This window comes from Trichosurus vulpecula, chromosome 1 (assembly GCF_011100635.1).
Source record: "Trichosurus vulpecula isolate mTriVul1 chromosome 1, mTriVul1.pri, whole genome shotgun sequence".
NCBI lineage: Eukaryota > Metazoa > Chordata > Mammalia > Diprotodontia > Phalangeridae > Trichosurus > Trichosurus vulpecula.
The window spans coordinates 523,232,714-523,354,491 of record NC_050573.1 but is presented as its reverse complement, the minus strand read 5'-3'; the positions used below and the strand labels follow the sequence as shown (position 1 = coordinate 523,354,491).

At 42.7% G+C, this 121,778-nt stretch overlaps 5 protein-coding genes and 1 pseudogene across 7 annotated transcripts; 3 read left to right on the top strand and 3 right to left on the bottom strand.

Moving 5' to 3' along the window:
- Positions 1–2,668: 2,668 nt before the first annotated feature.
- Positions 2,669–13,187, bottom strand: PDAP1 (PDGFA associated protein 1). Its single transcript, XM_036741190.1, has 6 exons — positions 12,969–13,187; positions 8,580–8,671; positions 6,780–6,890; positions 5,610–5,731; positions 4,152–4,303; positions 2,669–3,447 (listed from the first exon to the last, which is right to left on the bottom strand). Exons 1-6 carry the CDS (start codon positions 12,979–12,981, stop codon positions 3,389–3,391), a joined length of 549 nt encoding a protein of 182 aa, XP_036597085.1. The 5' UTR covers positions 12,982–13,187; the 3' UTR covers positions 2,669–3,388.
- Positions 13,068–18,817, top strand: BUD31 (BUD31 homolog). The gene is made up of 5 exons (XM_036741191.1): positions 13,068–13,590; positions 15,280–15,376; positions 17,443–17,565; positions 17,868–18,034; positions 18,554–18,817. The coding sequence occupies exons 2-5, from the start codon at positions 15,283–15,285 to the stop codon at positions 18,602–18,604; spliced, it is 435 nt and encodes a 144-aa protein (XP_036597086.1). The 5' UTR covers positions 13,068–13,590; positions 15,280–15,282; the 3' UTR covers positions 18,605–18,817.
- PTCD1 (pentatricopeptide repeat domain 1) lies at positions 18,632–37,194 on the bottom strand. Its single transcript, XM_036741185.1, has 9 exons — positions 37,081–37,194; positions 35,575–36,136; positions 32,553–32,693; positions 30,201–30,419; positions 26,852–26,953; positions 25,452–26,204; positions 24,571–24,687; positions 21,345–21,527; positions 18,632–20,186 (listed from the first exon to the last, which is right to left on the bottom strand). Exons 2-9 carry the CDS (start codon positions 36,082–36,084, stop codon positions 19,989–19,991), a joined length of 2,223 nt encoding a protein of 740 aa, XP_036597080.1. The 5' UTR covers positions 36,085–36,136; positions 37,081–37,194; the 3' UTR covers positions 18,632–19,988.
- Positions 37,195–37,405: 211 nt separating this feature from the next.
- Positions 37,406–52,700, top strand: CPSF4 (cleavage and polyadenylation specific factor 4). 3 transcript variants are annotated; one of them, XM_036741188.1, is made up of 8 exons: positions 37,406–37,699; positions 42,098–42,148; positions 42,956–43,108; positions 44,625–44,720; positions 46,224–46,317; positions 48,156–48,228; positions 49,969–50,064; positions 51,711–52,700. In XM_036741188.1, the coding sequence occupies exons 1-8, from the start codon at positions 37,597–37,599 to the stop codon at positions 51,777–51,779; spliced, it is 735 nt and encodes a 244-aa protein (XP_036597083.1). In that variant the 5' UTR covers positions 37,406–37,596; the 3' UTR covers positions 51,780–52,700. The 3 variants fall into 3 exon arrangements, with proteins under 3 accessions (XP_036597083.1, XP_036597081.1, XP_036597084.1); XM_036741186.1 differs by having other exon boundaries at positions 37,417–37,699; positions 49,894–50,064; XM_036741189.1 differs by having other exon boundaries at positions 37,458–37,699; positions 49,972–50,064; positions 51,711–51,868.
- A 1,539-nt stretch (positions 52,701–54,239) lies between these two features.
- ATP5MF (ATP synthase membrane subunit f) lies at positions 54,240–64,711 on the bottom strand. The gene is made up of 4 exons (XM_036741192.1): positions 64,624–64,711; positions 55,915–56,034; positions 54,713–54,829; positions 54,240–54,392 (listed from the first exon to the last, which is right to left on the bottom strand). The coding sequence occupies exons 1-4, from the start codon at positions 64,634–64,636 to the stop codon at positions 54,364–54,366; spliced, it is 279 nt and encodes a 92-aa protein (XP_036597087.1). The 5' UTR covers positions 64,637–64,711; the 3' UTR covers positions 54,240–54,363.
- A 15,553-nt stretch (positions 64,712–80,264) lies between these two features.
- Positions 80,265–83,288, top strand: LOC118841203 (annotated as a pseudogene).
- Positions 83,289–121,778: the final 38,490 nt, after the last annotated feature.

Genomic DNA, 121,778 nt, shown 5'->3' with positions numbered 1-121,778 from the left:
CCAGAGAGATCATGGCTTACTTAAGGTTAACAAAGGTAGTAGGCTCTGGGTTGGCATTTGAACCTAGTCCTGACTCCTCAGCCAGCCTTCTTTCCACCGTATACTGCTATCCTCCCAGCACTTTTCTTTTCTCCATCTCCCCTGGAGGGGCTGAACAATCAATTAAGAAGCATTTTAACAACAGCTATTTCTATTTAAAGTACGCATCAATTCTCTGCAGCTGACAGTGAACACCAAGCAAACAGAGCTTCTCCAGCAGCCAGCACTGTACCATTCCTATGTGAAATAATCAGTTACGGCAAATGGAGAGAGGTCGAATGCTGTGAATAAGCTCACTTACCATGGCAGTGTACTTTCTGGGATGTTCACATGCACGATGAGATGAGGTTGATGCCTTGCCAGAGCTAGCTCAGTGTTTGGGAGGCTCCAAAGGAAAGTGTGGGAGCGATATTAGGCTGCCTACCAAACTGAAGCAATATTTCATTGTTGTATGCCTGTGAAACCCAGACAGCACACCAGTGCCATGCCAGGAAACCGAACTGCTTCCATCTGAATTGTCTTAGGAAGGTTCTGATCACCTGGCAGTATAAGACCAGACACTGAGGTCCTTCCTCGGGCTGAACAGCCAAGCATTCAAACCCTACTGCAGACAGAGAAACTGATGGGCCGGCCACTTTGTTTGAATGCCAGATGACTGTTTGCTTAAGACTATTTTAAGAATTCACACAAGGGAAGTGCTCACACGGAGGCCAGAAGAGGAGATAGAAGGAAACCCTCAAGGTCTCTGAAGACCTTTGGAATTGATTGTGAAACATGGGAGGCACTGACGCAGGATTACCCAGCATGGCATGCCTGCATCAAAGAAGGTGCTGTCCTCTATAAGCAAAGCAGAACTGCAGTAGCTCAAAGGGAATGTGAGACGTACAAATTTAGAGATATCTCCAATTCTAAAGGTTCATGTGGACTATTTGTGAGAGACCTGTGGTTGAGCCTTCAGACCTACAACTGGTTTGCTCAGCCAGAGTCGGACACATTGCACCTTGACCCCAACATAGCAGTATCACTTGGGTCCTCTTTGAGCCTGAGGGTCAACTAGACTAGAGCATTTATATAAAAGGCTTTAAATATCTCACAATGCTTATCTCACTTAATTTTCATTATATAACTCTGCAAAACAGGTAATATTATTATGCCCAATTTACAAAAGAGGAAACTAAAGCTCAGAGATATTGTGACATTGCATACAAGTAGTGTTTGAGACGGGACTCAAAAAGAGGTTTTCCTGACTCTATGTACATAATTCTATCCACTAGGTCGAGCAATGTCGAAGTAAAAAGGCTGCTTATTTCGGCCGAGTTACTCCAAAAGGTCCCAAAGAACAGGTTGCCACAATAAACCACATTATTTGTAATGGGACAGCTAGAATGCATAGTAGATAAAGTACCAGGTCTGAAGTCTGGAAGACTCATTTTCCTGAATTCAAATCCAGACTCAGACACTTACTAGCTGTATGACCCTGGGTAAGTCACTTAACTCTGCCTCAGCTGTAAAATTAGCTGGAGAAGGAAATGAAAAACCACTCCAGTATCTTTGTCAAGAAAACACCGAATAGGGTCATGAGGTCAGACATGACTGAAAAAAAAAAAAAAACCAAACCACTTGTAATGGAGTACGTGGGCCTATTAGATCATTTTCCACAAGGAGCTTCTTGTATCATGGAGAAAGTGTCTACATGAAGCTTTTCCCACCTCTCCACTACTGCTGTGGGTTCTTGCTCCTAAGAGTTTCTAAACTGACTAGAGATTAGTCACAGAATCTCAGAGTTGAAAGGGAGGCACATAATCAAGGCTCTCCTTCCAAAGGGGAACTCGTTAGCTCCAGGGCTCTGTGGCTCCATTTCTGAATAGCTCTCAGCGTTTTTCTCTGACACCAAATTTACATATGACTCAGCCACCACCACTGAGAGTTCCTGCCACTGCCCTCTGAGACCAAGGAGAACAAGTCCAATGATTCTTTCCCATGCTATCAGGCTTCAAAAGAACCCTAAGGTCTTCTCTCCTCTAGATTTAACGTTCCCATTTTCATGTGGCAGGATCCTGAAGCCCAATACTGCGGGGTGGCCCATTTATGGATGTTTTCCAGTTTGCTTATCCATGTCTTTCCTAACATGTGTCTAGAACGGCCCCAAGTAATCAAAATGGGGTCTAACTGGGGTGGAGTGTAGAAGAACTCTCCTTATTCTTGGACAACTCATTTTTCACACGAGGGAACCAAGGCCTAAAGGATAAAGGCACCTGCCCACTGTCACACAGGCAGTGTGAGAGACCGATGGTTAGATTCAAACAGTGGTTCCTTTTAGCTCCACAATCCCTCCGACGAGTCAACTGCTTCTGAAAGCAATGAAAAGGAAATGAAGGTTCCTGCAATCCAAAGACAGGAAAAAATATTCATTAAAATCTAGATTGGTAGTGACTTGATGCCCAAGACACAGACCTTTTTGAAATGGAAAGTGGCCAGTGCTAAGGTCATGAAACTTAAGCCTAGCCTGGTTGGTATGGCAAAGGACCCTACTAGGCATCGATTTTGGAGCTGTCATGCCACTTCCAGGTCTGCACATGGATATAAAGGAGAAATAATCAAGGAAAGACAAAATATATGATAATTTATATTTTAATCAGCCAAATATACAAGTTTAATTTCTTGAATATGTTTTGCCTGGGCCTTTACCAATAAATGAAGGTTTTTCTTTAAATGGAAGATAGGGTTAAAAATGGACACTAGACCTAGTCAGAGGGGAGGGAAAAACTAAGAAGAGAGCAGAAGAGAGGGATGGAATGAATGAGGGCCACCCCTCCAAGAACACACATGAGAATGGGCTCCCAGACATTTATTACTACACTCAGACTGCAGAGATTTCATGAGAAAACATGCAGATGAGTGCCCTGTCAATACAGACCGGGGATTTTCATTAGGATCTTTCTATGGGTCACCCCCACCCCACCCAAACCGACATACCCCATGTAATCTACAAGTTGAAGCTTTTCCTACCCTCCCCCATCCCAACATCCCCTCCCCCCTGCTATGTGTTCTGAATCCTAAAAACAGCGAAAACATCCAGATTTTTCAAACTGTTACACACAGAAATGCTTTTCTGCATTATTTCTGCCCCAAAGATAGCAGCTGCCCCCCTCCCCTGCCCATCCCCCCTGCCCCAAAATGGAATTCTGTGCCAAGATGAAGAGGATCCACGCCGTCTGTGGCTCCACCAGGTGGAGGGGGATGCCACAGTACACTCCAGGTGGCACCAGTGTGGGATGCAATACGGCAGAGGTCCTGGCAGGCCCTGGGCACAGTTCCCTGGCATTTCCTCCTCCCACATGCACTGTGTTTATTTATTCAGGGAGAGCGACTGCATTCGTTTTCCTGACACAGTTGCATCATCTTTTGCTGAAAGAAAGGAAACATAACATGTAAATGCCAGAAAAGACCTGGGGTCTAAGATATACACAAGCAAGTCACCTGGATTCTGCCCCGCTGACTTGTTTTCAGACTGTCCTGATTGGCAGATAGCTTCCTGCCAATCACGTGAGGGGGTGTGAAGGGTTCTAAATATTTCTTTCATATTTTTCTTATTTGTAATTGAATAAGACCATCGTTTTTTGACAAAGGAACTGCTGAGCCAGGGGTGCCTGTATATCTTGTACCTCTTATAGAAATCTGCCTGAGTGGAAGGTAGTGGGCCAATACCCACCCTGGTTCCAGCTGAGCCACAAGAGAATAAGTCCAGGTTAAGGAAGCCCCAGACTCACTTGGGATCTGTCTACTGCAGAATCCTTATGCCTTTTGGTCTGGATCTGTATAGTTCCTCAAGGGCAAGGGGAAACTAGGTAGGTACGTTTCCAGAGGCATTCACCAGATTTCAAAGGCTGGATGCCCTTTTTGGAGGGCACAGACGTAAGACATCTAAAACCAAAGCAACATCCAACTCAGGAGCCTCATTCACTGGTGATGTGTGCGCTATTCTAGGAACAGACGCCAGAAAGGCAAATGATTTCTCCTAGTCATTTCCTACAAAAAGCACCATGTGTTGGATACGGAAGAAAGCAGCCGCAGAGCCCTCTGATTTCAGAGCTCACTGAACAGCCTCCTACCTTTCCTTTCTTCTTCCTTCTTTCTGGCTGCTTCTTCCCTCTGTTTCCGAATGATGGCTAGTCGGGCCAGATCTGCTTTGGCTTGTTCTGTTTTACCAGCTAAATGCATTTTCATGTATCGTTCTTTTGCTTTCTGTTTTTCTATTTCTTCTCTATTGGAGTAAAAAAAAATTATTTAAAACCTAAGTGTTTGACATGAGAATGAGAAAGTTAAATTTGAAGGAAGGGGGCCTTAAAACAAAAAAGGGAAAGAGATGTGACCTTTGTCAGTCTGTTTTGCGGCATCCTTGGCATCATGGAAAACCAACAGATGAACAATAAATGCAGGTTTAACAAACTGATATAGAAATGTAAGGGGATACAATTTAAAGACTAAGTGGAGTAACAAGGCCCTCTCCAGGCGTGTTCTGAATGTGGCACTACATCAACTGGCAGAGAAACGGCGGGAGATCCCTAGAGTTGGGCAATGGTGCAGAGGAACAAAAAAGAGAATGTTTGTCATGTACACTGTTGGTGAATAACGGGAAAGATGGGAAGGAAAGAGGAAGGCAGCTAATAAGAAAAAAATCAATCTGGGGAGAAACCTAATAAAAGAGATTCTAAATAGGACTGGAGACTGTAGTAAGGCAATCCTATTTCTAATGTAGACAACATTAATAAACTAGCTAGAGTTAATTTTTTGAGCTGAACACTGAGACTAACAAAACCCTATACAAGTAAGGGGAATCCATTTAAAACTGTGGAATGGCAACTAGGAAGTCTCCAAAAACTTGCCATTTAGTCAATAAAGTCCTGACCAAAGCCCGCACCAGAAAAGTATCTAAGCCTAAGCAATGCACACAATTGGGGTGTGGGGAGTGAACCTCGATCATTAAAGGAGAGGAAGAAGAATGAGGAAGTGTAGAATAGGAAGAAAATACGCCATTTGCCTGCGTACTTCTATACAACAGCCTGTTGTTCCGTACAAGTTGGTCTTTAGTGTGTAGATTATCAGGAGAGAACACAAACCTGATGAGGTCTAGGTCATAGATTCAATCTCCGCAGTCTAATCACTATCACATAAACGGAAAAACCCTTCTGTTCTAGGGTGAGAGTTTGCCCCTAACCACAGGGACTCCCCTTGCAGGTTGTCTGAGGGTGGCCAGTATGTGATGGTTTGGTGAAACCTATCAAGTATCTCAAACAATATCCCCATGGGCGATTATTCTTTGTTTCCAGTTGAAGGAGAGCAAGATCTGCCTTTGAGCGCTCTGTGATGAGTAGTTAACACAGCAGTACTACTTTGCATAGAGAGATCATCCTCTTTTTCTACAAGTACCAGGAGGGTTTTTGCCTAAGTTCCTTCTCTGTGAGAGGGGGACAGACAGCAAAGGGGAAGCCTCACCAAAGCCCCTACTGCTACCTCAACGGCTGCCATCCAAACATGCACAAAGAAGGTCTTCAAAGCAGAAGAGTTACCGTTCTCTTCTAGACAGCTCCTTTGGCCCATCCAGATCCAGCTGAGTGACTTTTTTGGTTGTCTGGCCTATTCGGTTGGGATTCTCTATGTCTATTAATCCTTCCACTCCTTTGCGCTTTTGCTAGGATTCAGAAGAAAGGTAGTTCCAGGTTAGTGAATCTTTCCATTTGTCATCCTGGAGAGCCAAAATTAAACCCACCCAGATACACTATCCTGGCAGCTCTGCTGGGTTCATTTTAAGGGGGGGAAGGAAGAGGAGAGAATGATTTCTACAAGACACAGCAGTTGCTCATGACTCCCACCTACAGCTAATAGGGGAAGTTACATGCGGGAGGTGGTCAAATCACTTGTAAAATCTGTGTTCTAAGCAGAGCACCAACTCCTGAGAGGCAAAGCTGAGGGCAAGTTTAACCTTTAAAAAACATATCTGGAAAGGTGCCTGTTTCTTTTTTGCGACTATCACACACAGGTTCCCATGTAGGGCCAACGGACTCACGTCCTGCTGAATAAACACAATTCATACTGTGCTTGGTTACAGGAGAAAAATGAAGCTTTGTGCTTTTTACAGCACAGGATTAGCTTCAAGATCAGATTTCTGAGCTTGCTCAAAAGGGCAGATGGGCCCTAAAACGAGAGCTTTTTTTATGGATGCAGAGTGAGGAACACATGTGTCACGTGGTGGATGTGCTAAGACTGACAGCCACTGGGAGAAGGCCCTTTATAAAACACCTCCAGGTTCACCGTTTACTTACTGCCCTAGATGGTACAAATATCAGCACCCCCACTGTGCAGGTGAGAAACAGAGGGCTTAAAAATAACTTAAATGCTCATTCCTATGGGGAATGTCAAAGTGGGATTAGAACCTGGGTCCCTCCTCTACAAATGGGACTTTAAACACTTTACAACACTCCCCCCAGAGGTAGAAAAAAGAATTTTAGACTTAGGAACCCAAAGACCTGAGTTTGTGGTTTTAGTTCTGATATGAACACCCCGTGTGAATGAAGGCATCATTTCACTTCTGTACCTTAGTCCACCCAACAGTAAAATGAAGGAGGCATGGCTAGATGATCTCCAGTTTTTGTCTGTCAGCCTTTCCTCTGTTTGTTGGTGATCAGAAGAAGAAAATGCAAATCCTGATCTGTGATTTATGTTCTGATAAGATACAATACCTGGTAGTCATCATCATCTTCATCACTTTCATCTGAATCTAAGGATTTCTTTTCCTTTTTGGGGTCACCAGCTGCTCCATCGCCAAGGTCTTCACTTTGTTCTTCTTCTTCCTTTTTCAGGAATTTACAAATTAAAGGGTTGAAAGCAGTAACAAAAACCCACACCCACTTTAATTACCTCTGAGTGAGATTCCAAGCCATTTAAGGGCCTTTCCTATATTTATGTGTTCTCCATGGCACTTTGCACGGGGATGGGTACATCACATCCCATGATGCCATGGAAAGAGGACTGGGGCACAAGTCAGAATGCCTACGTTTGGCGCTCAGCTCTGCCACTTACCAGTGTGACCTTGGGCCAACCATTAAGGCTCCCTGAGCTTCAGTTACCTCATCTGTACAAAGGGGATAATACCAGCCTCACAGGACTGTTGAGGAGATCAAATGAGATAACATATGTGAAGGACCTTTTGAAAATGATTGTGTCCTATAATATGTAAGGCATTATCATTTATGTCTGTACGAAGTGGGGGGGGGCAGACTGACCTCTTGATGGAAGTTAGACACACAAAACCTAAAAAAGGCTAATTTATGAATAAAGGATCTCTGTCAGCATGGCAGATAACCCTGCCCTATTTAAGCTTCTTGTGGCCCCATCAAGCTAGCACCCCATGAAGCTGCCCTGATACTGTCCCAGTGGGCAGTTACAGAACATATTTTAAAAGTCAAATTGAACACAAACTGTAATACTAACATTTGATGATAAAATGCCACTGAAGACTCCTCTTTCTCCCTCTTGCATCTAATAAGTTGCCAAATCCTGCTGATTTTTCCTTTACATGTTTCTTGCATCCCCCCTCCTCCTTTTAATTCTCACCAGGCCACTTTAGGCTTTTGTTACCTTGTTCTCAGCTAGAGCGGAGCCTTCTCCTCCAATCTCTCTTGTGCATGACCAAATTAATCTTTCCAAGATATTGCTTAGATCTTTTTATTCCACTGGTCAAAAACCTTCCATGACTCCCCACTGCTTACAGAATCAAGCCTAAATTCCTTAGCCTTTCATAATATGGTTCTACACTACCAGTCCAACTTTACCTGCCACTTCCTTAAATGTTTAAACCCAAATGACCTATACTTACAACCCCTCAAACACGCCTTGTACTTTTCTGCCTTTGATTACAATGTTGCTTCTGCTTACAATGCCCCGCCCTGTGGAGTGAAAAGAGTATCTCTTTTCCAAGGCCAAGCTCACTTGGCACCTATCACATAGGGCTTTTAACAAGTTACTTTTTGTATCTTTTCAACTAGACTACAATCTCCTGGAGGGTATGAACCATCCCACCTGTCTCTGTAATCCAACCTTTCCCCAAGCAGCTAGCAAAAAGCCTTGCATGTGATGAGTGCTGAACTAATTCTTGAATAAAAGAAATCAATCAGCAAGATTTAATTTCCCCTTGGTAAGCCCAAGCTTTCAGAAGGCAGATGTAGAACAGAGGGTCTTCTCTAGAGAAGAGTAGTGACACTCATGGATTTTATTGTGGGGCATGTGTAGTTGACTTCCTTCTGAAGAAAAGGAACGGCTTTGTCTATGGGCTTTAAAGTATAAAGAGGCTTTACAACAAAAATTTAAGGACAAAGTACCCACCCTTTTCATCTAACATCTACTATTTTGCATGTACTACAAAAGGAGTCCATAAATAGAAGAGTAGAGAATGCCACCCTGAGATGCCATAGGTAGAGGGTTGCCTGTTTTTCAAACCAATTAATGACAGAAGAAAACATTTTAGAAATAGAAACACTCACCCTTGCCTTCTGTTTTTCAGCTTGAAGCTGGGCATCGATCTCTTCAGGGCTCGTGTACTGCCTGGCTCGGCCTTTGTGGCCTCCTTTTCTCCCTGCACAAGGGAATGTGCATTTTAGGAAGACCATCTTTAATTGCTCAGAACACCCGCCCTGTCCTTCTTCAGGCTTGGTACTACACAGAGCTTAAATTTCTTTCTTTTTTAAACTGATATTTGTTTTATTGATTTCAGTATTATGTTTTCACATCACCTATATGTCTCACTGTGTCCTGTCACCTCCCCTCAAAGAACTATTATTATAATAAAGACTTTTAAAAAGGAGGCAAAAAATTCAGCTAAAGAAATCAGTATATCAAAAGTCTTGATATATGTGGTGTTCCCACTCATGGTTCCCCACCCCTGCAAAAGTAGGAGGAGAGCAGGGCGAAGAGGAAGAGTTATCTCATTTCTCTTGAAAGTTCTGGAAAACTGAGTTGGATGACAAAGAAAAATCTATAAAGCTAATGACTCCCTCCAAATATCTGAGAAACAAACCTAGCTGTTTATTCAAAAGGAGGTGATAGTGGAGTAAGACTCTTGAAATTACCACCGACATGATTAGCAGCCATATGAATGAGGCAGGGATGCTGTTCATCTTAGGAGGTACAGAGAGTCAAAACCCTCTTTAGGTTCATAGGTTCAAAGATTTAGAGCTGGAAGGAGACCCCAGAGGTCATTTAGTCCAAGCCCCTCATTTAATAGATGAGAACAATGACACACAGAGAGGTTAAGTGAGTTGCCCAGGGTGACACGGCTCTTTAGGATCTAAGATGGGATTTGATCTTAGGTATCCATCTAGGTCCAAAGTCCTATCCACCGTACCACACTCCCTCTTTCAGTTACTCAGGGAAATAGTCATCTGAGTGCAACCACTGGAATTTCTATTTATTCTTTTCTAAAAATGACTAGGAAATGGATATGTAATCTAAGCATTAAAGGTTATATATATCACAAATAAGAAGAGAGCCAGATCAGGTACTTTTCACAGCTATGTGTAACTAGAGGGAGAAGAACCAAATAAGGAATAGGGGTGATAACAACAGATAAAACAGATCATTCTGATTACAGCACAAGTTTGTGAATGAACAAAGTAGATGCAACCAGGGTAAGCAGAGAAACTGCTGATGAGGAAAAAAAAATCTGTGCATCAAATATATCTTAAATGGGTTCAACATATGGGAAATTAATGCGAATATATATGACCAAGAGTCATCCCCCAGTGGATGAAAAGATAAAACAGTCCTCTAAAGAATTGCAAACTATTAATAACCATATCACAGATTGCCTTGATCATTAAGAAAAATGTGAACCAAAACAACTCTTAGGTTTACATCTAGCAAACTGACAAAACGGGAATAGTTTATGTTGGATGGGCTATGGAAAGGTATCTATGCTATATACTACTTGTATTGTGAAGAAGTTTAATCGTTTTGAAATCACGCCAAGAAAGTGACTAAAAAGTTCATACTCTTTCACCCAGAGACTCCACTGTTAGAAACATAGTCCAAGGAGGTCAAAATTAGAAAGGCTTCTCATACACCAAAATAGTCATAGCAGCAAACTTTCTGTAGCAGCAAAAAATGGAAACCAAGTAGATGCCCACTGATTAGGTATGTGAATATAAAAGAATTATCATATGTATACAAAAATTGGAAAATAACATCTGTGATTTCATGAGTGCAAGGAGGTTCCCTTTGAGAACCTTCCTCTCTACTCAGGCAGACCAGTACCTCCTCAGCAACTTCAAGTCTTACAGAGGTGCCCAGAGCACACAGAGGAGAAGGGGTATGTCCAAGGTGACAGTCTGTGTGTGCCAGAAGTAGGGCTTGAACCCAGGTCTTCCTTCTCATTTTGAGGCCAGCTCTCAATCCACTATACCAGAACGTGTGAAACGATGCAAAGTGAAATAAGCAGAATCAAGAAAAAAGAACACACAATAACTAACAATGTAAATTGGAAGGAACCATCAAAGGAAACTGAACCAAACAACACACAGAAACTAGAATGCTATATGTAGTGGCAAGCGAATGGATACGTTCATTAATTTTGATGACACTATCTCTCAATGCCTAGAGAAGCTCTGATTTCATATAAAAGAAAAATGTTAAATTGCTTCTTTAATGTCAAAAAAAGAAATAACCCCCCAAATAATAACACAGCAGCGAAAAAAATAAACAGAGCCACCGAATTTCCTATACTCATTAAACAATACTAAAAAAAAATACTTCCAGATTAAAAGGGAATAAAGTATAAAGAAGAAAACAGAAAAAGCCTTTTAGAAGTCTTTCCAAATGAGGTGGTTTTGGCGAACGAGAGGTTTAAACTTAAACTTGATAAAAGTCTAAGAATTAAATATTGGTTGACAATTCAAGCATGTATAAATATCATCAGTTTTATTGTCTAACATCGCTCAAGCTAACATACTGGTTTGTCAATTCTATTAAAGGCAAACAGGTGACACATCATATTTTACTACAACTAGGATGGAAGTGTTTGCTTTGATTCTTAGATGAGTTCTCACCCACTTAACCTGGGGCCCTCCTAGCTTTCAGTGAGTGCTTTACCACAAAACATAGCCTCTTTAATTAAGCACAGTATTGTTTCCAAGATCCACTTACTGAGCCAGGTGGGGACTCAATCGAAAGTCCCAAAGCTGCTTCCTTTTCCCTAGATTTCCTAGACAGCAGGTGCTGTGCTATAATTGTGCCTCTATGGAACTACCACTCATTTTTAATGACTACTTGAATTTCAAGTGCAGTATGGAAAGGATTCTCATTCTTCCTTTAAATGAAGCACCTTGTCTTACCCTCTGAAGTTTTTCAGGCAACAGCAACAATTCACAAAACTGATTTTGAGAGTCTTATCTTACAGGATTTGATACATAATAATTAACCTTTGATTTACTTTCTTAAAAAAAATCTACCTAGCATCTTACTCTGATGCACAATTCTCATGTGCTTTAGTGTTCTTTACCTCTCGCATCAATACATGTCAACAATGCATGCGTGAGTTTACAAATCTGCTAGTGACCATTTTAAGCTTCTTACAGAGAAAGTTTCAAGTCATCTGGTGGTTTGGTTTTAATCTTTCCTAATTTTCACTTCCAAACTCAACCAAAACTTACCATAAAGCAGAGCTGAAGAAACGATTAAAAAAAAAAAAGACCTAGCTTTTGCACCTCTAGAAGCAGAGAACCAGGAGGTCATTGGGGTTCATGAAGCGTGAGAAAACCAGGTAGAATTAATTCTAGCTACAACAGCATTTAGATATTTCATAGAAGCAGTTAGCCTAAACAAATCAAAAAGTAAGACATGGATGTGATCAGGAAACCTGGGCTGGAGTTCTGCTACTAACCATGTGCCCTTGGGCAAATCACTTAAATTTCTCTGGGTCTCAGGTTGATAATCTATAAAATGAGGAGACTAAAATGATCTTGAAGGAAATTTCTACCAATTCAGGAAGATGCAGTCTTTCCCCAGGCCTAGAAACATCCAGCATGGCTGGAAAGGGGGCTAATTATGGCTTCCAATCACAGCTCAAAGGATGCTTATGACTCATGTCTGTTCCTAAAGGGTCATAAGAGTATTTCAAGTCACTCACTCGATTCCAGTAATTTACTCCAAAAGGTAGGGATGCGGTTTTTTTTTATAGAAAAAAAAATGAGATTTAAAATAGGAAAACAGTTTACTTCTTCCTTTTTATCAGTCTCCTAAGATCTCCTGGCTCCTTCTAGGCTCAGAAACTGGGAAACCAGTTTCCCTAAGCTTTATCACACTCAAAAGATCTTCAGCTTCAGTTGTGCTCCGCGATCTACGCGGACTTGATGCTGGGAAACCTTCGGCGAGCAGAGAGCAAAGTCTCTACCTCCAGAGCAAACGTGTGTGCCTCCCTCCAGGTGGACTACAGACCTTCCCTGCGCGGTGGGGAGTGAACGGAGGGGAACTAAGGGGCGAGACCTCCAAGCTGGGCCCCCAGACTCACGCTCTCTCTCCTCATCCTCCATCACTCTCCCTTCCCACCCTCCGTCTCAGGCGGACGGGACCACACCTCCCCGCAGCCCCGGGGCCGAGGTTTGGGGGAGGGGGATCTCCCCGTCCGGCCCCTCGAGTCCCCAGCTCAGCCGGGAAGCCCAGTTCGCTCCGAGGGGGCAGCGGGGCCTGGGCTGGGTCTCCCGAGCCTCACCACAGGCGCCGGGCTGGTTCCTTCGAGGCCACGGCCCCCCGGGCCAGGCGCCGACCGGCAGGATGGAGCACGGCCGAGGAAGAGGCCCGGGTCGAGGCGGCGGCCGGGCCCCGGGCCCGTCGCTCCCTCCCTCCCTGCCTCCCTCCCGGGCCCCGCGCGCGCCTCTCACCTCCTTTGGGCATCGCGGCTCCGGCAGCTGCTGCAGGAACTCGAACTGACGCCGGAACCGGAACTCGCCTCTCTCTTTCCTTCCTCCCCCCTCCCCCCCACCCTCCCTACCTTTCCCCCCTCTCCCTCTGATTGTCTCCAGCCCACCCCGGAGGAGAAAGAAAGAACCCTCCGCGGGCTCAACCCGTGCTCGCGTGCCGCTGCCGCCGCCGCCGCCACAGCCACGAGGACCCGGAACCCCTTCTCCCAGGTGCAAGAGCTCGAGGGGCGGCTGTCCCAGGTGCCTGCCGGAGCTCCGGCGCCGCCTGCACCCCTCTCACGGGCACTCTCCAACACCGGAGCTTGGATACGACTCCAGCTCCACACCCCAGAGAAGGTCAGGCTCCCCGATGAAGGAGCTCCACCCGGCCCTCGGGACTAGGGAATGAGAATTCTCCACAGGCAATACTGTGGACGACCAAACTGACGCAATATCTTCGCTAGGCCTTCGCCTGTGGCGGGAGGGTGACGTCATATTACAGGGGCCGGGAGGCCCTCGTCCTTGACGTAGTAAGCAGGCGACAAGTCGGGGTGGAGCGGTAGGACGGAAACGGAAGCCGGAGTGGTGGTCGTCGGAGCCGTAGGTGGGTTTTGGCCCAGGGGTTTCCTTGGCAATGGCCCCTTGCTTCTCTTACCTCTCCTTGGGGCCCAGAGGGTCTTTGTGGTCTCCCGTCCCGTCAGACTGAGAGGAGTCCGTGAGGGGAGAAGAGGCTTCCGCCTCTCCCCTTGGAGCCTAGTGAAGAGCCCCCCCTTCCCCACTCCCGGCCCGAAGGCTGACTCGGGAGTGGGGCGGAGAGTGATCTCTCTTCCAGTGCCCGAGGATCCAGGCCGCCGTTCCCCCGGTGGTCGAGGGAGGGGGAGCTGTCCGCGGCAAGGGACTCCCCCCCCCTCCCCCCCCCCCGCCCTTTTAACCGCTGGTGGCAGAAAGTCTCTGACGCGCAGTGGAGGAGACCTGGATTCTTGACAGTCACCATTGTGCGTGCGGCCCCTCGGCGAGGCTCTTCTCGTCTCTTCAGTGTGACTTGCTTTGCTGTACTTAGGGGATTGTTTCTAGAATCAGATTCAGTTCCATAAGCACTTGTTTCGGACCCTGTGCAGAACACGGGGCTAGGCGCTGGGAGGTGTGAGGGGAGGCGTGTGGGTGGTGGTGGTAGCCCGGTTCTGGTCCCGGTGGAATCTGCGGAATAGTTGGAGGAGGAGATGCAAATACGAGAGAAGTGTATTACACAGGTTTCTATGGACGAGTACTTGAGGGAGACGTAAAAGAAATGGCTCTGTGGGGTTCCAGAGGGAGAGCGCTGGCTGGTTCAAGATTAGGTGAATTTTACCAGCACAGGTGGCCCTTCACTTGGGAGGACTGGCGGCTGTGAGAGTGCTGTATGCATGTAGGTGATCATCTCCTTTCCTAGGCGAGGGCATGAAGTCCAAACTCTTCATTCTACGGCTGAGGCCCAGGGAAGTTTAGTTAACTTGCTTAAGGTGACTCAGTAAGAGAAGAACTTTCTTCTTAGCATCATGCCACCTATATTTTTGCATTAGTTGTAGAAATGCTCAGTACTTTCTAAGTGTATTGGCAATTAAGGAGCTTTTAGGGAAAGCCTAGTTTACATGGGTTTGAGTGACATGTTTGTGACAGAGGCTTTTAGACCACGTGGGTTTAAGTTGCATTTTTGTGACACTGTCCCATGTGTGACTCACCTTTGACCCTGAACAAGATATATAAACCCAGCGTTCTCCCTGGGGGGGCTCTCACTCTTGGAGTTGTGTTGATGTGGAGACTCTGGGCCCTCCAGCTTGTAAACCCAGATGTTGGGACTTTGTTAAACTCTGGTAACTATGCATGGAGATTTGAATCAGACAGGGTCTGTCTGTTGATGTATGCATTTGCTCTGAAGTTCAGGGGGTTGGTTTTTCCTCCTGAACTAAAGTGAACGATATTTGTATGTTCGATTAAACTGGGAGTGTTAACCCCTTAACGTTACTTTCCTTAGTAAAGCAGATCAAAGAACCTGTGCTAGCAGTGTTCTTGATATTGGGCTTGTGTTGGTCTTTCACCCCCACAGCAGCTGCTAGCCAAATTGTTGAAACACTGAGTGATGGTCAGAATTTATGTTTGGCTTGTGTGAAGCCCACTTTGTGTTGTCTACATGTTTGGAAACTGGGTGATGCTTTTGCTTACGTAGCCAAGCCTATCCTTTGTGGAATTGAGGAACTGAGTATCAGGAACCAATTTGTGTAACTTATTTTTGATATTCTTTTGTGGTCTTTTGTAGAAGATGCCTAAAGTAAAAAGAAGCAGGAAAGCTCCTCCAGATGGCTGGGAGCTCATTGAACCTACCTTGGATGAATTGGATCAGAAGATGAGAGAAGGTGAGGAGAGCCAGTTTTCAGTTTATGTATTGAACTGTGATATAACTGAATATGTTTTTGTTTTGGATATAGCTTTTGAACATTCCATCTGAATTATGGCACTTCATTACAATGATGGCACAAACCCACGCACATTCTTTGCTTTGATGTTTTTGGACACCCACCATGTGATGTATGGAAGGATTACTGAATTTGGAGCCAGAGGACTTGAATTTTAATCCTACCTCTACTACTTAATATCTGTGGTAACAAGTCAACAAACATTTATTAAGCCCTTACTATGTGCTGTTCTAAGCATTGGGGGTGCAGTTGGAAGTCTTTGTCCTGAAGGAATTTACATTCTGATGGAGGAATACTCTACATAAAGGGGTGGGGGTTTAAAAGGTAGGTACCTGGTACAGTGGTGGCAAGGGAGGAATGGTGGCTAAGATGGGGTCCCCTCTCCAAAATGGAGATCTTGGAATGGAAGCAATGGAAGGAAGCCATTTAAGGAAGTTGTTTAATCTTTTATTCTCTGGAAAATGAGAGGGTTATACTAGACCAGGGGTAGGGAACCCGTAGCCTCAAGGCCACATGTGGCCCTCTAGGCCCCCAATCCAAACTTCACAGAACAAATCCCCTTGCAGGGGAAGTTTCTCACTGTGAAGTTTGGATTCAGTCAGAGGGCCGAACTTGAGGACCTAGAGGGCCACACATGGCTTTGGGGCCACAGGTTCCCCACCCCTGTACCAGACAACCTCTAAAATCCTTTCTGAGTCTAAAAATCTTACTCTTTAGTCTTTTCTGTAATTATATAAGGACTAATTGTGAGGAGGTTGGACTTGAAGAACCAAGAGACAACATGTTCTTGATTTAGGAAATGAAATTACTTAATGAAGAATCTTATATAGAATCTTACTTGAGAAGACTGACAAGGTGCATTAGAATTGCTGCCTTATTTAGATCTTTATTCAAACACAGGAAAGACACAACCTGGGCCATCCCTCTTCATAAAGAGGCCTATTCACTGAAGGGGCATTACCTCACTCAGAGTGAGAACCTGAAAAGACCCCAAAGTCCCCAAAGCACCAGGTTCTCCCAGTGCATCCTGGGCCATTGCCAGTCATCAGGCCACTGGACCCAGATGGCTCTGGAGGACAAAGTGAGGCTGGTGACCTTCCTCTGCCCTCCCTCATTCAAATCCAAGTCAGCTGTAAGTCATGTCATCATTCCCTGTTGTCATGGTCCTCTTTGAAAATGAAGGACAAAACAACAAACACAAAAACACCACTGTATGTTACGGTTTACATTTCGATCTGCTCCTTTTATCCTCGGTCAACATCTGCCTGTTTTCATTTGTCTTTGCTAATCATCCTTCCCATATTATCTTTGTTAACCTATAAATATTCTTACTGTAGTGATTCCTACCTGGATAGAAACTTGTAGAATGTATGTTAGGGGACTTTTTTGTGTATGTATAAAGTGATGAGTACATTACAGTCTTGCACGTAACAGGTCCTTTATACATATTTTGCTACATGAATGTTACCACAGACTGTTTCGTGGGACATGAAAATATCCTTGGTGTGACTTTTAGGATACTTAATCATTGTAGAGGTTCATGTTAAGGTTGCTGGGCATATCCAAAAATTTTTGTTAAAAACTCAAGGTTAGTCAGCTTTCTTACTCTGTTGTAATAGCACAACCCTGGTTTTTCAGTGTTAAGTTCTGCACCACGTTTCTTTTCTCCACTTGCTGGCTTGGCTGACATTTTCATGTTCATTTCTCGTGATTTATTTATTCAAAAAGCAATGACTTGAATACCCCCGTGTGTAGAATGTTCAGACTTTCCATTCTTGATACATGGTGTCGTAAAACAAAAAATTGTTGAAGAAAAGGCAATTTTAAGAGTAGGATGCAGATTCATATTCAGTGAACTGTTAAAAAATTGTTATGCTCACGTCATTTGACTTGTTCTTTTTCCCCATAGGTCACTGTTGATAGAAATATAACTTAAGAGATTTTTTTTTCCTTAGAAAATTGTGTCAGAACCTCTGTATCTAACTTCTGTGCCTTTCTCTCCCTAGCTGAAACTGAGCCTCATGAAGGAAAGAGGAAAGTAGAATCTCTCTGGCCCATCTTCAGGATCCATCACCAGAAAACAAGATACATATTTGACCTCTTTTATAAGAGGAAAGCCATAAGTAGAGGTAATCAGTTGAATGAGATCATAGGCTTTTTGGTGTCTTACTCTTTTCTTAGTATACGAAATCGTAACTTCAAGTTTAAACTCCAAGAGTAAATAAATAATTAAATAATTAATAAATAAATTAAATCACTCTTGAAACCTTAGCAAGTTTCAATTTTTTTTTTCTGATCATGAAGCAACAAAAATATATTGGTAAATGTACTGTACTTCTTCCCTTCCTCTCCCCAACACCTTATTGAATGATGGTGAAGAGGAGTTTATATTAGACACTGATACCTAATGGTTTTTTCCTCTCTCTGACAGAATTGTACGAATACTGTATTAAAGAAGGTTACGCAGATAAGAACCTGATTGCCAAGTGGAAAAAACAAGGCTACGAAAATCTGTGCTGCCTCCGTTGCATCCAGACTCGGGATACCAATTTTGGTACCAACTGTATATGTAGGGTTCCAAAAAGCAAGTTAGAAGTGGTAAGCTTTCTCCTGCTGGCACTACTGTGTAGCCGAGAGCTAAATTTCTAGGACCATTTTGAATTTCATTTTCTATAGTTAAATTATTAGAATACTAAGCAACAATCACTTGGGGTTCATTATCGTTTTTATGTAGATTTTGATTGTAATGGTATTTGTTGTGTGTTTTAGTTCTCACTTATGGTCTTCTGGCTCCGTCCTTTAACGTGGCCATTTCCCTATTTTTCTATTTAACACATGAGATGGGCAAATGACCCTAGGATAATAGTGAAAAGATGTCTGAGTGCTTTAAATCCTTAAGGTTGAATCCAATCCCCATGAAAATGAGATCTGCAGAATCGATTTAGGTGACCCTTGAATCAGCTTTGTTTAGGATTAAATTTTGTCTTCCTTTTTACATAAGATGGAAAAGTGATGTGTCTGACTTCTAATGCCACAGATCCATTAGGTCAGGTTAACAAAAGAGGTTAATGGGTGATGCATTAATCAGAGTAAATTACCTCCTGCCTTGTTTTACAGGGGCGGATCATTGAGTGTACCCATTGTGGCTGCCGAGGATGCTCTGGTTGACAGGTTTAAAAGTGATGGACCCACAGATTCCATTCTGGCTTATTTTTATTGTTCCTCTCCATGGGTAGCTGTTAAAAGTGGAACACTTTTCCCTGGATAACTCTTGCTCTCCAAAGCTACAACCTGTGACTGGAGCATGGTGGCAAATGAAAGACTGTGTTAATCAGCTGTAATTATCTGTGATTTAAAAATAAAACCTTTAACCATTGGTAACTCATGCTGTAGTTTGTATACAACACAATAATATTAAAATATAGATGAGATTTTCCTCATCATAAATATGGATTAACCCTTTTTATACACATAAAGAGAGTCATATAAAACTTTGTGTATTCCTCATGGCCCTGTAGGGTTAGCTAGTGCAAATATTTCCATTTTATAGATGAGTAAACAGGTTCACAGAACTAGAGTTGGAAGGGACTTCAGAGGCTCTTCTAATCTAGTACCTGATGTGCACAGCTGGCACCTGAGGTTGGGTATGCCTAGCTCCACGGACAGTTTCCTACTATGCTATATGGCTTCTAATATAAATAGGAAGAATTCGGGAAGGCCTTGCCACAGAACTAATAATTGAAAGGCAACATTCCAACTCATCTCTTTTGATTCTTAAGATAAGAGTGCATAACATTATTCTAGACACCTCAGTATAGAGATATCCTATAATTTGAAGATAATGAAGCTATCATCCCAGGATTTGCAGACTTGGAAGGGACCTCAGAGCAGCCATTCTCTCTAACATGCCAGCTTGTGTATGAAGACCCCCAATGAAGGAGAACCCACTACTTCCTGATGGCCTCCAATCCACTTCTAAATATTGTGCATTATTTGATGTTTCTCCTCAAATTTAAAATTGTCTTTTCAACTTTAACCCATTATCTTTAGATCTGTCCCTTAGGGCCCAAGAACAACAAATCTAATCCCTCTTCCACATGCCATCCCTTCAAATACTTGGGAAATTGCCATCATGTGGTTTCCTCTGCCCAGGTGTTCTCTGGGTTAAACAGTCTAACTCCCTCTATCTGAACATGAGGCCCATCACCATCCTGACTACCCTCTAGACATTTTCTTGGTGCACTGTTACAAAAACTGGCAAAGACCTTGTGAGGCTAGTAATTCAGGAAACAAAAGCTGGTACAACCAGCTGGTATATAACAAAGTCTATTGAAAGCATTCTAAAATGCACTAAGACCCCAGTTATATTCTGGCCAGTAATGAATACTGGGCATGGTTAAAGTGCCATGACTATCAGACACCTGAACCAATGTTGCTTCCACTTCTTTACGTCTCCTTTGTGGACAACTAACCATCTAACAATTTGGGATTTCTGTGTTATTGCAACATGTCCCAAAGTTGGTCTATGTTGTCAGTTCTCTGAAGAAGATCATCATAGTGTCTGTTCTTGCTGGCCTCCGACGTCTTTGGTTGCTTTAGTGTCTTCCTCGCTAACTTCGTCACTCTTAGGTTTTGTCCTATATTTTTGCCAGGGATGGGGAGTTTCTTCTGCAGACATCACTTTCAGCCACTGCTTGTAGTAAGCTCGAAAGCCATCGATCCTTTTCAAGTAGGTATTCTTTCCTTTGTACTGTAATTGAAAAATCTAGTTACATGAAATTCAAGACTAGGAATAAACTAGCTTCCATGAATGAAATACTGAGGGAGAAATTCTTAGGCGACTTGAGAAAGGGTCTCTCATTAAAGCTTGTTACATATAGTTTCAGTTAATAGAAACAAGGCAGAGAGTTTCTGATGGGCAATGGAGGGCATTAACTTTAACATGACTCAAATGTTCTACTACACAAGTGGCTGGATACTATGTAAATATATTCTTAGACGATAATGATAGCTTGTATTTCTATAGTGCTTAGAGCTTACAAATTGCTCAACTGGCTTTTACAACCCTGCTATGTAGGTTGGACAGCTACTGATTTTACTGATGAAGAAACCAGTTCGGGGGGGGGGGGGGAAGAGGCCCGCCCCCCCCAAGTGTGCCATGGAGGAGGAATTTCTTTAACCCTTCTATCAGCAGCACTGACAAAAGGCCTCCTCTACTGTTTGCCTCCCAAACTGTACCCGTCAAAAACTCTGAGGAGCATAGGTAAAGTATTCCTGTTCTGTAGCTGGCTGCAAGCATTGGGAGACCTGGGTTCTATATAAGCTCTACCACTGTGACCCTGGGTGGTTCATATGTAACTCTAGAATTGAGCCCCCCCACTTTGTAAAATCCCAGTAGCTGAACAAGTCAATCTCTAAATCTGTATCAGACAGTGCTATGATTTCTAGAAAATATGGCCACCACTACTCAAAGTTCTGGGAGAACACTAACGATCAGAAACTGCTCTAGCATCAAAGATACAGATAGCTTTCTCTATATGTTTTTATACAGAGAGAGAAAGCTATGCAAAACTTAACTGCATACTAACTTCTATTTGCAAAGGATTCTTCCTTGGCTACCCATCAATCCTCTGATTGGAGGATTTGTGTCACAGCCAAGAGGAGATATTTAAAAATTATGAACAAAGAGTAATTTGGCTGATACTAACTTAGAAATTAAAAAGGGGATATCATCAGACTATATATTACTGTAGGCATCCTCATATGGGATAAATATAGCAGGAGAAGGTTGAATCGAATGTGGATTTTACCATCTTCTACCCTTTTTTTAATATGCACCTGGCTCTAAAAGCATTTGCCACTTCATGCCCAGGACATACGTGTTTTCTTTAAGACCTAGGACACATACCCTGTCAAATGTAGGAGGGTATGTAGCCACAAACTCCAGCTGTCGGATTATGACTTCATTCACAGGGACGGCGTTCTTCTTCATGTTCTGAAGAATGTCTATGAGATAAGTGTAGTCCAGTTTCTTCACAGCTATATTGATGAGGGTGCTATAGATGTAGGTGTTGGGGATCATCTTGCATCTCTGAAACAGCCACAGATATTAAACAAGCAATCTCCACCAGGGATGAGTGAGGCTAGTAGAGCCTTTTGATAGGTTAGATGGTCAAGGGTTAGATTTGAAGGAAGTAGGGATTAAGTTAACCTGCTGAGATCTCAGGTCAGAGAAAACCAGTATGTCAGAGGCTTATACAAAGACATCAAGTTGTGCTATTGTTCCCTGAAATAAATATGGGGCCACCCAGGGAGTTAAGGCAAGCTATGTCTTTTCCAATAGCATGTGGGGACACAGGACAGCCATAGGGAAAGAGAGGGGATGGTATGTTGTTATAAGTGAAGAACACTTGAAGGAAATTCTTCATGGTGGAGTAGTGACTACTAGAGTAGGCCCATGACTATTTTCTGAAGGTACAAAACAGACCAGCCCTTCAGAGAAAAAGGTAATTTTTGACTTTGTACACCAGTGCAGCCATGGTGAAATAGCTCAGAGTGTGTGAGTGCATGCATGTTTGAATGAAATGGGTACTAAAGGGATTTGTATCTTTTCTCTTGGGAAATGTGAATTCCATGAAAATTCTTGGTTATAGCTTCTGATAGAACCAAGATGGTAGAGTAAGGAAGAAACTCCCTAGAACTTTTCCAAATGCACCTCCAAACAACTATAAAATAGTGTCTCAAAATAAATTCTGGAGTGGAAGAACCAACAAAAGAACAGGGTAAAACAATTTTTAAGCCCAAGACAACTTAGGTTGGCAGGAAAAAGTCTGTCAGCCTATACTGTAAAAAGGAAGCAGAGCCCAGCACAGGCACTGTCCAGGCAAGCCAGCAGCCAAGCTTTGAGCCCGGTTAGACCCTGTGACCTCTGGCTCCTGATGCAGCCTAACAGTGAGGCCCTGAGGCCCCTGGCACAGCCAAGCAGCGAGAAAGACTACAAAACTGTGCACACCCCTAGATCCAGCAATACCACTACTTGACATACCCCAAAGAGATCCAAAAAAGGAGGAAAGGGCTGATTTGTGTAAAAATATTTGAAGCAGCTCTTTTTGTGGTGGCAAAGAATTGGAAATTGAGATGTCCATCAATTGAGGAGGGACTGAACAAGTTGTGGTATGTGATGGTAATAGAATATTATTGTGTTATGAGAAATGATAAGCAGGCAGACTTCAGAAAAACCTGGGAAGACTTTAAATGAACTGATGCAAAGTGAAGTGAGCAGAACCAGGAGAACACTGTAAATAATAATAGCAATGTTGTATCGTGATCAACTGTGAATGACTTAGCTATCCTCAGCAATAAAATGATCCAAGATAATTTCAAATCATGAAAAACGCTATCTACCTCCAGAGAAATAACTGACAGAATCTGAATGCAGATTAAAGCATACTATTTTTCACTTTTTTTGGGGGGGAATCTTTTTTTTTTTAACAACATGACTAATATGTAAATGTTTTGCATGACTGCACATGTACAACCTATCAAATTGATTATCTCAAGGAGGGAAGGGAGAGAATTTAGAACATTTTAAAAAAATGTTAGCTTGTTTGTACATGTAATTGGGAAAAAAATAATAAAATATTATGAAAAAATATTCCTGGTTATGCCTGTCTGGAGTAGTGAGAGATCAGGGCAATACAGCGACCAGGAAATAGGCTGGTGATAGGAGGAGTGAGAGGAGTTGACTCCGGACTTGGCTGTATTCTGTAAGCCTGATGCATCCACTTAAAGGCCTCTTCTTTTCTCTAAGAGCGTCGCCTCCCTAGTGAGAACCTTATTTCCAAATGCTCACCCTCAAGCAACTGACCAAGCCTTTGTTTAAGAAACTAATGAAATCCCAGCTCTTCCATGAAATAATAATGTTGCGTGACAAATGAGAGACTACTCTTTCTAAACTGGAAACTTTCACGCTCACCACTCCATAAAGCAATGGAGAGACAACTTGGTACAGTTGAAGTGTGCTGGATTTAGAATCAGAGGACCTGGGATATAAAGGTGAGCTAGGCCACTTCACCAGCTGTATGATTTTGGACAAGGTCTTCAGGTTTCCTTGTCTGTAAAATGAGGGGGTTGGATCAGATAGTCTCCAAAGTCTCTTCGAGCTTTAAATTTATGCTCTTATGATCTATTTATAATCTCACCCTGAAATAATATAAGTTACAATTTTATAATTTCATACAATAGGAACTAGACTTGTGAATTCACTGATTTAAGGAACTTTTTTTTTTTTTGCAAGGGGGAAGGCAGGTCAATTGGGGTTAGGTGACTTGCCCAAGGTCACACAGCTAGTAAGTGTGTCAAGTATCTGAGGCCAAATTTGAACTCAGGTCCTCCTGACTCCAGGGCTGGTGCTCTACTCACTGCACCACCTAGCTGCCCCGATTTAAGGAACGTTTATATGACAAAATCCCAATTCAGGGTAGCACCTTCCTTACATCTTGTCAGAGCAGAGGTTTTTAACCTGGAGTCTACAGACTTGCAAGAGGTCTGTGGATAGATTTCAGGGGGAAAAAATTACACATTTTTATTTCAACATAAGTGGTTTACTTTGTAATCCTATAAATTTTATTTTATACATTTAAAAGCATTATTCTCAGAAGCGGTTCACAGACTTCAGCAAATTGCCAAAGGGGGTTATGATATGAAAAAAGGTGAAGAACACCTGTCTTAGAGGGTTACCTAGAGCAGAGAGAGGTGAAGTGACTTGCCTGAGATCACATGATCAGTACATATCGGAGGCGAGACTTGCAACCACGCCTTCCTGGCACCAAGGACAGTCCTCTATTTATTATGCCATATCCTTCCAATTTCATTGCTACACTAACATTACTACCATTTCACAAATAGGGCACTTTAAGGGTTTGCAAAGGTATTTTCCTAGAATGAGCTTCTCTGCGTTTATCAAAACTATCAGAGAATGTAAATGTCCAGAAGGAAGAACTGAGCAGCCTTCTTTCCAGTGCTGACCACTACGTTTTCACTACATGAAAACTGAAAGGAAAGCTGTTAACCACTCTTTCTAAATCAGACACCTTAGTAACATTGTTAAAAAGTCATCATGGAAGCCTGCTTACCTTCATGTCTGAGAGCAGCTGTATTGCATATTTTTTCTCGAGGCAGCCTATAGCCAAGTTACAAAATGTCTGCATGTTAGGGATGATTCCTCTCATCGCCAAGACGGGAAGCAGCTTCTGAAAGTACAGACATTGATGCCACTGACACACACTTCCTGAGCACCACTGTATACCGGGCACTTTGCTAGGTGCTGGGGAGAGAAAGTATAAGGCATGCTCCCTTAGGCATTGTGGACTTTACAATCTAAGTCACTCTATGGACTTGTTTCACTCACACAATTGCCAAAGCTTCACAGGAACCAATGCCCACTAATTTACTGAAATAAGGTGAACTTAAGGGGGATGAAGTTTGTTGTTTCTGATGCTCAAGGATCCTCCTAAAGTAAGAAAGGCCTAAAGCAGAGGTGGGGAACCTTCGGCCTTCTAGGTCCTTGAGTGTGGCCTTTTGACTGAGTCCAAGTTTTACCAAATCCTTTTATTAAGGGGATTTGTTCTGTGAAGTTTGGATTCCAGCAAAGGGCTGCACTTGAGGACCTAGAGGGCCAAATGTGGCCTTGAGGCCCAAGGTTCCCCACTCCTGGCCTAAAGAATAGACAAAAGTTTCAAGAAGGCTATGACAGCTCACTGGTTCCTAACCAACTTTTGTAACAACAGGACACCTAGGAAGAGAGATGAGAAGCAGCTAAAAGTGGTGGGGAGACAGGAAGAGTCTTGTTACTCAGCTATGAAAAGGACCCTTTTTGAAAGGACTCAGATCCATTGGGCAGTGGGGGAGACACAATGAAAAGGAAGGGGATTTTAAGAGGGACCCTGGAACTGTATTTCTCCCCTCTTAAAGCATTTTAGTGTCTGCTAAAATGAAAAGAGGTATCAGTGCTTACCTTTGCCCCTTGTAGGTCCCCTGATTTGCTCTTCTTCCTCACCAATGCGTTGAAAAATGTAATATCAGCTTGCACTTTGTGCTTATCAAGAACAGCCAGCAATGAGGACTCTGATGGACTGTTTGGCCTGACAATCTCAGCCAACAGGGTCAGAGTTTTGATATTAGGCTCTATGTGGTCCTCCTTCATCTTACTCAGGAAGCCATCCATGTCACCCATTAAAGCCAACCTGTCAGCCGGACTAGCAACAGTCCCTAAAGAAACCACATTCATGTGAGATACCCTGAGATCCAGCAAGTTTGGCACAGGGCAAACAGGTTCTGAAAATTGGGCAACATCAGCTTTCACAGGCTCCAGCCTACTCAAACTTTGGTTTAATACTACCAGAGTATCAGCAGGTTTGGAATCAAATCCTCCTTTGTTATCTTGTAGCTCAGGCTGAACTTCATTGGCCTCTCTGGCTTTCTGGATGCTTGGAGGATCCTGGGCCTCCCTGGAAATTTCCTGGAATAGCTGCCTCTCCAGGGAGTCCACATCCAGCTTGGCTGAGGTGGCTTTCTGTTCCCGTATTTTCTTCCTTTTGTGCTGCTTGCCTGCCTTCAACTGGAGCAGGGCTGGCTTCTCTTCACTCCTCAGAAGCAAATCTGAAGCCACTGCGGGGTCCCCTAGGTCACAGTCCCGTGCCGCACACAGCATCAGATTGTAACTGTGAACATTAGGCTCAAGCCCCATTTTCAACATCTGTCTCCAAACCTGCTCCAGAAGAAAAAGTGACATATATTTTGGTTTCCTCTGAATAACCTACAATACTATCAGAAGGAACCTTAGCTCCAACGGCTGGGTCAGCTGGGGAGAGAAACTCAGACAAGAATGTTTTCTGGGGGGGTTGGGATGAGACGAATGGGTGACACTGGCTTTAGGTCTCTAGCTATACCAATCTTAGGAAGGTGCCCAGGGAACTGAGGCAGGAGAGGGGGACATGCCAGCATAGATGCCTGACATCTCCCTGATCCTCTACGGCAATGTTTAGTGACATATCAGTGTCACTGGCTCACATCTGAACAATGTTCATGAGAAGGTGGATCTGGGGAAAAATGTGCCTTTATTTTCAAACTGCCCAGGAGCCTTTTCAGACAGGCATATTTATGGGCAAGAAAAACAAAAGGCCCTCTACACACAGGTGGCACCCCCCTCCCCCCCCATTTCCCTTGGGGAAGGATAAAATGACCTGGATTCCAGTCTCTCTCTGCTGCCCTGCCTACCTCATCTGTCACCCAGAACCACCACATCCTTTACCACTTAGCGTACAGTTCAAATATCTCTTTCTCTCAACACCTTGAAAGGGTTGCCTATCTCCCAAAGACCCTGTACCCACAGCACTCAGGGGGAGAGGTACAGACCTGCAAGGCGTATCTGAAGCCTGTCTTCTTGTCTTGTATGCAGCCCATGAGCAGAAAATTGAAAGTCTCTTTGGTGACAGCATGGCCTTTGAGTACAATTTCCTACAGCATGGGAGAAATCTGTGACTATTTTGAATCTGAGGTGGTGACAAGGTATTATGTGAATGCTAAGAAGATCATAAACTCTTAGGAGGCTGCATGTATGTCTAATTTTATTTACAGGATGCTCAGTATGAGGCTATGGTGACTTCTAGGAAAATTCAGCACTCAGCGATCAAAGGAAAAGAAAACCAACTCTTTAATCCTTAAATATATTTATCCCTTAGAAGGTCAATCTCATATATCCATTTGTGAAGTGGTTAAAGTTCCACCCCCGCCTCCGCCAATGCAGGGACACACATCCACGTCACTACTGTCTGTCTTAAACTTGCCTGCCTGCTTGCTTATGCACTCCTCAAGGGCAGAGCCCACACTTAGATGATACTTTAGGGAGAGGGCTCCCATGTATTATCCTGACCATAAAGAAGCCATATACAAGTGACTACAAACAAGCTGTCTAACCACTCTGGACCCGTTTCCTCATTTGTAAAATGCTGTGATAGAACAAGGAGGCTGCTAAGGTTAATTCCATTCTAAATCTATGCTCTTGAGAAGTTCCACATGAAGGACACAAACAGGCCAGCTGTCCAGAGCATTACTTCCATTCATTTTATTCCTGCTGACCCCCCTCTTCCAGAATTCTTGAGATGCCCAACAGCCCTAGTGGTCCAGGAACCATTGAGTAAGTCTGTCTAGCACATAAGGAGACACAAGCTGGGGTTATCCTGCTCACGGTCTCCCTTCAACATACCCTCACTGTGGTTCATCTTGCCAAAGTGAAGAAACCTGATCTCTTGAATATACAACAGCACCTTAACCTCCACAGTGTTTCTTCAAGTAACTGCTAAGAGGCTTCTTAAGTACATGGGTGTCTGGGCCCAAAGCCCCACTGACACAGCTGAGTGAGGAGGGGTAATGGCAGACCCCATCTATGAGCCCACCGATAACTCAGGACAGAACTGCAGTCACAATTGACTCAGATCTCTGAGAAAGTGGCTGCTCTCAGAGGTGTCTTTGTGTACCCTTTGGAAAGGAAAGTGCTGTCCTAGGTGGCAGGGGGAGTCTGTGGCCTTAGCTTGATTTTCCCTGTATCCTTTTGCTGGACAGGCAGAGGACTTTCTAGAGTTCTTGGCCTATTCTAAGTTGTTTATGGACACCTCCTCCCCACCCCTACCCTTAATGGCCAAGGGTGAAGATGGCTTTTGTGGTATCTTGAGGTCACCCACAGCTGATGGGCAGAGAGTATTTAAACTGAAACCTTAAAAGTTTCTGTATCATTACATCATTATGATGGTTAGGCTGCCCTGCTGCCCACTGAGGAATTCCCTTATCACAAGACAGTCCATGCCCTTCTATGTGAACAACGGCTTCTACCCTTTTATTCCCTACATCCCCCCAGCTCACCACTCCACCAGGCCTCCCTAGTCAATGACTCTGATGGAGCTGGAGGCCATGCTAGCAGACTTGTAGCATGACTAGAAGCAGTCAAAGTGGTCTACAGAAAGGGTCGAGCCAACAGGGGGGGAAGCCCCTGGCCTACCAGCCAGGGTCAATGCCATTCAGTTCAATAAAGATGGAGATACTTGCTATGTGAAGGACATGGTTATGCTCTAGTAAGTTTTGCCAACTTGACCCTGAACTGTATCCTATTAGGTTAGCAGAGGAGCAGAAAGATACCGTTTAGCATCTCCTAAAGTCAAGGAAGAGATAGAGCCTACTCTATGTAGGGCCTGGTAGGCTGGCAGAGAGGCACGGGTGCCAGAAGACAGTGAGAGTCAGAGAACAAGGGCTTGCTCTGGAATTGGTAGAAAAGAAGTCTCTTGCCAATGTCATGCCAATCCAAGGGCCGGGGGGAGTGTTCTGAACAGAGATACGTTCTGGAGTCCCAAACCTTGCTGGCTGAGTGGAGTCAGAACAGACACGTGGACCTGGCCAGCGCTGAAGCTTAGGGAAGTGTGGGGCAAAAGTGGGAAATGTATTCAGTCCTTCTAAAAGGGCTGAAGATTTCGCAGGAGGAGTGGGGGAGGCTAGACAGGGTTGGTAACAGAAACGGTCCACCCCACAGCCTCAACCCTGCACTTTGCCACCTGATTTCCCCACCTAAATCTTGTGCTTATGACCACTTTCTGGCTTCTGTCTCACCCTTTTAAATTCGGGCCTTCTGAAGAAACCACCCTGGCTTGGTCTTCTGGTTCACATTTTCTTGGAACCTGGTTTTGGTCTTGCCCCTCTGTCCAGGAAGAGGGTTGCCACCTCCTTAGTTGCCTTAAATCACAAACTTGACAACCTGGGCAGGTAGGGTATACGAATAGTATCAATGCCAGGTCTCTCTCTTTTTAAAAAATCTAAAATGTTATTACTAGTCCAAAACCCTTTTCGATCTCACTAAAAATGATTATAAATAGTAGTATTTCCTGTAAGAGGGATGTGATTGAGTATTTTTCATCATTTTTCAAAATCTGAGGCTCAACACCTGAGTTACTCCCACTATCTACCTTTGTTTAAAAAAAATGTAGTCAGAGGCCAATTCTGTCTTTAGTTGTCTCCCCCTGCCCCGTGCATGGTAAAGCAAAACAAATTCCTATGTCCTTTTTCATGTGGCTGCACAGCTCTGGGACGCCTCTGACCCAGGCTTTTGAACTTCCCTTTTGTGTTGACTTTCCCCGTACAATGGTAAGCTCATGGAGGGTGGGGGTTGTCTTTCTTTTTTCCTATTTGTATCCCTAGAAAGCACTTAGTATAGTGCTTGGTCCACAGTAGGTGTTTAATAAATGTTTACTGACTACTGACTACTACTGACCAGTATCAGTTCTGAAGGCTGGCCTTCTGTACTACTATCCTATCACCATCAACAGGGAAGGGGATTTTGCGACTCTGGTATAAACTCTAGCTGGTGGCTGCAGAAGCACTGGGGACTTCTGAACACTTCTGAAATCCTTCAGAATCATTCTTGACCCCAAAAGTAAAAATATAAGCCTGTGTCCTTACAAATATTCAATCTTAACCCTAATGACATGAGTTTGGCTCCAGAGAAAATGCAGAATCAGCCCTGGCTCTGAAATGCCATGACATCTGCCTACCTAAGCTGAGATTTTTGTTTTCTGCCTAGGTGGGGAGGAAAAATGTCGGGGTGGGGGGAGACAGGGAGGCCAATAACATTTACTGAACACCCACTTGTACAGGCAGCACCATTTTAGGCAACCATAGGGCAGGAGGAGTTAAATAATAATTTTTAAAAAATGATCCCTACCTTGAAGACCTCAAAACACATCCTGGTGTCGGCACAGAGGGCAGCAGCTTTCAGTAGTGCATGATAGGATTTCAAGTTCAGTTCGATGTTTTTGGCCCGGAGCTGTTGCTGAAGCTTTAGGGCACTCTGTAGGCCAGAGTCCTTCCACGGTGATTCGGCACAGGCATTAAAAAGGGCTGTGTAAGTGGCATCAGTGGGCTCCAGATCCCGTTTCTTCATCTATCACGAACAAAATAAAGCCAGAGTTGAGAACCTCCCCTGAACAGGACCAGAAAGCTTCCCACAGGAAACCATTTATTTGTTTGACTTTGACCTCACTGCAAGAGGGGCGAAACAAGACAATGATGAGAAGCCTCATTAGGATCAGTAACTGGAAGTGAGAACTGGGGGTCAAGGCATGATCTGCCCAAGGAACAGGGCAGGTCCTGGGCATGGCCAGGGAGAGAGCTTGAGAATCTGATCCCCAGCCTGTCCCTGATCCAGCTCAGCTGGCACTGGAAGTCTCTACAGCCGTGGCTCTCCAAGGGAGCCTTGGATTTTGTTGAATGTGCTGCAAACTGTATGGAGTTTACACTTCCAAATGTACAAGCAACTCTTTCAGTTTTCCTGAAGTGGGCATGGCAAGGAATACTATGCCATGAGGAAAAAGACTTTGTGCACCATGGTTTTACAATATCTCCGGCAGCAACCAGCCAAAGCTATTTTTAAAAGTTAGGGATAAATTTTAAAAAAGAATTTTTATTGATATCTTTTATCTTTATGTTGCCTAAATTCCCCCCTTGATTCATCTCTTCCCTGGAACAAGGAATTTTTTAAGTCTTGGGGAAGCCTTCCCCAACTCCTCTTAATTCAGTGCTTTTTCTCTGTTAATTATTTCCTATTCATCCTGTTTATAGCTTGCTTTGTATCTCTTTGTTTGTATGTCAGCTTCTCCCATTAAACTGTAAGCTCCTTGAGGGCAGGGACTGTCTTTTGCCTCTTTTTGTATCCGTAGCACTTAGCACAGTGCCTGGCACATAACAGGCACTTAATATTTATTGATGGATTGATTTTAATAGCAAGAGGAAAGAAATAGAGAGAGAGGAAAAAAAATCAGCGATCAATCAATACTTTGAAAAAAAATCTGAACCTCCCATCTCTGCAGAGTTAAGGGTGCAGGCGGGGGAGAGAAGATATCTTCTCCTTCCTCTTTTCTGGAGTCACCAAGGCCATTTTTTACCCTGTATGTGGCAGACCTAACACTAGCTAGACCCCTGAGTAACCAAGGACAGTCATTTTTAATGTGTGTGTGTGTGTGTGCATATTTGTGTATATATATATATATACACACACACATATATCTATGTACGTCTATTTATTGAGTTACATAGGAGTTTCCTCATTTGTACAGTGGGGGTAACAATACTAGCGATGCCTCCTTCACAGGGCTTTGCCAACCTGGAATGGTAAATAGGGTGGGACTGTTTTACTGTTTTCTCTTATGGAAGGCTAAGGTAATCAAGCACCTTTGAGTCTTGCCTTTCAAATGTAAAGGCAAGCAGAGTGGGACTTTGGCCTGTTTTCTGTTTGAGTGCTTCTCGGCACTGAGGTAACCAAGTGCCTTTGATGAATCTTGCCTTTATTTCTTTGAATCAAGAGTCTCTGATGCCCTGCTTAACAAGACAGCCTAGTTTACATGGGTTTGAGTCCCATGGCTGTGATGCCCTTTGACCCTGAGAAGGGTATATAAGATCCGAGGTTGGTATTTTGTTTTGGGGCTATCACTCACTGGAAGGGTTGTTGTGTGATTTGACTAGACAAGACTCTGGGTAGCTGTCACAGAGCCACTCCCCTCCCCCGCCGCCGTGCGGAAACCCAGATGTTGGAGCTTCTCTCTCAGGTAACTGTATGTATTGCTTAGACAGACAGCAAGAAGCCTGCCTGCTGATTTGTGTTATTTTGCTCTAGTTATATAATTTGTTTGTATTTGCTCTGAAGTTCAGGGTGCTGACTTTTTCCCCTGAACTAAGTGAATGATACATGTATGCTTAATTAAAGTGGGACAGTAAACCCCTTAGAGTGGCTTTCCTTAGAAAAGCAGATCAAAGAACCTGTGCTAGCAGCCCTCCTGCATGCTGGTGTTATTGACCTTACACCCCCACAGCAGCTGCAAGCAACGTTGTCGTTACACAACCCTAAAACACAACATAAACCATGAGATTAGTGTTCTCAGCCCAGTATTTCTTGCTGTCTCTCAAATACTGAGAGGAATAAAAGACCACTTAAACCAAAGCTGAGTAGGCATGCCTGTATATGTCTATGTCAGCCTTATTTGTTCAACAGACCCTTTCTCTGCCCCCTCCGGCCACTCACATCATTGTAGAGCTTAAAGGCTTTCTTCAGGTAGCCTACCCGACCACAGCCTCCCATCAGCACGGTATAGTTACATTCGATGGGTTGGAGACATTCTTCCTTCAGCATCTGCCTCTCGAACAGATCTAGGGCCTCAGCCAACTGCCAGCACCACCAGGAAAGGAGAAACATGGGAAAGGATGTTTAGGCCTGGTATAAAACACACACACACACACACACACACACACACACACACACACACACACACGCGCACACACGTACACAACAGTTATATGCATGTTATATAATCATATAACTTGCTGTAAATAATTAAGTATTAAGTAATGTTTAATATTATATGTACGTATGTGTATGTGTGTATGTATATACACACATACACATACATATAAGGAGAAGTTGGTTTAGAGCAGGGGTAACCTTTTTGTATGGGAAGTCTAGTAAAATATATGGACCCCTTCTCAGAAGAATGTTTTTAAAAAATTTTTTTTGGGAGTCTAGAATGTTCCTCTTTGCCATTTTTTTTATCTTTCTAAGAAATAGTTATTATTTTATTTTCCCAATTACATGTAAGAACAATTTTTAACATTCATTTTAAAAATTTTGAGTTCCAAATTCTCTCCCTCCCTCCCCTCCTCATTGAGAAGGCAAGCAATTTGATATAGGTTATACATGTATAGTCATGCAAAACATATTTCCATATTAATTATGTTGTAAAAGAAAACACAGATAAAAAAAAATCCAAGAAAATATAAAGTTTAAAAGTATGCTTCAATCTGTATCCAGAGTCTATCGGTTCTTCCTCTGAGGATGGATAGCATTTTTCATTACAAGTCCTTCAGTGGTGCCTTGGACTGCTTATTGCTAAAACTAGCTAAGTCATTCACAGCTGATCATCTTACAATATGGCTGTTACTGTGTACAATGTTCTTCTGGTTCTACTCATTTCATTTTGCATCAGTTCATGTAAGTCTTTCCAGGTTTTTCAGAAGAATGTGTTTAAATGCACAAAATAAAATACATTGGATTGCAAAGGAAGTTATATTGAAATATACTTATCAAAATATCTAAAAAAAAAAAAACAAAACAAAAACCCAAGTTCATTAACCTCAGATTGAGAAGCTCTGGTCTAGAATACAGAAGTATTTTCTCTGGTGTGGGGATTTCTCTGGTGTGGGGAGGGAGGTGGTAAGGGGAGAGAATATCCCTAAGAAGTCTCCATTGTTATGCCAATAAGCATGCAGGGATTCCCATCACCTGCTTGGCCCTCCACTGTCAGCAAATAAGAAAAAAGTAAAGATATCACAGGCCACCCTCCCTCTAATTTGATGCCCTGCATGCACATTCCATGATGTCTGCTTACTCGGTCACCTCCATTAATACCAGTGTGATTTCCCCTAGCAGAGATGTTGCCCACATCTCATTTCTTCCTTTTTTCAGAGCCCTCTACCCTTCTGGGTCTCAGCTGTCCTCCCCTGAGTGGAAGGGATGGAAGGACAGTTTATTGATGAGGGTCTTATCCTGAAAAAACAGCTCCTGTTTTTTCTACCTTGGGCTGCTCTGTTTGTTGGGGCTGTACCACGTCCCCATTTTTGGGGGACATGCCTTTTGCCTTATTTTCTTCTTCATCCCTTCTCTCCCCACTCACCTTGTATAACACAGACACTTTCTCTCTTTTCATTGGTTCCCTCGCCTAGAATCTTTAAATGTCGAGTTTTTTTCTTCATACCTTACCACCCCTTCAACTCTCCACTTCTTCTTTTTCCCTGTCTAATCAGATCCTCGTCTTCTCCCATGGCTGGACTCAGCCTATGGAAGCCCAGCAGCTGCTCCTTCAGTCTACATTACTGTTCTAGCCCCAGGTTAGACAGACCAGAACTTGTGAGGCAACAGAAACCTCTGGGCTTCTGGTGGCTAGTAGGTTCCAGAGCCCTCTTTCAAACAAATTTTGGTCAATGAACATTTATTGAGTGCCAACTACATGCATGGTATTATGTCCTAGCATATAAGGCTGAGTCTCTGCCTCTAGAGAGCTCTGTCTAGCTGCGGGAGAGAACACGTAAACAAACATAGAAAAAAAAGAGCTAACAATTTGTGAGGTGACAAATGAGGACTACAATAAGTGCTAGGACAGTTCAAAAGGAAGAAATCAGTGTGGATCGAAGGAGTCAGAGAAGGCTTCTCAGGACCCCACTTGTGATGCCAGCTTCTGGGAACTTGGGGCTCTTAGCCTTCTTTGGGTCAGGGGGCTGTTGGCTCCCTGGGAAAACCATGGATTCCTTCTCAGAAGATTGTTTTCAAATGTATAAAATACACAAGATTATGAAGGAAACCAATTATATTGAAATACACATCAAAATATATAAAAGAAACCAACCACCAAGTTTATGGACCTTGTTAAGGATAGAAATGATGTTTCCTTCCTTTTAACTGCCAGAGTACTATAGGGAGGCAGCCAGGTAGCAAAATGGAAAGAACTCAGCCTGGAGTCAGGAAGACCTAAGCAAATTCGGCCTCAGATACTTATAGTCTACAAAACGTTTAGTACAGTGCCTGGCACACTGTAAGCTCTCTACAGATGTTTACTCCCTAACCCTCCCATACTGCCTGGCACAGCAGAGACTTAAATGCTTGTAATATTACATTGGATTTGTGTACAAATCCCATCCCCCATAAAAATAGTAAGCTTCACGGGGGCTGCAACTGGGTCTTGTTTCTCCTTGCAACCCTCTCAATGTCTGGCACAGGGCCTTGCCCAAAATACCTTTTCAGTTAAGTATGTTGAATGAAGGAAGAGGTAAGACCTGAAGGATGAATAAGGAGTCTACAGGCTCTAAGAAGGCAGGGGCTGCTTTATTTGGGTCTCCCCAGGGCTGCCATGTGAGGATGCAGTCTGGCTGGTGTGTTTCGGGTTCAGTGGGTAAACCAGTCTGACCGGAGGGGAACATTCTTATAGAGTAGTTGGGACCAGAGTTCTGAAGGTGACGCTCTGAGACACAGTTTCCATAGGTGCTAGCCCACTTACCTTGTCCTCCTTTATCAGCCTCTTGCACTGAAAGAAATACCAGTGAGGGGTGTTCCGGGGACCCTTCCAACGCTTCTTCAGCATCTTATCTTCCTCATCCTCAAATTCTTGAAGCCTTAAGTTGTGAGAGTCTGCCGAGGTTTTACGAAACATCGTTCTGGAGGAGTATTTGTCAGACAGGGTCCCAAAGGTCTCTTCTTCTTCATTTCCACTCGTGTCCGGCTGGGACGGAGACCATGATTCACCAAGCTCCGGGGAGCTGCTGTTTACTCTCTTCTGGGTCCAGTCATTTGATTTGAGTTTGGGGAGGGAGGAACCGAATAGTCTCAGCATCCCACACTGCTGTTTCCATCCCAGGCAGCCCAGCAGCTGCCACGAGCCCCTCTGGAACGCTAGGCTCTTTCCTCGACCTACCCAGCTAGTTCTGCTGGGGCCCGTCCACGGATTAAGGTGTCTTAGGGCAACTGATCCTGCCAGGGATGGGCCAGAGAACAGCTGGATGATTTTCATGCCTCCTCTTGTGGTTGTCCACCACCGATTTTTCACTGATCCAGTCTGGGTCCTGGAGTCAAATCAAATTTAAGTAAAAATTAAAAAAGTAAGGCAATGCCAAACACACTCAAAGAAGGTTTTTATATGAATTATCTTGGATAGCCTGTAGGGGAAGGAAGGTTGATCTTGGACAGCGTGGCACTGGATAAATCAGGTCGCTTCTCTGAGCCTCAGTTTTCTCCCCTATAAAATGGGGATAAATCTTAGATTCCTCTAGAGGATGGCGGTGAGGAAAGGGAGGGGAACAAAGCTCTAAGGTCACCCTCAGCAGGGTCCCCCGCTCCCAGCTGTGAGAATGGATGTAAATACACAAGTGACAGTTTGCTCAGGAGTGGAAGCCCGTGTGTATGAGGCGGAGGAAGAGGCGAGCAAAGCTCAAATCGGGTTTGGGACTAGAAGCATCTTGAGGGGTCCAGACCCTCTCATTCTACAGATGAGAAAACTGAGACCCAGGGAAATGACTCGTCCAAGGTTAGTGGTAATCGGCTAAGCCAAGGATTTGAACTCGGGGCCCCCGACTCCAAAGCTAACGTTAAGTCCATTCAAATCTGGGGTGTCGTGGGGGCCGCGGCCGGAAAGACCTCATTTTCAGGACTTTTAAGTCTTCCGGAGTCTGGACGATCTAAGGTGGGTTTCCTCACCAGTGACCCGGAAGCTGGAATGGGTGTTACCTGGGAGGCGCAGCCGGCTTTAGAGTTAGGTAGGTATGAGGCCCAGGAGGCTGCCACTTGCTACCTGCTGATGTTTGGCAAGTCGGGTCTTTCCAGGCCTCAGTTTCCCTAACTGTAAAATCCCAGCTCGGGCGATACTTGTTTTGCTGAGGCAGGGGCTGGGGCTCAGGGGTGGAGGGATACTGCCACATCACTAAGAGAATGACGGCGGCGGGATTTGAACTCAGGCCCCCCGACGCCCATTACACTCAGTCCCCCAAGCTGCCGGCCCGGCGGCACTCACCCTCCAGCGCCCCCGGTCCTTCTTTCCTTCGCGCGCGGGGCGCAGGCGCAGATGAGCCTCGGGCGCCCTCCAGGGAAGCCTCACCGGCGCGCGATCTCCTCCGCTGCCGGCTCTAGAAAGGAAGCCCGGGAGGACCAGAGCGAGCGAAGCAGCGTGACAGCGTACGTCAGAGCCCGCGAGGCTGCCCGCCCCCGCCATCGGCGCCTGATAGGTCCGCATCCGGCTCCCGAAGCCACGCCTTCCCGTCCTCCGGCGCGCGATTGGTCGCTGGTGGGCCGGGGTCGAAGGTCGCGCTCCCGGCATCCCGCGGGGGGCGGGGAGGGGCGGGCCGAGGCAAGAAGAGCGGCGGGGAGGGGGGCGGGGTGGCGCGCCGGCCTCGGGCCGAAGAAGAATCCGAGGAGAGAGGGAGCGCGGGCCGGGCCGGGCGTGGGTCCCTGGCTGTAGTAGAGGAGAGAGAGAAGGAGGAAGAAGAACAAGACGATCCGGGTCCGCGGAGGGCCCGCGCCAGCCGCCACGATGCAGGAGCTCATCGCGAGCGTGGACCACATCAAGTTCGACCTGGAGATCGCAGTGGAGCAGCAGCTCGGAGCTCAGCCGCTGCCCTTTCCCGGCATGGACAGTGAGTGAGGCCGCTGGGGCCGACCCTCCCCTCTCTCCTCCCCCCCGACGCTCACCGCTGCGACGGGCTCTCCTGGCCGGGAGTGGTGCCCCCATTTGACGGATGGGGCAATCGAGGCCCAAATGAAAACAGGTGGGATTCACCCAGGGTCGTGCAGCCAGAGAGTGAACCCAAACTGGGACTTGAACCCGGGTCTTCTGACCCCAAACCTAGTGTCCTCGTCTTCTAGTGCGTATAGGAATGACAGATCTCCGCGTAGATGGAGCCCAGCTGGCTGCACTAGGCAGGCACCTGAAGTTGGCCCTTGGCTCACCCTAACACCCCCACTTCCTGTCTCTCTTCCTTTCCCCTCCCCCCAACCCCCCGCTAGTTTTCCCTTCTTCCTCCTACTCCGCGGTCCCGAGCCCAGCGAGGCCGGGGAATCCACCGCCCCCCAAACTCGTGGGAATTGGGGATATTTGCACCGGAGAAGAAAAGACCCGAGGGGAGGAGGTGTTGCTTGGAGTTGCATTCTAGTGTTTGAAAGGTTGGCGCTGCGGAAGGAGGGATTACAGTCGTTTTGATTGGCCCTCAAGGGCAGAACGAGCAGCATAGGGTGGAATGATAACAAGCCCAATGTTAACCGTAGTGGCTCGCGTTCCTACTGTGTATTTATATTTGCAGCAGCCTCGCAAGGAGTTAGCATAATTATTACAAGCTTCATTTTATGGGCAGGAAATCGATCATCAGATAAGGTTGGATGTGACTGGCCGAGTCACAGCTAATAAATGGCAGTGGCCGGACACGAAATTCCAAACGCCCCTGCCTTTTGTAGAGATTTCTCTTCAATGTTAAGAAGTTTTTCTCTTATTAAATTAAAGCTGTCCAGAAACTAGTATTACTATCAGGAAGCCTTTCCCAACCAGTCTCAATTCTAGGTGTCTGCCCTCTGTTAATTATGTCCCATTTATCTTGTATGTAGCTTGCTTTGTGTTTCTTTATTTGCATGTTGTCTTCCATCCTTTTGTCTCTTAGTATCCTCAGTGCATAGTGCCCTGCATGGTACATAGTAAGCTGCTTAATAAATGTTTAGTGATTGAATGATTAAGTTAAAAAAAAAATCATCCCTATGGCCAAATCATATGGAAGGTATTTTGTTCAGTTATGGGTGTCACACTTTAGGAAGGAGATAAACAAGTTGAAATTTGACTAGAAGAGGATGACCAGTGAAGATGGTGAAGAAACTCCCAGAACTGGGGTAGTTAGTCTGGGTAGAAAAGACTTTGAACACAGATGGCTGACTCCCAAGTATTTGAGTGTTTTTCATTTGGAAGAAAGATCCAGGACTAGGAAGAATGAGTTTGCAGGAGCTGTAGTGACAGATTCAGCCTTTATAAAGCAAAACTTTGCAATAATTAGAGGTGGCAAAAAGTGGCATGGGTTGGGCCAGGCCAGGAAGTAGTGAGTTTCTATTCAACTGGGTGTTTTAAAGCAGAGACTTGATGATCAGTTTTGGGGGATGTAGTGGAGGGAGATTCCTGGTCAAGTACAGCGTAGACTAGATGACCTTTGAGACCCCTTCCAGCTCTGAACTACCTTAAGTCTATGGTACTTTAAATTTGCACAGTAGCTTTCGAGTGGACACCTCAGTGATGGGGTTCTGGGCTGGGCGGCTTTTCCTGTTGCTGTGGATGGCAAAGCAGAGACTTGAGGAGCAGCAGAAAGTACTAAATACCTCTCCACTTCAAGGAGGAAGACCTGTACTTTCTAACCGTCCTTCATCCCCAAACAAAGTAGATGAACAGAAGAAGCTTCTTTACTCTCTCTCCCCACAAGCCTTAAGTTTAAACAGCTCGTTAGAGCCATTCTTAACCTGGAGGGACTGATTCCTGCTCAGAAATCTTAACAAGACTTCTTATTTATGCTACTTACCAATTGCCTGATGTTGTTACTATATTTATATCTGTCTGGAACAAATCTCTTCTATCTAGACTATGAACTTCTTTAGGACAGGGACCAGGTTTTATACTCCTCCCCCGCACTGTGCATAGCAAAGGACCTTCTTGACCATAGTAGGCTTCCTAAGTATGTATTGATTGTTCAGGACCGTCAGTAACACTTGGCTAAGATTTATCACACTGTGCCTAAATGATTTCTTAATTCCCCAGTTCAGACCACTTTCTCTTTTGTGTGAACCCTGTGAATTCTTCAGACTCCAAAGGTTGCCCCTAGGTCTGGGGTAGTGGGTGAGAAACTTTGGGAGGTTTAGAATGCTAGTGTTCATTTCAGATATAACCTTCAGTCTTTATGGAAGGTGGCAGCTTTAATCTTTAACTTTTGAATGTTAAATTTCTGGGTCACTTTTTCGTTGATACTTAAAGAAGACCTCAAAGCAAAATGTCTGAACATCTAAGTCCTTACTTTAAAAAGCTTCAGAGTGTCTTTGGAATTGAAGTCCATTTCAAAAAGCCCTTGAAGTTTGGAAAGAAAAGCAGTCTAGGTTGTTAGGAGGACAGTGAACTTAGGTTACAGAAAGATAGATTCGAACTCAATATAAAGAAAAACTTCTTGATATTCAGAGCACTTCACTAACATTGGAAAGGGACTGCTTTCAACTTCAAGAGGCGGCACCTGGGCCCTCTTGGAAGGAAATGAGGGATTCAGCTAGGCAGAGAAGTGAGAAGGCTATGTGCATTCCACATGTGGGTGACCTTCTGTATAAAGTTATAGAAATAGGAAGTGGAATGTCCCTTACAGAGCCAGCTGTAGCAGGCCAAGCTGACTAGAATAGAGGGAGTGTGAAAAGGAGTAAAATGAAATGTTAACCCACATTTATTAAGTACCTATATGTCCTATGATCTGGGGATACAGAGACAGAAATGAAGCTTGCCATCCCCCCCACCTCCCAGCATGTACATTTATACAAAGTACATACAAAGTAAATCAAAAGTAATTTTTTTGGAAAGCACTAGCTTCTGAGGGGATCAAGAAAGGCATTGTGTAGAAGGCAGCATAAGCGGAGTTTTGAAGGGAACGAGGGATTCTGAGAGGCAGAGGTGAGAGCAGAGTGTTCTTGGCTCGGGAGGCAGTCTGCAAAGGCAGACTGTAGTTGGTGAAGAGATAGCAAGAAAGCCAGTTTGGCTGGGTTATAGAATAAGTGAAGAGGAGTAACATATAAGAAGTCTGGAAAGGTGGGTTGGAGCCATGTTGTGAAAGGATGCTGGATGGAAGAGTTTGTGTTTAATTCTAGAGGTTATAGGGAGTCCTGGAATTTATGAGAGTGTTGATGGTTGGACTTGAGTTGTAGGAATGTCACTTGGGCAGCTTTGTGGAAATTGGGCTGGACTTGAGGCAGAGATACCAGTTGGGGGGCTATTGAATTTAGTCCTAGCAGACATGCTGGGGGTCTGAACATGGCTCTGAGTCAAGAGAAGGGGGCAGATGTGAGAAATGTTGTGGAGATAGAATTGACAGTACTTGGCTGAGAGGTGTATGGTAGTGAGGGGTCAGAGTCATTCAGAGCTTGAGAACTTGGGTGACTAGAAGGACGGTCAGTAGTGTTCTCAGCAGGAATAGGGAAGTTTGGAAAGGGATGAGTTTGGGAGGGAAAGATCATGAGTTCTGTTTGGATGTGGTGAGTTTGAGATGTCTTCTGGACGTCTGTTTTGAAATGTTTGGGAAAGAGATAATAGTTAAACCCATGGGAGTTGATGAGGTCACATCAGTCAGAGGGTGGGATATAGATGATGATCCAGCAAAATAGACTGAGATTGTGGTCAGAGAGGAGAAAAATGAAGAGAAAACAATGTCATTAAAACTGAAAGAGGAGCCATTTTCTAGGAGAGAGTGGTCAACAGTGACAGACACTGCAAAGAGAGATCAGGAGACCTCAAGATTGAGAAAAAACCATTAGACTTTGTAACGAAGGGATCATTGGAAGCTTTGGAGAGAGCATGTTCATTTGAGTGAAGACATCAGGAGCCAGTTCGCAAAGTCTAGAGGAACGAGAGGAAGGAAATGGAGGCGACAATACTAGACAGCTTTGTCTAGGAGCTTGGCTGTGTAAGGGAGGGGGAGTATAGGGTGATAACTTGAGGGGGTGATAAGATCACGTTAGAGTTTGTTAATAAAGGGGAGACTTGACTAGTGGACAGTAAGGATGGATAGGGAGAGAGGGGGAATGATTGTGGGGGCACAGGAAAGGATGGGGACCAAAGATGAACGTAGGAGGTTTGAAGTGGCAAGGAGAAGGATTACCTGTTCATTAGATAACTGGAATCTGTATTTCAGGAGGAATGAGGAAAGAACGAGAAGTGATTTCAAAGGGTTTTGGATGTAGAGAAGGAAAAAGAGGGAGGTTTTGGCAAATGGCCTTTGACGTATTGTCAGATAAACATTATTTGGTATTTCTCTTCACAGAATCGGGGGCTGCTGTTTGTGAATTTTTTTTGAAAGCTGCCTGTGGAAAAGGTAAGAGGTCCTGGGCCATTTATTTCCCTGTCCCCAGGTTTAGACTTGCTAGTCTGCCCTCTGAGGGAGGCATAGCAAGGGACAGAAACAAGCAGGTGATGCAATCTCTTGTACATACTCTTTTTTTGCCACCCTCATTCTGGTTCCCTGAGTGATTGGGTACATTAGGGACTAGATCCAGTTCTGATCTGTTAAGCTTATTGCTCTTTGGATTAACCTTGTGCTGTTCTCTAAGAGGCAGGCCACTAACCCTAAACACGAGATGTAACTAAGGACATGCTGACTGAACTGGACAGGTTCTCTGGCCTGAAGTAGATGGAGTTTTGGCTCCATCTTTAGGTACTGAATCCTGATGGATAGCCTTTCTTGTCATATGGAAAGAGTTGTGTGTTATCTAATACAACCTGGCAAAATCCTGTTATTAACCCACTTCCATAGTAGCATCTTGTGCTCTTCCAAGTGCTTTTTCTTGTAATCTCATTTGATCCTCACGACAGCCCTTTGAGGTAGGTAGGGTGAGCATCATTCCCCTTTTACTAATGACAGAAGTAAGATCCAGAAGTTAAGGGACGTACCCAGGTGACTTAGCAGCAGAGCCAGACCCTCTGATTCCTCCCACTCCACTGCCCTCTCTTTCCTGTACACCAAAATCCTTTGAGGAAAAGTGAAAAGGAGATGGGTGTGATCTCAACAAAGCTTGGAGCTCCTTTAGGATCATTTGGCATTGCCCTTGAGTCAGCATGTTGGCTGGATCTGGAGGAGGGTGTAGCACACCCCACCCACTAATGTCTTGGTCTCGTTTGGCAGGGGGGATGTGCCCGTTCCGTCACATTAGTGGCGAGAAGACTGTTGTGTGCAAACATTGGCTTCGAGGACTGTGCAAGAAGGGAGACCAGTGCGAATTCCTGCATGAGTATGATATGACCAAGATGCCTGAGTGTTACTTCTACTCCAAATTCGGTAAAGGGTGTGGCCAGGCCAGACACAGGAGCCCAAGGCCACTCAGCCTCCCATTCTGTGTCTCTTTGAACCCTCACCCCTCAAATCAGTATGGGCTTCAGTAGCCTTTTGGAGTCACTGTTGGTGGGAGAACTGAGTCAGAAAGCTTAATGCCTTGCCCAGAGTCACAGCAAATTGGTCAGAGTGCCAAAGCTGGGACCGCACTTAGTCCTAAACTGCTTTGTAGTAGAAACTTGGCTAGTGCCTTACTGACTTGGGTTACCACTTTGTGGGTTATCTGTCCCACTAATACTAGTGTCTGCCACTCCCATGAAATCTCATTTTTCTGAAGCAGCAATTAATTGGACCCAGTTAGCGTTTTGATTGTTTTCTTCCACCTGATGCTCAGTCCCTGGTGTCTCAGCACCTGGAAGGACTTTGGAGGACTCTAAAGGTTACCTGCCCTGTGAACTCAGTTTACTTGACCGGTGGCCAGGAACATGAGGGCTTGTGGCCATTGAATGGCAAAGCCCTCCTGGTACTTGTTTTTGAGAGAATGCTGAAATGACAAGTGGCACTATGTGGTCTCTATTCCAGAGATACATCATAGCGCACTATAATTGCCATAGGCCATAAAGATAGCTCGCTAGTGCTAGTGGGAATGCACAGCATTCTGGGCTGCCATTGGGTCTTTGGTAGAGGAATATTTTGCAAATGTGTGAATGTCTTGTTCCATTGGACTGTCTTTCCAGAGATGGGTTTCCCAAGTACAGTTTCTGTTGTTGGTAGGGTCTGAGCTGAAAGGCCAGGGCAGATGGAATCCCTTTAGAATGGAGAGAGATTCATAAAGGTTTATCTCCCTTCCTTTTCCTTTCCCATTGATGGCCCAGTGCTGGGTTTGGAGAGCTGTGGGGTAGATCTAAATGCCAGCTCAGCCTTAGGAAGTTTTAATTTATCATCAGAGGAGGCAGTATGCTTTAAATGTGAATAATTATGTATCACAATGCCTGAAGAGACATAAAGTCCAAAAAAATTGTAGAAGTTATCTATGATGATCATTTTTTCAGAGCCAGTGCAATCCTCATTTTACATAGGGATAGACTCAGGTGTCTTCTTTCACAGTGGTGAAAAAATACATAGTGGTAGCAGATGGAAATTGGATCTAGGAGTTCCAAGTTCTTGCCTTCTATTTGAGCATTGACCACATGGACCAAGTTCCCTTCCAGCAGGGGTTGCAGCTTAACAGAGGCAGTGGAGCAGCAGCAGATGGCTAGGAGCCTTTTCCTACCTCACACAGTGAGTGTAGGCCCCCAGGGGAACTTAGGCCTGAGGCAAAGCATGAGGTGGGTGTTCATGTTTGTGGAAATAAGAGTGGGCCTAGTGGCTGAGAGACAGAAAGTAGCTCATGCTCTTTTGCAAGCCAACCTTGATTATTCTCGGGGACTCTTCAGTTCTTTGCCATTTATAGCTCTTTTCCCATTTTCTCACTCTGTGATTTTGAGCTGTCTGACATACCTGTGTTTGGACTTCTGCTTAGGGGAGTGCAGTAACAAAGAATGTCCCTTTCTCCACATCGACCCGGAATCCAAGATCAAAGATTGCCCTTGGTATGACCGAGGCTTCTGCAAACATGGTAAGTCCATGGAGACATGAATTTGCTCTGGTAAAAGATAAAGGTAGCAACCTTTGCCCTACCATACCCTCTGCTGGTTGGTGGCATTAACCTGGTCTAAGGGCAGGGAAGGAGTTTTCAGGGTTAATAGCAGCCCTTGCACAGGTGGGGCAGAAGTGATAGGCTAAAAACTTGGGCCTACAGTTCAGACTTCAGAGCAAGACTCATTCATTTACACCCTATATGAATGCAACTGATTCAGCAGGTGGTATTGATTGTTTTGGGCATCCTTCCCTAGTCCCCTCTCTAATCAGTTTGGGGATATGTAGCTTGTGGTTTCTGTTCTGCCTCACCCATTTGGGGTTCATCCTTGGCAGACGTATCTGCCAGCTGCCCAGGTTTAAACCCTCAGAATCATCCTGGACTCTGGATTCTCTCTCACCCCCTATTTCCAGGCAGTCTTGTTAATTCTGACTTCTTTCTTTCCACTGTCCTGGCCAGCACCCTGGTTCAGACCCTCCTAATTATTGTAATGCCCTCTATTGGTCTCCTTGCTTTCAGCTCTGTCCCTCTCCCACATAGCTGTCCAAATTATCTTTCTAAATACAAGTCCGACTGTGTCACTTGCTTCTTTAAGGACCTTTGTTGACTCTCTGATGCCTCTAGGATAAAATACAAGCTCCTTTGTTAGGCATTTAAGGTCCTTTACAGGTTAGCTCCAGCCTATTTTTCCGGATTTATTTTCCAGCCAGCTAAACTGGCCCTACTTGCTGTTTCCTAACCTTGGCATTCTCCTTTTGCTTTCCATGCTTTAGCGCCTTGCACAGGATGCTTCCCCCCAGGGTCCAGCCCTCCTTACTGCCACCTCTCATTCATTAGTTTCCTTAAAAGCTTCCTCTGGTGCCACTTCTGCAGGGAGCCTTTCCTGAACTTTCTGGTTGTCTGTGTTCTCTCCTTCCTCAAATTGTATTTGTTTGTTTGTTTAAATTTATCCACCTGGTGCAGTGCTTAGTTTTTTGTGTGTCATGGACCCCTTTTAGAAAAAAATTTTTAGATGCATAAAATAAAATACGTAAGATTTCAGAGAAAACCCTTGGAAAACAGAGAAGTAGAACGGAAGCTCCTCGAGGGTAAAGACTGATTTACGTTTAGTCTTTGTATTATCCATGGCCTAGAATAGAAACTTAATAAATGCTAATTGAATCGAAATGAAAAAGGCAAATGGCCAGGCATTGATTGGGGTGCTGGAAAAGATATGAAAGGCTCATATTGCTCATGTCCATAAAATGAACACAAGTAACAAAACAACCCGTACTGGTTGCTTAGTAGTAACTCCATCCTCCTCTTGCATGTATGGCATACACTAAGATTACTGTTGCCCTTGGATGTTTCATTGCCTTCTGGGGGGAAGGAGAGATGGTCAGTGAGACTTACTCAGGGTCTTTCTAGGACTGGTCTTGGTCTTGGGAGCACCCCAGTTTGCACTTGGCGGAATGCTGGACTCTGTCCTACTTGATTTTTCAGGTCCCCTCTGCAGGCACAGGCATACCAGGAGAGTCATTTGTGTGAATTACCTTGTCGGATTCTGTCCAGAAGGGCCTTCCTGTAAATTCATGCAGTGAGTATTTTCTCATCTTCATTCCCTCCCTCCCCTACGTGTCTTGACCCAATAGTCAAACCCCAGTTTAGACTGAAATTTGCTTACTTGTCTGAATTAAAACTGATCATGAAGAGAGAATTCCAAAATCTTGGCCAAATCACTGGAGCTAAGAGTTGATCCCATTCAACCTTACTGAGAGTTCCCCTACAAAATTTCCTACAAGTGGTCATTGAACATCTGCCCAAAGGCTTAGTGCCTGGGAGCTCACTGATGGAGTCGAAGAAGCTGTGGAGCTTAGATCTCCCAGGAGAGTTTGTGCCATGTACCGTGCTAGATGTTAGAGAGAAAGGTAGATAAGATCAGACACCTTTGGTTCAGGTACTTTAGACGTTAGCAGTGGTCTATCTTGGGGGGACTTGAAGGGTTTCCGTGCCCATTTTGATCAGTCCTTTCGTGGCAGTATAGCACTAGAATTTCTTTTAAAAATATTTACAGGTGGAATGTTTGGGACAGGATCCACCTTACACACACGTGGCTAGCTAGCTCTCTACGTGGTATGATATCAGGAGCACAGAGCCTCCCGGTTCTAGGTACTAGCCCCACCATCCTTGGCTGTGTGCTGGAAATTTGACCTTTTTAGCCTATTGCCTTTGGAGTATGGCTTTGGTATCCTGTTAAATTGTAAATGTCCTGGATACCTTTTGTTTTTACATTGCCTTCATTTCTGAATATATACCTCCTCTCTCCACTCCCAAGGGGAAGAAGCAGCTTAGCAGTACCAACCAGTGCATCAGCATCTATCACCCATAATTTCCTACCTCTGCAGAGGGGAGGGAGGTACTTATTAAACCTGTTTTTGAGCACTCGCTAGGAGCAGCTTATGGAACATGGACTGCTACCCGGGGCTGGGACTCCAAGAGAGGAGGCTTATGATGCTGAAAAAAAGATTTCACCTATTTCACATTTTGAATAGAGTTATTTGGGGGATCGATGAACTGAGAGCTAGTGAAATCCTACAGGACCCTGTTCTTAGTGGGCACAGTGGTGAAAGACAAAGGACTGAGCCTTCAGAGTCCCAGAGGCATCTCCCAGGTGTTCTTTTAGCATGCCAGTGTCTAGAGGCATCTCCCTTATTCCCTACCCTTCCCCTCCATCCCTCCCTTTTCCAGTTTATCTCCACCTGATGAAGATAATCGCCCTGTAGTTGTCAAGGTGGACTATGGGCTCTTGGCTCTTTGGGTGTCACCAGAAGGATTTCTAGGGTACTGGCCACAATAGTAGCTGATGTTTATCGAGTGCTTTGTACTCACACTTTTCACACACCTCACTTGATCCTCATGATAACTCTTTCATTTTACACTCTCACCTTTACAAGCCCATACTCACTTGTCTTATGGGATTTCAGGCCAGGTTTCTGCTGATTTGAGTGCTCATTACACTAGACCATGCTACTAAGAATTATTTCTAAGGTTAGGCTTTGGAGAAGATACAAAAAAGAAGAGTTCAAGGAGCTTATCACAGTGTAGGCAGAGAATGAAGATGCACATATATGAAAAAACCAGTAAATACCTAATGAGTGATTCAGATAGTAAGTGGGAGGTCTGAGGACGAGGATATCTGTGGCCAAAGTCATCCAAGGAGGTAGAGCTTGAAGAGGATCTTGAAGGAATGGTAGGAGGGGCAGAGAAGGGGATCCTTCATATGGCCTCTCTTAATGCACTCGAGCATCTTGGCCACTGAGCCCAGACTGGGAGGAAGAGTTGATTACCCTACTGATGGGACTGTCCAAAGATCCAAGCTTTAGCATTGAATTGTTTACTTTTCTCTGTGTTTCTGTATTTGTGTCGGTTAACCAGCCCTCGATTTGAGTTGCCCATGGGGACCACGGAACAGCCACCCCTGCCTCAGCAGACACAGCCTCAGACAAAGGTACTGTACCCCTCAGGCCTTACTCTAGGGTAGCAGCATTGTCTCCTCAAAGTCACCTCGTAATGAGATTTAGAAACTGCTTCATGGGAACATGAAGGAAATGTGCTGTTCCTCAATCTTACTATGCATAGGGTTGGGGCACTTTAGGTTGAGAGGATGATGTGTGAGTTAGAGGAAAAAAGTCTTCAGTTTTCCCCCAACCAGTTTGTAGAGCCTGAAATGGTGTGGTATTGGGGTTGTTTTTATGTCAGCAATCTCAGTAAGGGCTAACTGTTAGTCTCATGGCTTGCCTTTGTGTTCAGGCCTGGAAACTTGTGTTCCTGCCTGAAAACAGAAATAACTGAGGTACCAGGGTTTGTGAGCAGAGAAGAACTTGGTGGCATCAGCGGGAGTACAGAGAGATAGGCTAAAGTCAAGAAATACAAATAACTGATTTTCTCCTTGAATTTTCCCCTCATCTAGTCTGAGCACGTGAGAGAAGCTAGAAAGAAGAATAAAACTTACAAGATTTGTTTGGCCGTCTAATAGGAGTGTGTGTGTGTGTGTGTGTACGCATGTGTCTGGAGAGGGTAGTGGGACACTGTATTTGATAATGGAACAAAGGAAAGTTGTGAAATATCGTTCTGTAAGGATCTTTTCAGGCTCACGTGGCTGTCTGGCCAGGATGGCTTAGGGGGTAGATCTCTGTAGGTTGATGAACACATTTGATCTTGAAATCTTAATTTGGTTGTTCTCCAGTTTGGCTCTTGTGCCAATGTGCCCTCTCTTTACAGCTTCTAGGGGATCTGAAAATAGAGTTGGTTGGCTGCTTCCACCTTTATCTGTGATCTGTGCTCTTAATACTCCCTAACCTTCTTGTAGCAATCATTAGATTTGGAAATCAGTTTTTCCTTATTGGGAAAAAATTGGAGATCCTTGGCTTAGGGGTGGTTATTCTAGTGGGTGAATAGCTTGGATGACCTTGAGGGGCCTTTCTAATGCTGGAATTCCCTCTGTAAAATGCACAGAACCAACCCAAGAACTTCTTGTCAGAGATCCATGCATTTTCGGGCTTCTCTCCCTCGGGCCTCATTTTACCCTTCAAGTGACTTCTCGAAGATATGGAATTTTCATATAAAGCCCTGGTCAAAAACACTGTCAGTCTGTCAGTATAGAACTGTAAAATGTCAGAGCTTGAGGGACCTTATATCATCTGGTCCAACCCCTTTCATTTTATAGATTAGGGGTTCCCAGGGGTGGTTATGTATAACCTGTCTGAGGTTGCACAGTAATTTAGTGGTAACCTCTCCACCCTGTCCCCCCCATCTAGTTTTTTTCCCCCTTACAGCGCATGGCCTAATAACCATCTGCTATGTTAATCTCAATTTAAAACCAGAACTCCAGAAATGACTTACAATCCTAGTTGGTCCTGGAGACATCCTTTGTCTTGGCTTTTTTTGCATGTCGTGATTTTGTGTGTATGGTTGAGGAACTCATTTCACCAGTTTTTTTTTTCCTTTTTTTCTTTTGCCTGCTCCACTGAGCCTGCCAGCAGAGGAAGTCCTTCTCCCTGCTGGCTTCAGCCTTGGAGAAGTCCCATCCTTTTTATCCCTTCCCTCCCCCCTTTTGAAAAGTACATGTGCACGAGTTTTCCTCAGTAAAACCGTGTTGTGTAACTCTTTCCAGCAAAATAACAATCCACCATTACAAAGGTCGTCCTCCTTGATCCAGTTAACGAGTCAGAACTCTTCTCCCAATCAGCAGAGAACCCCGCAGGTCATTGGGGTCATGCAGTCTCAAAACAACAACGTGGGCAACAGGGGACCCCGGCCGTTGGAGCAGGTCACGTGTTACAAGGTAAGGAAGGTTGGGGGCATCTTGAGCATGCTTGGGAAATGTAGTTGCTTTTGCAGTAGTTTATCAGGAGGCGTGGGGACAGAATTAACATGACTGCCGTCAGCTTTGCAGCATCATATTCAAATGTGAGGATTATTGATGACCTCCAAACTACTAGGCCAAAATTGATTTGTTTTGATTCAGTCATGTTAGAATTATAGAGGCCCTTAGAGCTCATCTTCAGCCTCTTCCTTGTACAGATTGGGAAACTGAGGCTCATACGGGGAAGGAAGTAAATGGCTTAAGGTTGTATCAGCTAGGTAATGACAAAATTGGGACCCAAATTTGGGTCCCCTCGATCTGCTCTGCTATCACCTTCAAAGAAACGTTTGTCTTTGCTGAGTTTTAATATCATTTATTAGGTGCCTGCTTGGTACGGTGTCGTGCCGGGGCTCTGAGGGAATATACTGTTTAGTTAAGACATCCCTGCCCTCATGGAGCTCAGTTTAGCTGGAGGTGTGTAACACATGTGAATAACTAATGCAGGGTAATATCTAAGTAGTACAAGCTAAGCGCTGTATGAAGTCTGAAGTCGGGAAGGGTCATGACCAATGTGGTGGGATGGGGGTATGCAGGATCAGGAAGAGTTGGCCCGGGTTGTGCTTTAAAAGATTGACAAGAATTTAGTAAATGAAGAAGAGGTATGGTGAATAAACACAAGACATAGAGCCAGGAAAGTGCCGGGTCTCTGGGAGCAGGGAGCCTGGCTTGGCTGGAATATACCATTCTTGAGGGGAAGTAGTACAGTGAGCAGGTGCAGTGCCAGCCTTTGGGGCTTGAACCTTACTTGGTAGGCAGAAGGGAGCCTCATAAGAAGTTGAGAAGAGCGATGACATGACCAGATCTGATGCATGAAAAAGTAAGTCTGGCAGTAGTGTGAAGGGAGATGAGAGTGAAAATGAGGCCCTCAGTAAGGCACAAATTAGTGAGCCTGTGAATACTGACTCTACTAGGCTCACTGATCCAAGCATCTCCTAACTCCTTCCATCTGTTTTTCATCCCTTTCACAGTGAAAAGTCACTTATTAGAGGGGACCCAGGTTGGGGATTTTAAGCAGTATAATGTGGTAGTTATTTGGTGTTCAGGCAAGGTCCAACAAGAACCAACTTTCTTCTAGAAGGTAAACTAGTTTGGAGGAAGGGGGAGAGCACATCCCCCTCTGCCTCACAGTTGTGGTTTTTCTTCAGCTAGCCAGAAGAGTTAAGAGGAAAGCTAGCTTTCCCAATGTATGAAGAGAGGGCTTGTTCTTGGGTCACCGTCGGCTCAACATGTGTCAAGTCTTTTTTTTTCAGTCCCTGGTGGCTCCTCACATTTTGTAGTCTCTTCCCCATCTTATCCAGCCAAGAACTTTTTGATTTGATCTCCTGGGCCTCAGGTAAGTCATTGGCCCATCCTGAAGAAGGTAATAGAGGTAGGAACAGATCCCACAGGCTCTTGGTTTTATCTCCTCAAATATTTTCCACGATGTTTGGGACTTTCCCTCCACCATTCTGTCCCTTCTAAATTCCTTTCCTACTGAAAAAAGTCTAAAAATATTTAAATGGCCCTGTTTGATATTTATGGATGTATCAGAATTTGAAAATATTCTTTCTTCCTGCTGTTTCTAGTGTGGTGAAAAAGGACATTATGCCAACAGATGCACCAAAGGACACTTGGCTTTTCTCAGTGGACAGTGATGTGTGCTCACCAAAGACAGTTCGCCTGAGGAGCCATTTTTCTCCCCCGTGGCTATTGTGCTGGGGAGAGCTCATCCCACCACCGTCCCTTGGATCTGTGACTTGTTTAATGCCAATGTTGACAAAACTAGGGTTAGAGGCTGGCTGAAGGGTTTTTCTTTTCTAAAAAATTTTTTGAGGGTTAGGGGTTGCTAGTTTCCCTATTATTTTGTTTTCTTTTTTAAAAGAAATATGCTATTTGGTGCCTCTGAGGGTGATGCCCTCAGCTGGTGTCACATGCCTGTCATTGAACTCAACAAGCCCATTTGTTAAAGGCTTGGTTGTTAATGATGTTTTTGAAAGACAAGTGGCCTTCTGTGGTCTCTGACCTGAGTAAGTGACCTAAGTGACCTGAGTAAGTAGGAAAGGTCTCTTAGGTCACTTAAAACCTGGCTTTCTGCTGAATTCAGAAGGAATGCCTATGATACAGTAGTCAGTCCTTATAGGAAACTTGATTTTTGCCTCACGCTGGTCCAAGCAGTAAGAAGTAAACAGCAGTTCAAAGGAAGGATACAAAGAGTCCGAGTCAGGTGCTCATTTAGATTAGGGTCTATTTCTGCTTGGGGTGTCAAGTTTAATTTAACAACACTGAGTACAACTTCACAGGACACTTAAGTCAGAGCCACAGGTTATCTGTTTTAATTGATAACCCAGTTGGCAAGAAAATGTTATATCTCACCTGTATGTATGTTATACTTCATGTTGTATTATGCCTCCTTATTGCTTAGGTGCTGTTGGAATGTGAAGGAAACCACCATGTAATTGAATATGCTGTTGAAACTCTGTGAAACTATCAAATGCAATTTTCAGGGAAAATGGGCCTATGGAAAGTTTAATTGCAACAATTTTTATGATTTTGATTAAAGCCTTTTTAAAAAATTACTGCTTTGTAAGATGTGGTCTTTTACAGGAGCTATTGTAGGTGGGGCAGATAAATCTATTTATAGATTTTCCTTACTGGGAAACAGCATCACAGTATGCTGAACTGTTATGGGTCAAAGGTACAGCAAGTACAATATATACGTGTTAACATGTAAGATATGTAAGGTATTTTGATGTATTTAGATAGCTATCTTCTCAAAACTGCAGATAAAACTTTTACACATTCACATTTAGCTTCACAGTTGACTGCTCAGAGGTCAAGCCTATCTCTTCTATATTTGTCCTTTCTACATTTTCCTTCTTTGCTGATGCTTTGCTCAGAACTTACTCTTTCAGATTTGTACTTAGCCGATTTATAATAGTTTTATTATTTCCTTTGTACATAGTAGCACTTTTAAGCTGCTATCAAACTGGTAACACCTCAGGTCTGTACCAACCACTGAATCCACTGACTTGGTTTTGCCACTAAAAAGTATCAATGGACCAGTTTCATGTATCCTAGAAAAAATTAGAGTCCTAGGAATTTGTAGATATATACATTTCAATTAATCGCAAACATTAGGCCCCTGCTAGTAGCTGGGAATAAGTTATTTATTAGGGTGGGACTTTTTTTTTACTGTATTCTCTTAAATGCTAAAGTAATCAAATGCCTTTGATTAAGCCTTACTAGGTGCAAAGGCCCAGGCCCGCCCCTTTTTGCGCGCGCCTGCGTGCGTGTGTTGAAGATTGTTAACCCCTTAAAGTTACTTTCCTTAGTAAAGCAGATCAAAAGAAACTGCTGGCAGCTCTTGCTAGCCGGATTGTTGCTACAGAATATAAAGACCAAAATGAAACAGTCCCCATCGGGGGAGAAGTGTACATAAATAAGCATATGTGAAAATTAAATACAAGGTAAATTTTGGGGGTGAAGGAAGGATTTGAAAAAATCTATAAGGTTTCCCTTAAGGCAGGGTTTTAAAAGAAAAAGAGATTCTAAGAGGTGGAAGGTGAGGTAATGGGTGACAACTAGTGAAAAGGTGGAGACAGGTGATGGAGTGCATGTGTGATAAGAAACAAGGCCACTTTGGCTGGGCTACGGAGTATTTGGTACAGAAAGGGAGAAATATATAGAGGTTGAAAAGGTAGGCTGGAGCCAAGGGCTTTTTAAGTCTGTTTCTATTTAGCTCCTAGAAACTAAAGGGAACTATCGGGGTTTACGGAATAGGGCAAACATGATCAAAGCCACTTTAGGCAGATCATTTTGGCAGCTGTCACAATCCAAACGTTTCTTCCCCTATATTGTGTCAAGTTACCTACCACAAATGGTAGGTTAAATCATGATTTTCATGAACATGGTGAAATGGTACCATTTTTGGTTCCTGTTTTTTTTTTTTTGTTTCAACTTTATAACTGATACAGTACTTTTTTATTTTTAGATGCTTCAAAACATTATTTTACCCCAAACAGATGGAACAGGTAGCAACTCTACTTTCCTCAAGCCCAGGGTAGTGAAAGCACCAATGAACATAGATGGCCACATATTTAAAGTCAAACACTATGCAGGTTTAAATACATCTTTTAATATTGGGTATCTGGTCCTATCAAGTGATGTCCACCAAGAGGAGTTATAACTGCACAGTTCTCTAAGCTAAAGGATAAAATTCATCTGAAGTTGCTTGAATTTTCAGTGGTATTTTCGTCTCCGTTCATGTTCTGGAATTAGAATAAAAAAAAATTACCTTTCCTATTTATGTTAATTTGAAACAACACTTTTTGGGGGAAGCCTTTTCTGTGGTTGGAATATTCAAGGATTTTAGATGCCAAATATTTTCAACCAAGTTACACATATAAGATGGAAAAATAAATTGATTCTAATCCGGTCCAGTTTGTAGCACCGTTAAAGAACACAGGGTCAAAGTAGAGTTGGAGGCAAAATGGCAAGCTGTCCAGATGGTAAATTCAGTTTAAGACAAATGTGGCACCTAGCAAAGATCACCTGTCAATCTTAAAAGACCCACAGAAAGTATACTCACTAAGCTCCTTGTAAGCCGCACAATAATTGAGCAGGATATAAGCTGCAAGCACCATAGAAACACCACCAATCCCGCCTTTCTTCACATCAATGTACTTATTAAAATATGCATCATAACCTGAGGACAAAAGACAGGCAAAGGGGAGTATTTATCACAAGATATAGCTCCTTCCTACAATTAAAATTTCATTCACTCCATACTAAACACTAATAGCAGCTTTGGGTCAGTCACTCTTGGAAGGTAATCTAGATTAGTACAGATGAGAAAATGGATATGTTGTAAAATGGTAAACAAATAATAGCTAACATTTTGATGGAGCTTTATGTCACAGAATTACCTTGTGCTCATAGAAGATAATTTTTTACACCTCAGCAAGGAATGTAAGCCATTTCCTATTAAGACTGAAGTTTTGAAAGATACTTCAAAACAGTCCAACAAGACCACTGGGGTACTGCTGACACAGTGCCAGGCTTGAGGTCAAAAGGCTTGGTTGGATTTGAATCCTTCTCCCACCTCTTAGAATCACTGGATTGAAAGTTAGAAGGGACTTAATCCGATTCTAACTTTATGGATGAGAAAACAGGTCCAGAGCTGGGCAGTCACTTGGCCAAGGCCACAGAGCAGTGATAGTGGAGAAAGCACTGGATTTGGAGCTGGAGAGCCTGAATTTGAATCTTGGCTCTACTACTTGCCACCTGCGTGTGACCCTGGGCAAGTCAGTGACTGTCCTTGGGCCTCAGTTTCCTTACTGGTAAAATGAGAACGTTGGCTTGCCAGAACATTCTCTGAGTTTAAATGTTTTAAACAGGAGACCTCAGAAACCACAATGGATTTCAGTAATGTGTACTGGGGCATGGTAATATATTTTAAATGTATATTTTCTATATTCTTAATTACAAGTTTTATCTAATTAGAAAGTTTGTAACTATACATTTGATTTTTTTAAAGCTTGAAGCTTAAATTTGTTAAAAGAGGAAAAATTCTTTAAGAATTTCATAGGAAATTAATTATAATTAAAGTCAAAAAAGGAAACAAACTATCCAAATAATTAACTTGCCCATTCACGCAAATAAATTCTTAATTACTTAGATCTACATATATAAACAATTTATAGTGTCTCTCTCCAAGCCCCCTCTCCCACTCCCCCAAAATGTCTACTATATTGAGGTATATGTATTTAAAGATGTTCTTAAAGTACAAACCTCTACGAAAAGCTTTGACAATCCCACTAGGGGAAAAATCCCGCTTCATTATCCAGGCTGGTAGCTGATGCAGCTTGACATCTAAGAGTCTCTGTTCTCTAAGTGGTACTGAAAGTGGTGCTGACAAAAAGAAAAAAAAATATAAATAAAACAAAACTCAAACTCTTTTAACAAAACATTTTAGCATTACAAAGTCCTCTAGCATTCTGCCACTTAAATCAAACACTTAATAGAAAAACTGCACTTTTTATTAAACAATTTAATGGAAAGTTCTATTAAGAAATTATGTGTCCAGGAGTGGGGAACCTGTGGCCTTGAGGTACTCACTCTTGAGGTGATACAATGCCAAAGTTAGTAAAATTAACCAGAGTAATGCACTGACAAACTAAATTAAACTTTAGGTTAATTAGCCAACCCAGTGAGCCCTGATTTGAAAAGGGGGTTGGCATTATAGAAATGGTAAAACTTCACATTCTGCCTTGTTTTCAGTATTTTTCTTTAATTGGGAGAAGACAAGTACTTTTGCTAAGGGGTTCTGAGCTTTCCTTGATTTAGAAGCTTTTCAAGTTTTTTTTTTTAAACTTGTTCACAATTAGTTCAAGTACCATTTATAAGGTCAAAAACTTGGGTTGAAAGAAAAGGAAAGATGACAGGAAAGATAGGAATTTCAGTAAAGCTGTTTGATCTTACCCAAAAGAAAGAAAAAAAACCCCACATGTTTCAACTATAACAAAAATCTCAGCTATGTGGATCCCTTAGGAAATGCAGTTTTCCACATAGCTGAGGTTTAACTCTTCAAGCAACATAATTATTGCTTAGAAAAAAAATGACCATGGTAAATGATTTACTTATCTATAAATTGTGGCTAACAGCTGTAGTATCTTCTACAACCATGATGCCGGGAGGCTTAAGTGAGAATGTATTCAAAGGATGTGCAAACTTTTAGCTATTATACTTTGCGGTTTAAATTCTAATCTCCACCAGTAAGTTTACACAACTGAGAGGTAAGTCAATTAAAATACTGGATCTTTGGACTTAGAACTGGAATATACTTTAGAGACCATCTAGTCCAAGCCCTTTGTTTCTCAGATGAGGAAGCTAAGGCTCAGAGAGGTGAAATGACCTACAGAGAGTAGGCAACAAAACCAGGGTTTTCACCCCAGTCTTCTGATTCCATATCCACTTCTCTTTCTACTATGGCACGCTGCCCAACAAAACTTTGGATAAATTATGATTAATTTGGGGGGATTTGATTAGTCTCTGAAATTTACCTAAAATTCTATAGAACAATGACTTTCCGTTTGGTTGCTACTTTAGTTTTTTTCTCCATTATTATGGTTTACTTATGTTGCTGAAACTTGAACCTCAAATTATATGAACTGAAATACTGCCTGCAGAGTTCAAGATTCCCTCAATTCCACAGTAGCCTCCAGAACTGTAACTTGTAATGTCTGCTGCCTTTGTTCCTAATCATGCGCTGCTGAAGAGAGCTGGAGAAAATCAGTAAACAGTCCTGACTGGATCCTCTAACAAACTCATATAATCTTGACTAGTCTCTCACTTACAGCAAGGCAATACTTTTAAACCCCAATCAATTGGTCGTCCTGTTTAACTAAACAGCTGCTATTCCAAACTCTTCAGGCCTCCACAAGCCTCTCCTAATACCCTCTCAGTTGCTGCATATTTCACTTAAAAAAAAAAAAAAATTCTGTCATTTACAGGATCCTCTTTCCTCCTCTTCAACTCACATCACTCAGATGTCTTTCCCAACTGACACATAAAGAAGCGGTCCTCCTTGTCAAGGCAAACACCATTATGAGCTCTCTGGATCTCGTCCTATCCTGTCTTCCACATTTTACCCTTTATCATCTCTATTCTCAAGGCTCTAATCTCTTCCTGTATACTGGGCAACACACTCTCCCAGGTCTCTCTCATTCTTAAAAAACCCACACTCGATCCTCCCACTACCTTATCTCTCTCTCTCCTTTCCTTCATGATTAAAATCCTTGAGAAAGTCAGCTATACTCAGTGCCATGGTCCACTTTCTTTCCCCTCACTTGATTCTAAACCTTTACAATCTGACTTCTGACCTCATCATTCAACTGAAACTGATCTCTCCATAGTTACCAAGATTTCTTAATATTTCCTTTTAAATTGAAAAAAAAAACTATTAGAAATTTTTTTAAAGAGAAAATTTTTTGGCTTTTTCTCAGTCCTCACCCTTCTCAACTTTTCTGTAGCATCACATACTAATGATTTTCTTCACCTGCTTTTTGGGTTTTCTCACACTGCTCTCCCTTGGTCCTCCCACCCGCCTTCTCCTATTCAGTGTCCTTCGCTGGATGTTCATCCAAACCATGCCCATTAACTATGAGCATACCTCAAAGTTCTGTCCTGGGCTTTCTGTCTATGCTCTCTCACTTGGGATCTCATCACCTCCTGTGGGTTCAATTAGCATCTCTATGCAGATGATTCCTAGGTTCCAGAGATCTAAGCCAAACCTCCCTCTCACATCACCAACTGCCAATTGAACATCTTCAAATAGATGTCCCTTAGATATCTCAAACAGAACTCTTCCTCCCCACCAACTCCTGTTCTTTTTTCTGAACTTCTCTGTTACTCTATCAGAGATAATCTGATTCAATGCTTTTCTTCCTAATTGTATCTTCCGTTATCTTCAATGCATTGATTTTGTTTGTGTAAAAATTTTTCTATTTTGTGTTATTAAATGTATCTATTTAACCTTTTTGATTGTCTCTCCCCCTTGTTTGGTTAAGAATTCTCCCCTGGATCTGAAAGGTACCTGATCTATTTGTCTTCTAATTTTTAAAAAGTGGTGTGATCTTTACTATTCAGATCATGTAGCTATTTTGATCTTACAATAACTTTATAAGGATGACTAGAAATCATTAACTATGACGAGGCTAAGTGACTTCCCTAGGGCCACACAATTAGCAAGTGTTCTTCCTTACTCCAAATCCTGTATTCCATCTACTGCACCAGGCTGCCTCTCTTGCGAAGGCCTAAGAATGTTAACCCCATTCAGGGCCACGGCTGTTACCTGGAAGTTTGATAAGAACAAGTCTAAAGTTCCAGTTTTACTTAACACTTCTTAGCAATAATTATACCCCAAAGACATACGAATATTTGCCAGAAGTATGTATTTTAGCACTTTTACCTTTTATTAAGAGGAAGGGTGTGCGTTCTAACTTTAATACCAAGTACTAATACCAAGTACCTGTTTCAATACTTCTTTACAAAGAGTAGCCTTTTGAATTAATCTGTTTGCAAGGAGCTCAATGTACGCATATGCTACAAAAATTCTTTTTAGAATTTTTAGAAAAGTTTAGAAAGTTTTAGAAAAAACAATTATAAAACTTTTGCTAAACCTCATCTGCAGTGGCAGGTGCACAATTTAATCTTAAAACACTTATTTTAAAAACAGAACTTAGGTAGGATGGGCAGAAAGGCAACCAATAGGTCAAGCCCTGTTCTAGACTGGCAATTTAAAATCCAAGTAATTCTAAGCCCATTTTTCTGATCACTTTATCCATTTAAATAGACCATGAAGAATTCTAACAATTCTTTTATTAAGGCATTTTGCACTCTCTCCCCAATATCGTAAGAGATAAAAGGAATGTTGCCAAGAAAATAATAAATTTTAAAATTTAATTCAACAAACACTTATTAAGAACCTATTATGAGGCACTGTGTTAGGTACCGGAAATAAAAAGATGAGAATGTTAACCTTATGAAGCTTACATTTAATGGAAGGGAAAAGAGAAGACATACACTAATAAGTATGAATAAAAGGGAGGATAGTATGAGACCAAAGAAGACAGCAAAACATTTAAGGAAAGGAAACTCACTTTCCACATATATGTAATCCTAGGCAATAAATTCTAATGTTTCCTGAATTTAATGCAAAGAAATATGAACAGATTTGTTCGTAGGGAAAGAAATTATGTGACAGAGCAGCAGAGCTGCTCAAAGCTCAAATGCTACCACAAAATCCAAAGGAATTATTCAAAGTTTTTGCTTGTATTGGAATTTTATGACACTAAATATGGCCCCCAAAAGAAATGTCACTTAGCTAAAGCTTGTCTCTCCTCTTCTAAATTGTCTGACCAAGTCTTCATTCAACTGAAACTGATCTCTCCAAAGTTATCGACCATTTCTTAACTGCTAAATCTGAGCCTTTCCTCAGCCCTCTACCTTCTCCTCCTGGTTAATTCTCTATTCTTCCTCACACTGCTTTGCCTTAGTTCTCCTAATTGTCTGCTCAGTATCCCTGGCTGGATCTTTATCCACATCATGCCCAGGCTCTGTCCTGTGCTCTCTTCTCCTTTCTGTCTATACTCTCTCACTTGGGGATCTCACCAGATCTACAGACCCAGGCCAAACCCTCTCATGACCTTTTGTCTCACATCACCAGCTGCCTATCAGACATGTGGGAATGGCTCTCTTAGATATCTCGGATAGAACTCATTCCTGCCCCCCCTTCTGCCTTTTCCCCCCCTGAACCTCCCTATGAAATTTCCCAATGAAATTACCATTCTCCCAGTGAACAAGGCTTAAAACTTGACTCCTTACTTGTGTTCACCCCATATATCAAATTTGTTGCCAAATTCTGAATTTTTCAGAGATATTCCAATCAACTGATTTCCTTATCTTAGTTATATTAACTTTGTTCTTGCAAAAACTAATTTGATGTTATCCAAATTATCTGGTAAGATCCAGGCCCACACCATGAGCAGCATATCAGACATTCTGAACCAAAATCCTGTCCTGTAGGCATCCCAAACTTGACCTGTTCAGAACAAAATTCATTATTTTTCCTCCTCAACCCACCCCTCATCTGAACCTCCCTGTTGCTGGTCTAGGGCACTACCATCCTTTCCAGGAACCCAGGCTCTCAATCTCAGTGTCATCCACGACTTCTCCCCCTCACTCACGCCGCATATCCAAACTATGGATAAATTTTGTTATTTCTACCTTCGCAACACCTCTCACATGTCTGCCAATCTGGATAGACCCCCATCATCTCATGCCTGGACTACTACAATGGCTTATTAATTGTTTTTGCTGCCTCAAATACCTTCACAATCTGCCAAAATGATTTTTCTTAAAGTACAGGTCTATGTCACTCTCCATCCCCAATAAATTCCAATGTATCCCCATTACTGTTAATATCAAATATCAAGTCTCTGTCATTTAAAGTTCTTTACAGCCTGGCCCCTTCCTAGCTTTCCAGTCTTTTAACATTTTATTCCCCTCAACATCCTCTATAGTCCAGCCATACTGGTCTGCTTGCTGTTGCTCACAGATGATGTTCCAGATCCTTTGTCTCTTCCTATAGGCTGTCTCCAAGAACTGGGGCTCAGCTCAAGCAATGCCTTCTGCAGCAGGCCTTTCCCGGCCAGTCCTCTAGGCTCCACCTTGCACATACTCATATATGGATTTGCTGTTCTCCCATTAGAATGGAAGCTACTTGAGGTCTCATCCCCAGTGCTTAATGCTGTGCCGATCACAGTTATGTACTTAATAAATACTTACTGATGGAATGACTGCAATATTAATACACATTATTTATTCTAATTAGAGTCAACCTGCCATTCCGGGGCATTGAGGACGGGCAGGGAAACAGCCCCTCAGCATGGATACTGTATCAGCAACTAAATGGGACTTTTTTTTTTTCCACTGTTTTCTCTTTTGGAGCACTTATTGTTTCTTTGATTAAATCGGGAGTCTTGGATGTCCTGCTTGCCTCGGGGAAGGCCTAGTTACATGGGTTTGAGTCCCATGTTGGGATGTCCCTTGACCCTGAAGAGGCTATATAAACTCAGAGGCTGTCGTTTCCCTTTGGGGCTCTCACTCACTGGAAGAGCATCTGTGACTTGAAGAGCCTCTGGGCTGATGTTGTTAAGAGCCGCCCCCCCACCCCAATACGTCAATGCTTCCCTGGTAACTATGAATTGTGATTTGAATTAGACAAGATCTGTCTGTTGATGTTTGTTATTTCTATTTGTATTTGCTCTGAAGTTCAGGGTGCTGGCTTTTCATCCTGAACTAAGTTGAATTATATATGTGTGTTTGATTAAAGTGAGATTATTAGCCCCTTAAAGTTACTTTCCTTAGTAAAGCAGATCAGAAGAACCTGTGCTGGCAGCTCTTGGGTCTCACACCTCAGCAGCAGCTGCTAGCTGAATTGCCGTTACAGATACCTACAGATACAGATAGCTGCTGCCCGTTTTTCCTTTTATGCCCATAGAAAGTTTAGAAAAAGTTGTTTCCCAATCTTATAAAGCATGTATGTCCTATTAGGGCATTTCTGTTCACTATGCTCCATTTGATTAAGTTCAACAAGCCAGTACTAAATGCTTACCAAGTGACAGTCACTGTGCTTGGGATATAAATACAAAAATAAAACCTCCAAGGAGCTTTTTTTCTAAGTAATAAAACTGGCAAATGACTTTTGAGGTCCCTTCTACCTGAGGATATATGATCCTTTATTCTTCTGTCTCACAGAATGCTGGAGATTGAGCTTAGAGATCATCTAGCCCAACCTCATTTTGCAGATGGGGAAACTGAGGCCTAGAGAGGGTAGTTAGTTGCCCAAAGTCACAAGAGAGTAGTAGGATTAGAATTCTCGTGTGCCAGTGTAATGCTTTTTACAGGGTTTCAAATAAAAGTGTGCCAGAAAGAGTTCTCTAATGAAGAGTTTCAAAGTACAGAATTACAGATTCTCAAGAGTTGAAGGAACCTTAAGTTGCCAACAAACCTAGTCCAACCTAAAGCAAACCCCCCTCTACTAGACAAGTGGTCATCCAGCCACGGAGAAGAGCCACTGCTCAGTAGCTAGTTATTCTTTGTGCTTGCAACTTCAACTCATTAATCCTAGTTCTGTCCTACGAAGCCAAAAAGAACAAGTCTATTCCTTGCCACATCACATGATGGCTTGTCAAATGCTTAAAGGGCATCATCCTAGCCCCACTCCTTCCAAACTTCGCTAAACTTCATCACAGAATGGTAGACCTAGATCTGGAAGGAATTTCAGAGATCATCTAGTTCAATCTCCCTTCTTTTACATGTGAGAAAATTGGGACCTGGAGAACTTAAGTGCCTGGGTCCCCTATTCAATCAACTTCGGTGGCTTTCCCATTAGCCACATGATAAATATACGCCTTCATGATCTGGCCCCTTCCTTCCTTTCCAGTCTCCTTACATCTTATTCCCCTCAATGATCCAGTGACACTAGCCTCCTTACTCATCCTCACGCTCCATCTCCAGACTCTGCATTTTCACCAGCTGTCCCCCACGCCAAGGATTCTCTTCCCCCACTCATTACCTCAACCTCCTGGCTTCCTGCCTTCAAGTCCCAACTAAAATCTCACCTTCCTAAGATGCCCTTTCCAATCCTTTCCTTTTGAAATGACCTTCCTTACAGGGCACGTAGGTGTCTAAGTGGATAGAGCATCTGGCCTGGAGTCAGAAAGACTCAATCTGAGTTCAAATCAGGCCTCAAACACTCACTAGCTGTGTGACTCTGGGCAAGTCATTTCACTGTTTGCCTCAGTTTCCTCACCTGTAAAATGAGCTGGAGAAGGAAATGGCAAAACAGTCCAGTATCTTTCCAAGAGCATCCCAAATGGGGCCAAGACTGAACATCACCTCCTTTACACCGTATATATCTTGTACGTTCATAATTGTTGAATGTTGTCTTCCCCATTAGATTACGAACTGAGGACAGGACAGGTTTTTAAAAATCCTTCTTTGTATTCCCCAGTACTCAGCGCGGTGCTTGGAACGTAACAGGCCCTTAACAAATAAATGCTTGATGGCTGGACTCAGCTCAAGGTCACACAGGTAGACTGAGTGTCAAGAGCCAAGTCCTCTGGCGCCGCCTTCAAATCGCCTGATGGGTCAATCATCGAACGTTATAAATGTTTCCTATGTGCTACGGGCTGTGCGTACAAAGAGAAGCAGAAGAATCCCGCTCTCAAGGAGCTCACAGTCCAATAGGGGAAACTTTATGAAAATACTTGGGATAAACATGGCCTATACAAGATAAACCGGAGACCATCGGCGGAGCGGGGGCACTCCGCATGAACGGGGATTAAGGCTTCTCGTATAAGACGAGATTCTGGCTGGGCCTGGAAGCCGGGTGATGCGCCAGGTGAGGGTAAAGAAGGAGCCTATGGAAACGTCCAGGGTCTGGAGATGGGGCGTCCGGTCTCTTTGCAGGACGCGACCTTGGACCTTGCACCATGCCCTCGGCCCTCTGCGGTCCGTCGCGGGTGGGGGGCACCTGGCCCGGCCGGCGCGGCCGCCCTCCATCCTGCAGCGCCCCCTTCCTCCCGCCCCTCTCCGTATTCCTCCCCCTCCGGCGCCGCCTCAAAGAGACCAGGGCTCCCGAAGGCCGCCGGGCCTGCTCCCTCCCCGGGCCCGCTCATCCCGCCAGGTTCCGGGCCCCCGGGGGTCGCCGTCTGTGGCGAGGCCCAGGCTCCGGGCCGGGCCCCTGCAGGCCTCGGCCGAGTCCTTGAGCAAAGGGCAGCGGCGGCCGTTGGGCCCTCCTCCCCTCGCGCGCCCCCCACGACCTTCCGCACCCTTCCGCCCACTGGGCCCGGGGCCTCCCCCCCGCACCGGCCTCAGGCCTCAGCTGCGGCGGCGGGCACCTCCTCCCGACCTCCCCCAGGCCAGATCACTCACAGGAGGACGACATCTTGCCACCTTGGAGTCAGACAAGTCTAGGACGCTGTGCGGGGGCTGCTGGGAAAGAGGGACAGGACGAAACTGGGAAGCGCAGAGGCTCACGGGAGGCAGGTCAAAGCCGTAGAAAGAGAGAGGGCGGTGAGGACGCCATGATGGGGAGGGAAAACAGGGAACGAGGCTGTTCTGTCCCTACGGGGCGGGGTTAAGAAAGCTAAGGGGTTTATGAGTTTCTAATTCTAATTAGAAAAATGTGAGCCTTCTGTTGAAATGAAAAAAGCAGGTCTTTATTAAGCGCCTACCTGGGTGCTAAGGGATTTCTCCCCACACCCCTTTTTTGATCTTCATTAGCACCTCGAGGGGAAGTTTACAGTTGAGGAAACTGAGGCCAAAGTGACTTGCCCAGGATCACACAACTTGTACGTGGCCGAGTCTTGCTTTGGACTCAGGTCTTTCTGAGCATATAGATGGTACAGTGGATGGCGTGGGGGGTCTGGAGTCAGGAAATTCAAATCTGGCCTGAGACGATCACTATCTGTGTGACCTTGGACAAGTCGCTTCACCCGCTTTGCCTCAGTTTCCTCACCTGTAAAATGAGCCGGAGAAGGAAATGGAAGAACACTCCAGTATCTTTGCCAAGAAAGTCCCACATGGGGTCATGAAGAGTTGTGGACAGGGCCAGCACTGGGGGAAAAAATTTACAACACCAGAATTACAAATCCAGAGTTGGAACGAACCCCCGAAATCATCTAGAAGATGGATTCTTTTTAAAAAATTTTTATGTTTTTTTTTAACATTTTAAAGTTTTGACGTCTACATTCTCTCCCTCCTTCTCTCCCCCATGTGTTGAAAGCAATCAATATGATACCTATCATACAAGTGAACTCATGCAAAATATATTTCAATATTAGCTATGTTGAAATAAAAAAGCAAGACAAACAAAGTGAAAGAAATGCCTCACTCCTCACTCAAAATTCACCAGTTCTGTCTTTGTAGGTGGATAGCATTTTTCATCATGATAGACCAGGGATCCTTGATTTATTGCCGGTGGTGAACCCTTTTGGCAGTTTAGGGAAGCCTGTGGACCCTTTTCCTCAATAATTTTTTTAAATGCACAAAATAAAAGACATAGGGTTACAAAGGAGGCCTTTTTTTAAATTACAAATTTATTTTTTATTTTTAGTTTACGATGCTCAGTTCCACAAGTTTTTGGGTTCCAAGTTTTCTCTCCCTTCCTCTCTTCACCCTGCCCCCCGGAGACGGCCTGTAATCCTATACAGGTTCTATATATGTCTTCACATTGAACTTATTTACATAATAGTCCAGTTGTAATGAAGAATTATAACCAATGGAATGAATCATGAGAAAGAAGAAACAAAACCAAAAAAGAAGGAAAAAAAAAGAGAGAGAGAATAGTTTGCTTCTCTGCCTTCAGATGCCATAATTCTTTCTCTGGGTGTGCTTAGCTTTTTCCATCATGAGTCTTGTGGAGCTGTCTTTGAACCTTGCATTGATGAGAGGAGTCAAGTCTATCAAATGCGTCTGTAATTGTGTATAATGTTCTCCGGGTTCTGCTCCCCTCACTCGGCATCAGATTACGTAAGTCTTTCCAGGTTATAATGAAGTTCAGGTTATAATGAAGGAGGCCATTTTTAAAAGCCAAAATGTAGTTGTCAGAATATTAAAACACGTTCGGCCCCAGATTAAGAATCTTTGATCTAATCTAGACAATCCCCCTCATTTTACAGGTTAGGAAATGGGTTCAGAGAGGTTAAGTGATTTCTTTGAGGTTACATAGGCAGTAAATGGAAGGTAGATTCAGGTTAAGTGGTTTTTCCACTGATTCACAAGGGGAAAGAGAAAACATAATGGTGGTCTTGTTTAACCAAATTTGGGCCCAGAGAGATGACTCTGTGGGGTGAACCATCGCACAACCCAGGCCTTATCCCTTGCTTTGTGAGCAAGTTGATTGACACCAACTTGGTGCATGAAGGCCCTCATCATGTCACCTCACACCTGAACTATTGCAATGCTCTGCTGGCGGGAGGGGAAGGGGAAGAGAGGGGGGCAAGGAAGGGTCTATCTGCCTCAAATCTCTCTCTATTCCAGTCCATCCTTTACTCAGCTATCTAACTGATCATCCTAAAACACAAGTCTGACCAAGCCACTCACCTATTTAATAAACTTCAATGACTCCCTATCACCTTCGGGATCAAATATAAAATCCTCTCTTTGGCATTCAAAGCCCTTCATAAACTAACCCCTATCTTTCACCTTCTTACACCTTCCTCCCCAACTCATACCCTGAGATCTGAGACCTTCTTGCTGTTCCTCACACAAGGCTCCCATTTCTCCACTCCAGGCATTTTCATTGGCTGTTCCCCTCCTTATCTCCACCTCCCTGTTTCCCTGGATTCCTTCAAGTCCCAGATAAAATCCTACCTTTTATAGGAAGCCTTTCCTAATCCTCCCCCAACCTTAATTCCGGTGCCTTCCCTCTGTTGATTATCTCCATTTTATCCTGTATATATTTTATTTGTATGTACAGTACAGTTTGCCTATTTGTCTCCTTCATTAGATTGTGAGCTCCTTGGGAACAGCAACTTCTTTTTGTCTTTCTTTGTATCTTTACTACTTAGCACAGTACCTGGCAGGTAATGCAAAGTTAAAAAAAAGTTTGTCCATTAGACTTGACAACCTCTCAGGCTCCTGTGTTGTTTCCTCATCCTGTAAAATGCAGATAATGATAGCAACTATCTCAAAGGGGTTTGAGGATCAAAACCATGGTGCGTGTGAAGTACTTTACAAACTTGAAAGCAATATATATTTGTGAGCTATTGCTTTTATTCCTTGTTCCTAAAAAAAATTGCCTAGACTGGGATATTTGTGTGCCTTAGCTTAATCAGTAATAGTAATAATGATATTAATTATCCAAAATCATTGGATATAAAAGGATGATAATAAGCTAATGACATCCTTGGACTGTTTCTAACTGGATCCCATCAGAAAAAGATGATATTAATAAGCATTTGGCTTAATTTCACACTCATGGCTTTTTAATACATTACAAATAATAAGATAGACCCAAGTGTAGTGAGACTGCTAAAGCATTTAATGTCCATGTGGAAAACTATTCTTTACTTAAAATATGCCACCAACACACTAATGTCAGGAACAATGGATATAACATAGCATGTGTCATCTTTCAAGGAGACAGTTTAAGCCTGTTACAATTCTGCCTAGCCTTAAGCTCATTATCTACTTTTAAATAGAACTGAGTATGTCTTCCAAGTCAAAGTAAGAGTGATTTTTAAACATTTTATTAATCACTTGATGTACTTGGATGTCATTAAGCTATATGGCTCTACTTAAAAACACATTAAAAAATTCCTTCATCTTGGGGAATCTTTCTCAAACAACACCAAAGTATCATTTGGATTCAGCAAGTATAAATTTTGTAATGCTCTCCAAGGAAAAATAGAGAATGAAGATGTACTTGAATCTGAAAGTCAAAACAAACCCATAGACTAGGGTGATACTTACAAATGCCTTGCTCTCTTCCAAATGAGACACACTGAGTATAATGCTAGATATAATGGATTGAACTGTGGCTGTGAATGTGTTAGGATACTTACTGGCATCCTGAAATCATAGCATTAGATCGTAAGCTCCTTGAGGGCAGAGACTATCTTTTGTCTCCTTTTGTATTTTCAGCATTTATCACAGTGCCTGGCACATACTGGCACTTAATAAACGTTTATTGATTGCCTGAAAGCTCAATGGGAAGAATATATTTAAAGTGGTGAATATCTACACAATACCACTTTTTCCCATTTTTTATTTTTTGCACTTAATAGTATTTATTTCCAGTTACATGTAAAGATAGTTTTTAACATTCATTTTTGTAAGATTGTGAGTTCCAAATTTTTCTCTTTTCCTCCCTTCCCTCCTCCCTCCCTATGACAGCAAACAATCTGATACAGGCCATACATGTACAATCATGTTAAACATATCTTCTCATTAATTGTGTTATGAAAGAAGAAACAGAACAAAAGGGAAAAACCATGACAAAGAAAAAACCAAGAAAGTGAAAATAGTCTGCTTTGATCTGCATTTAGACTCCGTAGTTCTTTCTCTGCATGTGGATAACATTTTCCATCATGAGTCTTTTGGAATTGTCTTGGATCATCGCATTGCTGAGAAGAGCTAAGTCTATCAACATTCGTCATCAAACAATATTGCTGTTACTGTGTACAATGTTCTTCTGGTTCTTTTCATTTCACTCAGCGTCAGTTCATATAAGTCTTTCCAGGTTTTTCTGAAATCCACCTGCTCATCATTTCTTATAGCACAATAGTATTGCATGACATTCATATACCATAATTCGTTCAGCCATACCTCAGTTTTCAATTCTTTGCCACCACAAAAAGAGCTGCTATAAACATTTTTGTACATGTGGGTCCTTTTCCCTTTTTAATGATCTCTTTGGGATACAGACCTAGTAGTGGTATTACTGGATCAAAGGGTATGCATAGTTTTATAGCCCTTTGGGCATACTTCCAAATTGTTCTCCAAAATGGTTGGATCAGTTCACAATTCCACCGACAATGCATAATACCAGTGTTCAAGTATATTCTTGGAACTGTAAAATGGACAGTGAGAGATATGTAAAGTGACCTAATAAAAATCTATCCAAAATGAAATAAGATCCATCACACTAAAGCAGTTATAGAAAGATTGGCAATTCTTCATTAAAAAGGAGAAAGAAGATTGATAGGTGTTTTCAGAACACCTGATAAACAGATGAGAAATTTACAGAAATACTTTTGGAATGGACACACATCATTTCACTGAGTAATAGTAATGTCTGACAATATGTACATATCAAGGCATTTGTTGAACATAACCAAAAATGGTTTACCTATTGATGGATGGCACCCATAAAAAGGCTCAGATCCCTGAGTGGCATCAAAAGGTCTTTCATGGAAGACATCCACATGAAGTCAATCAACTATGTGTCAATAGGTGTTGAACAAATGACTGAGTCACATGGATTTATTTTATAGAAATGGAAGGGTTTGTGATAGGAATTCTGGGTTAGGTCATCACAATCTGAAATTACAGCAGCGATATCTTCAGGAAGCCCAGACCTATTAATCAATGAAGTTTATGTAACTAGCACAACACATGACCAAAGGTGGCAAAAATTTAGCATCTATCAAATACCTAGCAAGAAGCAGAGAAATATATACAACAGAAACTCACTATCTTTCCTAAACTAACATATGACAAATCTGTATTATAAATACAGATCTCAAAATGTCCTTGAGAACTCAACAAATAAATTGCATTAGAACCAGAGCATTACCACAGACAAAGATGTTTCATCAAGTTGCCTTGATACATGTTGATTCACAAAAATTTAAGAATGATGTTTTTTAATAGATGTTCCCATGCCAAAATAATCATAATCTCAAAGCTACATGGGATGAAAAAGCTTTCAAAATATAGAGACCTAGTGGAAAAAAGGGGTCACTAAGTGGTGCGAGAGTGCACAGAGTGCTTGGCCTAGAGTCAGGAAGACTCATCTTGAGTTCAAATATGACCTCAGATACTTTACTAGGTGTAGAACCCTGGGCAAGTCACTTAATCTTGTTTGCCTCAGTTTCCTTATCTGTAAAATGAGCTGGAGAAGGAAATGACAAATCACTATAGTATCTTTGCCAAGAAAATCTCAAATAGGGTCACAAAAAGTCATAAATGACTGAAAAAACAACCAACCAGCAGTACACAAAACCAAAACCCTATGATAACAGGATTATCATATTATATATTATCCCCATCATCCTGTCTACTATTGGAGCTGTCCAGAATATAGTTTTTGTGAGCCTATTTGGTCAATTACTTTAAAAAATGTCATTTTACCCACATATGGAATTGTCTTCAGAACATTAAATAGAAAAGAATGATAGGTTAATGAGTTGTCCCAGGACTATTTTTCTCTGAACTCCATTGAATGAGATAACAACTGACATGTATGTGTACATATAATACATATATATGTTTATATATATATATGTATATAGTGCTTTAGTTTGTGAAGTGTTTTTTACACTTAAAATTATTATTTTTAAATAAAAAATTAAAGCTTCATAAAAGGGATTTCAGGTATTATTATTATTTTTTAATTAAATCCATTTATAACTGGGAAATTGAGGCTCAGAGAGTTTTAGTGAGTTGCCCAGGGCCATCCAGCTAGTAAGTGTCAGAGGCAGGGGTCTGAAGCCAGGTTTTCCAACATACATAGACACAGACTGAAAATTAAGGCACCCTTACATCGTAATTTGCTGAATAAGCTGAGTTGTGTATCTGACCAGCTGTAGGATGCACATCCAAAGGGCTCATGGATAATTGAGAAGACATGCCAACACTTTCAGGATTCTAGAAAGTCCTCTGGCAGTGTGGACCACATCTAGAAAGTCTTCTGGCAGTGTGGATCACATCTAGAAAGTCCTCTGGCAGTGTGGATCACATCTGGTTTTGAAAGAACAGCCACACAGTGTCTGTGGTGTTAGCTTCTGTTCTCTCTTCTATTCCTGATTTTCTGGGGTTGGAGAGGTTAAGAACATTAGCAGATCTCTTCATAATCATTGTTGAGGGTTCAGAAATTCACTGGTGAGTTTCCTGCCTTCAGCAGTTTAGGGTCTGGAGGCTCAGTTCTCCAAATGCAGGTTTTCAGCAGAAGGCATAGAGTTAAAAGTAGAAAAAGGAAATGAAATATCTGTACAAACTGAGTCTGGCCCTCCCAGTCCTGCAAAAGCATTTGAGGGCTTTATTTAGCTTGCAGATGAGGTGTTCTTGATGGGCTGGGAAGAATTCCCATCTACAAGGTTTTTCACCCCCTCTCTGTTGTAATGAAACAGTTGGGGTGTTTAATGATAAGCAGAAACCAGCAGGTGTCAGCCTTGGTTAGCAGAATTATTCATCTGGAAGCAATCTTGCAGTTTACTCTGTTCTCCAGGGTCTTTTTTTTTTTTAGGTCCAGTTTTGTAAAAACAGAAGGTTTTATTGTTGTTTGGATGCCAAATGTCAAAGCAAAAGGCCAGGTTGAAAATAATGCATTAGCTCCCAAAGACCTCACTGAACTAAGATTTCCTAGAATTTGTTGTTCATTCTCAAAAAAGGAAAACAGTGAAGAGGGAATTAGGAAAAATAAGGGAGAACCACAAGGCCTCAATCAGCCCAGCAGCCCAAAAAGCCCATCCATTGGTACCAATACAAAATGCATCACCAGGGATCACATTTCTAGCTAATTATTTAATTTACTTTACATTAAGAATTCATTAAGGAAAATGATTACAACCCAAATTCTCGATGAGAAGGAGCAAAAATTCATTTTCTTGACATTTGTCTTGTTGAAATGCTTCAGTTCATTTGGCTTCTTCTTTAAAAGAAAAAGGTGGGGGGGGGTAAAAGTTCCCATGGAAAGCTTCAGATGGCATATTTTTCTTGTGTTGCCAGAATATTCATCTCAAGCACTGACAAGTTCACGAGTTGTCACAAAGGGTACACTGGTGATGTAGGACGCATTGTTCCTGTAATACTTGCTGAAATATTTTGACTTCTGGTATAAAATTCAGTGATTTGGACTGGCGAAGGATAGAAGGATCCGCTGAAAGCGGTAGCCATTCTGGTTTCGGTGAAGTTGAATAGTCACTCCCATGAAGGGTGAAAGGACAGCACAAATTGCCTCTTATTAGGGGCATGGACTAGTGTTTGAGTATCACAGAAACAGGCATTTATTCCAATGTCCAGGGGATGATTTGGACTGGGTACACACATTGAGTCATCGATGCCTTCCTCATTTCTCAGACTGTCCAGTATGCCAGTTTCCCAACTCTAAATCATTGCTTTTCCTCTCTCCGTCTCCTCCACACATCCACTTAGTCTTCTCTTGCTCATCTGGTCTGCAAAATGCTACTAGATGAAGATGCAAAACCATTCAGGCCTGGCCCGAAAAAAGTGCCTGCATTCTTTATATCTATGGGCAGATGGAGGGGGAAAGGAAGGGACAAACGCTTAGATGGTACCTGTTCTATGAGAGGTATTATGATGAGAACTTTTATTTGAACATAAAATATTATATCATTTGGGATCCACAACAACCTAGTGATGTAAATATTCTTATCACCCCAATTTTACAGTTGAGGGGCAAACGGAGTTGAAGTGACTTGCCTGGCATCATGCAGCTCTAAGTATCTGAGGTTAGATTTGTACTCAAGTCTTCCTGATTCCAGGTCCAGAGCTCTGTCTGCACATAATAAGTGATTATTAAATGCTTGCAGATTGATTGGTTGTTTAAGTTTCAACTAGAGCCTCGTGCTTCTTGGCAATTCTTTTGTTCATTTCTGGTTGACTTCCCTTGTAAAGTCCTCATAACAATTATTTTAGATCACAAAGATGTAGAACTTTTCTTCTCTCCTCATGTACCCAACCCTATCTAAACTTTCTTCATTTGGCAGCTCATAGGAGCATAGATTTAGAACTAGATAGCACATTAGAAGTCAGCTAGGTGGTAAAGCAGATAGAGGGCCAACTCTGGAATCAGGAAGACCTCAGTTCAAATTTGGCCTTAGACACTTACTAGCTGTGTGACCCTGGGCAAGTCACTTAATCCTGTTGGCCTCAGTTTCCTCATCTGTAAAATGAGCTAGAGAAGGAAATGACAAACCAGTATCTTTGCCAAGGAAACACTAAATGAGGTCATGGAGAGTTGGGCATGACTGAACAACATCACATGAGAGGTCCTCTAATCCACTTTTATTTTGAAGACGAGAGCCAAGATTTGAACTCAAGCCCTCTGACTCCAAACCTAGCATTCTTTCTACCATCCTATGTTACTTGTAGGAAGCTAGGTGCTTCAGTAGATAGAGGGCTGGAGTCAGTGGGACTAAGTTCAAATTTAGCCTTAGACACATTAACTGTGTGACCCTAAGCAAGTCACTTAACCTCTGTTTGCCTAGGAGGCAGCTAAGTGGCAGAGTGCTAGGCCTGGAATCAGGAAGACCTGAGTTCAAATCCAGTCTTACATACTTACTATCTTCATGAGCCTGGGCAAGTCATTTAACCTCTGCCTTAATCCACTGGAGAGGGAAATGGCAAACAACTCCAGTATCCTTTCCAAGAAACCCCCCCATCCATGGACAGTGTTGGCATGCTACGGTCCATGAAGTCATGAAGAGTTGGATGGGACTGAACAATATCATATTGCTTCTAATCCCTGCTCTCTCTTTGCTAACACTTATGGTCATTTGGTGGGTGTCAGATTTTCCTACCTTTACAACTTTCTCTGTCACCTCTAAGGAAGGGTCGCCATTCATCCCGAATGCCAGCCTGTGCCCTAGTGCCCATCTTTCTCTATTTCCTAAGGAACTCTGCTCATTCCCTCCTTCTTCAGCACCTTCAATTTATCTCTTGCCAGTCTTTCCTTTTCAATGTAATCAGTTCTCTCTTATTACTTTCCTGGAAGTATTCCAGCGACTCCTCTGAATCCCTAGCGTCATCCTTGTCTTTGCTGCTCCTTTAACTTAGAATTGTCCCTGTTTCATTTCATATCATAATGGCTAGAGAACGGGGTTCATATTCTGTTTCTGATACATTGGCTATGCCATCTAGTACAGGTCACTTGGCCCAGTAAGGTCACTTAAGTGAGGTCACTTAATGCTGGGTGCCCCAATCAACTCTGGAGTCTCTTAAGTTCAAGAGCAGGCAATACGTATGCATGGGGAGAGGGCAATTCCTCACTGGGATTTCACTATGTTAATGAAGTCACAGGTCCTACCCTCGCCCTCCCCGCCACGCCCTTTCTAGACTGTATCTTCCTTGAGTGCGTGGACTATAACACCACCTTCATTTTTTTGTACCTCCATCAGTGCCTAGCGTAGTGTCTTATCCATGGCAGACACCTAATAAATTATTATTATTATTATTATTGGTCGAGACTACCTGTGTGTCTCCAATTGATAAATGGTCAAAGGATATGAACACAGGCAGTTTTCAGAGGAAGAAATTAAACATATCTATAGTCATATGAGAAAATGCTCTAAATCATTATTGATTAGAGAAATGCAAATCAAAACAACTCTTAGGTACCATATCTCACCTGTCAGACTGGCTAACATGACAAAACAGGAAAATCATAAATGCTGGAGAGGATGTAAGAAAATTGGAAAACTAATGCGTTGTTGGTGGAGTTGTGAACTGATTTGACCTTTCTGTAGAGCAATTTGGAACTTTGCCCAAAGGGCTATAAAAGTGTGCATACCCTTTGATCCAGCAAAACCACTTCTAGGGTTGTATCCCAAAGAGATCATACAAGTGGGAAAAGGACCCATATGTTCAAAAATATTTATAGCAGCTCTTTCTGTGGTGGCAAAGAATTGGAAATCAAGGGGATGCCCATCAGTTGGGAAATGGCTGAACAAGTTGTGGTATATGAATGTAATGGAATACTATTGTTCTCTAAGAAATGAGGAACAGATGGGCTTCATAATAACCTGGGAAGACTTACATGATCTGATGCTGAGTAAGGGCAGCAGAAGCAGGAGATCATTATACACGATTATAGACACACAGTATCTCTTATGACTGACTTTGATAGACTTGGCTCTTCTCAGCAATGCAAGGTTCAAAGACAACTCCAAAAGACTCATGTTGGAAAAAGTGATTCACATCCAGAGAAAGAATTACAGAGTCTGAATGCAGATTGAAGCAAACTATTTGCTCTCTCTCTTTTTTTGGTTTCTTTTTGTTTTAATTTTGTTTCTTCTTTCTCATGGTTCATTCCACAATCCATGCATTTTCTCACTTCACATAGCTTTGCATCACTACTGAAGAGTTTCATGTTGTATGTCTTGTCTCTTCAAATAGAATTCTGTGACCCTCAAGGGAGGCACTGTCTTATACTTCTTTTTTTTATCCTCTGTGATGTAGAGTCTCCACCACTTACCACCATGATGAGCATGCTACTGGAGCCCAAGAAATACGTGTTGAGTAGAAGAGAGTCACCATTTGGTCCCTCTTGTTTCTCTGTTATTCATTGTCAGATGTAGATAAACTTCCATCTCTTGGAATCTCTTGCTCTTTCTTCTCCTCACAGGCAGTCTTGGACGAGTTTGGAAGCTCCCTGGGTAGTTTCCTTGAATCTCTTGAAGCCTGCCTTCTTTGCCATGTGTCCAGTAGAGAGCAGGGGAGGTAATGGCACTACTCAGCCAGCCAATTTCTGAACTTGAAATTGTTCAAGCACCAACTCACTGGAACCGACCTTTCTAATTATCTCTCTGGAAATCGCCTGTAGCAGGATGTTGTGGTTATATAAGTTTCCCAGATTACAACTCCCCCAGTCCCCGCTCTATCTCACCTCTTGTCTTGGCGTGACCAGTGCAGCTTACTGATTCTAATGAAGGGCTTGAGGTTGGGCACGTTTAACTCCAGAGGCCCCAGTCTGTCCTAAGGCTTCTATTTGAAGAGCCAATCCCCCAGGAACACCGTGGGTCCAGATGAAGCAAGTGAACAGGGAAAGAAGGAAGTGTCTGCATCTCTACCCCTTTCTTCCACCTCCCTTTGGCCCCATTTCTCTGGAAGTCTTAAGACAGGGCTGGAATAGGCACACGCCCTTAAGAAATTCTGAACAGTCTTTAGATATCACAGCCTGTAGATCCAGAGAATGTCAGATGTGGAAGGAACCTGAGATAATATAGAACAAGCCCTTTATTTTACAGAGGTTGAAAATGACGCCTAGAGACCTGTCCCAAGTCACAGCTAAGTTTAGATGTCAGAGGTTGAGCTAGTATAATAAAAATAATTAAAATAAACCAACCTCCTGATAGTATTCTTCATCTTCTCTTGAGGCAAGATCCTGTTTCTAATTCCTCATATGGATCCAAAGAGTTAACCTGACAAACGACTAGCTTCTCTGGATGTACTGTGTTCTCTGGATGTTGTTCATATAGCACTTTATAATTGGTTTTTCCTCCTAACAACCCTGGGAGGTAGATGCTATTATTATCCCCTTTTTACAGATGAGGAAACTAAGGCAGATAGAAGGTAAGTGACTTGTCCAGGGTCACACAGCTAGGAAGCATCTGAGGCTGCATTTGAACTCAGTTCTTCCTGACACCAGGTCCAGGGCTCTATCCACTGGGTTGCATAGCTACCTAGGTTTCAAACACACAAAGGCTGGCTTAAAGCAAAATTGTGGGATTGGTAGCTTATTTTCATTGTTATCAAATGGCTCCTTCCTCTTTCCCTCCATCTCCAGCAGAGATCTGGAGCACCCTATATCTTAAAACACAGGTCTGACCATGTGACCTTACAATCTGATAAACTCTAATGACTCCCTATTACCTCCAGGATCAAAGATAAAATTCTCTGTCTGCCTTCTAAAACTGTTAACGAGGGAAGGGAACATTTACTAAGTTCCCACTCTATGCCAGGCACCGTGTTATTGATCTTCACAACAATCCTGGGAGGCAGGTCCTCTTATTATCCCCATTTTACAGTAGAGGAAACTGAGGCAGACCGAGGTTAAGTGACTTGTCCAGGGTCATACATCTATTAAGTGACTGAAGCCAGGTTTGAACTCAGGACTCTCTGACTCTATCTGTTGCACCACCCAACTGCCTTTATAACCTGGTCCCTTCCTACCTTTTGAATTTCTTACACTTTACTTCCCTCAATTTACTCTACAATCCAGTAACACTGGACTCCTTGCTGTTACCTAAACAAGAGAGAGATTCCATCTCTCAACTTGAAGCATTTTCACTGGCTCTCTCTCATGCTTGTAATTTTCTTCTTCTTCATATTTACCTTCTGTCTTCCCAGGCCAGTGGCTGCATGCATAGATATAATATATATATGCATATATATGTATATATATGATATATATATATACTGCTCCTTTAACTTTGAATTTACCCTATTTTATTTCATATGTATCATAATGGCTAGAGTTCTGGGTTCAAATTCTGACAAATCTGACATCTGACAAATATATATATATATACACATATACACATACATATGCTTATTGCACATTCATATATACATAAATAATTGTATATACATAAATAATTTTATATAGTTGTTTCATCCTCTTAGATTGTGGACTCCTTGAGGGCAGGAATTGTTTTTGCCTTTCTTGGTATCCTCAGTTCTTCATCCTGATCTGTATCTGGCCACTGGACCCAGATAGCTCCAGAGGAGAAAGTGAGGCTGATTCAAACTTTGCACAGCCCTCACTTAAATCCAATTCACTTGCAGGTCATGGCATCACCTTCCTGATATCACAGTCCTCTTCAATAAGGAAGGACAAGCAACAACATCCTAAGTACATAATAGGTACTTAATAAATGCTTCTTGACTAAATAGACAAACCCCAGGGTCCATCCAAAGAAGCAAGTGCTAAGAAGCAAAGTCATCGATATCTTAAACTGCATACTCTCCCCACAATCTCTTGGTAGTATTCTTCATCCTCTCTTGAGGGAAGATCCAGGTTCTGATCCCACATATGGATCTAAAGAGTTAACTAATCTGACAAACTACTAGCTTCTCTGGATGTACTAAAAAGGCCTTGGGACTCTCTGTTAGAGGTACAACGGATGGAGTGCTGAGCCCAGAGTCAGGAAGACCTGAGTTTACCTCTGGCTTCAGACACTTACCAACTATGTGAGCATGGGGCAGGTCACTTAACTTCTGTCTGCCTCAGTTTTCTTAAGTGTGAACATACAGCATAGCCTCGACCTCACAGGGATGTTGTGAGGATCAGATGAGATGATAATTGTAAAGCACTTAGGACAGTGCTTGGCATACAGTAGGTACCATATAAATGCTTATTCCCCTTCCATCTTCCTGTAGCTACATAAAGATTTTATCTAGAGGGTAGAGCAAAAAAAGTGTGTGGAGTTGCATACTGACATGAGGAAATCAGTATGCTGATATAAGGAAAAACTTCCTAACATTTAGGGTTGCTAAAAGGTAGAAATAGTATGCCTGACAAAGCAATGAGTTCCCTCTCACTAAATGTCTTTAGAAGAGGCTAGCTGGCCATTTGTTGGGAATATTATAGTGGGAATTCCAATCTAAATACTCTTCAGTTGGAATTTCAATTCTGTGATTCTGAGGCTTTCTGAAGAAGGATATTAACTCTTGACTTTCTTGTTTTACCCCCTCTGTTGTATAATTCTAATCATAGGGAGTCTGGGCCATGGTAGGCTGTTGGAGAGATATTTGAGGATAGGTAGGCCTTTCAACATTTTTTGAATTTGTGTGTAGGAGGCAGCCTGCTACCCCCAAGGCTGTCCCCAGGTAAAGAGGGCATTGTGTAATAGACTGGAACTGCCATGGTCCCTGCTCTCTGTGAAATAGCAATCTAATTATAAAATGTTATAATAAAATGACAGGAAAGGATTCTTGGCTTTTACATGACATAAATTCTTCCTGGTTTACAGATTCTTGTTTCTGTGTAAGACTTGAAATGGAATAGTACCTTAGCCACCAGTGAGGTCATACCAGTGGTGAGCCTAGGGAATCGGAATTCAGCCCAAGGAGAAGGAGCAGGAACTCAAAGCTTCAGAGAGGAGAGTGGAAACCAGGGAACTGCAGAGACAAGAGAACTGAGGGAGGGAGAGAAAGCAGGCAAGCAGACAGTTAGGATTCATGAATGTTTACCGAAAAGGCCCCAGCAGGGGGGAAAGTTACAGGATGACTTAGTTCTTTGCTATAATACTATGTTATAATTTCCTCATTGCTACATTGAGGCTGGCTTACTGATTTTGGAATATGATTACTGCTATATTGAATTGGAGCAGCTGGTCTTGGGATTTTATCCTCTGGAGTCTGAATAGATGTTATACTTCCTCTGCCTTCTACTTAGAGAGTTTTTTATACTTTGCTATTCTGAACCATACAGGCATGTCCATGGTCATCCTCAAGGTCACCCATGAATCTTGCCTTACTGATACATCAGGGTCATATATTTAGGAAGGGTCGAGGTCGGATTTGAACTCAGGGAGAAGAGTCTTCTTGATTTCAGACCTGGTACTCTATCCATTTTGCTACCTAGCTATCCCATGTATCACCTTAGATAAGCCTTTTTTAGTCTTTTTTTTTCCTCCCTCAAAAAATAGCGATGATGGGACCATGGATTGTACAGGACCTGAGATGAGAGTCCACTTGGTCCAGTCTCCTCTTTTTGTTGTTATTGTTTGTCCTTTGCTTTTGAAGAGGAGAAAATTAAGGCCCAGAGAAGTCAAGAGACTTGCTAACATCACATAACTACTAAGTGTGAGAGGTAAGACTTGAGTCCAGGTCCTATAACTCTAAAGCCTGTGCTTGTTCCACCATACGTGTCACCTCCAATGTCCATTCTCTCTCCCTCTTTCTCTCTCAGGGTCATTGTGAGGATTCAAAAAGAAAATGGATATGGGCATTGTTGTTGTTTGTCCTTCCTCCTTAAAGAGGACCATGACATCAAGAAGATGATGCCATGACTTGCAAGCGAATTGGATTTAAGTGAAGGAGCGCTATGCAAAGTCACCAGCCTCACTTTCTCCTCTGGAGCCATTTGGGTTCAGTGGACAGATATGGATCAAGATGACTGGAGATGGCTCCAAGGTATGGGTATAGGAAAATGTCATATAAATATAAGGCACACATTTAAGTGTGTTACTTCATATGATAAGGTGTATTATTCATACTTCTCATTACCTATAAAGTGACAAGGATACTTCTAGATCTTGGGTCTTTCCAGGACATAGCTTAAAGTATCAAACTAAACTTTCATGTTAGAATTGACATACTTCTCTCTCTTTTAATTTATTCTCTATTCACATCCCTGACTTAGCCTTGACTGGGGTCAGCCTTGGGGGTGATGGGGAGCAGAGAAGCTAGGCACAGGGATGCAGCTATCGTCTTGTTAACATCCTTTTGTCGTCTTGTTAACATCAGACTTCCTATAGGGCAGTGGTTTGAGACCAGACAGGCTGTGAAGTGGGAGGAGATGTATAAGAGGATGATGGAAGGGAGTCCTTGTAAAAAATGCTGTATCTTCCTGGGAAGAAGCTACTCAACAGTTCGTGGATCAGCTAGGGTGAGAGTTCTGGCAGGGGGTGGGGGGAACGAGAGCTTGTGATGATAATGGCAGTTGCTCAGACTGCAGTGAAAAATGGGCTCCATTTATCTAAGTCTTGCCAGTGGGGGGCCCTACTGGGGCAGTAATTACCATGAAGATTTTTCTTCTCCTGGTTTTACATTGACCATATGTTGCAAATTGATGTACTTTGAAGTGTAGTCAGTGGAATATTGAATTGGGAGTCAGGGAACCTGGTTCACTGTGTGATGTTGGGCAGGTCACTTGTCCTCTCTGAGCCTCGGTTTCCTCAACTGTATAATTAAGAAGTTGAATTAGATGTTATCTAAGGTTTCTTCCAACTTTAATGGCCTGTGATTCTATGTGGCAGTTTGACAGTTAGTTGTGTTGGTGGCTTTGGCACTTAAAAAAAGTTATAATGATCTGAAAGGAAAAAAAATTTAAATCTCAAGAATAGGTGATAATAGTGAACTTGGTTAAGTCCTACTTTATTAGGATGTATTAGGATAGGAATGGGGGGGGGCGGTGCGAAGCCAAGATGGTGGCATGAAAACAGGGACTCTCTAGAGCTCTCTCCCAAGTCCCTCAGAACACTTGTAAAAAATGACTCTAAACAAATTTCAGAGCTACAGAACCCACGAAAAGATAGAGTGAAACTAGTCTCCAGCCCAAGATGGCCTGGATGGTTGCTGGGAAGGATCTCTTGCACTGTGCTGGGAGTGGAGTGCGGCTCAGCATGGGCCATGCCAGGACAGACCAGACTGGAATAGACCTGATGGAGCAGGCCTCAGGGCCCCGAATCAGTGGCAGTTTGAAGACTTCTCAACCCACAAACACCAAAGACAACCAAGTGCATCAGTGGGAAAACTGTTGGACCTGGGTGAGAGAAGTGCCCAGCCCCGGAGCAGTGGAGGCAGCTGTGGCAGCAGCAGCAGTGGTAACAGTGACAGCAATAGCAGTGGGGGCTGCTTCCACAAACAGTGGGAAGAATCAGGAGGCTGATCAGAGTGGGAATGCAGGGATCTCTTTGCTGGCGCTGAAGCTGCATTCTCTTACTTTGCCCTGCTTGGATCTGGGTTGTGGTCCTGGTTGGTGGTCCTTGGGAGAGGAGGAGCGCTGGGATGGTGGAGCTTGTGGATGTGGAGAGGGAGTCCTCCTGGTAGTTACATGGCAGAAAGAAGTGCTTGAGATAACTCACAAACCAGAGCACAGGCCAGGAGAGGGGTATCGTACCACCTCAGAATAGAGGTAACTCTGAAAACAGCAGTGCAAAACCCCTGAAGCCTGGGACAGAGCACACTCCACTCTGAAAGCAGTCGTACCCTGACAAAGAGCCAAAAAGTCAAGTAATTGGCTGGGAAAATGAGTAGGCAGCATAAAAGGACTCAGACTACAGAATCTTTCTTTGGTGACAAAGAAGATCAAAACACAACGGCCAGAAGAAGCCAACAAAGTCAAAGATCCTATATCAAGAGCCTCCAAGAAAAATATGAACTGGTTTCAAGCCACGGAAGAGCTCAAAAAGGAGTTGGAAAAGCAAGTAAGAGAAGTAGAGGAAAAATTGGGAAGAGAAATGAGAAGGATGTGAGAAAATCATGAAAAGTGAGTCAACAACTTGCTAAAGGAGACCCCCCAAAATACTAAAGAAAATAACACCTTAAAAAATAGACTAACTCAAATGGCAAAAGAGCTCCAAAAAGCCGATGAGGAGAATTCCTTAAAAGGCAGAATTAGCCAAATGGAAAAGGAGGTTGAAAAGACTGCTGAAGAAAATACCAACCATTAAAATTAGAATGGAGTAGTGGGTGCTGTGGGCTCCCCTGGGGGCCCCCAGCCTCCCTTGACTACCAGCCTGGCCGCCAAACTGTGCCCCACCCCGCCCCCACCCACTCCGCCCGACCAAGCCCTTCTCCCCAGACAGGGCAGACCCGCTGACCCCATGCTGGCAGCTGCACCCCTGCTTTGCTGCCAAGCAGTTCGGGTGGTTCAGAGCTGTGTCCAAGGGTGGCCCTGGACTCGGTGTGGTCCATGGCTCAGATGCTCCAGGAGCTGGAGGCTGAGGAGCACGAGTGACAGTCGAGCCTAAGCGCCATTCAGGAGATGTTGCAGCCTCCGCCCAGGCCCAGGAGCCAGAGTGCTGGGAGAGGGAGCAGCTCATTGAAGCCAAAATGGCCCAGATGCCACAAATGATCATGGCTTGGAGGTAGCAACAGCGAGAACGCTGGGAGAAGGCTCAGGCAGAGAAGGCCCGGAAGGCTTGGCTTCAGGCAGAGGCGAAGGAGAAGCTCAGTTACAATGTGGACCCAAGAAGCTCCTGCTACAGAAGCTGGAGAAGCAGAACCAGAAGCGTCTCAAGCAGCAGAAGAAGCAGCAGAAAGAGGTGGCAAGAATGGTGGCCCTACAGATGGCTGCAGAAGCCACCAAGAGCCCTGTGAGCCCCGGCCTGGAGGAGCATGGCGACCTGGAGCAAGGAAGCCCAGGAAACAAGCATGATGAAAACCCCTCCAATAAAGCTTAGTGCCCAGTAAAAAAAGGAAAAATTAGAATGGAGCAAGTGGAAGCTAGTGCCTTCATGAGAAATCAAGAAATTATGAAACAGAACCAAAAGGATGAAAAAATGGAAGACAATGTGAAATATCTCATTGGAAAAATCACTGACCTGGAGAATAGATCCAGGAGATTTAAAAATTATTGGACTCCCTGAAAGCCATGATCATTATCAAGGAAAACTGCCCTGATATTCTAGAACCAGAGGGTAAAAGAGAAATCAAATGATCGCCCCTTGAAAAAGATCCCAAAAAGGATAGGGACTGGACTTGTGGTTTTGTTGGTAGAGGGAAGTCCCAGAAGAGGAAACATCCTCTACCAATGCAGGTCTGCACCTTCTCAGCAGTTTATGGATTTTGGGGATTACTTAGAGCACTGAGATTGAATGACTTGACCACAGTCACAGTACATGTGGGACTTGAACCCAGGCCTTCCTGGAGGACTTTCTATCTGCTATACTACCTTGACTCTCCTTAACAATGCCTTACATTTGTATAGTGCTTTTAACTTTCCGCACTGCTTTCACATCAATTATCTCATTGGGTCCACACAACAACCCCTTGAGATAAGTAGAAGCAGTTTTTTATTATCAGTATTTGATAGATGAGGAATTTAAAAGTTTCTATTTTCTATTTTATCCTAGGATCATAAGTTTCAGAGCTGGAAGGGACCTTAGAAGACCATTTCTCCTCATCTTTCCTCATTTTATTTATTTATAAACATTTATTTATTTATTTTTTATTTTTTGACATTCACTTCTATAAGATTTTGAGTTCCAAATTTTCTCCCCATCTCTCCCCTCCCCCACCCCAAGATGGCATATAATTTTATATAGGTTCTACATACACATTTATAATAAAGTTATTTCACATTAGTCATATTGTAAAGAAGAATTAGAACCAATGGAAGAAATCGTGAGAAAGGAGAAACAAACAACAAAAAAAAGAGAGACCAAATAATATGCTTTGATGTGCATTCAGACTCCGTACTTCTTTTTCTGGATGTGGATGGCATTTTCCATGATGAGTCTTTTGGAGTTGTCTTAGATCATTGCATTGCTGAGAAGAGATAAGTCTATCAGTCAGTCATCACACAATGTTGCTTTTACTGTGTAAAATGTTCTCCTGGTTCTGCTCATTTCAATCAGCATTATTTCATATAAGTTTTTCCAGGTTTTTTTGAAGTCTGCCTGCTCATCATTTCTTATGGCACAATAGTATTCCATTACATTCATATACTATAACTTGTTTAATCATTCCCCAATTGATGGCATTTCCTCAATTTCCAATTCTTGGCCACCACAATAAGAGCTGCTATAAATATTTTTGTACATATGAGTCCTTTTCCCATTTGTATGATCTCTTCGGGATACAGATCTAGAAATGGTATTGCTGGGTCAAAGGGTATGCACATTTTTATAGCCCTTTGGACATAGTTCCAAATTGCTCTCCAGAATGGTTGGATCAGTTCACAATTCCACCAACAATGCATTAGTGTTCCAATTTTCCCACATCTTCTCCAGTATCTATCATTTTCCTGTTTTGTCATGTTAGCCAATCTGGTATATGTGACGTGGTACCTCATAGTTGTTTTGGTTTGCCTTCCTCTAATCAACAGTGATTTAGAGCATGAAAAAATGAATATAAAAATATGACTATAGATAGCTTTAATTTCTTCATCTAAAAACTGCCTGTTCATATCTTTGATCATTTATCAATTGGGGAATGACTTGTATTCTTATAAATTTGACTCATTTCTTTATATATTTTAGAAATAAAACCTTTATCAAAGATACTGGTTGTAAAAATTCTTTCCCAGTGTTCTGCTTCTCTCCTAATCTTGGTTGCATTGGCTTTGTTTGTGCGAATCAATTTAATATAATCAAAATCATCCATTTTGCATATCTTTCCTCATTTTAAGAATGAGGAAACTGAGACCCTAGAAGTTAAATGATAATCTGAGACCATTCAATTAGGTGATTTGAACCCAAGTCTTTTGACTCCAAATCTGTTGCTTTTCCTTCTACACAATGCTTGTCTAACATTTTCTGTCTGGCCTTCAAGGCCCTCTATAATCTGACTCAATCCAATCTTTTTATTTTTTTATTTTTTTTTAATCCAATGGTTTTAAGCTTTTTTTTTTCTCTGCTTTGCAACAATCACCCACTGCTCTAGTCAGGTTTCCTTATTGTCCCTCAAACATGATTTTCCCATTTTTGTGTATGTTCCTATGTTCCTGTAATATCCCCCTTTCTTCCCACCCCATCTCTATATTTTATTTATCTGATCAGTCCCATATTCTTCATGAAACTCTTCTCTGCAATTCCAGTCCTCATTGATTTCTCTCTTCTCCACGTATCACAGCATGGCTAAAGACTTTTCACTTGATTACTCGCCATCTTGTATTGTTCACTATGGCTTCGGATGTCTTGTCTTCCCAATCAGGCTGCAAGTTCTTTGTCTCATACTACTTGTGTCTCCTCCAAAGTGTCTAGCACAGGGATGGGGCTAAAAACATAGAGCATGCACTTGTTGTATTGAAATAAACACAGGAGATGAAGGAATAAAGCATTTATTTTTTGCTGTTGTTGAGTCATTTTTAAGTTGTGTCCGACTCTTTGCAACCCCATTTTGGGGTTTTCTTGGCAAAGATACTGGAGTGGTCTGCCTTTTCCTTCTCCAGCTCATTTTACAGATGAGGAAACTGAGGCAAAAGGATTGAGTGACTTTCCCAGAGTCACACAGCTAGTAAGTGTCTGAGGCCCAATTTGAACTCATGAAGAGGAGTCTTCCTGATTCCCAACCCAGTGCTCTATCTACTGCACCACCTAGCTGCCCCCAAAGCATTTATTATTTATTATGTGCCAAGAAGCAAACCACCCAAAAGACGTATCTCTTACGTTCTGGATATTTCCTGATTACATGTATCCCTTCATTTGCTAAGCCTTAGGGATACAAATAGCGCACAAAGAGCAAGACCGTTCTAACTCTCAAGGAGCTCACAGTCTCATGGATAAGACCACACATAGGAGAGGTTTGAGCTGCAAGTCAGCTTATTTCTGTTCGTCCTTTGTTTTCAAAGAGGAGCAATGGTATCACGGGGTGATGTCTTGACTTGTAAGTGAATTGGATTTAAGTGAGGCAGAGCTGCACAAAGTCATCAGCCTCACTTTCTCTTCCAGAGTCATCAAAGTCCAGCGTCAGGACAAAAGTCGAGCTGAGTGGCCATGGCCTGGGTTGCAGTGGATGGCCTTGGCTTCTTTGATGTCTTGCCAAGTTCTAAGCGCTCTGCAGCACCTGCTTCCACCAAATTCGTGACCTGTCAGAACAAATTGTTCTCATCGGCCCGTTATGCCAGAGGAAGTCTTCGCATGTTTGGGGTAGACGTCCCCCTAACTCACTGACAGGTCTGAGGCCTATTGGTTACCCTCCAGCTGGTTCAGCCCATAAACAGAAACAGTTTTACCCAGGTATGGCCACTATGCATGCTTCAGCTTCTTGAAGCAAGTTGTGGGATGAGAAGTCTAAAGGGGGAAGGGATCTCAGAGGCTATTTGGTCCAATCCCTTTATTTTACAGTTGAAGAAACTGAGGCCTAGGAAGGGTAAGTGACAGCCCAAGGACTCATACCAGAGGCAGAATTTGAACCCAGGTCCTTTGACTCTGGAGCCAAGGTTCTTTGCACCACAACCCACTGCCTCCTTAAGTGTCTTGTCCAGGCTTGCACGGGTGACTCCTACTCTGTCCTTTCCTCTCCCCACAAGTGCAGATTTCCTGATAGAGTTCAACACTGGTTGTCCCGTCTGTGCCATTTTTGTGCCATGTTCTACGTCTTTTTACCTTTACCCCTTGCCCCCAAGTTTTATTGGGATTCTGATGATGCCCTCTATGCCACATTCCCCTCTCTGCTCTACTTAGGGAATCCACTGTTCACCAAGACCTTTCTTTCCCCTCAACTCCAACTTACTGCCAGGGGCTTAAAGATAGGGTGGTACAATGGAAAGAACACTGCCTCTTATGCTTCCTACCTGTGTGACCTTGGGAAAGTCATTTAGACTTTAGTTCTTCTCATTTTTAAAATGAAAGGGTTAGGGGCAGCTAGGTGGCGCAGTGAGTAGAGCACCGGCCTTGCCCTGCACCACCCCCCCAAAAAAAAACAACAACAAAAAAACCCCCAAACAATAAAATATAGGGGTTGGACCAGGTAGTCTTTGAGGTCCCTTTGAGGTCTGTGATTCTGTGAGTTCCAGACTTGAGGAAAAATAAAAGGAGTTTCTCTTTCTCAGATACTTGAGGATCCATGTCTAGACTGTGCTGACTCTGACCTAATAAGACCGTCGAATTATATAATGTAATTCCTTCAAAGGAATGTCTTTCCTTCAAAGACCACAAAAGTGCAGGGTGGCTATGCAGCCCAAGAATGAAATGCATTTTTAGGAGTACAGAAATATAGGAACTCTTCCAGCTAGATACAGAGATAGAAGCACGCCCAAGGGACTAAGTGATACCCTGAGGCTTTGGCTGGATTGGTTCACCCTTCATGGCTGAGTACACGATTAGTCAAAGAATCAGCCTCTACTATTTGGTGAGTGTCTTTTCCTCTCTTTTGGTTTTGCCAACTTCTGCTGGTGTTTAGTGTCCTCATTTTGTGCCATCTGCTTGCCAAGGGCCTCCAAAGGTGGCATCTCATGCTCTGGATCTTCCCTGACTACATCTATCCTCTCATTGAAACCTATCTGTCTTAGGTTCCATTCTTGGGCTCTACAATCCTGGAGCCCTAGAATGAAGGCGAGCTCTGGATAGCTAGTCCTCAGACATCATGGAATCAAAGAGCTGAAGGGACTCTACTGATCATCTAATAATTATCTTGCAATGGCTCTGGAGGATAAAGTGAGGCTGGTGACCTTGCACAGCCCTCCCTCACTCAAATTAAAGTCAACTACAAGTCATGTCATCCTCTCCCTGATGCCATGGTCCTCTTCAAGAACAAAGGACAAACACAACAACATCAACAACAATTACCTTACTTCTGGTGCCTACTACTTGTGTAACATTGGGTTAGCAACTACCTTTGCAGGCATCAGTTTCCTTATCTGTAAATAAGGGGTCTGGAATGAATAGTTTCTGAGTTCCCTTCCAGCTATAGTCCTATGTTTAGTATATGGGCTATTAGGATTTAGAGCTGGAAGAGACCTTAGAGATCATCTAATTCAGACACTCATTTTATAGGCAGGGAAACTGAGGCCCATGAAGATGAAATGATTTGCCCAAACTTGCACAGGGGTAAATTGGCAGAGCCAAGAGTCAGACAGAGGTTCTCCAAATCCATTGAACTTTGCCTTGTATTTTACAAATAGGAAAAGACATAGAGAAGGGAAATAGTTTTATTCGGGGTTAAGTAAGTTAAGGATAGAGCTAGGCTCAGAACCCAGATCCCCAACTCTCAGTTTACTGTTTTTCCTACCTTATTGTGTCTTCAAATGAATCAGAAATCTAATCTAAATAGATTTTGGCTTCCTAGCTATTCCAGGAACAAGACATCGCACCTCTTGTCTCAGGCATTCCCTCTAGCTGTCCTCCATGCCTGGAATTCTTCTGGTCCTTTGCTCCTACTACTGACCTCCCTGGCTTCCCCTAAGTCCCAAAGGATCTGTGATTTCACTGATGTGTGTATGCCCTCCAATGTTTACAGACTGCAACTCATCCATCCTTGCCCATCTCATGCAACTCTTGTCTGTGTCCTGCCATCAACTTCTCCCAGGTGTAGTAGAAGCAACATCTATTGCTAATTTGGTTGGGGTCCATGGCAGTAGCCCTGTTACTCTGCTAGAAATTCACCACTCATGGCTTAAATGGATTGGAAGGTCCCTGTTATGTAGGCTATTTTCCCCTAAAAAAAAAGAAAAAGAAACTGTCCCCAGAGACTTAATTGCTACAGAGACTAAGACTTGAACCATTGATATAGCTTCCTGGTCTCCTAGGACATAAAGGCGCAGCACAAGTAGTTGGAGGTCCTCAGACTTGATGGCCTTTCTGACTCCATGTGTCATCATGGCGAATGCCGAGGAGAGGAGAATTGGGCCCAATTGAAATGATGTTGTGTCTTTGTTGAATATCTTTTCCATGTTATATCGTTGAGTAAACTTCCTGTTAGAGATTATATGGTTTATGAGCATCCCAAGCCTCAGTCACCAGACATTCCTGAATCAAACCTGACCCAGAACACAGAGGTTTCCTGCTTTCCTTGTGCTCACTTCCATTCTAGAGATAGCTATGCAATGTAGGGGTTTTTCCTTCAATTGTCCATTGGTCTCAAAATATGACTCACCCATCTTTATTTTTTTCTTGGTCATGCATTTCTATGGTAACCTCTTTTGCACCGCTTCTCCATATTTTTTCCACTTACAATGTGTTCAATATAGCCAGTCCATACCTAACACTCACCTCTCTATTGGCCTTTGAGTGATCCTTAATTTGAATTAATTGGGAACTGCATAATTCCAAAATTTACAGACATACCACACCAGAAGAAGAACATTGGTGTTAAAAAGCTAGGAATTTGTTTCAAATGGAAGTTTTGGGTCATTAAAATAACTCCGCAGTCTCCAAAAGTCAATCTAGCCTTCTTTCCTCCAATTAGTTAGTTTAGGAAGCAAGCAACTCGTTGTTTACTTGCACTGTTTGTCTCAGATGTATGGCCTGAGAAACAAGTTCTAGGGTCTGTTCATCCAACTGCACCCCAAAGGATGCTTTACTTTCTTCTTTGTTGGATTATCCATGACCCACCTTATAGGGCTGAGTATACCCCAGCACTCTCTTCCTGGCCCTTCCCTGTGCACAACATTCTGTCTTCTGCCTCTGTATATTTGCAAAGGTGAGAGGAGGAAGAGCATGCCATTCCTGGAATGGAGTGCCCCTCTAGCAATGAAATGCTGGCGCTCCCCCCTTGCTCTGGCTCCCACCTCTGCCTCTTAGAATCTTGAGCTCTTTTTAAGGCTCATTTCCTGCCTGAAGCCCTTCCTGATTTCCTTAGCTATGAGTGCCCTTCTTTCAAACTCCCTTGCATTTAATCACATTGTATTGGTTCTTTTCATACTTAGTCTCTCAATACCTCTATATGTCCTTGTTTTCTCCCCCACTAGAATACAAACTTGCTGTGGATAGGGATGGTTTCATTCTTTGTACTTGTATCCTCAAAACCTAACATGGTTCCTGGCACATAGTAGGAGCATAATAAATACCTGGAGATTGATGCCTACAGACTGTGAATATTTTCCTTGAGAAAGAAAATTGGGAGACACAGGGCATGACAAAGCACCAAATAACATCTCAAGGAAATTAAACGAGATCGATTATATTTTAACAGACAAGAAACAACTCACTCTTGATGTGGGAGTTGTTCTTATGTCGAAGCCAAAATTTTCTTTCCTGTAACTTTCATCTTCTTCTCCCTCTGGTCTCTAGGTTACTCATTCTGCTCAACTCTTGTCCACTGTGGGTGCTTGAAATAGTCTTTTTATTCTAAAATCTTGTAATTTCTCACATTTAGAAAATCATTCCCCATTCCTCTGCACTCCTGCACCCAGGGGTGCCAGTGTTTTGCCCAGATCAGATTGTGTCATCTCACTAAAGTAATGAAAGCACATAATAGATGTGTCTGATTGAGCCTGGCCTAGGGCCAAGGTATGTGGAGAATTCAACTGAATAGGGGAAAGTCAGAGTGAGGGAGAGGATGTGTCTGAAGAGCAGCACAGAGATGAACGTTGGAGAGTAGCTCTGCCTCGGCATGCATCTCTGAGTATTAAATATGATAAATGCCTCCCCCTGACTCATTGTGGAGCCCTGACCAAGTCTCAGTTTTCCCAGGGTGCTAGATGCCTCAGTGGAAAGAGCTCTGGGCCTGGACTCCGGAAGACCTGATTTCAAATCCAACCTTAGACAATTACTAGCTGTGTGACCTTGGACACCTCAGTTTACTCAACTTTAAAATAGGGATCATAATAGCACCTACCTCCCAAGCTTGTTTTGAGAGTCAAATGAAATAGTATTTGTAAATTGCTTAGCACAGTGCTTAATAAAAATGCTTTTCCCCATCTTATCACACGAGGAGAATAATATTCATCTTGCAGAACTGTTGTGAGAAGCTAATGAAATGATAGATGTGTTTTATAGGAGCATGTTATTTAGAACTAGAAAGAAACTTGAAGGTCATCTAGTTCAACTCCCTCATTTTACAGATGAGGAAACCAAGTCCAGACAAATCAGGCGTCTTGCCCATCATTGCACAAATCATCAATCTAAGGACTGGGATTTAAACCCATGTCCTCCAGCATTGTTTTCACTGTATATGGTTTTTCATCTTTCAGAACAAAAAGTGTATCGATATTAGGTATCTTTACAGTTAGTAGAAAATCTTAGAATTATTTTAGACTTGGGAGGGATCTTAAACCTGATCTAGCCCAACCTTCTACTCAATGCGGGGATGCTTTTGATAGTCTTTTGAGCATTTCCAACAATGGAGAATTGACCCAAACTGATCTACCCAGAATTCCCAAGTATTCCATGCTTGTATCCTGGCTCCACCTTTGCTCATGTTCTCTATACCTGTAATGCCTTCTTCTTCTCTTCCTGTTGAAAAATCCAGGTCATACTTTATGGCTCGACTTGGTAAATGCTACCTCTTTATAAAGCCTTCCCTCATCCACCTAGTTAGAAATAGTCTCTTTTCTCTAAAACCTCATATGGTAGAAATGAAGGAAATAGTCATTTATTAAGAGCTTGCTGTGTACCAGGCGCTGTGCTGAGCACTGGGGATACAAATACAAGCAGAAAAAGAAAGACAATTCTGGCCCCCAAGGAGCTTACATTCTAAGGGAGGCAGACGATGTACTAGAAAGAACCCAAAAAAGGGAGGGTGGAAATAGGGAAGGTGCCCAGCCCCAGGTGGGCCTGGGCCTCTCCACCAAATGAAAGCTCCAGGAGAAACTCACCAATGGGAGAAGAGGGTAGGTCTTAAAGAGGGATGTTCCAGGGTGAGAAGACCACAGGAGTGTTTCTTTGAGATGTTTACTGGATGTCCCAGGGTGAGGAGGCCCCAGGTGCTGAGGGAGGTTCCAGGATAAGACAGCATGGTATGGAAATCTGGGAGCCAAGAACAGGGCTGGGAAGGGAATGAAGTGCAGCCTAGACTCTGCCCACAAAAATTTGATTTTTACCTCTCTTATGCATTTATCATGTTCTATTTTGCAGTATAGGGCAGCCAGGTGGGGCAGTGAGTAGAGTACCAGTAAAGTTCCTGTCCTGGATTCAGGAAGACTCATCTTCCTGAGTTCAAATCCAGCCTCAGATACTTCCTACCTGTGTGACCTTGGGAGAGTTACTTAACCCTGTTTGCCTCAGTTTCCTCATCTGTAAAATAAGCTGGGGAAGGAAATGGCAAACCATTCCAGTATTTTTGCCAAGAAAACTCCAAATGGGGTCATGAAGAGTCAAACCTGACTATACTGTAACTCGTGCTATACTGTATTATACTTTGTCGATTAATTTCTTGAGATGAATGAAGGAATGAATCTGGGTAGGGGTGGTCTGGGCTGGTGTTTTCATTGCTTTGGGAAATTTTCTGATGTGGAAACTATCTTTTCTTATGTACATCAGCAGCTCATCTGTAAACCATAGTCTTAGGGCATTGAAAGATCAAATGACTTGTCTACGATCACACAGCTGATAAGTGTCAGAGGCAGGGTTTGAACTTAGGTGGATAGGTGATGCAGTGGATAAAGCACTGGACCTGTAGTTGGGAAGTCATGAGTTCAAATCCAGCCTCAGATACTTACTGGTTGTGTGACCCTAGGCAAGTCACTTAACCTCTGTTAGTCCCAGTTTCCTATTCTGTAAAATGGGGATGACAATATTAGCCCCTGTCCCCCAGCATTGTTGTGAGGATGTAATGAGTTAATGTTTGAAAAGTGCTTTATAAATGGTTACTCTTACTGGCTTATGTCTTCCTGACTCCAAGGCCAGTCCTCTATGTTCAATGAATCAATGTCAGCATATGATGCTTCCCTTCTCGGAAGCCCCAACTATCATCAGGGACCCCTACAGCAATAGACTGCAGACTAAGCACCATAGCTGCATAACTTCAGAAACAAATGCCTCGGTGGTCTGAGTTTGTGCCTTATCCTCTTGCCAGACATCTTTCTTTGTATGTTTCTGAACCTCATGGCCTTCAATGCAAGAATGAGGCTGTTCTCCTATAAACTGTCACTACTAGAAGAGTTCAGGCACACCAGGATGGCAGGAGTGGAAGGAACCTCAGCGATCACCTAGTCCTAAACAAGAATGTCATCTCTGACAAATGGTTATCCAGCCTCCTCTTGAATACTTCTCATGACGGGCCAGCAAACACCTCCAGAGGAAGTCCATTTCACTTTTGGACAGCTGGGGGAGATGGAGCTGAAAGCAGCCTTTTTATGGTTTTTACCCGCTGGTCCTAGTCTTCCCCTTCCCAGCTAAGAAATATAATCCATTTTGAACAGGGCAGCCCTTCAAATATTTGAGGACAGCACACACGTCTCCTTTCTTCCCTGCCTCCTTTCCTCCCCTGTCTTATTTTTTCCAGTATAAGTATTCAGAGGGATTCAAACGATCCAATCCAAGAAACATTTCCAATCCAATAAACATTTATTAAGCATCTACTATGTATTGGGTGCTGTGCTAAACATTGGGGATATGATTAACAAAAAGAAAGACAGTCTCTGCCCTCAAGGAGTTTACAAGCAGTTTCCCACAAATGAGGGGGCACCTTTATTTAGGAAGGACCTTGGGAGAACTCTCCCAAAACTCAAACTTATTTGACAACTTTAAGGGATTCGGTTATATTTCCTGTGAGCTCAGAGAGGTCTGTGATGCCAGCTTTTAGTATTTCTCCTGGTGCCTAGAATTGAACCATGCCAATGAAGGCACTGAGGAATTGTTATTTGATAATTGATGGATCATATGGTGGAAAGAAAGCTTCATCTGGAGTCAGAAGAGCTGCATTCAAATCCAAGCTTTGCTACTTACCACCTAAGTGATGTTGGACAAGTAATTTCACCTCTCAGGGCTTTGAATGGACTAAATAGTTTACAAAGTCCCCTTTTAGTTCTAAATCTTTTGATCTAAATCCCTTGTCAACATAAGGAGGACAACAGCTTTCCTCTTATTTGCTCTATAAAGTTGTAGGTAGGTGGAACGACTTCTTCCTTACTGCTAGAGCAGGGTGGGTAGATGGAAGGGCAGGGCAGGGCAGGTTCTGGAGTAAGGCTGGGCCATTTTCAGTACAAAGTTCTGCCATCTTGGTTAATATGGTAATGTGGGCCTATGGAGTAGCAAAATATATTTCCCTTTTTCAACAGTTCTAAAACTTGTTTTGGACTCACAAGGATTGGCTGTTATGTGAGAGGCCATTAGTCAGACTTGTGTATAAGTTCAAAATTCTGTTTTAGCTTAGTTCCAGAAAGCAGTTCCAGTTGTTTCTGCAAATGGATTGGATTGCCTTCTCTTGTCAGAAAACAAAAACATGCAGCCTCTGTACTTCCCTTTTTTCTTCAGTTGTCAGGAAACTTAGGCCCAAATCCAGTGACCAATTATAGCTGTTCATCTCAAGTACTTGGTGTCATCTATCACTTATGCTTCCTTTAGAAGGGAGTTCTGTTTTATCTCTAAATCTCTTGTTTTGTGCTTTAAGGTCCTCCTGGAAATAGCCTGAGTATAAATGCAAAATGATTTTTAAGTACAAAATATTATGTTTTCCTTCTTTAAAATCTACCTTCCATGTACCAAGAAAGTCTTTCCTATTCAATCCAGCATAGATTGAAATACTCTCTGTCTCTTCGACATTTCCCTCCTCTGTGTCTTTGCTCAGGCTATTTCCTATGCTGGAAATGTCCCCCCTTCTTCCCTTCACCTGGGAATTCCTTCCCATCCTTTAAAATCCAACTTAAGAATTCAGGGGCAAGTCTTCCTATTGGTGAGAATACCATCTCCTCTTTGAAGCCTTCCCAGAAGGTCATGACCGTCTTCCCCTTGGACATCACATAATGCTGTCTTTGTACCTCTCTAATGAGACTATCACATATTTTATTTTATTTTTGTTTTTATTTCAGTTATTTATTCAATCATAATAAATAACATTTATTGATTATTTATTCACTTTTATTTCAATTATTTATTTACAATTACACGTAAACATTTTTTAACAATCATTTTTCAAAATTTCGAGTTTTAAATTGTCTCCATTCCTCCTGCCCCTGCCCACTCTTTGAGAAAGCAGTTTAATATTGATTGTGCAGATGATTCCATATTTTAATTATCTGTAGGTCATATTCTCTAATATGCTATAAGTTCTATTATGACTGAGACCCTGTAGTGTCTAAATGATGTATATCTTCTAAGCGCCTAGCACAGCTCTCTACACACACAATGGGTACTTAATAAATGTTTTATTCCATTGAAAAAAATGTTTTATGCCTTTTCTGAGTAACTTTTTGCAAGCTATCCTCATATTGCCAGACAGATTTTGGAGAAACACCTGAAAAGTGGCTCTTAGGTAAAGGCTCATTTAGTACCTTTTGTGAATGAGCTGGACGGAGTCACTCTAGAAGTGTAATTTGCCTGTGATTGCTTCTAAATTTGGAGGTGCAGCAAACAACAGCGAGAAATGGCTCAACCATGCTAAGGGATTGGCAGAGGTTAGGGATATTTGCAGAAAAGAATCAAATGAGACATAGGACTGGAAAATGAAAACTGACACTTCTGGGCAGTGAGAGCTTGGGTACTCTGAGCTTCTGTGGATTAACCCAAGATCCTAGAAAGAGAGGGATGCCAAGGGAGACCCAGGCACGCGACCGAAATCAAGATGTTGTTGTTGTCACTCTGCCATGACTAAGGGATTGGTCTCTACAGCTACAGTGGGAAGTGATACATGGTGATATACCTCTCTTGGAGGTGTACCTTTCCATATTACTGGATAGCAAGAAACAATGATTATGATGAATACAGAGAAACATGAGAATCATTCAACCAAAAAAGTATTTATTAAAAATGCCTATTGTGTGCAAAGCTTTGTATAAGGTGCTAGGGATATAAATATAAAGGACATAGACTCTGCCCTCAAGGAGCTAATATTCTGAGATGTAGGTATTGATCCAAAATAAAATAGCAAAGATAATTGATACAAAGTAAAATAGTAAAAAAGCAGAGGGCAGTTAGATAGTGTCTTGGGTTTGGAATCAGGAAGACTCCTCTTCATGGAGGAGTTCAAATCTGGCCTCACACACCTTGAACAAGTCACTTAACCTTGTGTGCCTGAATTTTCTCATCTGTAAAATGAGCTGGAAAAGGAGATGGCAAACCAGTCCAATATTTCTGCCAAGAAAACCCCAAATGGGCTCATGATGAGTCAGACATCGCTAAAATGACTCAAAAACATGCAAAATATACAAGGTGCTAGGGACACAAAAAATGAGATGGACTCTACCCTCAGGGAGCTAAAGTCATGTCATAAGACACATGGATTGATACAAAATTAAGGCAAGCAGAATCAGGAAAACAATGTTCACAGTGAATACCACAATGTAAGTGGACAGAAAAACAAAATGAAATGATACAAAACTAGATGCTGTGAAATGAAAATGATTAAATTTAGCCCCAAAAGAGACATGAGAAGATAGCTCCCTCCCTTCTTCGTAGAGGTGGGGGGCTGTGGATTTGGAACATTGCATGAAGTTGACTTGCTGATCAGTTTCGCTGAACTGATATTTTTTCCTTTTCCTTTTTCATTTGTTATGAGGGATGGGTCTGGGATGTGGCATATACTGTAAAATGTAGATAATAGAATGGCAAAATATATCCATTTTTTTAATGAAGAAGCTGGTAGCGCAGTGAAGAGTGCTGGACCTCATTTAACCTCAGTTTCCTCAACTGTAAAATGTGGATGATGATAGCACCACCTCCCAGACTTCTTGTGAGGACCAAAGGAAATGCTATTGGTAAAAGCACTTAGCGTTGTGTCTGGTAAACAGTAGGTGCTATATAAATGCTTATTTGTTCCCTTCCTTTTCCCTTTTAAAAATGAAGGGAAAAAAGTCTATTTCACCCTGGCAGGGCTGGATTCTCATCCAAATCCTATCCGTCCTTCAAGGTCCAGCATAATTCCCATCTTCTCCACGAGGTTGTGCCCAACTCTTTGAGCCCCAACTGAACTTTCTCTTTTCTAAACTCCTACCGTACTATCATTACTAATGATGGCAAGGATAGCTAGCATTTGTGTAGTACTGTAAGGTTTGTAAAGCAGTTTACACATATTATCTTATTTGATCCTCTCAGCAATTCCGTGAAGTCGGATGCTATGATCACCTCCATTTTTCACATTAGGAAACTGAGACTGAGAGGAACTAAGTGACTTGTCCAGCGTGAGATGAAAAGAGGGCTGGACTGGAGTCTGAAGACATGAAAGCTAGTCTACCCTCCGCTTAGACAAATCACTTCCATTCTCTGGGCCTTAGTTTCCCCATCTGTAGAATGAAGAAGTCGGACTAAGGTAACTTTTATGGGCCCCTCCTGCTCCAACAGTCTGTGGTTCTATGAGTCTATGGAATTTGGAGGGGAAAGATAAAAATAAAATATGAAAAGTTCATAAACACTCAGGGAAAAGGGATGATGAAATGTTCTCTGAATCAAAGACTGGGTGAGGAGATCTGTTGTTTATCTTTCATTTTCAAAGAGGACCAAGGATGTTACAGGTGATGTCTTGACTTGCCAGTGAGCCGGATTTAAGTGAGGCAGAGTTGCACAAAGTCATCAGCCTCACTCTGTCTTCCAGAGTCATTGAAATACAGAAGCAATACGAAAGTCGGGAGGACTGGAGATGGCCCAGGATGCAGTGGGTAACTTTGGTGTCTTCGATGTCTGACCAGGCTCTAAGCACCCCCACAGCACCTGCTTAAGATACCTTCCTGGCCATTGGAACAAATTGTTCTCATCTGCCCGTTCTGTTGGGAAAGTCTTCACATGCTTGGGTCGGACATCCCCCTAACTCACCAACAGGTTTAAAGCCTGTTGGTTGCCCTCAACCTACCTTAGGCTGTTTACTGGAACATTTTTACTGGTGTGTGGCCACTGGGCATGCTACAGCTTCTTGGAGCCATAGGTGAGAGTTGGGTGACAGGTGGATACCAAAGGTGGACGAGCAGCCCCAAAAAGGGCTCGGCCATCCCTCAGACCAGAGGTGCTAGTCCTCAAAGAATTAACCCTCCAGGATGTCACTGTACATTCCACTGATTAGAAAATAGGCTTATGCGTACATGTACATGAGAGTGTATCCTCTGTGTTGTTGGGACAGGGAAAAGGAGACATAGGTGATGCTGATGTCTTCTCTCTTTTTCCTTTCTAGAAGAGCCTTGGCTTTGATGACCACATTTCTGGTGCAATTAGACACATGTAAATACACAACAATTAATGGATTGCTCCTGACTGCTCTTCTTGCTGGCCAGTCAGTAGGTTTCTTCCACTTTCTAAAGACTTCTGAAAGCCACTTTGTAATCACTGACAAACAGAGAGCCATGGGAGTCTCAAACCTAGGCACTCAGTACTGCATCATCACCCAGGGGCTCTGTTCCGATGTATCAGACCTTCACGTGGCTCAGACAGGAGGTGATTCTTTGATAACATTAGGGAAATGAACACAGCCAGTGTTAAGGCACTGTCTCCAGAAACTCCAGTTGAAATGTAAATACACCACACTAATGTAACACATAAAAATTCATTCACTTGACAAACATTTATGGACCTCCTACTACCTGTTTCAGTTGACCAATCAATCCATAAGCATTTACTATCACTTAAATATACACCTGCTACCATTGGGCATTGGGTTAAGTGTAAGGGTTTACAGAGAAAGATGAAACAATCCCCCTGCTCTTGCATATTATGCATGGCCTAGGGCTTGGTTCTAGGAGTGTTTACAAAGATAAATATGAAACAATTTGTGATTTTGTGGAGTTTATAATTTGGTAGTATACCAGTTGATCTCTCTAGTACTCTCAAACTGTGGCCTGCGGACCCCTGAGGGTTACAGAGATCCTTTCAGAAGGTCTGAGAAGTCAAATTATTTTCATAATAATGCTGTTTTAATTTCTAGTATGGTAAATATCTATAGATGTTTTTTGTTGTTCAATCCTTTTCAGTTATGTCTGACTCTTTGTGACCCCATTTGGGGTTTTCTTGGCAGAGATACTGGCGTGGTTTATCCTTTTCTTCTCCCGTTCATTTTACAAATGAGGAAACTGAGACAAATGGGGTTAAGTGACTTGCCCAAGGTTACGAAGCTAGGAGGTGTCTGAGGCTAGATTTGAACTCAGAAAGATGAGTCTTCTTTACTCCAGGCCTGGCACTCTATCCACTTAGCTGCCCTATCCATAGATGTAACCCACATAAACAAAATCTCTTCAGGGTCCTTAATTTCTGAGAGTGTAAAGGGGTTCTGAGACTAAAAAATCTGAGAAACTGCTGATGTAGATATCAGCATAGATAATTATAGAACAAGGCAGTATGTAAAAAAAAAAAGTACCCCAAGAGGGAGAGAGATCATAAAGCTCTATTATCAAGGTGGAATTGGGACTGGCCTGCAAATCAGGTTTTAATAAGTTTTTTACCAGATAGAATAGACAAATTTATCAGATTAGCTGTCACCAGGGACACTGGGGGAATGGGACAAAGCCAGATCAATTTTAATGCTGTAAGGTGGAAGAGGTGGTGGAGAAGAAGTCTGGAGTATGAAACAGACAGGCCCAGTAGATGGCATGAAGCAGTCCAGTTTCTGGCCCAATAGGGAAAGATTGCTGAAAAGAGAGGCTGGGCCCAAAGACGAATGTTGTCTCCTTTCCAATTTTGCTAAGGGTTAGTCAGCTTTGTCCTGGCACTGCCAGGCAATTTCCCAGCTGCCCTCTCAGGGAGTCCCACTCTGCAATCTGGTTGGTGGATGCCAGGATGCCAATCTTTTCCCCCCAAACATATTAGTTCAGAGCCTCCCAAGGTCACTGGTAATTTCCAGGTCTGGGCATTAATTCTAAGAATTCCATAGCAAGGTCTAGGGATTCCCAGTTACCTTGGACTTGTCCAAGTTGGCAGCATGGTGGTGGTGGAGGCACATAGAGGCCAAGAAGGCCGGGGAGCATGCCTAGATACCCTGGCTGTGCCTGCCTCATTGGGTAGATTTGTAATGTGTATTTATATTTGAGAAGGCATTTTCTCAGGGGCAGGCCGAAGGGACAAGGAGACTTGAATAGCAAATTTCTTTTGATAGCAGTCAGGCTTGCTCCTGAGAAACTTCTATTTCAGTCAGTCCCATTTATGAGGAACTGCTATTTTTAGCAATCCCGTTTCTGAGAAAATAGTGCTGTTTCTTTGAAACATTCCCCCCTCCAACTCGGGCCCAGGCCTGTTGGCTGTAACCGACTTGTGACTTGCCATAAGACTCTCCATCTTGCAAGCCCAGAGGGAGAACACTTGTTCTGCCCTTGTAATGATTGTGAGTGTCTGGACCTGTGTCAGAGACTGTTGAAGCTGGAAGGTACCTTAGAGATCATTTATTGTGACCCCTTCATTGTGCAGAGAAGGCGACTGAGGCACTGCTCAGCCTGCTTATGGTCCTGGGAGTATACAGCTCCTTCTTATACGTGACTTCCAGGTTATAGTCTCTCCCTCCTCATCTCTGCCTCCTGGCTTTCCTGGCTTCCTCCAAGTCTCAGCTAAAATCCCACCTTCTGCAAGAAGCCTTTCCCCTAGGCCTCCTTCATCTTACTGCCTTCCCTCTGAGACTGCCCCCAATTTTTTCTGTCTCTATTTTGCTTGTACATAGCCATTTGAATGTTGTCTTCCCCAATAGATTATGAATTCCTTGAGAGAAGGGGCTGTCTTTTGCCTTTCTTTGTATCTCCAAATCTTAGCACACTGCCTGGGGTATGGCATTCCCACTGTTTCCCACAGACCCTAGCATGGGGCTAAGCACATAGTCAGACTTGAGTAAATACTTGTTGATTGACTTCAGAGGACCCAAAGGGCAATGGAACAATGAATGGCAGCTCTGTTGGCTGTGGCATATTACCCAAAAATGATTGACATGCAAGAAGACATTATCAAGGACCCATATGACAGGAGAAGGAGCTGGGCTGGTCAAACATTGACAGTGAGGAACAGGTGGATAGCCTGAGTGTGGCACCAGTAGCCATATCCAAATGGACGGCTGGAGAATCAATTAGAACAGGAAAAGACCTTAGAGGTCATCTAGTCTGACCCTCTCATTTTACAGATGGGGAAACTAAGGCCCATTTATGAGGAACTGCTATTTTTAGCAGTGCTGTTTTTAGCAATCCTATTTCTATCCATTGTAGATCCATGGATAAAATATTTACTAAGCACATGGTAATGTGCCAGGCACTGTGCCAAGTATTGGGGTATACAAATAAAACCAAACAAGACAATTTCTACCCTCAAGGAGCTCACACTCTAATGGGGGAAGATAACACATAAAGTTGGGAGTTGAAGAGAGGTACATAGTGACATAGCTAGAGACATCTGGGAAATGTGGGAGAGGACTGGATCCAAAGGCTTTAATCTCCTTTAGTAAGGATCAGGTGGAAGGTTTGAACTCTCATCTCCCTGGCTTCAAGTAAGGATCAGGTGGAAGGTTTGAACTCTCATCTCCCTGGCTTCAAGTAAGGATCAGGTGGAAGGTTTGAACTCTCATCTCCCTGGCTTCAAGTCTGGTGCTCTCCATCACGCCACACTGCCTCTCCAAAAGACCTCCAGTATGTTGAGGAGATCTCTTGGAGAGATGTGTGGCAAAGCATGGGAACAAGTCACATGGAATGAGGAGGTGTGGATGAGATGCAACCTGCATCCACAGCATCAGTGAAATCACAGATGCTTTGAAGTCTAAGACTGGTCATTTGTATGAAGGAAAGGCTTGTTTTTGCTTGTTTTTCCAGGGACAAGGGACAATGTGAAAGGGCTACTGAGGGAGGAGTTTGAGATAGGACCTCACAGTGACATGACAACTGAACTGGATGAGGGCATAGGATGCATCCAAAAGAACATGTTGAGGGACAGTTGTATCAGAGAGAGCTATTTGGGGCTGGGCAGAAGCTGAAATTGGCATGATACAGACACAGCTACGGGACTTGGGAATGGATTAAGGATATATCATGGGAAAGAGAGAGGGCAGCAATATTGCAGAGGGAAATGCTCTTCTTTGTGTTCTCATTGGTGGGTTTCCTCTTGTAATGGTCCTGGCATATGATACTAGATGAAAAATCAGAGTCAAATTCCTCCTGGTTCTGAGCCCCTACCTGACTGAACCAGTGGTCTCTCTTTTCACTACTGAATCATCCATACTCTCCAGACATTATATCCATTGCTTGAGGAAGGCTAGGATGAGTTTTGGAGAGGGGTTTTCAAGTGGAGCTTAGATGAATCTAGAACAGTATGGCACCTCAGAGGCTGTGTAGTCCAGCCCTCTTATTTTATTATTATTTTTCCAATTAACAAGTGTTTATTTCTTTCCATCCTACCTCTCCTGATCCCCATTGAGAAAAAAAGAAAAGCAAAACTCTTGTAGCAAATATGTACAGTCTGGCAAAACCAAATTCCCATGTTGGCTGTGTCCAAAAAATGTGTCTCATTCTGCGGGTTTTGTCCATCTCCTCTCCGATTGGAAGTAGATAGAATCCTTCACCACGGATCCTCTAGAATCACGATTGTTCATTGCATCAATCATAGATCTTTAGTCTTTTAAAGGTGTCCATTTTCAGTGTTGTTATCAAATCCCCACGCTGACCAGGTCCAAAAAGTGTGTCGAGAGGTAGGTAACATCTTTCATCACTGGTTCTTTAGGATCACATGTGTTCATTGTATCAATCAGAGTTCTTAAATCTTTGAAAGTTGTCCATTTTTGTAATGTCATTTATAAATTCTTCTCTTGGTTTTATTCACTTCACTCTTGTTCATACAAGTCTCCCCAGGTTTCTCTAAAATCATCATTCCTTTGGTTGTTTATTAAGCACAATAGTATTCCATTATATTTTATGTGCCATGATTTATTCAGCCCTCTTATTTTCACAGATGAGGAAATCATGGAAGAAATTCCTGTACAGATACTCCAAACTCCTTCACAACTCTGAGATTCTGTGACTTGGTGAATTAGGATGACTTCTTAGGTGCTGAACTTTGTGGAAGAGGAAGCCCATCCGAGCTGTGACCTGGGGGATGAACTAGAAGGGAGGGAGGTTAGAGTTAGTTTTACCAGCTGGTTTTAAATGAAAAAAAAAAATCCCTGACACTGACATATATACAGTCAGATCATAAATCCAACAAGGGAGGATCTGAGGCAAACAGGTAAAACTTCTTTTCCCATCTTCCATGTGCTTTCTGCGCTTCTGTGACCTTTTTGACCCTGAAGGCTGTCTGTCCTGTATCCATTTCACCTGATTTCACCTACAAAAATAGCTCAAAATTCAGCTGACCCTGGGACATACAGGTTGTCTTCTTTATTAGCCCTGCTTTAACACAAAATGCTAGCCTGGGACGACAGCCCTTTTCTCCTGGGGTAAAAGCAGCCTCTCTGGATGCGTAATTTGGAAGACTTCTTTTGGAGCACACCCAGGGTCACAACTAACCCCTTAACTTTGGTTTTGGCTGCAACAAACACAGGGCCAGTGTTGGGCATAACAGGAGGATTGGAAGTAATCCAGGCAGGGCGACTTGAAGGACACTAGGAAGACACTTCCCTCTGCCTTCAAATAACTTCCCCTCTGATTTCTAAAGTTACACCACTCAAAATTCGTTTCTTTGACTTAAATCTTCTCCTCGGAGAGCTTTGGAGTATGATGGACAATTTGCAAGTGAAAATATCCGTGGGAGGAATAACCCAGTAAAGGTGGCTTTACTCCTTGACAAGGAGAGCTGAGATAGCTGGGAAGGAAGGAACAAATATTTCGATACTAGTTTACATTTCTTATTTTTATTTTCAAAATTGTATTGACATTATGTGTTTTATGCCACCTTCATTTTCCAACATGTCCTTCCCTCAGCCCTCTCCCATAGACAATAACAAAAAAGAAAAAAATTCAGCAAAATTAAGCCAACACATTAGACTTTAATTATATAGATCTAGTATTTTTGCTATTTTTACTTAATTAACATTTTGTTATATATTATGTATAATATTCCACAACCATACCTCCCCACCTCTACAAAGAAAGAACAGAGATGCGCCCTGTTCTTCTATGGGGTTAAGCTTGGTCATTATAATTTCATAGCATTCCGTTTTTTTGTCCCCCCCCACCCCGTTTATACTGTTGTTGTAATATAGTTTCCCTGGTTCTGTTTACCTCCCTTTATCTTCATTCATACAAGTCCTCCCATACTTCTCTAAATTCTTTACATCCATTGTTTCTTACAGCACAGTATGTGTTATATTCACATACTATAATTGGCTTAGCTATCAGTGGGCCTCTTTGTTTCTAGATTTTTGTTGTTGTTGTGTTTGTCCTTTGTTTTCGAAGAGGACCATGGCATCAGGGGAGAAGTATTACTTATTAATCCTTTTGATTTATATGGGTCTTCTCTTTTGAGTAATGACTTCCTTGTCATAGATGCCCAGAAGTGAGAATAGCCACAGATATTTACTAAGCATTTTTCACACAACCCTGGGGGGTAGTTTACGTAAGCATGATTCTCTAGATGAAAAGAGGTCAGAAAGTGATGGGTTGGGGCTCAAACACTGGTCTTCTGATAGCTTCTGAGAAAAGCAATCACAAATTTTCAGTCCCATAGCTACTCTAACACATGGTCTCATTAGACCACTGGTCTCCAAATACTGTTTTATCACCAAAAAGAATATTGTACATGTACCCTAATATAGGCATATTTATTTCCTTATAAATTGCTATTGTGCTAATATATATTGTATATACCACAAAACATACAAATGAGAAATTTTAAAGAGATAGAGATGAGATAAAAAATTAAAAATTATTACATTTTATTTATTAATTAAATAGTCTTCATTATTTTTTTTAAATTCCCTGTTTATATACTCAGGGGTTCAGGTGGATATGAAAATAATGCTTGCTTGTTAGTAATTAGCTATCCAGTTAATTTGATCAACATAGTTATCCAAATGAATGAATTTCTTTTTTTAAAGTGTTTTTTTTTAAATTAAAAGATTCACACGCAATAGCCAGGGATGGTGTCCCACATTGGTAGTCCCTACTACTCAGGGTGTTGTTGTTTGTTCTTTGTTCTCAAAGGGGATCATGACACCAGGGAGGTGATGCTATGTCTTGCAAGTGAATTGGATTTAAATGAGGGTGGGCTGGGCAAAGTCACCAGCCTCACTTTCTCCTCCGGAGCCATCTGGGTCCAGTGTCAAGATATAGACCAAGGTGACTGGAGATGGCCCTGGATGTAGTGGGAGACCTTGACCTTTTTAAGTTAAGGTCTTTCCCATGTCTCAGTTTGAATTCAGTGATTAAGGCTAGGTAAGAAATGAGGCAAAAAATGGCCTCTTTTGGGAGGCTAATGGATCACATTAGCTTGAAAGTCTTCAGCCACTAAAGCCAATACGTTTGCATTAAGTCAGCCTCTAACAGTCTCTAATACTATGTCTTGAACCCAGGAGTTCTAAGTTGTAGTAGGGATAAAGTCCCTGGAATATCTGCATTAAGTCAAGCTCCAACATGGTGAGTCCCTGGCAGGAGGAAGGGAATGGAGGCCACAAAGCTGCCCAAAGAGGAACAAATTGGTTGAGGTAGTATACGGAGCAGGTCAAAACTTCTGAGTTTAATCAGTGATGGGACTGAGTCATTAGTGGCTGCTGCACTTCCAGCCTGGCTGAAATAGGGAGACTCAGTCTCAAAAAAAAAGATACACAAAACAAACAACAATAGTCAAAGTTCACAATAAGAATCAATTCATCAATAGTCATGTTTCTCTGTAGGTATTTGCCATACCCAATACAAAAAGAACCAATCAAAAGGCATTTATTGTCTACAGATTCAATGAATGAAACAATCCATACTCCTAAGGAGATTACAATCTAATAGGGAAGAGAGTAGTACATGCATAAATTTACCCAGAATAACTATAAAGAGAATAAATACAAATAAATAAAAAGTAATTAAATGCAAGCTAGTTTTGGAGGAAGTACACTAGCAGTTGGGAGGATCAGAAAAAAACTTTTAAGTAAATAGAAGGTCATGAATATAGAAGGAAGAGAGGAATTCTATGAAGCAGAGAAGGGTGAAAGGGGAATATATTCCACATATAGTAGGGTACAGTCAGTGCAAAGGCATGGAGGCAGGAGATGCTAGTGTTCTGTGTAAAGAACAGAGAGAAGATCAGTCTCACTGAATTGCAAAGTGAGTCAGTTAGTCAATCAACTAGCATTTATTGAGTGCCTACTATGTGCCAGGCACTGTTTTAGTGGCTAAGTATTCACAGAAAGGTACTCTCAAGAGGCTTACAGTATAATGGGAAGGGAAATAAAAGTCATGTGGTTTGAAAGATAGATTGGAGGCAGGTAAAGAGATTTAAAAGCTAAACAGAGTATTTTATATTTTCTCCTGGTGGAAATAGGGAGTCACTGCAGTTAACTGAGGAGGGGAGGGACCTGGTCAGATCCCCATTTAAACAAAGTCTCTTCGGCAGAAATGTTGTGGAGAGAGACTTTAGGAAGGCAGAGCAGCTAGGAAGCTGTTGCAATAATTCAGATGAGAGGGGATTGAGAGCCTGAGCTAAGAATGTCATCATGTGAGTAGAGAGGAGTTGGCCACAGTAGAAATGGTAAGATTGGACAACTGACTGTCTATGTGGGATGAGAGAGAAGTAAGGAGTTGAGGATTATGCTGAGGTTCAAAAATGAATTGTTCATTTCAGGGCAGCAGAGTTTTCCATATAAATCTCTTCTTTTTTTCTTTATATAGTTCTGTTTAAGGGATGGCATCCTACTTTGGACTTCATATTCATGTTTGGATATTTTAGTTGTGTTAGAAATATGGGTGCGAGAAACGGAGTATAGCTATATTATAGTTTACAGGAAAGAAAGTAATGTAGGAGGCTGCCAGGTAGGTAGGTTGGGGTCAGGTTGTGAAGAACTTTAAATGCCAAACAGAAGTCTTTATATTTGATTCCAGAGGTAATAGGGAACCAACAGAATTGATTGAGTAGGGAGGTGGCACGGTAAGGGCACCTGCTCTAGAAAAAGCACTTTGGCAGGTGTGTGGAGGATGTATTGAAGTGGGGCGACGCTTGAGACGGAGAGACCAACCGAGGCCGTTGTAGAAGTCCTGGCCAGAGGGACTGAGGGCCTGCCCAAAATGGTGACTGTGCGCATGGGGAGAAGTGGACTGAGGCGAGGGATGTTGTGGAGATAGAAATGACAAGAACTACTTGGCTATGTGGGATGAGGGAGGGGGAGGAGTCAAAGATGACACCTAGGTTGGGAACCTGAGTGACAGGAAGGATGGCAGTGTCCTTGATAGAAATACTGAAGTTAAAAAGAAGGGAGGGTTTGGGGTAAAAGATCATGTGATTGGGATTCGCCATGCAGATTGCAATCCATCAATGCCTGCCCATTCTGTGCTACTTATTCTGTCTCATTCGAAATGAAAAGGGTGGGTTGGGGGCTCTGACTCACAAGTCACTGGCCTGGAGGGCCGAGCCTGCCCTCTAAGGGCCTTCTGCCATAGCTATGAATTGATGGGTGGGAGAAGACATGGGCATATGGCTGGCTAGGGTGCTTTTCTTTTCTTTTTTTTCAATGGGAATAGGGGAGGTGGGAGGGAAAGAAAATAAATGCTTGTTTATGAAAAAAATATAAAATAAAAATTTTAAAACATGAACTTCTTTATTTATATTGAAGGGAAGCTACGTGCCTCAGTGTGGATAGAGCACTAGGCCTGGAATCATGAAGACTCATTTGAGTTCACATCTACCCTCAACCACTTACTAGCTATGTGACCCTGGCCAGGGCACTTAACCCTGTTTGCCTCAGTTTCCTCATCTGTAAAATGAGCTGGATTATTTTATTTCTTAAGTTCAGAATAAAGAGAAGGAAATGGCAAACCACTCCAGTACCTTTGCCAAGAAAACCCCAAATGGGGCCAGTAAGAGTCAGACACAACTGAAATGGCTGAACAACAACTAATTTGTATTCTGAGCACCAACATCCTTCCAGTTGCCTAGCTTTGCAACCTTGGAATCATCCTTGATTCTTCACTCTCCTTTAACTCTCAGATCCAATGAGTTGCTAAGTCTTGTTAATGCAGCCTCTGCCACATCCCTTACATCTGTCCCCTTCTCTACATTCACATAGAATGGCTCTGGCTCAGTCTCTCCTCACCTATTGCCTGGACTATTGAGACACCCTGCTAATTGATCCCCGTGGCTCAAGTCTATCCCCTCTCCAATCCACCTTCCATTTGGCTGCCACAGCGCTATCCCTAAAGCACAGATCTGACTATGTCACTGCCCTGCTTCCAAAGCTCCTAAGCCCCTAGGATAAAATACAATCTCCTCTGTTTGGCATTTAAAGTCCTTCACAATCTGGCTCCAGCTGACATTTTCAAGCTTATTACCCATTACTCAGCTTCATGCACTCTATACTCACTCCAGTCGAACTAGCCCATTTAACTGTTCCCCACCCATGACTTTCCATCTCTTATCTCTGTGCTTTGGTACAGACTGTCCCTCCCTTCCCCTCCACTCCCCTCCCACCATCCCAAGCCTGAATCTCACTCCCTCCTCTCCTCCACCTCTTAGAATTTTGAGCTTTTTCCAGAGCTCAGGTCTACAGCTATCTCCTCAATGAGGTCTTTCTTTATCTCCCACCCCAAAGATGCCAATGCCTCCATCCTAAAATTACCTTGTGTTTACTGTGTACAGGTAGGGTAGCTAGGTGGCACAGTGGATGGAGTGCTGGCCCTGGAGTCAGGAGGACTTGAGTTCATAATTCTGCCTCCAACATTTGGTAGCCTGGGCAAGTCACTTTACCCCGTTTGCCTCACTTCCTCATCTGTAAAATGAATTGGACAAGGAAATGGCAAACCACTCCAGTATCTTTGCCAAGAAAACCTCGAATGGGGTCATGAAGCATTTGAAAGGACTGAACAACAACAGTGTTACTTTGTACACATTTTGCATTTTGTTATGTAGTGGGTTTGCTCTGGTCCATTCTCCCGGAGCTGGGCAGGCTACATCCGCCCTTCAGGGTCCTGGGGGTATCCTGAGGGATTTTGGGGAGGTTACTTTCCTCTGCTACCGTTGACTGGAGCTGCCAATGTGTTCCCTGTTACTGTTAGGTGCCAATATTCTAGTTTCATTTAGTAACTTAACAGCAATTAGCTTTTACAAAGAGATGTTTACTTTATAGCTACAGCAATAACTAAAGTGCAAACATTTCCTCCCCAGTACCTCAAAGGTACACACTGCCCTATTCACTTTAGTCTCTGGGGAGAGTGGGATCAGACTTAGCCCAGGTTCTACACAGTATCATTCCCCCCAAGTTCGAGTTCAAAGACAGCATTTCTGTTGAATGAGATCTTATCTCAGCTACTACTGGGCTGGGTCCTAAAGGTCACTTCTTGTTTCCCAGGGCGTTGATGCTCTGAACTGGCTGAACTGGCTATAAAACCAGGACTTTTGAATGCTGGGATATTTGGATGCCCCCCTTATCTTTTTTTTTTTGTAAATAGTATTTTATTTTTTCCAATCACACATAAACATAGTTTTCAACATTCATTTTTTGTAAGATTTTTGAGTTCCAATTTTTTCTCCCTCTCCTTCCTCCTTTCCAAGATGGGCAAGCAATATGACATAGGTTATACATGTGCAATCATGTTAAACATATTTCCACATTAGTCATGTTGTGAAAGAAGAAATAGAACAAGAGGGAAAACCCACAGGAAGAAGTGAAAATAATATGCTTCAATCTGCATTCAGACTTCACAGTTCCTTCTCTGGATGGTGATAGCTTTTTCCACTACTCTCATTATCTTGTAAACGTCATAAGGTCATATTCTCCAATTCCTTCGCTTCAGCACTGAGGCAGGCAAAGAAGTCCAGGTAGAGGCCAATGATCACTTGAAGAGGGCCCAGGGCTTCCTTCTCATCCTCTCTCTGGATGCAGTCGGCAAACAGATCCACCATGACACTGGTGAAAGAGAAGATGGCCAAGGCTCTCCTTGCTAGTGCCTTTTAAAGGGTACCTGTAGTTCTGGCTAAGCAGCAAAGCAAAAACCTAACCAAGTGGTTAGCAAAGTGGAACCAGTTACCGAATTTCTAGGCATACCCAAGTCTCTCCATTATATGTCCTCACAACTCTTCTTGAATTTGGCTCTTGAGACTTTCCCATGTAGGGAATCTGCATAAGTTCCTGCCTCACTCTGTGGATGTACCAGCACCCTGTTATGCTAATATGGGAACATATCATTTCCCCTACTAGAATGTGAGCTTTTTGGGTGTCAGGCCTGGTTTATTTTTCTGTTTTGTATCACTAGCACAGAGATTAGCATAAAAAATGCATGTTTTCTTGATCTTAGATAAACTTCTTTCCTTCTCTGGGCCTCAGTTTCTTCCTCAGTATAATGAGGAGGATATCTATCTATCTATCTATCTAGATTATCTATAGATAGGTAGATAGATAGATGAGGAGGATAGATATACAGATAGTTTCTCTCTATATATAGATGTATATATCTATAGGTATAGATAGATGAGGATAGATAGATAGATAGACAGATAGATGAGGAGGATAATTATATAGATAGCCGATCTCTAAGATTCCTTCCAGCTCTGATATTCTTGGGATCAAAGACCTGGCCTGTATGCCGTCCCAAAGAATTATGTTGCTTCAGAAACTAGAATCCAAATACTGCTGTATAGCCATCCCTTGGGTGGATCGTAGAAACTGCCCTCTTTCTAAAAATTCATGAAACCTCATCTTGGCTATTTTCAGCACTCATATTTTACATGTCTGTGATCCCCACCTGAGGGATCATGCGCCCATCCCACACTGCATTTGAACTCATTTCCCCAAAGTTTAATTCAGTCAGCACAATGCCCTCTGAATGTTGATGCCTTTTTAATTCTCACCTACATGCTTTTATTCTTATTAATTTGGCATCTGGTGTTTATCTGTTTTGTTTTTGACACAGATCACTTGAAATCATTCAACATTTTTTTTTAAACCTGGAGAACAGAGTGGGAGGATGGTGGCTGCTGTTTTTTAGTCTGGTTTAAAATAGGTCATAATGATCAATCAGTCAGTTAATAAGCATTTCTTTTTTTTTTGAGGGGGAAGGCAGGGCAATTAGGGTTAAGTGACTTGCCCAAGGTCACACAGCTAGTAAGTGTGTCAAGTGTCTGAGGCTGGATTTGAACTCAGGTCCTCCTGGCTCCAGGGCTGGTGTTCTACTCACTGTGCCACCTAGCTGCCCCCCAATAAGCATTCCTTAATGCCTACTATGCACCAAGCACTGTGCTAAGCAGATGGGGATACAAAGAAAGAGAAAAGACAGTTTTGGCCTTTGAGGAGGTCACAATCGAATGGGCCTGTATGTATGAGAACAAGCTCAGGTATAGGGTGGTGGCCTTGGCCTTGAGTAAGGGGATCCATGGGGCTGTGCTTCCAGGGCTAGAAGATTTCTCCTTCCCAGGATACTGAGAAGCTGTTTGGGGCAGGGCTGGCCCAAGGCAGAACCGCAAAGTCAGCTGAGCCTGTCTCCCCAACCCTCTGTGCCCTCATCCCCCTCTCCATGACAGCTGTCCTCTCTCCACTTCAGGCTCTCTATCCCCCTTCTCCCTCCTATCAAAATTGCTCTCAGGAAATCACTTGACAATCTTTCCCTCCTTCAAGTCTCATCTCTGAAATAAGAGGGTTGGATTGTCAAACCTCTAAGATCTAGCTCTAAATCAATGCTCTTAAGATCATCCAATTCTGACTGGTTAAATAGATAAGCTATCTGGCCTGGCCCTGAAAATAGCCACCTGCTCAGCTGTGTATTTTAACAACTGGCTCTCTAGAAAAAAAAATTATGCAGCAAACACTCTTAGGCTTAACCTGCATTATTAATAGTTTCTATATCACTTTTTCAAGTCTAGACAATCAACCAAACAATAAACCAAGCCTTCATTGGTAGCATTTGCTAATTTCCAAGGCTCACACTGAAAATTGAACAATTACCTTGAACCTGATCTGGCTCTGGCATACCACTGTATTTGCTCATGGCATGAGCTTGGACAAGCTATTATTTAACTGTTCCCAGTCCTGATTTCCTCATCTGTAAAATGGTGATAATGATTCCTACCCTACTTCCCTTTCCTTCAAGCCCCTACGCTCGATTAATTGCTAAATCTTGTCAATCCTTGCTCCACAACATTTCTCAGATTTATTTCCAGTCTCTCTATACAGTATATATGCATATATATATATACACACACACACACACGCATACATATACATATACATACACACACACGTATATATATATGCGCACACACACACATATATATATGTTTATGGATGCAGTCACTTAACCTGAAGCTTCTTCAGGTGGGAACTAAGAAAAGGCTTTGCCCAGCCTGTTGCCTCATAGAAGACTGAAGGGTTATATGTTCAGCTAGGTAGGACAGTGGGTAGAGTACTGGACCTGGAGTCAGGAAGACCTGAGTTCAAATCCTGCCACAGATACTTGCTAGCTAAGTGAACCTGGACAAGTCACTTAACCTCTGTCTGCCTCAATTTCTTCATTTGAAACATGGGGATAATAACAGCACTCATTTCCCAGGTTATTGGGAGGATCAAATCCAATAACATTTGTGGAATATGTTGCAAAGAGCTATATAAATGCTAGCTATACGGCCTCTATGCTAGTTTGGGCCTTTATCAGGTCTTATGTGGATGACTATAACAGCCTCCTAATTGGTCTACGTGTCTCCAGTCTCTTTTCTCTCTAATCTGTCTTCCATACAAGCTGCCAAACTGATATTCTTAAAACAAAGATCTTTCTATGTTTCCTCCCTACCAAGGAATCGTTAACCACTCCTTCTTGCCTCGAGGATACAACACAGAATCCTCAGCTTGGCATTTAAAAATCTGAACATCATTTGTCTCCCCTCTACCTTTTCAGCCTTTCTTCCTATTACTTCCTGTCTCTGTTCCAGTCCAACTGGTCTGCTAGCTTTTTTCCACTGTGACCCTCCATCTTCGCCTTCGTGCCTTTAGTGATTCCCTGAGTCTGGAATCTCTTCCTCACTTGGGACTTTTACAATCTCTTGTTTCCTTCAAAGAACAGTTCAAATGTCCTCCCATCCATGAGGACTTTCCTATTCGTATCAGTTATTAGAACTTTCTCGCTCTTGAAGTTACCTTATATTATGTTTCACAGGATAAAGATCAGAACTGGGCCCGAAATTTCATTGAGATAGGGAGCTGTCAGATAAGGAAGCTACTTCTACCAATTTTAAATTAGCACCTTTTCTGCAACTTATATTTTTAAAGACTTGCCTACAATGGAGATATCAAATACACCTGCATGTGGTCCACAGCACTTCCAAATGAGGCCCAAATCAGATAAAATGAAATGGGGAAATATCTAACAAAAATTTTTAAAATAAAATAGAACATAGATAATGTTAATATGTGTTCTCCTAAGTCAATATGTAACCATTAGGAATCCTTACTGACTGGTCCTGTTTCTATTTGAGTTTGACACCATTAATCTAGCTAAATATTTTTCTCAGTCAAACATCAGCTCTCTGAGGATTTGTATTCTCCCTTTTTGTTTTTTGTCATTTCATGTATATTTTGTTGCTATTCAGATTTTTTTAGTTATGTCCTATTCTTCCTGACCCCATTTGTGGTTTTCTTGCAAAGATACTGAAGTGGTTTGCCACTTCCTTCACCAGCTCATTTTTCAGATGAGGAAACTGAGGCAAATAAGGTCAAGTAATCTGCCCAAGGTCACACAGCTAGTAAGTGTCTGAGATCAGATTTGAATTCAAGAAGATGAGTCTTTCTGACTCCAGGCCCAGAGTCCTATCCACTGCACCACCTAGCTGCCTTTCTTGTATATATTGGGTGCTTAATAAATATTTGTTGGATAGAATTAAATTGTTGTGAGAATCTAGTGAGATTACATATCTAGTATTACATATATATAGACTTGAAAAACTTTGAAATTTTAAAATTATTTTCAATTGCATGTAAAAACATTTTTTAATATTAGTTTTTTAAAATTTAAAGTTCCAAATTCTCTCCCTCCCTTTCTCCTTTCCCCGCTCCTTGAGAAGACAAGTAACTTGCTATAGATTATTTATACACGTGCAACCATGAAAAACATATTTCCATATTAGCCATGTTTGCAAAAGAAAACAGATCCCCCCCTCCCCAAATAAGAAAAATGAAGAAAGTAAGAAAAAAGTATGCTTTGATCTGCATTCAGACTCCATCAGTTCTTTCTCTGGAGGTGGATAGCTTTTTCATCATAAGTCCTTTGGAACTGTCTTGGATCATTGTATTGCTGAGAATAGCTAAGTCATTCATCGCTGATCGTCATGCAATATTGCTGTTACTGACTTTGAATTGTTAAATGAATGTGAGGACAGGAATTCAAGTTAGGAAAGGTTTTGTTCTGATCTTCTGAGGGAGATGAGGCTTCGGTGGTGGTGGTGGTGGTGGTGGCGTACAGGGCTTGATCAGGCCATGAAGTGGAGGCTGAAGCTTCTTCGGGTGGGAACTAAGAAAAGGCTTTGCCCAGTCTGTTGCCTCAGAAGACCGAAGGGTTGGCTAAGCCAGGATCTGATGTTGCTGATGTTTTGAAGGAGGATCAATAACGTCGTAGGGTGAGGTCTTGACTTGCAAGTGAATTGATTTAAGTGAGGCAGGGTTACCCAAAATCGTCAGCCTCTCTCTCTTTTCCTGAGTCATCTAAGTCCAGTGGCGGGACAAAAGTCAAGATGATTGGCAATGGCCTGGGATGCAGTAGATGACTTTGGCACCTCTGATGTCTGACCAAGCTCTAAGCTCTCCATAACACCTGCTTCAGCCCCCTTCATGGCTATTGGAATGAATTGTTCTCATCTGCCAGTTCCACTGGGGGAAGTCTTCACATGCTTGGGGGGGACATCTTCCTAACTCACGGACAGGTTTGAGGCCTCGACCTGGTTTAGCCCGTCTAAGGAGACGGTTTTACTGGGGTGTGGCTGCTACATATACTACAGCTTCTTGGAGCCACAGGTGGGAGTTGGGTGAAGATGGACACCAATGGTGGATGAGCATCCCCGAAAAGGGCTTGGCAAGGCCTCTCACCAGAGGTACTAGTCCTCCCTGAACTCCCCATACACTTCCATAGAATATGTAGTTTGCACATAGCTGGATATATCTGGTGTGGAAAATCACCAGGACCAAGGTCAGGAACAGAATCCTAGGGCTAGAGAGAAGCTGCATGGTTCATGATCAGGATGTGAGGCTTCCAGATCAAGATAAGCGGTGATAAGGAGTTTAATAAAGAATGTACTAGATTTGCTGCATTTAGTGTTAAATCCAGAGGCATGCATTTAGGTATGGGTCTCCCTTCCACCTTCCTTTGAATTCACTCACCTGTGGCTGCATATATGACTCTTGTTGTTCAGTCATTTCCAACTCTTTGTGATGCCTTTTGGGGTTTTCTTGGCAAAGATACTGGAGTGGTTTGCCATTTCCTTGTCCAATTCATTTCACAGATAAGGAAACTGAGGCAAACAGGGTTAAGTGGCTTGCCCAGGGTCACACAGCTAATAAGTGTCTGAGGCCAGATTTGAACTCAGGAAGATGAGTCTTCCTGTCTTCAGGCCCAGCACTCTATCGACTGCACCACCTAGCTGCACACAAATTACTCTATAAGGCATGTAAGCAACTAGATACATACAAGTTACAGAATAGTTGGAAAGTAGCCTTAGGGGAGGAAGGCTGTAGTTGCTGAGGGCACTGGGAACTAGGAGGCTGTCACAGTAGTCTAAGCAAGACATGATGCAGGCCTAAATTAGGGTAGAGGGTGTATAGCTAACATATTGAGGGTGGTAGGAAAGGCTTCTTGCAGAAAGTGGGACGTTAGCTGGGTTTCTAAATGATGATAGGGATTCTGAGAGTTGGGGGTGAGGAGGAAAAAAGCATTCCAGGCAGGGAAGGACAAAGCCAGTGCAAAGGCTGGGAGTGAAGGACAATAAATAGACCACTATGATGAGATCATAGGGGATGTGTGTGTATACCTGTGTGGGGTGGGGGAGGAAATTATAATAAGACAGGAAAGTTTGAAGGGACTGTCTTGTGGAGAGCTTTCAGTGCCGAACAGAAGACTTTAGATTTGATTCTGGAAGTAATAGGGAGCTACTGAAGATTGAATAGGGATATAACATGGTCAGACCTAGGGTTTAAGAAAATCACTTTACTAGATTGCATGCTCTCTTGGGGAGGGCGGAGGGGAAGAAGGGGAAGAAAATTTAAAACTCCAAATCTTATGAAAGTTAATGTTGGAAACTAAAAATAAATAAATAAATACATAAAAATAGAAAATCACTTTGGCAACTGAGTGGACAATGGATTGAGTTGGGGAGGGTCTTGTAGTAGGCAGACCAACCAGTGGGCTGTGTGTGCTGCAATGGCGAACAGGGAGTTAGAAGTGCTTTATCTGTGTTCCTGTTCTGTGTCAGAGTTCTAAGAAAATAAAGTAAAACTTTATCAAACAGAAAGACAGACAGACACAGACAGAGAAGATGGAGTGAATCAGCTGTCACTGGGGGCATCAAATGCAGACTGGGTCATATGGAAGTTGAGAGATGTAGTAGAGGGCTGAATACTGTGAGAAATAAATATTTCTCTCTTTTATTTAATAACTAATTATTGAATCAGGACCAAGGTTTTTTCTTTTTCTACTTCCTTATCCAAAACCCAACCAGTGTGGGAAATCTCTCTTAAAGATTTACCCAGGCCAAGATCTAATCAGACAGTAAAAGAAATTCTAAATTTGGGCTGATGGATATATTCCTGCTCATTGTGTTTGCTCAGATAGGTCTGGGAAAATTTTGATTCTCCAGGTGATAGGGAAATTGATATCCCTTTCACCAAGATTTGGGTGACCCATGTACCCCAAGACCCTCATTTTGATACAGCCCACCTCTCATTGTGTTAACCAATCAGAGTTGCTCAGGAACACCTACTCTTCGAAGGGCATATAAACCATGAACCCACTGCCATAAGGGGTCTTTGGTCTAAGAGATGGCCAAAAGACCATCCTTTTATTAATAACATGCTGGACTTATTAGTAAAATGATTAAATTACCCAGAAACTCTGTCTCTTGAACCTTTTTAATCATCCAAATAAATGAAAACAGAACGAGGAACTGATTATATTATGTGTACATATCTCTCTCACTTTCCTCTCTGAGCCTTCCTAATCTGTAAAAAGGCAACAACAGGAACATTTGCCTTACAGTAGTATCACCCTGTGGGCTTAGACTTCACTTGGAACGTGAACATACCTTGGATGCTGCTGACCAAGCCCTCTTCATACTTACTCTGTACTTCCCTGGCTTGGTTCTCCAAAGAGGCTTTAGGAATGATGGAGATGGTCCCTTTTCTTCTTCAAGGGGCATGTTGCATCAGGAAATCTCTTTCTCTCTGTAGAATGTCTTATTCCTCAACTCTTGACTTTGAGATTCCATACTTAGTTGATGCAGCTTGGGAAATCTCCCTTCTTTGGCTAGAAGGTTGGATTCTGGGATCACACTGCCTAGGAGATTCAAAATCCTCTTCCCCTCCAGGTTTATGTTTGGGATTTACAAACATTGTCCAAGAATTATCCCCTCAAGACCACATGTGGACAGAGAGGCCCAGGCACATGTCTCCCTCTGCTGTGGGCTTCTACAGTAAATCTATCAGTATCTTGGTTGTTGGGGAAGTCCACCTTCAAGCACATATCTACCTCTTCCAGATGCTTCCATCTTCTTCCCATCAACCGCTCTTAGGGAAAGGAAATTCAGTATGATTGTTGACTTCTTCCACCCCAGAGTAGCAGGTCTGTTTTTCTGTGTTTGTTTTTTTTAATCTATCTTCACAGAGTTTTTCTGAATGAAAGCACTAAGTGATCTCATGGTTCACTTTTGTGGACCATGGGAAAGGTGGCATCTCCAATATGAGCCCAGCCCCTAAATCTGAGCAAACCAGTCATGATAGTTCCCTATGCCCTACCATCAAAAAGTGGGCATGCTTATACTCCTCGAGGAGTTACCCCTCAGATGCTCCCAAACAAAGGTTAATACCCTGTAATCCTGCCAAATTGATTGGGGAGCTCATCATATTGATCAGGAACTCCCTGATTTGACACCTCCCACCCCCATTCCATTACACTAATACGAAGACATTCACGGTATGATAACTGGTGGAAAAAACTATGCTAAAGGCTTTTAAAATATTACTTCATTCAAACTTCAAAACAATTCTGAGAAGTAAGGTGTTATTGTTATTATCTGCACTATACAGTTAAGGAAACTGAGGCAGACAGAGGTAAAATGGCTTGCCTACGGTCCCACAGTTAGGAAGCCCAGATTTAAAGTAGGGTCTTCCTGATTTCAGGCCCAGTGCTCTAGTCACTGCTTCGAAATGTTTGTTGAATAAATGTTAACTCTAATACTTCTTCCCTATTTCAGTAATATGTCGATGACCGTCAGGTCCATAAATCTAGCCCATCTCTCCTGTGCTCCAGTCCTCCATCATCAACTGCCTGTTGGACATTTCCAGTGAAATATCCACCAGGCATCTCGAATTCATCATGTCCAAAATAGAACTAATCTCTTTTTCCAAATCCACTTATCTTTATAATTTCCTATTTCCATCGAGGGTGCCGCCATCCTTCCAGTCACCCAGTCTTACAACTTATCTCATCGGTTGCTGATTCTTTCCAGGTTGACTTCCATATTTGTCCCCTGTTCTCTGTTCACACGGCTGCCATGCTAGGTTAGGCCCCCAAAACCTCTCCCCTGAATGATTGCAGCAGCCTCCTGAGAGGCCTCTCAGCTTCTAGTCACTCTCCTTTAGAATCCTTTTCCCACATAGCTGCCAAAGTGACATTGTTAAAGTACAGGCCTGACCATGTCACACCCTGGATCATGAAGCTCCATCGGCTCTAGATTGCCTCTAGGATCAAATACAAACTCCTCTGCTTGGCATGGAAAGCCCTTCATGATCTAGTTCCAGGCTACTTTTCTGGATTTATGACACGTTACTCTCCTTCCAGCCAAATTGGCCTATTCCCCAGACTCCCAGAACAATTCCCCCATGCAGAGGATACTGTGACTAATGTACCAGTAGAACCTCATTTTTTTGGATATAATTAATTAGTCAGTCAACTAGTATTAGATAAGCACCTACTATGCCAGGCAGTGTGCTAAGAGCTAGGGATATAATGAAAGGTTAAAAAAAGTCACTAAATCCTCCTATACAAATAGCCCTTGCTCTCAAAGAATCAACTTTTATTTGTTTTTTTTTTCTCAACCACATGTAAAAATGATCTTAACTTTCATTCTTTAAAAATTTGAGTTCCAAATTCTTTTTCTCCCTTCCCTCCCCCTTCTTTGAGAAGGCAAGCAATTTGCTATAGATTACACATGTTTAGTCATGCAAAACATATTTCCATATTAGCCATTCTGCAAAAGAAAACAGACAACCCCTGCCCCAAACTCCAAGAAAAATAAAGAAAGTAAAAAACAGTATGCTCTGATCTGCATTCATAATCCATCAGTTCTTTCTCTGGAGGTGGATAGCATTCTTCATCATAAGTCCTCTGGAATTGTTTTGGATCCCTGTATTGCTGAGAACAGCTAAGTTATTCATAACCAATAGTGCTATTACTGTGTATACTGTTCTCCTGGTTCTGCTCATTTCACTTTGCATCAGCTCAAATAAATCTTCCCAGGTTTTTTTGAAAGCATCCTGCTCATCATTAAAAACAATTAATATTTTATTTTTCCCCAATTACATGTAAAAAATAACTTTTAACATTTAACACAATAGTATTCCACCACAATCATATACCACAACTTCTTTAACTATTCCCTAATTGATGGGCATCCCCTCAATTTTCAATTCTTTGCCACCACGAAAAGAGCTGCTATAAATGTTTTTGTACATACAGTATACACACACACACACACATACACACACACACACACACACAGAGTACATAATTCCTTTTCCAAGGAGCTAGACTTAATGGAGAAGTCCATAGCCTAATGGAAAATGGCATTTATATAATGAAATGAAACTGTGTTTGCCTATAGAATATCCTGTTCAAATGTCCAATGGGTTACTTGTGATGTAGGACTATAGGGCTGGATAAATGGATCTGGGAATCATTTGTATAGAGATGATAGTTGAACCCATGTAAGCTGATAAAATCCACAAGTGAGAGAGAATAGAAAGAAAAAAGAACCTGGGATGGAGGCTTGAGGGACATTCACAGTTAGTCAGAGTAACATGACTGAAGAACTATCAAAGGAGAATAAAAATGAACCAGATAGTTAGGAGGAGAGACAAGAGTGAGCAAAATCATGAAAACTTAGAGATGAGAGAGTAACCAAAAGAAACTGGTCAACAGTGTCAAATGCTGTAGAGAGGTGAAGAAGGCTAAGAGTTAAGGAAAGTTCATGAGACTTGTCAATTAAGAGGGAGAGAGATCTTTCATTTGAATGATGAGGCCAGAAGACAGACAAAAAGTTTAGAAGAATGAGAAAAGAGGAGGTGGAGACAAGTGTAGATGGTTGTTTCAATTAATTTACCTGAGAAAAGAAAGAGAGATGTAAGATGACAGTTGGTAGGTATGGCAAGATCCAGTGAGAATTCTTTTTTAAAGGATGGGGACAATTTAAGCATATTCGTAGGCAGCAGGGAAGAAACTAGCAGAGATGGAGAAATGGAAGATTACAGAGAGGAGGAGAATGGTAGTAGATGCAATCTGCTGGAGAAGACAAGAGGAATTGGATTAAGGGTATATATTGAGGGGTTGACCTTGGAAAGCAGAAGGACCACTGTCATCAGGGACTGGAGTGAATGAGGAGGTAATGGAGGTTGAGGTCAAAGTTTATGTGAGATGAGGAAAAGGGGAGAAGAGGGAGCTCTTGTGGAATATGTTCAATTTTTTCAGTGAAATATGAATTGACGTGCTCAGAGGAGAAAGGAGTGGCATGAGAAGCTTGTGGAGAGAACAGAATATTTGTGATAGAGAGAAGTAGAATTGCCTTGCTGCAGAGGGCATAAATTTGTAGTGGACCCAGTGAGCAAAATTTTTTTCTCCCTGTTTCCGCTTAATAAAGGAAAATGTCTTTGGGAAGGGTAAC

Excerpts from the sequence above, each read along its gene's own strand:
- PDAP1 (XM_036741190.1), bottom strand. Across the intron at positions 6,891-8,579 it reads CTGAAAAACAGAAGGCAAGG|GAAGAAGAAGAACAAAGTGA; the intron begins GTGAGTGTTTCT and ends TTCCTGAAAAAG. Across the intron at positions 5,732-6,779 it reads AAGATGATGATGACTACCAG|CAAAAGCGCAAAGGAGTGGA; the intron begins GTATTGTATCTT and ends TCTGAATCCTAG.
- BUD31 (XM_036741191.1), top strand. The coding sequence starts at position 15,283 with ATGCCTAAAGTAAAAAGAAGCAGGAAAGCTCCTCCAGATGGCTGGGAG. Across the intron at positions 15,377-17,442 it reads GGATCAGAAGATGAGAGAAG|CTGAAACTGAGCCTCATGAA; the intron begins GTGAGGAGAGCC and ends TTCTCTCCCTAG. Across the intron at positions 18,035-18,553 it reads CAAAAAGCAAGTTAGAAGTG|GGGCGGATCATTGAGTGTAC; the intron begins GTAAGCTTTCTC and ends CTTGTTTTACAG.
- PTCD1 (XM_036741185.1), bottom strand. The coding sequence starts at position 36,084 with ATGAAAATCATCCAGCTGTTCTCTGGCCCATCCCTGGCAGGATCAGTT. Across the intron at positions 24,688-25,451 it reads GGGACCTACAAGGGGCAAAG|AAGCTGCTTCCCGTCTTGGC; the intron begins GTAAGCACTGAT and ends CTGTACTTTCAG. Across the intron at positions 20,187-21,344 it reads ACCCTCCTACATTTGACAGG|TACAAAGGAAAGAATACCTA; the intron begins GTATGTGTCCTA and ends TTTCAATTACAG.
- CPSF4 (XM_036741186.1), top strand. The coding sequence starts at position 37,597 with ATGCAGGAGCTCATCGCGAGCGTGGACCACATCAAGTTCGACCTGGAG. Across the intron at positions 37,700-42,097 it reads GCCCTTTCCCGGCATGGACA|AATCGGGGGCTGCTGTTTGT; the intron begins GTGAGTGAGGCC and ends TTCTCTTCACAG. Across the intron at positions 43,109-44,624 it reads TTACTTCTACTCCAAATTCG|GGGAGTGCAGTAACAAAGAA; the intron begins GTAAAGGGTGTG and ends ACTTCTGCTTAG.
- ATP5MF (XM_036741192.1), bottom strand. Across the intron at positions 54,830-55,914 it reads TGTCAAAGCTTTTCGTAGAG|GTTATGATGCATATTTTAAT; the intron begins GTTTGTACTTTA and ends TTTTGTCCTCAG. Across the intron at positions 54,393-54,712 it reads TGCGGCTTACAAGGAGCTTA|AACATGAACGGAGACGAAAA; the intron begins GTGAGTATACTT and ends TTCTAATTCCAG.